Raw genomic sequence first — 126022 nt, 5'->3', positions numbered from 1 at the left:
TCATATACACTTCTTCCTCTAGATCTCCATAAAGGAATGCCGTTTTGACATCCATTTGATGAATCACTAGATTATATACCGAAGCCATTGCAATCAATAACCTTATGGAGGTAATCCTTGCAACCGGTGCATAAGTATCGAAATAATCAACACCATGCTTTTGCCTAAAGCCTTGGATAACCAATCTGACTTTAAATTTCACTATGGAGCCATCCGGTCTCCTTTTCCTAGTGAAACTCCACTTGCAACTAGGGGTGAAAATTCGGTGTTCGGTTTGGTTTTTGGCCCAAATCAAAACCGAACCACCTTAATTCGGTTTCTTGATTTTAGAAACCACACCGCACCACTTTACTTTAGAAACCGAACCAAACCGAACCATATTTATTTCGGTTTCAGAATAAAAAACCGAACCAAACCGATTTTTTTGGGCCTCTTTTATTTGGGCTAATAATCTGCAAATTGGGCCTCATTAATCAACACACTAAGTCATTATTCTCACTAACACAGCAAGCAGTGCAAATTAACAAAATAACAGCAAACAAATTTAGTCCAATTCATACAAAGTACAAAGTCTACAAACCAATCCAAATCATACAAACTTAAGTTTTCAGTTTACAAACTAACAAAGTATCAAATCAAACCAATCAATCCATACAAACTCAAATTAAACAAGTTTTAAAAGAACTACTTAAGTTAAACATAACATGATCAACATTCAACAACATTACAGCCAGCTAGGGCTGGCAAACGGATCAGGTCGGGTCGGGTTCGTGTTCGGGTCAATTCAATTTCGGGTTGAATACCCCTGACCTGAACCTGGCCCATTTAACTTTTCGGGTCAAAAAGCTCAACCCTAACCTGATTTTTTCGGGTTCGGGTCAACCCGAATCTGACCTGATTTTTTTTTTTAAATCATTTTTTTCGATTTTGAATTTACTTTAATTTTCAGATCTAATATTTCCCATTTCAATTTTAAATATTAACATCTTAATTTTATAAAGAAAATCATTGATAAATAATCAAATTGATACCATCTACAAATTAAAAGTGTAGATCATAAACATATAACAGTTGCCCTTCTAGAAAGAGTCTTAATTAGATAATAAAATACCAAATTAAATTACATTACATAAGATCTAAAACTAAAAAAACATAAACGTTTCTCCAATTTCAATGATTTGCGGAAATATCATCTAGATATTGTTCGATGACGATGAGGTTGATGCTTGCAGCCTGCTGTTGTTAGATCGATCGAGCGGTAGAAAGTATAGAAAGAACATAAAACGCCGAAGGAGGCTGATGAAGCATAGAAAGCGTGATGTGATGGTGGTGGAAAAACGGCGAAGGATTAACACAACCTTGGATTGATGAAGGAGAGATTGAGATAACGCAAGGAAGTGTAGATTGATGAAAAGAATTCCAAGGATTAAATAGAAATTAAGGGTTTAAAAAAAGGTTGGAGAAGATTTTAGGGAATGAAGAGAGAGAAAATTTAAGAGAGAGAATGGAGGAGAATAAGAACGGCTGAGTGAAAGTGAGAAAGAATTGAGGAGTTAGGGTTTTTAATGTTAGTAGGTGGGCTCATTTTGAATTTGGGCTAGTATGATGATCTATTTAGGCTTTTTATTTTATTTTTTTTGGGTTATATGGGTCAATTTCGGGTTGGGATTTTCAACCTTAACCTAACCCATTTAAATTTCAGGTCGGGTTCGTGTCAACCCATTTAAATTTTCGGGTCGAAAACCTCAACCCTAACCCGCTATTTTCAGGTCGGGTTCGTGTCGTGTTTTCGGGTCGGGTCAATTTTTGCCAGCCCTACAGCCAGCAGAACAATAGCAGCAGCCAACAGAACAGATCGATCCAGCAGGCAGCAAAGCAGTAGCAACAGAACAGCAGAACAGTAGCAGCAGCCAGCAGAACAGCAACACAGTAGGCCAGTAGCAGCAGATCAACACAGCAGTGGCAGCAGATCAACACAGCAGTAGCAGCACAGAGCAATCACTCAAGTATTTCGACCACTTCATCAATTTTAGCATCACCAATTGCCATATTCTTCATTTCTATCATAATTCAATAAAATTCACAAGATAAGAAACCAAAATAAATATATAAACATAATGAAAAATAATTAACTTTGATTAAATGTTCTTATATTTTACCTTCTTCAAGATGCTCAACTTCCTCTAAACACTCTTCAATACTTGGGAATGGTGCAGCACGTAACCAATTTTGAGCACATACTAAACCTTCCACAACTCGAGGAGTTAATGAACTCCTAAAATGATCTAGAACTCTGCCTCCAGTGCTGAAAGCACTCTCGGAAGCTACTGTCGACACAGGGACAACAAGAACATCTCGTGCAATTTTAGCAACAGTAGGAAACCTTGAACTATTGAACTTCCACCAGCTCAAAATGTCAAAATCATCCACATCTTCAGTCGTATCCTCCTCCAAATATTTGTCTAATTCTATTTTTGCATCTCCATCTCTCTCACATTTGTGTTTCTTATACTTATTCTTCAAGACCTCTATCTTCTTATGTTTGGGAGACATTGGAATTTTATCATCACTACTTGAATTCGTTTCCACCTTATTCCCATCACCATATGAAGAAACACAATAATCCTCATATAAAGCATTCATAGCTTCTTTCACATTTTTAACCAACTTTGATGCAACAATAGAATTATAGATTTCATTTATCATCCACTCAACATAATCAAGTTTATAACGAGGATCAAGGACAACGGCAATAAAAATCAAGAGGTTTATTTTTTCTGGATCACCCCAATACTTTTCATATTTATCTTTCATTCTACAAGCCATAAGACACATATCCGGATCATCACTTGACACCAAATCATTCAAAAGTATACTAACACTCACCAATTCATGAAAAAACAGATTCGAAGTGACATATAAAGAGCCAGAGATATGCATGGTCAAATCATAAAAAGCTTGCAGAAATTCAGAAAATCTTCTCACATTGTTCCAGTCATCAGCATCAGGGCTGCCCTTACCATCCCTCTCACTCAATTCGAGAAGGAACATTAAATCTAGGTTCCATTACACCACAAAAGTGTCTAAAACCTACACCTTCAACAAACTTATATGGAAGTTCATCAACAATTACCATATACGACAAAGCTTTTCTAATACAACCAGCATCAAATTTGTGGTATGTCAACCCACTAGTACAACCAGCAGCACTTGTTACTTTAGCACTTTTGAATGAAAGCAAACTTTGTTTTGAATCTTTAGGGGTGTTATAGGGATACTTACGACAACGGTTAATATGAGCCCATAACACACTAGTGCCGTTTTTCTTTGCCCCGCACTTGTAGCTCATCCCACAATACTTGCAAGTTGCCTGCCTTCCAGAAGGTAAGTCTTCTTTCACAAAATGCTCCCAAACTTCAGACCGCTCTTTCATCCTCTTCCTTTTTACACCTTCTTTTTTTTTGTTACAGTCAGATTGGTCAGTCTCAGGTTCAGATTGTTCAGGGTGGTCATTGACACCCAAATTGGTTGCCATTGGCCTAGGACATAAAAAACAGCAACATAAGAGCAGAAAGTTAATAAAGGAAGAGGATGAACATGCAATAGCAGTCTAGCAGAGTAATAGCAAAGCAGTAGCACAACAGCAGAGTAATAGCAAAGTAGTAGCACTGTAGCAGTCTAGCAGAATAGCAGAAAGTTAATTCCCACAAATTGAACATGCAGTAGCAGAGAAATTAAGCAAACTAAAATTCCCACAAATTAGTACAAACTAAAATTCCCACAAATTAATTCCCACAAATTAGCACAAACTAAAATCGCAATTCACAAATTAAAATCGCAGTAGCAAGTAAAATCGCAAGTTAAAATCGCAATTCACAATTGAACATGCAGTAGCAACGATTAGTATTTAGTAATTTAGTAGGAGAAGACAGGAGAGAGCAAGTAAGTAGAGCAACGATTAAAACGCAAATTGAATTCGCAAATTGCATATTTCATACCTTAATTAGTAGGAGAAGACAGGAGAGAGAGAGAAGCAGGTGGACCGTTGACGGTGGTCGCCTGGTGCCCTGGTGTACTGGACGGTGGTCGGAGACTCAGAGGAGTCAGTCAGACAGGAGAGGGGACGAAAGAGTGGAGAAAGGCTGAGAGGATTAGAGGAATTAGGGTTTTTTTTATTTTTCATTATATACCTAGGGTATTTAGTTTTGAGCCAGGCAGGGGTTTTGTAGGATTGGGCTTATAATTCGGTTTGGTTCGGTTTTGTTCGATTTTTAAATTTCCCGAACCGAAACCAAAATTTTTTTATTTTTGACACCGAAACCGAACCACCCTCCCAAAAAACCGAACCACATTCCTTATCCGGTTCGGTTTTTCGATTCGGTTTGGTTTTACACCGATTCACTTTCACCCCTACTTGCAACCAAGAGGTTTACAACCGGGAGGTAAATCCTCTATGACCCAAATATTATTTCCCAGGGTGGAATCCATCTCATCATTTATACCTTCCTTCCAAAATGCACTATCTTGACTAGATATTGCCTCGCTATAAGTATTTGGGTCACTATCCACATTAAAACAATATGGAGTAGTAGAACTAAGGACATCCCTAGACCCTTCAACTAAATAAATAAAGTCATCTAGAGGATTCCTAATTTTCCTTTCCCTAGTACTTCACCTCACTCGAGGAGTTTCAACATTCTCATTATCAAATGTACTTTCATGAGTTTCAAGTTGATCATTCAACTCTACTATCTCCCTATCATTGGCACTGATTTGTAGATCTTTCAGTCTACTCATTGATGAAAATCGATTTTCATAAAAAATTGCATCTCTTGACTCAATAACCGAATGAATCGATATATAGTAATTTTGTTATATTACATAGAACCTATAGGTTTTTCTATGCTCAGCATAACCTATAGATATGCAATCCAAGCCCCTTTCACCGAGCTTCCTTTTCTTGTTTCCAGGCACTCTTACGATTGCTCTACAACCCCAAACCTTGAGATACTTCAAGTTTGGCTTTCTTTTGTACCATAGTTCATAAGGAGTAGATTGTTTTCCCTTAGTGGGAACCCGGTTAAGAATGTGACAAGTTGTCAACATTGCTTCACCCTAGAACCCTTCACTCAAACCAGAGTAAGATAACATGGAATTAACCATTTCTTCAAGAGTTCTGTTTTTCCTTTCAGCTACACCATTTGATTGTGGTGCATAACCCGCTGTAGTCTCATGAATTATACCCAAAGATTGGAAATAAGCTGGATCATAATACTCACCTCCTTTATCAGTTCTAATTCTCTTAATTAATGATTCTACTTGAAGTTCTACTTCCCTTTTATAAATATCAAAATTTGTTAAAGCTTCATCTTTGGAATGCAAAAACACATAACAAAACCTAGAATAATCATCTATAAATGTAATCATGTATGTTTTGTTCCCCAAAGAAGGAGTACTATGAAAATCACACAAGTCACTATGGATTAGCTCTAAAATATTAGAACTTCTCTCAGATCTCTTAAAAGGAGTTCTAGTGATCTTGTTCAACATTCTAGTAGAACATTTATTAGGAGAAATATCACAAGAAGGTATCAATTCTTGTTTTGACATGAAAAACATTTTATTGTAATTCACATGTCCTAATCTAGAATGTCATAAGTCAAACAAACTCAAATCAACATGATTATCATTGACATCAACATTCAAACAAATATCATCATTAAATACATACTTGTCTTTCAAAGAAAGTTTAAACAAACCATTATCCAAATAACAACGACCAATAAACGTTACACCCCTAGTAATAATGCATCTATTAGCTTCAAATACAAGCTTATAGCCAAGATTATTCAGGGTAGGCCCGGATACAAGATTCTTACTAATTTCTGGAGCATACAAAACATTCCTAAGAATAATTGCAGTCCCCGAATTAAACACAAGCTCAACTTGTCCTCTTCCAAGAACCTTAATGGTAGAATTGTTCCCCATAAAGAGGTCTTCTCCATCAACAACCTTTTGAAAGGTCTTGAATCAATGTTTACTCTTGCACACGTGTCTTGAAGCCCCCGAATCAATCCACCATGAGTCATCATCCTGCACCATAAAAATGTTAGGATCTGCTGCATTTAAATCTAAACCGGAATTAAATTCAACCTCATGTGATGGATTACCTTTGGTGGGTGGGTCCTTGCTTTCATTAGCACGGCCCTCCTTGGCTTTCCCCATCCTTTTCTTGAAAGAAAAGCAGTCCTTCTTGCGGTGACCAACTTTACCGCAATCCCAACAAATAAACTTGTTACTTGTCATTTTCTTTTTGGACTTTTTCTTGAAAGAATTATCATTCTTTCTATTTCCACTAGTAGATGCACTACCTCTTCCCTCATCTACCATATTAACGGTAGATGTGCTAGGATTTCCATCCTTAGCTCCTTCCATGGCACGAATCCCAACTTCAATTTAAAGATGGGTGGCCAAACCGGACAATGTCATGTCCTCTTTCTTATGTTTCAAGTCATGCTTAACATTCTTCCAACTAGGGGGTAACTTATCAATAATACTAGAAACAACAAATAACTCATTCATGGATATTCCATGTTGTTCCAAACTACCATAAATACGTTGCAATTTATGAAATTGGTCCATTATGGATCGACCATCAACAAATTTAAAATTATTAAAATTGCTAACTAAGAATTTCTTACTTGATGCATCTTCCGCCATGTACTTGCTTTCTAAGGACTCCCAAAGCTCCTTAGCCGACTCAATATTTTGATAGACATCAAATAAATCATCCTCCATACCATTCAAGATATGACCACGACAAATAAAATCATCGTTGTCACATTTCGATCTTTCCCGAACGGATTCCAAGGTCTCATTCTCATGTTCATTCGGCCTTGGAGTACTTATCACATAGGCAACATTTAGAGATGTAAGAAGAAAATACATTTTCTTCTTCCACCTTCTAAATTCAACACCATCAAACTTCTTGAGTTTGACAAAATTTGTTGTTAATTCCTTCACACTAGACATACTTGACAAATTCTAAGATTAAACCTCTTTAGATTGTTAGGTTCACAGTGATTTCACTAAGAAAACACTTATAATAATGTGTGGGAACAAAACCTAAAATAAATGATTATAATGTAATTGTAAATATCAAATACAACACAATGTATTTCAATCAAGTATAATCCAAGTCTAAGAAATTACAGAATTTACAAAGACTACACTAATGTGAAGTTTATCAAACTTGCCTTTCCTCCAAGCCGAGAACAACCAACATGAACATGAGAATCCCGATGTCCCATAAGACTAGTTCCTTGATACACTGTCAAAGGCGTGTATACACTTTCCTAAAGAGGTTTATTTCTCCCACACGGTACTTGGGTTAAACCGGAAATTCTCTTTGAGATACAATTGACAGCACATTTTGTTCTTAGTACTAGAATCGAAATACAATGAGTAATTCACTAAGAAGGCTAAATTTCAAGAGTTTTTTCTCACAAAAGTTTGCAAGAAGATTGAGAGAAAAATGTAGAGAATATAGGAGAAAATCAGTTTCTGAAAAACTATATATTCTTTCGATAAAACGAAAGAAATTTAAAGCAGAGAAAATAACCGCACACAACGGGCTGAAAACCGAGGAGGCGCGGGCGCGCCACCCAACACCGCGCGGGCGCGTCCCTCTACAGCCTATTTCTGCTTCTGAATCCAGTAGGGTACACGGTTTATGCGCGATCAACATCACGGCCGCGCCATCAATGACGCCCGGGCGCGCTAGTACCTGCGCTTGCGCACCATTCCGATTTCTCAAAATCAACTTTGGATCCAGAATAGTCCGCGGTTTATGCGCGATCTCAGCGCGGGCGCGCTAAGCAGCGACACACGCGCGACCTCAACGCGGGCGCGCTAAGCAGCGACCCTAGATCATTCGAAATAAATCAAATGATCACAATTCTCTCATACACTCTAAATCATCTCACATTATATCAGGTCACTTGACACGTGTCAACTCTTGATTGGTCTAAAAATAAAAAATAACAAAACCCAGAAAACAATAACCCCCACCGTAACCCCTACCTGACCACCGTAACCCCCACCACCACCACCACCTGCCGCCAACCGTCCGCACCTACCCCTCCTTTCCCCTGCCCCAATGATGCGCCGCTTTCCCCCCAATCCCACTGTGTCGGTGTTGCGACCCTCCTCCACCCCCAATCCCCTCCTTTTCCGATTCAATTTTCCGACAGCCACAATCAAAACTCCCGTTTAAACCTCTCCAACCGTTCGAAACCCCTCCCCCACTCCCGAAAACCCCCAACAACCACTTCCTCACCGTCGAAAACCCTAGCCGCTAGGGTTTCGGGGTTACCGGAGTGGTGGTTGGAAGTTTTCGAAAAGGGGGAGGGGTTTTATTAGTGGTTGCGTAGAGGTTTCGGGGAGGGGGGACAGTGGTTTAGAGGGAACGCCGGAGCGTCAACTCTAGTGGGGGGGGGGACGACGGTCCGGCGAAAGAGGTGGCTGGGATGGGCGGGTTGCCGGATTGGTTAGGTGGTTGGGGCTTTGGCTGGGTGGATTTTTTTTTTTAATTTTGGTTTTTTTTATATTTTTAACCAATCAGTTTGTGACACCTGTCACTTTAACAAAAAAAAATAAAATTAACCCATTCAACCTGTAACCGGTTTTTGGGATTGAAGAATGATAGGCCACCTTAAAGTTGAGATTATTGAGGAATAATTCAAAGTTGGGATTAATGAAACTAAATTGGTAAAAGTTAGGATTAAAAAACAGTATTAATCCTAATAATAATAATTAAATAATAAAAAAAAAAATGAAAAAACCCAAAAACCACTCCATCTTCAATTTTCCATACGTTTGGGTGTATTGGTACGGAGTACAATAAATCCTTCATACAAATATACATGTACTCCATATTAGCTAAGAGCCAGAATCACGGTTAATTACGTTACAATCGCTCAATTTTTGTTTCTACTAAGTAAAAACCCATGGAGCTGAGATGCACATTAATTGCAATTTAATGAGAAGGATTATATAGATCAAAGTAATGATTTGTTTTTTTCCTGGGTTTCTCACCCACAATTTCACAAATTAAAAGCACAGTATTACACCAAACGTGAATTAATTATAAGATGACAAATTCTAGTTATTATATGTTGAACTTGTACTGAATAAAATCTTTGGTGTGAAATTAACATAATTATTTTATGTACACTTGTTTATATTATGAAATGATTACTGTCCCTCTTTTATCTTTGAGGGTTATGTGGTAAACCATAGTAGCTCTTAGAGGCTTAGAAGTTAGCTAGCACAACTTTATATTAAAGGTTGCATTTGAGAAGACAAGAGTGGAATCATAGATATACAAATTGACCCGTTGATTTAGTCGTGTATTATTAAATTAACATCGATTTAAAAAATGTATTAGATGCTTAAAAATACAAGTACATATTTTTTTTTTTTTTGGGTTCTCTTAGCGGAAATTGTGAATATATTTTCGTACATGGTATTTAGTAAGTTGGGTATTAATGACAAAGTTGACCCTTTAATGTACTCCCTCTATCCCTTATTTTTTTGTCGCATTTGACTTTTTACGGTCTCTAAGACACGTCTTTAAATGTATATATCTCTATTTTTATTCACGTAAAATTATAAAAATTTGATATTAATAAATTATACAATGAGACGATTCTAGCAAGACCCAGAATATATTATTACTTATAGGTTAATGAGAATTTATGGTCAAAGTTTTAAAAGTTTAACCCATATTTTGGCAATGGGACAAAAAATTAAGGGACGGAGGGAGTAATAAATTAATTAATGGTTAATATCTCTACTTTTAACGTACGTTTCATGTTTATAGATTATGCTTGGATATTATCATGTTGTGTTGTGAGGGAAGCTTAGTATGGCGCCCGGAAGATTGGTTGACATAGGAATTAAAAGTTACTCATATTTAATTTTCCTAATGAAATTCCTAGGGATTTCTTTAATTTGTTTGATTGGTAATGCGGGAATTTTGAATTCCCATAAAGTTTGATTGACGGAAGGGAGGCTTGATAATTTACTTCCCATGTTTTGTGGGAAGTTTGTATTTTCACTTCCTTCATTTTTTCTTTTGTGTGTCAATACCTAGATAACTACCCAACTTATCAAATCTCATGAATTTCCACTTCCCCCCATTTAAAATTCTTCTATATGAGTAGTTGAGTAGAGCACAAAAGTAAACACTTCTCTTCAAATCTCATGAATTTTCACGACTTAAGGGCCTTTAACTTAGTTTTTGCCCTATTATCATTGGACTACCCGACCCAATAACAAACTCTAGTTCAGAGTGCTCATAAAATTGCCAAATGGTGTCATAGCTCAACTCTTTAATCTCTTTCTCTAATTTACTGTAGTTTGTGTTTGGACATGTAAAAAGAATGAATATATAAACACGAATAAGTTTAATCAATATACAGTAATAATTTCAATACATTCATGTATGTTTTAATCAAAATCAATCGGTTTGATCAAAGATAAGTAACCTCATAATCAATAGCACTATTAAATACTCCCTCCGTCCTATTTCTTAAAACTAATCAATAAGACTAGTAACCTCATGCAATCAATAACAACTAGTCTGCTAACTGGTGAAATGCACGAGTTGTTAATTAGTTCATAAAAAATTGCATTGAGAGATGAGTGAGGAAATACTAATAAATCATCATGGGCGTAAAGTGTAATCCAAAATATGATTAAAGAAATTAATTTTCTGGGACTTTAATTCCAAAAGGAGGCTTAAAAAGAAGGTGGAGGAACTAAAATTAAAGAGAGAGAAAAGGAAAATGTTGAATTGAAGTGGAGAGATGAAGATGAAGTGTGCATGGGGGATGAAGTATAAGTTTAATAAAAGAGTTAAAAAAGATCGTGTGATAAAAAAAGTAAAAATGTAAGAAGTTATGTGGCACATTGGGTTGGGAAAGAAGATAGCGAAGTGTTATATGATGAGGACACTTGTCTTTCTCGATTTGTGTTTTTAAAACTAAGTATAGATCATATTTGGGTTTTTTTTTTGCATGGGATTTAAGAAAGTTACCAATTTCTTCAAACTAATTAATGGAAATACATATGTGCATATGGGGTTAGAGAGTGATAGAGAGAGATAAAACACTTGGAAATTATTGAAGAGGGGGAGAGAGAAAATGTTGAGAATTGATATCAAAATAAAGTCATCATTAGTAAGAGTAAAAAAAGGATGACAAATCATCAAAATGAGGGTAATATTGTCAATAAGTATAACCTTAAAATAAAAATTAAGCCGTTTTTTTTTTTTTTTTTTTTTAAAAAAGGCTTTTAATATTGGGCACCCTAAAAAGAAATAATACGTGTTTTTAATAAAAGGATGGAAGAAGAGTAAATTCAGTTCTAACCAATTTCAATTGGTGAAACTAAGTTACACTCATTAAAATATATATATATATATATATGTTGTTTATCTATATAAATACAGTTAGCAAGATTTCTTTATAAGTGAAAATGGTTCAATTTGCCAGGTAAATCAATAGCATGTGTTAAAAGATCAATGAAGTAAAGTTATTATCACCTTGCATGTCCAATCCTCAAGTGAAAATTCTATGTATGAACTTTTGGTAATGATTTAAATAGAGTACATATGAGTATAATTTTTCAAATTAATTACTCCTAATTATATTTATTAGTAGTAATTGGACAACTTTAATAAAACCATTTCTTTATTAAGTCTAAATCTTCAAGTGCAAAACCTATTTAATCAGTGCATGCACCACCAAATGTTCTCTTTAATTTCTTCTTGAATTATTGCTTTCCTTTCCGCCTCAACACTCCAAAATTATGCATCTACCTCAGAGTGATTAAACAAATATAAGCAATGGCTGCATTAATTTGATTAAAAAAATCGACTGGCCGGTTCAACCATACTCTAATTAGCAATTAACTCTTAAGTTGGGAATATATATATTTATAAGGGCTCCATATAAAGAGCCAACAGTAAAAGTTTAAGATAAGTCAAACAATAATTGCACCACCTGAGCTGAGCTAAGATTGTGAAATTTAAGGACGAAGTCAATAAACATAAAAATAATATATGAATTAAAATTAAATTCGAAACAAGTAACTTTAAAAAAAAGTGGTAAGAATAAAACCATTTATTTACATAGATAATCTTGTTTATAGTTCTAATTAAGCTTCTTAATTAAATGATATGGAGTACTCTTTACATAGAACTGTAGAAGGTGATGCGATTCTATATTTATAACAATTATACAATGATATAATAATAAAATGAAACTAATAAAAAACTTAGGTTTGTCTCTAATACTCTAATATTATACCACTTATTAGTTATTACATACGTTACGTCGTTACACATGAAGTTGATGATTTATGGAAACGAGCGAGTAGCAAAATTGAATAGAAACTACCACAATTAAATTTTTTATGAATTGAAATAATTGCATAAACCGTATTAGTACTTATAGTATCGGCTTATCGAATAGCAATCCTCCTCGCAACCAACCTTTGCATAGTCTTGAATTCTTGATTAGTATGTAGCTAAATGTAAGCCTAGCACCCATTACTTTCAATGTTATTTTATAATAATAACACAATACACATGATAGGATACGATACGCTGTCATGTTAGTTTTGCAGTCTACTTTCCCCTATTCTATAATAATTGCAACATGATGAGGACAATAATACAGGGTATTAATTACTATATAATGTAGTATTGTAATTAATCAAAACTCTCCTTAAAAAAAACAAACTGTCGCATTTATCATAAAACAAGAATCAAACTCAACAATTCCATGCATCTATATTAAATTAAAAATGATGTAAGAATGAAGGTGATAACATGATTAACGAACATCTCGGCTTGTCAAAAAAATAAAGTAAACATTTTAATGCATGTGTGTATTATTAATGAAACAAGATAGATTTCCAACAAAGTAAAATGCAGTTGACGAATTGAGCAAGATAAAAATTGACGGTTGAAGGTTGAAGATGCCCATGCATTTAGAATACACTGTTAATTCATATTTCGTACATATGGTTGTTCTCTAATTAATTGAACAGTTTGACTCATATATTACATATATTTCATTGCATTTAAATTTATTTAAAGATTTCTGTAGTGAATTCAATAATATTGAATCAATTGGATGTTCACTTCACCTAAAAATGCCACAAGTCCCACATCACATTATTATTTTCTCTTCCATGAATGTTCCATTTAATAACAATCTGAGCCTCACTTTAACTACAAGTTGTGATTGAAAGCATATATTTTCTTACAGAGAAGAAATTAATCACTACTACTATATAAGTATATATTTTATACATAGTACTTGTTTTTGCAATACTAATGGTAATTTTCTTTCCCATCTGTTGTGGGAGGATTTGCCTCCTCTCGCGATAAAATAATACCACATGACAACACGATATAACTTACATTCCGTATTAGTTATATACAATTATAAACGCCGTATGTAATGTACATTACTGTAAGAAAGTAATTTTTAACCTTTTATTCCATTACGATAACACATAAGATTATGCCCTTTAAGAATTCGATGATACCTTAATTTTGTTTTGAAGGGAAATCTATATTTTTTTCACTTGTTGAAACTACAACTATAACACCATAATTGAACATATAGTACGAGCATGTTATTATTAAGAAAATTAAAATTTTGGACCACAATAGGAACCCACAATATTTTCAATATTTAAAAAAGTGGTTCCATTTTTCTCAAAAAAAAGGTGGTTCCATTAATTTGAGTACTCAGTTTACGGAAATCTATGGTATTGTTTGCTTCCTCTCCAGGGAACCTCTATCTTTGTATCAAAATTCATAAAGTCAACCCCTACTACTATACACTCCACTATACTGAATACTTAATTAATTTAATTAATACCAAACTCTTAATTTAATTAATTTCTTCTTGTGTATAAGCATGTTTGTTAAAGCAAAATACAAATTTAATTAATTAGCGATTTTTCATGTAAGTATTTATTATGTAATTAAAATATTATATATCTTATCTTATAGAATAATAATTATAATTTAATTAAGACTTGTGTATACGGATCAGTATCTACTTTGACAAGTTGTTGAAAATAAAGTACAAATATACTTATGACAATTTTCAGGAAGTTGCAAACATCCTCCTCAGTTCACCCTGGCCTCCTAATATGGAGGTTTTAATTAATTAATTAATAATCAATTAATTAATTAACATTAGCATTCATGATGCATTGATGCCACTATAGGAGTAGTTTGTATTTTGCCTTTACTCTTATTTCCTATTTTAAGAGGAAATGTTGGTAGAAGGCAACTCGAGATTACTATTTTTTAAAGTGATGAACAAGTATCCTATGTTTATTTATGTAACTGAGTCATAGTAATATTTGATTAGGGCCAAGGTGTATTCTCTTTAGTCTTTATAGTATCTGGCTTATCTGAAATGAGCTTATAAATATAATTGTACCTAATTAGTTTTGATTTCACATTCTTTTAGACATAATTGAAGTGATTAATTATTAGCCCTGGAATTTTTTTTATAATTTTTTGGATCGTGAAGAGAATCCACACGAGTACACGACTAAAGGTATTAACTGACATGATTAAACATTCATGTAACATTCATGTAATGGTACTTAAATTTTATTTGAGACTAATTGTTAACTTGACAACCATGTTTAAGTTTTATTTTGTAGGAGATATAATGGTTAGATGAAAGATACATTTGCAACTAATGACATGTAAATGTAATGAAAAATAATGAACACATATTAGTGTATGTACAATAATTATTGTTTAGAATTTACTAAAATACAATTAAGTGCGTACCTTTTCATGTCATAACTTTTAATGCGTATATATGTTGTCTTTAGGTTCAATAAGTCTTGTATAAGGCGATCATTCTTTAATTTTATTGAAAGACGGTCAATTAAAGGTTAATATTAACAATTTTAGGGTAACTATAACCCATTTAATTAAGGGTAATGACTTAAATCCTATTTTAATGTTTATAGTCTAATAGATACATGTTATAAAAAGCTAAAACGATTAATTAATCTAATACATTATGATTTTTTTAAGGATAGAATTTATGTGATATTATATTTAAATATACTTTGTACATGGACTATATATTGATTTTGAAAATTTGCTCATCTAAGGAACATTGGTACTCCTTCCGTCCCCTTTAGTTCGATTGCATATCGCATGCCTCATTTAGGGTGTGTTTTATTCACTTGATTTTCACTTATATGAACTTATCTTATCTTATCTGGAATTATATGAACTTACCTGAACTAATCTGAACTTATTATTAGACCTTATTGAAACTTATTTTAGTTGTAATTTGTACTTGGGTAACCCTTATTAGAACATATTTTTTTTCTAAAATGAATTTATCTGAACTTATATGAACTTATTAGATCTTAAATAAGCAAAAATAAGGCGAACAAAACAGGCCCTTAAGACGCAATGGCTGATTCATGGGGGGACGTACATGATAGAGGTACAATTGTACCCACATTCCTCCAAAAAAAAAGACTGTTGATAAAAAAGATTAGTTGTTATTTCTTTCAAATATTAGTGAAAAGTGCAGTGACAATGTTCAAAAGAACGGTTGTAATATGCAACTAGTTATTGGCCCGGGCGATGCCTTGAATCACTATAAATTTGATCAAAATTAAATTTAGAAGGTTAGTGTTCAACAATATTTATAAGTGAATAAAATTATAATAATAAATTTAAGATTAATGGGTGCTAATTTTTATTCATTTTACTTTACATAATAAAATGATAACTTATGTAAATATTACTTTGTGTAATTGCTTGATTGGTATTGAATCTAAAAAATTAGCATCCAAAGAATCAACAATCATTAATGTGATTAATGTCTTACAAATTAAATTGTAGATCATTGTGCAATTACTTCGCAGTTACATTCTATGGGAAAACTAAATACGAAGGTTACACATATGAAGGAGGGTGATGATATGAGTAATGACACTTAAGGTGACACGTATCGCTTATGTGGCGCTAAATCTTAATTATTGAAGGAATGGTAACACATGACGATAGCATAGTCATCCCTTTTAGTTTTAATAATATTATTGATTATTATATAGATGGTCTCTTTGATCTATTTCTTTTTTTTTTAACTGGTTTTTTGCACTCATACAATCATAAGAGAGCGGTTTTCTATAAAACAAGGCTCTTATGTGTTTTTTTCTTTTAAAAAAAATCTTTGTTCAGTCTTACCTTGGTACCTTTAAAACTTTCATATAATTACATTTTCTCCCCTCTTTAGTCTTCACTTTTATAATATCAAACTACATTAAAAATATAAAAAGTTTGCCAATGCATAAATTCAATTTTAAATATCGCTAATTATCAATATGTAAAAATTATAGAAAGTTGATATTTTAAAAATACACATTAAGATGGTTCTAACAAGATTTTACATGACTGTTTTTATTTATCTATAAATCACATATTATACAAAAGCTAGTTAAATTAGAGTTTATAAATAGTGTAAAATTCAATTTGAAAGTTTATAAGAAGTAGTACATATGAATTATCCCATGTATATTGTTTTTGCATTTTATGTAGTTGTCTAATGAGTTTTAAATACGGAGTAATAAAATAAATAAATAGATGGTGGTTAGAAACTACAATTATGTTTCACACGATTCAAACAAATTGTGTATGTTCATCAATATACATACTTTAAAAAAATATATATGCAAAGCAATGTATAAAAGTAAGTGTAATTAATAATTATTCTCATTAACTTAATAAAAGTTCGGCGGACAATTTTATATAAACTAAACGTAAAATTATATCATTGCCAATATTCTTTTTGCCTAAATCATTGTCGGAGATGGTTACACACAGACTAAAATAAAAGTGAAATGAGATTTAGCAGGAAAAATAAGACTATAAATATTCGATGTAATTTTTTTGAATGAGCTTAATTTTGTACCCTATTACCAATTTTTTGGATTTGTCACTGTTAAAACGAAATGAATAGGATAAAAATAACAGATCAGATATAACAGTAAAATGATCGATGGTCCATCATCCATTTATATTACAAGACAATATAATCTAAAATAAAAATAAGAGTGTTGTAACTAATTAATTACTCGTAGTCGGGCCGTACTTCTCTGATCTCCGTAGATTTGTAGGCAATAAAATAAAATACTATCTCTGTTTTTTTAAGTTGACACGCTTTGGGTTTAACACTATTCACTACACTACACACTTCCTTTTGATCATATTTTTTGTTTTATACGTAATAAAAATATAATCATATAGGATTTTATTAAATTTTTCACGATATATATTTTCAAAATATTAACTTTTTATAATTTTTGCTTACTAATAATAAATATATTAATAGTTGAATTTGTGCATTAATAAATATGACTAAACAAACGTGTTAATTAAAAACAAGCGGAAGAAGTAGTGATTAACACAAACAAATCTTTTGAAGAAGAAGAGTATGCGTGTTTGAAAGCGGTCCTTTCAATCGAAATTGCGCAAAAGAAGACAACTTTTGCCTTTCATTTCATTTCATCACCTTTGACTATTTTTTTTTGCTTACAGTGTAGGACCCCATACCCTTGTCAATACTACTCATAATGTACGGAGTACAAACTTACAGTAGTAACATACTTCATCATTTTCAGAATAATTGACATGCTTCTTTGAATGCATAGTTAAAGAAAAATTGTAGATAAAGACTTTAAAATGAGTTGTTTAATGTAAAATAAAGTTTAGATTTTTTTTTTAGAGAGCCACATAGGCGGGTGATAAGAATCAATATAAATCGGGACTAAAACTCTAACCATCTGAGCTATCCATCACTCTTATGTAATATAAAGTTTTATGGTACGGAGTATTACTTTATATTACTCCCTCCGTTTCTTATTTTTTGCTCTAACTTCCTTTTTAAGTCGACCTTTTAATTTTGCCCCATTCTATTTTTTGACATATAGGTTCACACCTTTACCCTCAGGATCACCTCATTAATTCCTCTACTTTTCTCTCTCATCATTTTTTTTCAACTAAAAATTAATAAAGTAACATTTCTTTTGGGACAAAAAATGAGGAACGGAGGGAGTAATAAGTAATGAGACTATGAGAGTGTTAAATTTTAGATGATACAAAATGGGTCAGGGCAATCCAAACAAAAAGAAGGAGAGTTCAGTTCACAAACAAGGCCCAATGAGGTCCCGTATTAAAATTAATTGGTTATAGCAGGAGTAAAGTCCCTTTCATTCCATTTTTTTAAAAAAAATAGTATTTAGTAAAACTAATTTTAATTCAGTAAAAATAATTTCATTACAGTAAAAATAAGTTCAATTTGGTTGTTCCATTTTGATGTTGTCATTGATGTAAAGTTGTAAACACACGAGCATTTTTTTTTTAAAGGTATTTAATATTTATAGCTCAAATGTCCGTCATGGCTAGATGAAGCTAAGGTTATAAAGGGTAAAAAGCTGGCTTAGGGAGAGGTTAGACTTATAGTAATTTCTTGGAAAATGACTGCTCGCAAATAGTCAAAACTCAATTTGTCCCAATAAAGCTAGGGCTCCTTGTTAATTTATTATTAATAAAATGCTAGGGCAACAAAAAAAAAAAAAAAAAAAAAAAAAAAAAAAAAAAAAAAAGTCAATTTTTTCTTTACAAATTAAGAAAAATTAATTAATTTAAATTAATTATAAGATTCGAAATTTGTAATATACATGGTTAAGGGAGACTGATGAGGATTGATGACTTTAATGAGGTTGGGTTTGTTGAGAGATCACTAAAAAGAATCATTGCTCAAGTATTTTTGTGATAACGTTGAAACTTTGTCTCTCTTTGTTGTGGACATATGAGTTATTCCACATTGGTGCGTGAAAGATCAAAGGAAAGAAGATGTCTTCTTATAAGTTAGGGGAGTTAATTTTTAATATCACAAATCTATATTTTATATAAAAAGAGAAAATACATTTCAAAGCAAGTCCATATGTCATGTGACACTCTTTTGACCACATTCGTTTATTATCATTTCATATCATCATACATTAAAAATTAAGAAATATGACTTCTATAAGAATAGATCGAATTCTTGACCTCATCAATCTTAAACATTATTCAAAGGATAATCATTGAACTATGCCTTACTATGTGTCTTTTACTGCAAAGAAAATAAGTAAATGACACATAATAAGTCAATCGACAGAATTAGTAGAATTGAATAATAAATTTATACGCAATTATTTTTACACATGTAATAATTTAAGGTGTCACCCGGACCCAACAACCAGTTGATTTTAGTGAGTACAAAACCTCCTTTTGACCCTCACAATATCCTTCTACATGCTACTACTTTGATAACTATCCAATCAACAACTTGAGTGCACAGTTATCGTTATTTTTGCCGAATAGAGCCATAATTTCTTATTGTGAGGGAGGCAGAAGTGTTAAATTCCCTCGATCTTTTACACTTTATCCTCTAATATATTAGAAAAAAAATTTCTATATAAAAATCCCTTTTGTAGTTATTTTTTATTTTTACGTACGCCTTTAATTTGTACATATAAATAATATAATAATCTTGTTCATTAGTTGTGCTTCCGCTATCCGCTAATCCTATCACAAATCTTTGACTTTGTAGCTAGTATGAATGCAAACTAATAGCATATGGTGCTAATTAATACATGGAAAAGTAATGAAATGGTAACCATTGGCTTTGGCCTAGTGAGGGCCCTTTAAGAATGTAGTTAGTATATGTCTCCTTCTAATTGATTATGACCTAAAGTCATAACAACTACATTCACAAAACATATAAAACAAAACTTTCAAATTCAATAAATATTAGCTTCATCCTTTATTTTTTCCTCTTATTATTGGCATTAAATTCTCATGATCTTTGAGACTTGTTTTGTGTGATGTTTTTCAGCTCCTTCAAAACTTTGCGCAATACATTATTTATGATTCTTCATATGATGTGCCTATCAAAAAACTATAACTCGTCATTAAAAGAAATAAAAAAAAAAAAACAATAATCAAACAATGTATAGGTTAGCCTATTAATAGGGAAACACAATTATAAAAATAATGTTACTTATATTAAATACAATAAATGGCAGTCTTGTCAATATTACTTGCATAATTGTTGAGAAAATACTTGCTATAGAAAGTTTTTATTACTATTCATATTATGTTGCCATGAAGTTATTATAAAGCAATCTTCATATAAACTACAGAGTACCATTTTAATAATCATATTCAAGAAAAATTTCTTAAAAATAATGGAATGAAATTTGAGAGAATAAAAGAATAAGTCCATGTTCACTTCACCTTATTTTTGTTGAACTGAAATTATTTTAGTGATTTTTTATTATATTTTTTCTTTAAGATGACTAATTTTCACTGAAATGAACTTGTTTTTACTAATTTGAAATTATATTTACTAAATATTAATTTTTAAAGGTGAAGTGAACAGAGCCTAATGTTGTATTTGTAATATAGTTTAAATTTGAAATAGATTTGTGAAGTTTATTATCTTGGGACTTTGGATAACTACTTTATATAGACCACCCCTCAGGGCATTAGATAAATAAAATAACTAAAAGTGGAAATATCAAAGCAAAATCAACATTAATTACATCGTACTGATCTATACGTGATTTTGGCATGCATTATATTCCTAACTTAATACTATTTTAACTAATATATATTAATTAGTTATCTAACGTCTTGGGGCATTCATTAGCAAAATCCAATATATACTTTGTGACTTAAAATGACCAAAAATTGACACATTTTTATTTTTTTGACACAAAAAAAAATAAAACATTGACACATTAATAAGCCTCTAATCACTACATTATTAATTAATTTAATGCCAAAAAAATGATTATAATGATTATAAACTTTTAAGGATAAGCTATATAGACTTATTGTAGTACGATGATGATTAATTAAGAGTCAAAAATTACGTTGACTTAGAGTTCATAGTTCGTTGTCATCGCTAATAAATTTCAGCTTGGCACTCTATATTATATGAGTCGTGGTACCACCTTAGCTTAGCTAGTTGAATTATTGCAATTACTTACTCCATTTCCATGCCATTGCTTCACGTGTACACGAGAACCGTGGGATACTTGTCTTGTACCGTGACATTTACATATATATCCAATTTATTATTCTTGAAAATTTCACTAAGAAGCAAGAGCAAGTTTAAATAGGTCAAAATTATGTATCATATATTAATATCCATATAATTGATTAATATATATATATATATATATATATATATATACTTCCTCGATTTTTTTAATACTTCCAAGATTTCTCTAAAATGGAAATAACACAATACTTGCAATACATTGTAATTGAAAGTTTTTTTTTTTTTTGAAAGATGAACTATAAACTTTATTTAAAGCTCATGACCTACTAAATTATGCTCTTAATAGATTATGTGAGATCCACTTTTTCTTAAATATTGTGAAAAAGTGTGTGTTGTAGGTATTAAAAACAGAGGAAGTACATATATGATCAAGTCAACCATGCACTGTATTACCAGCATGTAACTATCTTTGTTAATATGTAGCCGATGTACGCGTTAAATAATACACAACATATACATATACTCTGAGTAAATATATACACGTATATTGATTTCAAATATGTGCAACAGGAGGATTTTCTATATTTTTGGGCGTTTAGGTTGAAAATAGTTTAATTTCTTCAGAAATTAGATGATTTTCCTTTAAATTTCTTTAGTTTTGCAATTTAGGTTTCAATAAATCTACACAAGTAGTGATGTTCGTCCGTCTCCCTATGGTGGAGTCGTTAGTTTTTGTTAATTAGTTTAGTTGTATGTTTTTGTTTAGAGATTTTTGTGTGTTAGGGTTTACTCCCTCTGTCCCAGTTTATAGTTTTTGTTTGTGTTTTTTCACGGCATTCAAGAAATGAGAGAAGAAAGTGGATGAAATACATTAAAAAAGTGAAAAGTACAATTATAGACAAAAATTAGAGAGAGAAAGTGGAAAAAAGTACAAGGCAAGTGGAAAATTCAAGGGTAATTTATGAAGTTCAATGAATAAAGTTAAAAAAATGAGGGTATAATGGTCTTTATATATTATCCAAAAAATAGAAACAAGAACAACATTTTGGGTCTCCAACAAAGGAAAACATGAACTATAATGTGGGACGGAGGGAGTATAAAAAAGTTAATCATGTTTTACCCTATTATCAGTTCAGTGGTAAAGATTTGATTGGGATCTCAAAGGTTGTCAAATTTCAAATACATTCAAGTGAATCAGATGAAAATCATTCTTACGGCTACAACAAATCGTTAGACTATCTCTTCGAAAAGGTTGTATATTCCAGCGATATGTGCGAGAGATGTACTACAGTGCAAGATCTATTCAACGATCGTAGCTTTGATGAAGGAAACCCTTATTTGATTCAATTTTATGCATTTGTTAATTTAAATTTCATTTGTAAATGTCGTCACTACAACAAATCATCACTTATGCCACGAATTATGCAACGGGATTTCCAAATTCGTGGCATAATTTCATCTAGCCACGGGAAAAATGAACTATGGTCCAAAACCTAAATAAGAAGAATAATTTATGCCACGGGTATTTATTTTCCCATGGCAAACATTATACTTGTGTTATTAGTGTATCAGCCTTTTGAAAGTCGCTAGTTGGGTAATGAGGTGTCTAATTGTCAAATCTAAGTTTAGTTTTTTTTTTTTTTATTGGTACTGTAATTATTTTGACAGGAGAAAGTAGGGTAGTTTATGCTGTCAAATTGTACCCTGCTGGTGCAACAACTAACTCAGGATGGTGTCACTGATTTTTTTGGAAAGTAGTTGCCTGTGCTCCAAGACATGGCTAAGTAAAATATGCCTCTCTTGGTAATTTATTCCTTGTTAGTTAATGTAACTAATTTTCTAACTTTCTTTCATTGCTGAAATCGATCTGTTTATTAATCTTGCTCATGGAATGTCTATGTTGGTTAGTCATAAGGATCATTTCTTTGTGCCTGCTAGTGCTAAGATTTCCTCTGAAACTGATCTACGTGCTTCTGGTTCTGGTTATGTTGCTTGTCCTTCATAATCTTGAATCATGTTTGGTTTATATGGATGTCTTATGGGTGTATTTCTTGTAGTACGACTGATTAATATGTATAATATGTTTGAAAGTTATAAACTTAAGTTGGTTAAGAACTCTATTAGTACCTCAGTCCAATATTTATGTGATGGTTATGTGCACAATGCTTCTGGTGTTAAATTTTCATAGTGTAATAGCATTAGCAAGTATCTGAATGCAACTTTTGTAAACAAGTTTATAGCCAGTTAGGCCTCTAATATATCTCTTTGTTGTGTGTTAAAAAAATAAGGGACTGTAGCAGCCACTGTGACTCCATAACACCTTGTTTTGAATAGGAACTCTCTCTTCCAATGACGCTTGCTACCACATAACTACTGTCTTCCAGTGCTCAAAAGGGGAATCCATAGTATATGCTTTCAAGTTAGTAATTAAACAAAGTAAAAAAAAAATCCTTTCTTTTAGGATGAAAAAAGCCATGACATTTGATCTGTTGTGTCTCTGACATGAATTTCTTATTGTACCTTTTGGTTATACATGGAGGGCAGACACTTATTGCAGTAGTAACCAGTGGGAGAAAAAAAATATTTTCTTGGGACTGGCAGTGCTTCTCATGAAAGGTGAAAGAAAGAATGTTCTTGTGGATGTGCTATGCTTTATCACTATATACTATAGGAATGCATTCATAATAGGAGTGAAAATGGCTCCAGGGTGGTCGGAGAAAGCAAGGTGTTAGATGCTCCACCGTGTGCCACTATTGTTGTAGTTAGGGCGCTGCTGCTTTTGCTTTGCTGATTGTTGCTGCTTTTATTGTAGTGTACTCTAATTAGTTTTTTGTTTTTTCAATTTTTTGGATGATAAGTGTAAATTTAAAAGCTATTAATGAAAGTATCTAAGTTTAAATTTATATATGAACTATGTTTGTTGATCAATTTGGGTGAAAAAAGATGCAAAACAGGTGCCTTTAAGTCGTTTTGAACCGGTGCAAAATTGTTTTTTTCTACTAGTGTTATTAGTCACGGTAATATTTGTGGCAACAACGCTTATTAGCCACGGTAGAATTTGTGGCAAATAATTTGTTAGCCACGTTAATATTCGTGGCAAGTGAATTTGTTTGCCACGTGAGTACCCATGACATGAAAATTAAAATTTGCCATGACATACATTTTCCCGTGACAAATTCCTAGCCACGGCCTCTTGTGCCACGGGAGTAAATTTCAAAATTCCCGTGGCTAAATTACATAGCCACAAGAATTTTAAACTTGTGCCACGATTTTACACGTGGCACAAAGGTCAATTTGTTGTAGTGCGTATGGCTTTTAATTTATGAATTGATTTGTTTCCAAAAAAAAAATAAAATACTACCTCCGTTTTTATTTAGTTGACACCTTTCTTTTATCATGCCTGCCAACACACTATTTTTCAGCGATTAATGTATCTAATTCTTGACATTGTAAAATTGCAAAAAAAGGGATATTAATAAAATATACATTGAGACGATTCAAACAAAATTCCACTTGAATAGATTTTATCGTAGCTATAAGTAACAAAAACTAGTCAAAGTATAATTTGTGAATAGTGTAAAAATCAAATGGTGTCAACTAAAAAACGAAGGAAGTATGTGCAACAAAAACCACGCAAAATGCAAGTAAGTTTGAAAAAAAAAAACACAAAAGATGTATTCAAACTCCTCACTTCTTCCGTTCCAATAATATTGCAACAAGGATGAAATTACATATCTCAAAACACACTTTATATGTTAAATATCTATAATTGTATAAGAGTAAAAATTATAAAAAATTGATATTGTGAAATTATTTTATGAGACGAATCTAATAAGATTCCATATGATTATATTTTGCTTAACATATAAATCATATTATATGGTCAAACAAGAGTGATGAATAGTGCAAAAGTCTAATTGTTACAATATTATTAGAACAGAGAAATTATTTGTCATATAATAACTCGGGTTTAGGCATCATCTCAGCCCAAAGACTAGTTAAAAAATGAAAATTACAAAAGGGTAAAACGTAGGATATTGGCACCAGATTGGTGGGCTATTTCTGTACAATAACGCTTAATCTAAGCCCGCCTGTATTGGACTCTTCCAGGCAAAGTAATGCTATCTGATTCTAATCATTTATCCATGCCATGACAACTAAACAACTCCTTGGTAAGACTCCTTGATTATTGACATTCTCACAGATTAAAATTGACAAACTGAAATTGAAACAATTAATATGGATATTCGTCTTGCTCGGAAGGCTTGAAGCTGTTGGAGTTGGGTGTTAATTGTTCTTCATTCTCCGTCGTACACAAATTACGGAGTATTGTTTTAGTTGTTTGTATCCATATCCTAACAAATAAGTCGTGATTTGTTCTCATTATCTGAAATAAAGATGACTTTCTAATTCTAGCTTGATTTTTGGTTGATTATGTATGACAAAATTAGCACTTCAACCAACTATCATGGGTATGATCACATTGTTCTAGTTGTATACCTATCCTCTTCCCTGTCATTATTCCAAATTGGTACTTGTTTATGATTTGTTCTATTCATCTGAAATAAGTACCTAGCAGATTGATATTCAAATCTAAATTTTTTAATCTAAATAAGTACCATGTCATCAGGTAGAGTGAGCTGGAAGTTCACAGGGACTTCCCAGCCATACGAAGTGCGTTCGAGCTTCACTATAAAACAAACTTCGTACTTAACTCCTCGTGTAAGGTCTGCTGTGTTGAATGTTCCATACACTTCTAGCCAGGCAACATTCCTTAGTTGGGCTATGGTTATGTTGTCGTCGCCAAGTTCACTGCAAAATTAGGGAGGCTTTCTAGTCAAGGGTTGCACTGCTGACATGGTGTACGTACTTATTAGTCTAATACAAGGAAATTATTATACTCCCGTATTGAATCTTTATGTATAATGATCACGCACTCACATTTGGCATAAAGAAGGTCAAAATTGTACGCGTATTACATTTACCTCTTTTTCTGTAAGTACCAATAATTTGGGTTATCAGACCAAGTTATCTTGAGACCATTGGCAAACACCATGAAGCAGTTGTTTCCATTGCTGTCCACCCAATATTTCTGACAATAAATCAACAAAATAAATCACAACAATAACCTCATGGCTCATATTAATATTGTTTTTTGTTTACAGTTTTCATCTTTATATGTGAAAGTACAAACTAATCCTTGAAAATTTGAAATAAAAAGAAACGTTTTTTTTTTTATTTTTTATTTTTTATAATGCAGTTTTTTCAAAATCAACTTGACGAAACAGTTATGACAAGGTACATTAGTACATAGATTACAGATTTAGAAAAATGAAAACAATATACTTCATCTGTTTCTTTATATTTACAATTCACGCTTGTCGATGCATGATTTCAATCATTAATATCTTTGATTACCAATTTGTAAAAATCATAAACATTTAATATCAATATAGTATAAACCGAGACGAATCTAAGAAGATCCCACATGACTATATTTTTGCTTAAGTATAAATCATTAAAGCTAATCAAAGTGACATACATGAATAGTGTAAAAATCAAACTGTTGAACTATAAAAAAAACGAAGGAAGTATCTCGTAATAAATAAATCTAACAATAAATAATCTGAATAAGCCATGCTAGAGCTTTTGAGATGTTGGCATCTAACGTAATCTATCATAGGTCGTTACTAACCTTTTTAAAAAAAAAAAAAAAAAAAAAAATGATTTTTTTTTTTTAAAAAAAAAAGCGGAACATAGGTCGTTACTAACCTTTTTTCTGCTATCCCAATACACTCCTTTACTCAATATCTCATTAATTTTTTGCTGCTGATCGGGAGCTGATTTGATAGAATTGTTATCTTTGATAATGGCATCCCATGTAGACTCAGATGGACGGCTCTTATATCTAACAGGCGTATGATTGTGTTTGCTAGGTTCTGCTACACGAAACACGGGTCGACTTGACTGCTGTCTTGAGTTTCTCTCTAATTCAGTCATAACATTTCCCATTTTTACCTTCAATTTTTTTTTTGTGTATGGTAGAATAATGAAGTATGATCTGTAATTCAATTGGCGTTTACGGTCTAGTTTATATGCGTATTTATATATTGGTAATAAGGTTCTTGTTTGTTTGTTTAGTTTTCGGCCATTTGAATTTATTGTGGTAGGAAAACAATGACAAAAGAATATAAGAAAGATGGAGAAGATGATAAGAAGGTATCGATTCCAAAATCGTACGTTCCGTTTATGGAGATATGGTTGCCATTGAGATGATGAGCATCTTCTTTACTTTCTTTACTCACTAAAGTTATTCTAGATTTGTGTTATGAATTTGGATACGTGGTTGAACAAGTGCATGGATTAAACCAGTATCAATCCAATTCCCGGTCCTAGTAATTTGATGTAAAATCTGATACAATGCTATTGCTTACAAAGAGAAAGGAATTCAAACTTGTTTTTTTAAGAAAAGTATCTAAAAAAATCGACCTAAAAATGAATTAGGCAACGCACCTTTGGCACCTGTTCTTGAAAACCGGTGGCAAAGGAAATGGGCAGGTGAAGCTTAATGACTTTTGGCACCGGTTCCTCTTACAAACCGGTGCCAATTACAAAAAAAAAAAAAAAAAGAGCAGAAAAGGGATTTGGCACTGGTTAACCGGTGCCCCTAATCTTATAAACCCATATTTAATAACCCCCTCTCTCTCTCTGATGAAATGCATGCTCTTCTTCTCTCTCTCCTTATCTCTCATCTCGATCTATTCTTCTCTCTCATCTCTGTTCTTCTTCTTTGTCGTTCTTCTCTTTCATCTCTTCTCTGATTCTCGTTCTTCTTCTTTGATCCCTCTCATCTCTGTTCTTCTCTCTCATCTTTCGTTCATCTCTAATCTCTCTGTGCTTCTCTGATCCATCTCTCGTTCTTTATCCTCTTCTCAACAAAAACCAAGTACAACAACCAAGCCGCCGCCATCAACAACAACAAACATCGCCGCCGCCTAAAATCAGAAATTTGAGGTTAGGGTTTCTCAGTTCTTTAGCTTTGCGTTTCGGTTTCTTGGTTCTGGGTAATTTATGGGTTTTCGGGTTTCTGGGTTCTGGGTTTTTCACGGTTTTTGCTTGGTTTTTCTGTGTTCTTTGGGTTTCTGGGTTTTTTTGTTTTTTTTCTAGGTTTCCGGGTTTTGTGGGTTGAATCTTTGTGGGTGTATTTGTGTGAAATCGTTTCGTTTTTAATGGGGTTTATTTGATCGATTCGTGTTCGATTTTTTGAGTTTATTTGTTCGATTGATTTTCGATTTTTTTGGGGTTTATTTGTTTTATTTATTTTTTGTTTTTTTGGTTGAATTTATCTGGGTTGAATTTGTTCGATTGATTTTCGATTTTGTGGTGGTTTTTTTTGGGTTGAATTTGAGTGATTTATCTTGTTTTAGGTTGATTTTTTATGTTGTTAGTAGCATTGTTATCTGATTTTATTGTTTTAATTGATGCAGGTTGGAAGTTTTTGATTTTTTAATTTTCAGTGTAAAGTTCGTGCATGATTTTTCTAAGTTTGAAGTTCGAAGTTTCTGGGTTTAAAATTACAACTGTAGTGATTGTAAATTGTAAAATTACAAATTCAACGATTTTTCTGTTTTTTTTTTTTTTTTTTAATAAATTGTAAAATCACAATTTATTTGATGAATATATATGTATATGTGATTGTATATTATGATTTTGGTGTTTTTTTTTTAGGGAAGTTTGATTTTTGGTGTTTTGTTTCATTGTATGCTGAATATTTCAGTGGAGAAATTCCGATTTTTTTTTTTGAAGGCATAATTGGCACCGGTTAACCGGTACCAATTTTAGTTAAAATTAAAAAAAAAAAAAACAGTGCGGCACAAAGCTGTTGGATATTTAGAGTGTTGATGGTTGCGCGATCGCGATCATGAAGAAGCGCCCGCGCAAAGAGTGCGCCTAAACCGTGTATCTCTCTGGAATTTGGAACTTTGGAAGGGTATGTTTGGCGCGCCCAAGCGTCCGGTCGCGCCTAAACCGCGCCCCCTTCTGCCTTTCTGTGGAAATTTCGCATTTCTGATGAGGAGCGCCCGCTCCACTTGGTGGCGCACCCGCGCCTCCCTGTTTTACAGTTTTTTCTTGACGATTGAGTTTTTTATTAAAGGACTTAATTCGTGAAAGAAGAAAAGACAATATACATTCTTCTTCTCCCCAAGTAGTATTTCTCAACAATTTTTCTCACAAACTTCTTGCAAATTTTTGTGAGAAATCTCTTCCAATTAATCCAATTTTGTGAATTAGTTATCTTCAATTCGATTCTTAGTGCAAAGAACGATTGGCTGTCTTTTGTATCTCAAAGAGTATTTCCGGATTGAACTTAAGCACCATTGTGGGGGAAATTAAACTCTTTAGGAAAGTGTTCACACGCCTAAGACAGTGTATCAAGGATTGAGACTCAAGTGGTCATTGTATTTCTCATGTTCATGTTCATTTTCAAAGGCTTGGAGTTGAGGCAAGTGTAATATCTTTCACATTAGTGTTTTCTTTGTAATTTTAGAATTACATTGTATATTTGGTGTTTGGATTGTAATACTTTGGTTAGTATTTGGATTGTTGTATAATTTGATATTAATTATACACTGTTTAGGTTTTGTTCCCACAAATTTAAGTAAATCTTATTGTCTTGAATTACTGAAAACCTAACAATCTAAAGAGTTTATTTTAGAATTTTTCAAGTACGTCTAGTGTGAAGGAATTAACAACAAATTTTGTCAAACTCGAAAAGTTTGATGGTGTTGAGTTTAGGAGATGGAAGAAGAAAATGTATTTTCTTCTTACATCTCTTAATGTTGCTTATGTGATAAGTACTCCAAGGTCGGATGAACAGGAGAATGAGACCTTGGAATCCGTTCGGGAGAGATCGAAATGGGACAGTGATGATTTCATTTGTCGTGGTCATATCTTGAATGGTATGGAGGATGACTTGTTAGATGTCTATCAAAACATTGAGTCGGCCAAGAAGCTTTGGGAGTCTTTGGAAAGCAAATACATGGAGGAAGATGCATCAAGTAAGAAATTCTTAGCTAGCAATTTTAATAATTTTAAATTTGTTGATGGTCGGTCCATAATGGACCAATTTCATGAATTGCAACGTATTTATGGTAGCTTGGAACAACATGGAATAACCATGAATGAATTGTTTGTTGTTTCTAGCATTATTGACAAATTACCTCCTAGTTGGAAAAGTGTTAAGCATGACTTGAAACATAAGAAAGAGGACATAACATTGTTTGGTTTGGCCACCCATCTTCAAATTAAAGAAGGGATTCGTGCCATGGAAGGAGCTAAGGATGGAAATCCTAGCACATCTACCGTTAACATGGTAGATGAAGGGAGAGCTAGTGCATCTACTAGTGGAAAGAGGAAGAATAATAATTCTTCCAAAGGAAAGTCCAAAAGGTAAGCAAACAATAACAAGTTTGCTTGTTGGGAATGCGGTAAATTTGGTCACCGCAAGAAGGACTACTTTTCTTTTAAGAAAAGGATGGAGAAAGCAAAGGAGGGACGTGCTAATGAAAGCAAGGACCCACCCACCAAAGGTAATCCAATTCATGAGGTTGAATTTAATTCCGGTTTGGATTTAAATGCAACGGATCCTAACATTTTTATGGTGCAGGATGATGACTCATGGTGGATGGATTCGGGGGCTTCAAGGCATGTGTGCAAGAGTAAACACTTGTTCAAAACCTTTCAAAAGGTTGTTGATGGAGAATACCTCTACATGGGGAACAACTCTACCATCAAGGTTCTTGGAAGAGGACAAGTTGAGCTTGTGTTTAGTTTGGGGACTGCAATAATTCTTAGGAATGTTTTGTATGCTCCGGAAATTAGTAGGAATCTTGTATCCGGGCCTACCCTGAATAGTCTTGGCTATAAGCTTGTATTTGAAGCTAATAGATGCATTATTACTACGGGTGTTACATTTGTTGGTCGTTGTTATTTGGATAATGGTTTGTTTAAACTTTCTTTGAAAGACAAGTATGTATTTGATGATGATATTTGTTTGAATGTTGATGTCAATGATAATCATGTTAATTTGAGTTTGTTTGACTTATGGCATTCTAGATTAGGACATGTGAATTACAATTAAATGCTTTTCATGTCCAAACAAGAATTGATACCTTCTTGTGATATTTCTCTTAATAAATATTCTACTTGCATGTTGAACAAGATCACTAGAACTCCTTTTAAGAGAGTTGAGAGAAGTTCTAATATTTTAGAACTAATCTATAGTGACTTGTGTGATTTTCATAGTACTCCTTCTTTGGGGAACAAAAGATACATGATTATATTTATAGATGATTATTCTAGGTTTTGTTATGTGTATCTTTTGCATTCCAAAGATGAAGCTTTAACAAAGTTTGATGTTTATAAAAGGGAAGTAGAACTGCAAGTAAAGTCATTAATTAAGAGAATTAGAACTGATAAGGGAGGGGAATATTATGATCCAGCTTATTTCCAATCTTTGGGTATAATTCATGAGACTATAGCGGGTTACGCACCACAATCAAATGGTGTAGCTGAAAGTAAAAACAGAACTCTTGAAGAAATGGTTAATTCCATGTTATCTTACTCTGGTTTGAGTGAAGGGTTCTGGGGTGAAGCAATGTTGACAGCTTGTCACATTCTTAATTGGGTTCCCACTAAGGGAAAAGAATCTACTCCTTATGAACTTTGGTACAAAAGAAAACCAAACTTGAAGTATCTCAAGGTTTGGGGTTGTAGGGCAATCGTAAGAGTGCCCGGCAACAAGAAAAGAAAACTCGGGGAAAGGGGCTTGGATGGCATATTTATAGGTTATGTTGAGCATAGAAAAACCTATAGGTTCTACGTAATAGAACAAAATGACTATATATTGATTCATTCAGTTATTGAGTCAAGAGATGCAATTTTTGATGAAAATCGATTTTCATCTATGAGTAGACCGAAAGATCTACAGATTAGTGCCAATGATAGGGAGATAGTAGAGTTGAATGATCAACTTGAAACTCATGAAAGTACATTCGATAATGAGAATGTTGAAACTCCTCAAGTGAGGAGAAGTACTAGGGAAAGGAAAATTAGGAATCCTCTAGATGACTTCATAATTTATTTAGTTGAAGGGTCTAGGGATGTCCTTAGTTCTACTACTCCATATTGTTTTAATGTGGATAGTGACCCAAAGACTTATAGCGAGGCAATATCTAGTCAAGATAGTGCATTTTGGAAGGAAACTATAAATGATGAGATGGATTCCATCGTGGGAAATAATACTTGGGTCATAGAGGATTTACCTCCCGGTTGCAAACCTCTTGGTTGCAAGTGGATTTTCACTAGGAAAAGGAGACCAGATGGCTCCATAGTGAAATTTAAAGTCGAATTGGTTATCCAAGGCTTTAGGCAAAAGCATGGTGTTGATTATTTCGATACCTATGCACCGGTTGCAAGAATTACCTCCATAAGGTTATTGATTGCAATGGATTCGGTATATAATCTAGTGATTCATCAAATGGATGTCAAAACGGCATTCCTTTATGGAGATCTAGAGGAAGAAGTGTATATGAAACAATCCGAAGGGTTTGTTTTGGAAGGACAAGAAGATAAGGTGTGCAAATTGGTTAAGTCATTGTATGGACTTAAACAAGCACCAAAACAGTGGTATCGAAAATTTGATGACACGATTTTGTCCTTTGGATTCAAAGTGAATCAAGCTGATAAGTGTATTTATAGCAAATTTGATGACAAAGGTCATGGTGTCATCAATTGTCTATATGTTGATGATATGCTTATCTTTGGTACAAGTCTACAACAAGTAGAATTGACCAAGGAATTCTTATCCTCATCTTTTCAGATGAAGGATTTGGGGGAGGCGGATGTCATTTTGGGCATCAAGATTGTTAGGGACAATGGAAGACTTATCTTAAGTCAATCTCATTATATTGAGAAGATGATCAAACGGTTTAATATGTTTGATAAGTGTCCCATAAACACCCCCATGGAACCTATGTTAAAATGGTTAAGAATTCGGGGAAAACGGTTTCCCAATTGGAATATTCAAGGATAATTGGATCCTTGATGTATGCCATAACAAGTACACGACCTGATATTGCATTGGCTGTGGGAAAACTTAGTAGATTTACTAGTAACCCGGGTGCATAGCATTGGTTTGCAGTTCAGAGGGTCTTAAGGTACCTTAAGGGTACATTAGACTATGGTCTAACTTATAGTGGATTTGCTTCGGTTTTAGAAGGATTTTCGGATGCAAGTTGGATCACTTACAAAGAGGATGACTCTTCTGTAAGTGGTTGGGTATTCATGTTTGGGGGAGGTGCCATTTCATGGTCTCCCAAGAAACAAACTTGCATTTCCGATTCCACTATGGCAGCGGAGTTCATAGCTCTTGCTTCAGCTAGTAAAGAGGTTGAGTGGTTGAGAAATCTCATGATAGAGTTGCCTTTATTGCCAAAGCCAATGCCACCGGTGGCAATCCATTGTGATTCCAATTCGGCATTGATAAAGGCTTATAGTCAAGTGTACAATGGTAAGTCTCGGCATATTTCACTAAGGCATAGCCTAGTGAAAGAGCTTATCAATGATGGGGTCATAAGTCTTGACTATGTTCCAACAAAATTAAATTTCGCGGATTGCTTTACAAAGGCTATGCCAAAGCATTCCATCATATTTGCCATGAATGGAATGGGTTTATGTCCAAAAACACGAATTTGTGAAACCCAATCTAACGCTTGAAGAAACATCAAGTCTTAGATTCAATGTGGTTGAATTGCATTTTTGTTGTTTGATAGCAATGTATGATGACCCATATTGCTATGTTACTTGTGATGTGCTAGGTAGCGTTTATTCAAAGTTCTCAAAGATTTAGAGTTGAGAAGCTCTAAATGAAGGTGTCTTATCACAGGGGCACTATTACGTATATGAGAACCTACCTATATGAGTTCGAAGTTTAGCCGCTTCAAGAAGTCTAGATGGACATATAGACTTTGATGAACTTATGAAAGATACGGACACATGGCTGTATAAAAGTGTCAACTGATGATTATTTCGATTTGTCTTGTGTGTACTTCACCTTCGAATGGTTGGATATATCCGTGTGATTCAATCCATATGGAAATCATGGGATCTGATCATCGTTAAGTGTGTTGTACTAGGTGTCAATTCAATCCGAAGGGACATTGACATTGATGCATGAGATGTGGTTTAATTGTTAGAAGTGGAGAATGTTTTAAGGAACACTCTAAATGGGGGAGGATTGTTGGATATTTAGAGTGTTGATGGTTGCGCGATCGCGACCATGAAGGAGCGCCCGCGCAAGTTAAGCGCAGCCGCGCAGAGAGTGCGCCTAAACCGGGTACCTCTCTAGAATTTGGAACTTTGGAAGGGTAAGGTTGGTGCGCCCGCGCGTCCAAGTGGCAACCGCGCCCCCTTTTGCCTTCCTATGGAAATTTCGCATTTCTGATGAGGAGCGCCCGCTCCACTTGGTGGCGCGCCCGCACCTCCTAGTAGAGCACCTGCGCCTCCCCGTTTTGCGGTTTTTTCTTGACGGTTGAGTTTTTTTATTAAAGGACTTAATTCGTGAAAGAAGAAAAGACAATATACATTCTTCTTCTCCCCAAGTAGTATTTCTCTATAATTTTTCTCACAAATTTCTTGCAAACTTTTGTGAGAAATCTCTTCCAATTAATCCAATTTTGTGAATTAGTCATCTTCAATTCGATTCTTATTGAAAGAACGATTGGCTGTCTTTTGTATCTCAAAGAGTATTTTCGGATTGAACCCAAGCACCATTGTGGGGGAAATTAAACTCTTTAGGAAAGTGTTCACACGCCTAAGACAGTGTATCAAGGATTGAGACTCAAGTGGTCATTGTATTTCTCATGTTCATGTTCGTTTTCAAAGGCTTTTAGAGTTGAGGCAAGTGTAATATCTTTCACATTAGTGTTTTCTTTGTAATTTCAGAATTAAATTGTATATTTGGTGTTTGGATTGTAATACTTTGGTTAGTATTTGGATTGTTGTATAATATGATATTAATTATACACTGTTTAGGTTTTGTTTCCACAAATTTAAGTAATTCTTATTGTCTTGAATTACTGAAAACCTAATTAACAAAAGCTTGTAGTTAGCACCGGTAAACCGGTGCTAAAGCTCTTAATTGCCACCGGTTTTGAACCGGTTCCAAATCTGTAGAGATTTGGCATCCCTCAAATATCCAATGGTTCAAAACCGGTGCCAAAGAGGGGGTTTGAACCGGTGCCTATTTGCCTTTTTCGCCTAGTGATAGGAGTTCTTAGGTGCATCAAAACCCGAGCCTTACTGAACTTTGCTATCTGATAACCTCAAGGCTCAAAGAGTTTATGTCAATGAGATCTAGATAGCTGGCAACCTAGAAATATCTAGTTCGCTGTTTCTACTTGTCAATCTCATAATGTAAATCAGCTGAAAAGGTTCATTTGGTCTCCGAGCATTAAATTATCATAGTTGTTATCTGAAGGTGCTTGAAAAAAAAGGCCTAGTAAATTTTCCAGAACTTTGATTTCCAAATATATATAAACTGGGGAAAAGCTATGTAAAAAGTGTTTATTATAGGAGATACCTCCCAGGCAAACCCTTTGATCTCCTCAAGGATTCTAAACAAAATCAATGTTCTTCAAGTTCCTATTCAGAAGGTTTCCCTGCAAAGATTGCGTTTTCAATAGACCTAATAAAATGTTGATATGTATCTGTAAATATATTTGAACGAGGGTGTTCCATTGCTCAAGATTCTTCCCAAATGTGAGGGTGCTTCCCTGCCTTTACTTCTTTCCATAAATCTGTTGTGCTCAAGGAATATTAACCCTATGGATATACCTGATCTAGACTAAGATTCAGGGAATTCTTTTATTAAAATTATTTCAGGGACTTGTTGTGCCTGTTGGTTTTAATATCTTACTGATGTAAATATTTTTGTTGTAAAGACAAGCTATTACCAATATTTTGATCGTCAATTTATATTGTCCTAGTACATCCCAACTATTATCTCAGAAAAAGCAACAAAAGAAAAAAAAAAGTGTGGTTGCTCTGAGAAGACTTCCATTCTTCTTGATTTTATGTAATCCAATCATAAGTTAAAGCTACCATGGATAGTTGATTTTTGAGTGCCCTCACATTGTTTGCGACTTTTAGATGGTTTCAGAGTATGCTCATTAGCAGCTAACAGAGAAGACAACAAAACAACAGCAGCAAAAGTCATAACAACAGCAAGCAGAAGCAACTAGAACAGCAGTAGCAGTGCAGAAGCAGGACAGCAATAGCAGTGTAGACAGAAGACACACAGCAGCCAGAACACCTTGCAACACATCACTGCATGCAACAGAACAGGCAGAAGCAGAGACAAGCTAGCAGCATGCAGCACAGAAACTAGCAGCCTGAACCAGCACACACCAGCCAGAGCCAAAGCAGCCAGAAACAGAAAGCAGTAACCAGCAATATTAATTGTAATATTACAGCCTTTTTTAATGAAAATATGTAACTTTATATATATGTTAGTGTTTCTATATCAATTTAAGTGAAAAAAATGCAAAAAAAAAATTTTTTAGTTTTTTGGGGCATTTTTGGCACCGGTTTTGAAACATAACCGGTGCTAAAAGTTTTTTTTTAATTTTTTTGGGCCATTTTTCGCACCGGTTCACAGCAATAACTGGTGGGAAATCTTTTGGTTTTTGGCATCCCTCAAATAAGGACCAGTTCAAAACCGGTGCTAAAGGGGGGTTTTGAACCGGTGCCCATTTGTATTTTTTCGCCTAGTGTATTTTTTAAAAGAACTAAGAATTATATAATTAGATGGCTAGTACCTTACTTAGAAAGATGAATTCTGCGCAATGTATTCCTAAAGTTGAAACTATAAGTCCTACAAACTGCATTTACAAACAGAGTGATTACTGGGGAAGATTATCTCTAATTTTTTAGCTTAGTGTTAATTGATACAACTTGTTTTTTGGATTTAAAACTAGGAAATTCCCTATTTCTCATATTGAGAAACGAAATTTGTTTCTCATGGAGACATTTTCGTAAATAAATCAACAACTTTTTTATTAATGTGGGCTCCACAATTGAATAAAGTTGAATAAAGTTATTGGTTTATTTACAAAAGTGCCATGTTTGTTTCTCACTATGAGAAAATGGGGCATCCCCTTTAAAACTAACATCTTTATAAATTTTATTTTATTATTACTAGAATTATGTAGTCAAATAAATGAATGGTCATGATTTAGAATTGCTTATCAATGGTCCATATTTAAAGATTACAATGACTACAAAATTATTACAGTCATTGCAAAACTATCCTAAAAGACAAAAGGAGTATACGTCTACACAATTGTGAGGTGAGGCATGTTGGTAGTGCGCTCACCTCCGAATCTCCGATTCCTTCCTAGGGTGTGGTCGATTACAAAAGAATGGTTCAGCAGTGAATTGGAGGGGTTCGGGGTTCGTTAGTCCTGCTGACAGCGCAGCTAAGCGATCTTTGGACATGTTGGTAGTCTCCTATGAATAAGAAATCATAATTAAGTTAGCGGCTGTAAGACAACAGCTTCCTTCCAAAACAGCTGGCTTCTCGTGATTTTGACTCCAAATCACAACATCCACATCAAAAGATTGTACATTGGAATGATTATATTTTTAATACTTGGTCTTATACTTGCGCAATATATGCGAAAATCATAAAGTTGCCTTTTGGAATTACTATTTCACTTTCAGAATTCGAGTATCTAACCATAGAACAACAAATATGTTGCACAAAATTATGTAATACCATATATACTGAATTACTGATGTTGCATAAAAATATAGTAGAACTACGCTAGCATTACGACAGTGTCACGTCCAAGCTATTTTAATAACAAGTGTAAATGTTACATCACATCATTGTTTGGGTGTTACTAATGTGTTTATTGGTTGAGCATGTTCATAGGGGGCCTTGTGTCAAAGTTCTCCATGTAGCAACCTTCCTCTCTTGCCAACTGTGAGACTCAATCCAAGGGCGTCCTCTTTGGATTGTACGGTAGCTTCAGCCTTCCAACTGATGAGCTACCCTTTGTTGAGTTTATTCCTTCAAAGTTATCAATTTCCTTATGTTTAGTAGTGGCTAGTACTTTCAATTATGACTAGCTAAGAATAAGGAGTTAGTATTTTAGTGGGTCTTAAGTAGTTATGTTAAGATGATTAATTTAGACGGCATTTACTTTGATAATGTGATTATAGGAAGATATACATAATCATGATCACATTATCAAAGTAGTTATACCACAACTTTAGTTGGTTGTTTTACTCTCCTATAAATTATGTAGGGTACCTTAAGCTGAGGTGCAGAGATTAATAAGAGTATTTTACTGTTTCATTCTCTCTGTATTATTTACGTTTATTAATTCAACACCTTTGTGTCTCATAATTCTCTGCTGGCCTCTATCCCTCTAAATAGATTGTTCCATTAGAGTATGGTTACGGTTTAAAGTTTTGGTTAGGTATGGTCCCTCGATCATGACCATCATTTATGTTATGATCTGAAGTGTACTAAAAGAGACAAAACATACATGACATCAAGAGACAATATTAGAGAGACGAAGAGAGTACCATGTTATTCCTTCATTGTATCAGTAGTGAAACGATTACAAAACCACAAGTTCTACACCAGAAAGCTGTGATATCAAGTACGCGTAATTAAAATTTGTGACTGTCAAAACCATTCAAAACTTGGCAGAATATATTGTTTCCTCCATACAAGGATTTCACTCACAACCACCATTTTATCTCATATATATATTCAGTCATTCACTTACATCATCCAACTATACTTTGCATGTATTTATTGATTTCTGACAAAAGAATTTTTCATCAACCAATTTCCTAATTAATTAAGTCTTGTCACACTTTTTATCTGTCCAATTTCTTACTCCCAGTTGCACTCTTTTTTTTTTTTTTTTTTAAACTAATGTTACTGCCTAATTTCTCATAAGTATGCCACAAACCCACCCATTTCTAATCTTGTGCAGTTTGATCACATTATACAAAAGGGAGATTTTTCAAAAAAAACAAAACCATAACTTGCTATGCACATTGAAAGTCGATCTTGGCGATAATCTACACGTACACACTGTTGCGTCTACTTTCTCCTTCCTCGCTCTCCCCTAGCATAGACCGAGACTTGGATGATCGTGAGGATCTTGCTGAGCCTGATTTCGGAGAGGAGTTTGATGATTTAGTCTTCTTCCGCCTTACTTTCTTGGAATTACTGTTTGAAGGAGGGAAGTTGCTCAACTTAGTAGTAGATGTTTGTCGTCCAAAACTTCTCTCAAAATCTGTAACATCTTACCAGAAAATAATAGGAATCAGTTTCTTCCAAGGTACCACATAACAATCAACCTAGTCAATATTAACATAAAATGATAAAATGAACTTGCATAGTTAATTTTTGTAATAGAGTTTCTTTCAAGAACAAAAGGTCGCGTTTTTCAGGTGTAACACAACTTAATTTTGTTGGATTTTCAATGAAGAATTCACCAAGCTCTTGTACATGTCCCTATTATTCGCGGTGAAATTAGACAAATTAGCCCTCATGAATCTCTAATTTAACTAAAAACACAATTCCTACAAAGTAAATAAAATTTATTCCTTCGAAAAGCTAAATGATCTTTACAAATGCTATTTAAAAAAACGAAATTCTCTCCTATTACCTCATGTCGATCTGGAGGGGGACTGGACGAGGATTCTTATAAAAATAATTTCATTTCTTTAAAGATATTCGTCCTCCTAATTATTATTCAAATAACTAGATGATTCAATAACTATAGATGATCCTTAAAAAATTAAAAATATACTATAATGTATTATCATACTTTTGAGTTCTGACTCAAGTATATATAGTTAAAAGTTAAAACACCCACAAATTATCCACTATGACGACTGAAGAATATTATAGTACAGATGTACAATAATAAATAACTCAATAATACATCATGTATGCCAAGGTTTATCATTTAGGTGAAACATGAGAGCTTAGCCAAAAAGTGATGTTTTATTTTTATTTCTCTCTTAAAAGCTAATCAAGCCAAAACATATAAAGTCAAAATTGGCCATGACATTGACAAAGAAAGTTGGTCCCCTAAATTTAATCTCGTGACATGTAAGCCAAAGCGGAATGTCTACGTTTAGAGGCAACGAATCTTAGAAAAACATCGTCTCTCATCAATATCACAAAATATTTGATATAAAGAAAGGCATGTGAAGTGGTAGATCACTACCTCATGAATTTCATGAACTTAGTTCATAAATAGATCATATAATATATGAAATATTTTAATTTTATATAGATATTTCAGATAAAAGATCGCACGTCCTAATAATTCAATCAACATCATTATTGTAGATGAGTTCTATTGCCCTATTGGGAGAAATTGCCATGTTAGCAATATTATAGGCGAAGTAGATAAGGACTCATTTTGCACTTGCCTTATTGATCCTAAACTCAAGCCACACTAGCGGGCGGCACAAGAAACAACCACTAAACATGGCTAGTCACAATCATGCATCAATACAAAATACAACAGAGTGAGAAATAATGAAATCGTAAAGGGTCTATTAGGCAAGATATGAGGACCTAAGCTACATGACCCTTTTGCAATAGACATAGAAAGACATTTCCCATACAACCCGTGATTGGAAGAGCAATCAACTAGCCTATACTCGATGAACCCTAAGATCATAGCCCTATATCCTCTTAAAATCACGTAACACCTTCAACCACAACTAAACAAAAACACCAAAGGGTCTAAAAGGCATGACTAGAGAAATACTACCTCCATTAATTATTATGTCTCACAAATAATACCCCTTCGTTACACATAATAATTAACGGAGGTAGTATTAAAAATTTGTCAATAGGTCTATCTTTCAAAGATGTTTTTAAAGCAGGGATTTTAGCGGCCTTATCCTTCACCCACCTAGCGGTAGGCCGTAGGCGGCATTGTTGTCACAAAAAGAAATTCAATGCAATCTAAGCTATGGGTGGTTGGAGGATTACACAGAAATTAGTATACCTTGAGATGTCCACGTCTGCTCTCTTGAACCACCTGCACTACCACCCATTGATCTCACTGCCAAATCTGAGCCTCCTCCAAATTCACTCATCTACATTGTTCAATTATAATACATCAAACTTTAGCTTTAAATTCATATTCATATACAAGAATATTGAATTAAATTGTTCCAATTTAGTATTATAAATTAAAGTACACAAACTTAAAATTAAAAATAACACGTACCCAACTAGGAGTTGTACCCTCTGGACCGTCCCAGCCAATGTGAGCCACATGTTTAACATCTGTTGGAAGCCCGATTTCCATCTCACGTTCTTTGACCACTACAAAATTAAACAATTCATTACATAAATAATTTAGCTCAAATAAAAACTATCCAATATGAAGATAATAGAAAAACCCTCCCACCAAATTTAATTGTCAGATTATTAGTTTAGATTAGAGTATCAACGTGACAATTTGTTCCAGGCCGAGGGTGATTAGACGAGGGAGTATAATATTACCAAATATATTTGAGATGTATTTGAATGACCCTTTGCACATCCCTTTAATCTTGGTTGTCATTGCTGAAAGTCTTTGAAGATATGTCGAAGAACAAACAAACAAACCAAGAAAAGAGCTCCTTTTTTGCCTGAAAAAACAGAGCAAGATAATAATATGCTTTAGAAACAGAGCAAATTCTAATAATTTAAGCATATCAATTAAAAGGTAAATTAGTGTTATAGAAGTTTCCTAAAATATACTGCAATTAATTCATATAATTCCCTTCTGAAATGGGTTTGGTATCATTCTATTTTTATTCTGTACAAACACATTCAAGCAAGATCAAAAGTAGGCCTAAAAAAACAGAGCAACTAATAGTTTTTTTTCTTTTTTTTTGGGGTGTATAGAAAGTCATAGGGTAGTGATGAAAACGCGATTTCGTAGCTACCACTTTGGTTTTTTTTAATGGTGTATAGATTATTTATAGGGCAGTGATGTAGACGCAATTTGCAGATTATAGATAAAAACCCGGATTACCTTTTTGAAAAAGGCGGAAGGGCTAGAAGTATACCACCAAGAAATTCCTCCTATAATTCTTTTCTTCTTTCTTTGTCTTTTCTTCTGATTCTGAAACTTTGATGCATCAGTGTGAAATAATAGAGCTGTTAAAAGATGACCCGACCCGAGACAGACAGAGGATTTGGGGTGTGTTTTTCAGGTGCTTTTCTCTAGGGGTTAAGGGAGAGAGGAAAAGGAGAGAGTTTGGTTGAAGAAAGATTAGAAAGGGAGGTGGAGAAGCATGATTCTCAAAATTGAAGTCAGTCAGGACATTGGGAAATTTGAAGGTGGAAATTAAGAAATCAGTCAAATTATAAAATATTCCAGCTGTTTAAAATATACCATTGGTATATTTTGTTATTAATATTTTTTTGACATTGATGTTTTCCAATGGGAGCAATGTTTTTTGGGAGCACAAAATATTATACTTGTATTTACAATAATAAATAACTCAATAATACATCATGTATACCAACATTTTGTTTTATTGCTCCATGTTTTGGGTAATACATGAAAATATTTCAACTTTAATTAAATGGTTAGAAAAGCGTGAATTAATCCAATTGTCAATTTACCATACATGCTGTTACTACTAGTAGAAGGCTGGAGGAATATCATATCATTTAATCACTGGTCTTCAATGTTACGCATTGTAAAGCGTTTATGTTATAACTCATTATAAACCCATTTGTGAATATTCCACATTAGAAAAAAAGGAGAGATGGTTTCACTCTATAAAATAGAGGAGTTACTCCTACTGTTAACAATTGTTTTTAGTATGTACTATATATTACTAGCTAATTACACTTCAAAATGCTTATGAATTGGTTGGTAAACCTCATTAATCTCCCTTACCAATAGACATTTACTTCTGGGACAATTAATGCTCAGGTGGACCATATTTTAAATGTTTCTTTGGCAGTTAATTAATTTAACATGTCACTCTCGTCACTTTAGATTCACATCTAAGATTTACTTCTACTACATTTATACGAAGTATTTATGATATTTCTTTTGGCAAGGTTATATTTATGATTGTTTAAACTAACTAGCACAGAGTGCTCTACTTAGCTTCAACCTCTGAGTAGTTTCACATTTTCACTTCTCTTAGCTTACCGGTTCAAGGTGTGTTTCTTGATTCTCACTTATATAAACTTTAAATAAATGTGCCGATTATACACTTTAAAGTGACAAGTCCTCTTGCCCAATTTGTCCAAACTAATTATACCTGAACATGAACAAATGAGCAAAATAAAATTTCTAAGAGCACATCGTGCACTTGTTTCTAGGCAAAACTAAATGAATAACATAAGTTGGTTTTAACTGTACTCATCTGATACTCCAAATGTTAGGATTAGTGTGGAGATAGATAAATACATGGAGACATAAGGAGATTGCATAGAAGCTGCCTTATTGTTAAGGTTCGACCAAACTTGTGAAAAGTTCGGTCGAACCCGGTTTTAAGTCAGTAGGTGCACCAGTTTACATTTCTAGAGGAGGAGTGACCAAACCCAAGGAGGTTCGACCGAACCACCCTAGGTTCAACCGAACTCTGGGTAGGTTCGGCCGAACCTCCCTGCTCCCTATTTCGTCGCTTCGTTTTCGGCTTGTGCGATTTGCTTTAATCTTAGCCGTTGGATTGTATTTTCTACCTAGACTATATATACCTTTTCTAAGCCTCTTTGTTGAGTATTCACAAACATTTAAACACATAGAGAGGTTTTGAGAGGGTTTGTGAGGAGCATTTGAATTCTATACAATTCATGCTTGTAATTCTTGAGTTCATTCATCATCAATATTACTCCATAGTGCAAGGGTGGGTTTTTTTCTCCCGGTTCTTGGGTTTTCCCACGGTAACATTGTCTTCCTTTTACTTGCTTTAATTCCTTCAAAGTTGTTCTTGATTGTTATGCTTGTTTGTTCATTGCTATTGTGGGTTGATTGCAAGTTAGTTGAACACTTTAATCCTTACAATTGGTACCAGAGCCAAGGTAGAATCTTTGGTGTTTTGATGATTTAGGGTTTGTGTTAAACTTGAAATTGTGATTGAGTTTCAAAGTTTGGAACTTTAGGTGTTCAAAGTTTGAGTCTTGGGTGTCAAGTTGCATTCTTTGTTGTTGAAAACCTATTGTGAACTTTGTGTGTTTGATTTGCAATGGAAGAAGGCAAGTTGAGAATTGAGAAGTTTGATGGGAAGGATTTTGGGTTTTGGAAGATGCAAATAGAGGACTATTTGTATCAAAAGAACCTATATTTGCCCCTTACTAGTAAACCATCGGGTATGAAGGAAGAGGAGTGGAAAGTATTGGATAGACAAGCCCTTGGAGTGATTAGATTGACATTGGCTAAGAGTGTTGCTTACAATGTCAAAGATGTGACAGTGACGGTTGGTGTGATCAAAGCATTGTCCAATATGTATGAGAAGCCATCGGCTATGAACAAGGTGTTCTTGATGCGTCGTTTGTTTGAAATTGAGATGAATGATAGTGGTTCCGCCCCCGAACATATAAATGAATTCAATTCAATAATCTCTCAACTAGCTTCGGTTGAGATTAAGTTTGATGATGAAGTGAGGGCCTTGATCTTGTTGTCATCGTTTCCTAGAAGTTGGGATACCGTTGTAGCCGCCATTAGCAACTCTTCCGGAAAGTCGAAGTTGAAGTGTGATGATGTGAGGGACTTAATCTTGAGTGAGAGCTTGAGAAGGAAGAACTCGGGTGAGTCATCGGGTGGTGCTTATTCTAGTGAAGGTAGGGGACGTGGAAGACAACAAAGAGGTGCTCAAAGAGGAAGATCGAAGTCTAGAGGGAGGAGTAAGTCGAAAGGGAAGGTGAACATTGTGTGTTGGGGTTGTGGTGTGAAAGGGCATACTAAGAGGGAATGTCCTAATCCCAAGAAGAAGGGTGGTTCAAACCACAAGAACCACGATGATGCTAGTTCATCGGTTAGCTTGGCATCAAGCGATGAAATCGGTGATGCATTGATCTTGAGTGTTGATAGTCCCATTGAGTCTTGGATCCTTGATTCGGGAGCTTCATTTCATTCTTCTCCATGTAAGGAGATTTTCCAAAACTTCAAGAGTGGCAAGTTTGGAAAGGTGTACCTTGCGGATGAAGAACCGTTGGAAATTTTGGAGAAGGGAGATGTCATGATCAAGACCTCAAGTGGGAGCTCATGGAAACTTGAAGATGTTAGGTACATACCTAAGCTAAGGAAAAATTTGATTTCGGTGGGTCAACTAGGCTCAAGCGGTTATAGAACCATGTTTGGTGAGGGTACTTGGAAAGTGTCAAAAGGAACTATGGTGGTGGCTAGGTGCACGAAGACCGGTACTTTGTACACTACCTTAGGGTGTACAAGCATGATTGCTACAACCGCAAATGATGAGACTAAGCTATGGCATACTCGGCTTGGTCACATGAGTGAGAAAGGGATGAAATTGCTAGCTTCAAAGGGTAAGTTGTCGGGGTTGAAATCAATCGACATGAAATTTTGTGAGACATGTGTTTTTGGGAAACAAAAGAAGGTGTCTTTCACAAAAACCAAACGGTCCCTGAAGAAGGAGAAGCTAGAACTTGTGCACACGGATGTTTGGGGCCCATACCCCATCAAGTCCCTTGGTGGTTCTCACTATTTTGTCACTTTCATTGATGATTCAACCCGGAAAGTATGGGTATATTTCATGAAGCACAAGTCGGAAGTGAATGAGAAGTTCAAGACTTGGAAGGCGAAGGTTGAAAATGTTTCGGGCAAGAAGATTAAGGCAATCAAGTCCGACAATGGAGGAGAGTATGAGTTGGAAGCTTACAAAAACATTTGTAAGGAGCATGGCATTGTTTTGGAGAGGACCATTCCCGGTAAACCTCGCCAAAACGGGGTAGCGGAACGGATGAATAGGACCTTACTTGAAAGGGCGAGGTGTATGAGGTTGTTTGCGGGCCTTCCAAAATGTTTTTGGGCGGATGCCGTTAGTACCGCGGCTTAATTGATAAACCGTGGACCTTCGGTACCTTTGGAATTCAAGATACCGGAGGAGGAGTGGAGTGGTAAGGAGGTGTCCTACACTCACTTGAAGACCTTTGGTTGTGTGGCCTATTTGCAATCCGAAAAGAGAGACAAGCTAGACCCAAAAGCCATCAAATGTTACTTCATCGGGTATGGATGTGAGAAATATGGTTATAGATTGTGGGATCCTAAGAATCGAAAGATTGTTAGGCATTGTGACATCACTTTTGATGAGAGCTCTTTGTACAAAGACAACTTTGGTGGGAAATCCGTTGAGAAAGAATCAATTGAAGATGAGCGGGAATTTGTTGAGCTAGATGGTAAGGTTAGAAGTGATAAGGAAGTTGAACAGGTAGAAGTTGAGGTGCAAATTCAACAAGCATCTCCTCAACATGGTGCTCATGTTCCGGTGGATTCGGATTCAAGTGATTCGGATGATGATGATCACTTGGAAACGGACGAGCGAGTAGTTATGGGTGAGCCCGTTGTGGTTCATGGAGAGCCATCTACACCACCAACGGTGAGGAGATCATCAAGAACAATCAAGCCACCACACCGATATTCTCCATCCTTGCATTATTTGTTGTTGACGGATTCCGGTGAGCCGGAATGTTATAAAGAGGCAATGGGCATGGGTGACTCGTTGAAGTGGGAGCAAGCAATAGAAGATCAGATGTCTTCATTGGAGAAAAACAACACTTGGGTGCTGGTTGAGTTGCCTAAGGGCAAGAGAGCACTTTTGTGCAAGTGGATCTTTCGAAAGAAAGAAGAACCGGATGGTACAATTCGGTACAAGGCAAGACTTGTGGTGAAAGGTTTTTCACAAAAGGAGGGCATTGATTATCATGAGATCTTTGCTCCGGTTGTGAAGCTAACCACTATAAGGATCTTGTTGGCTATAGTGGTTTCGGAGGACTTATTTCTTGAGCAAATGGATGTAAAAACCGCGTTTTTACACGGTGATTTGGAGGAGGAAATCTACATGAAGCAACCGGAAGGGTTTCAAGTTCCGGGTCAAGAGAACTTGGTGTGCAAGCTTAAACGGAGTCTATATGGGTTGAAACAAGCTCCTAGACAATGGTACAAGAAGTTTGACAATTTCATGCTAGGCAATGGTTTCGTGAGAGCGGAAGGTGACCATTGTTGCTACTTTCAAAGGTATGACAATGGCTATATCTACTTGCTTTTGTATGTTGATGATATGTTGATTGCGGGAACTAGTATGGAAATTGTCAATGACTTGAAAAAGAAGTTGTCAAGAAGATTTGAGATGAAAGACTTGGGTGAGGCCAAGCAAATACTTGGCATGAGAATTTCTAGGGATAGCTCAACGGGTGTGTTGAAGTTATCTCAAGAGGAGTATGTCAAGAAGGTGCTTAAAAGATTTAACATGATTGATGCAAAGCCTCGAAGCTCACCTCTTTCAAGTGAGCTCAAGTTGACTAAGGAGGATTTCCCAAAGACAAGGGAAGAGAAGGACAAAATGGCCATTGTTCCTTATGCTTCGGCCGTTGGAAGCATGATGTATGCTATGATTTGCACGAGGCCCGACATTGCTCACGCAGTGGGAGTTATGAGTAGGTTCATGTCAAATCCGGGTGAGAGACATTGGGAAGCCGTGAAGTGGCTATTGAGGTATTTGTTGGGTACTTCAAGTATGGCTCTTTGCTTTAGGAGAAATGAAGTTGTTTTGGAAGGTTTTGTTGATGCCGATTTTGGAGGATGTTATGATTCAAGCAAAAGCACTTCGGGGTATGTGTATACTATTGGTGGTACGACCATTAGTTGGATGAGCAAGCTCCAAAAGTGTGTCTCTATGTCTACGACGGAAGCCGAGTATGTGGCTATGTCGGAAGCGGGAAAGGAGATGGAATGGTTGAAGGGTTTCCTTGAAGAAATGGGCATGAAACAAGATGTTTGTGCGTTGTATAGTGATAGCCAAAGTGCGGTTCAATTGGCTAAGAATCCTATGTTTCATTATCGCACTAAACACATCAAGAGGCGTTATCACTATACTAGGAGTTTGGTGAAGGATGGCACGATGTGTTTGAGGAAGATTGCCGGTTCAAAGAATCCGGCGGATATGCTCACTAAAGCTGTTTCTAGTGACAAATTGAGGTTGTGTAGGACCTCAATTGGACTCCATCATTAATTTGAAGGAGTGTTGTGCTATGGTGAAATTGTTTTGATGAATGTATTAAGTGTTCTTGAGGAAGGAGTGTGTATGTGGTAGTCTATGGTGCATGTTTGATCCTATCTCCAAGTGGGAGATTGTTAGGATTAGTGTGGAGATAGATAAATACATGGAGACATAAGGAGATTGCATAGAAGCTGCCTTATTGTTAAGGTTCGACCAAACTTGTGAAAAGTTCGGTCGAACCCGGTTTTAAGTCAGTAGGTGCACCAGTTTACATTTCTAGAGGAGGAGTGACCAAACCCAAGGAGGTTCGACCGAACCACCCTAGGTTCAACCGAACTCTGGGTAGGTTCGGCCGAACCTCCCTGCTCCCTATTTCGTCGCTTCGTTTTCGGCTTGTGCGATTTGCTTTAATCTTAGCCGTTGGATTGTATTTTCTACCTAGACTATATATACCTTTTCTAAGCCTCTTTGTTGAGTATTCACAAACATTTAGACACATAGAGAGGTTTTGAGAGGGTTTGTGAGGAGCATTTGAATTCTATACAATTCATGCTTGTAATTCTTGAGTTCATTCATCATCAATATTACTCCATAGTGCAAGGGTGGTCTTTTTTCTCCCGGTTCTCGGGTTTTCCCACGGTAACATTGTCTTCCTTTTACTTGCTTTAATTCCTTTAAAGTTGTTCTTGATTGTTATGCTTGTTTGTTCATTGCTATTGTGGGTTGATTGCAAGTTAGTTGAACACTTTAATCCTTACACCAAATTATTATAATCCGTACACAAATAACCGTTTTAAGGTAATTAAATCAAAATACATAGACATTTATAATTACGAAAGATTTACAGCGTAATTAAGAGGTAAAAAGAAAGGACATCAACTGCATGTATGCATGGAATGGGTCATTATGTGTCATCTTATACCACAATTCCAGCTTTGCTTACGATTTCAAATGCGCGTATCTTGAAGAATCCAAGCTACCAGCTTTCTATGATGCAACTTTTTTCTCTTTCTTTCTTTCTTCTTCTTTTTTTTTTTTTTTTAATAATTTATTTTTTATAATTGGGTCAATCAGAAAAGAAAAGGCAACTAGTACGAAATTAGAGAAATTAAGCTAAAACAAAGGGAAATATGGGGTTATTAAACTACAGGTGTTAAATTAGCATAGAAATTATGCCAAAATCATAACTGTCATACAAAATATAGTTTAATGTTTCGTGGCATCAACATGGATATATATTAGGTCTTTCTCATATATCACAATGTGCTTGTAATTTTCGAATCTGATTCCCCTTTTAAGGTCATGTCAGAGATTTAGAATATTTCTACTGGGAAGTATTACGGAGTATATTATGTCATGAGATGCTCTTGGTGCCTCCCCTTTGATTATCATAAATATTTAGTTTAAAGTTGTGCATAAGTTCTAACTTATAAGATAACATTATTAGCTATCTGATATTATTGATATTCTACACAAGTGACAAGCGAGTAGTTTATAGAAGTATATAGAAGTAGTTTGTTTGTAAGTTATTAGGAGTGTTCATTACTCATACGTACTCCATCTATTATCAAATAATTGTACCATTTTGACTATGAAGTAAATACTAACCAAATAATCATTATAATGCTGACGGAGTAACATCTAGGGATGAGCAAAATTTTCGGATACCCAACTGGTTAGGAACCAACGTGTGTGGAACCAGAATTGTACCCGGTGGTTCTAATTCGGGGTAATAAATTAAGGACCCGATTACAACTTATTCCAATTTCAACTCTCAACTTTTTGGACCCAAAACCGGTTGGGTACCCGATTACGTACCCAATATATGCTAAAATAAATAAATTTTAAATAATAAAAATATGTTGAATGTATCTAGTAAGTAAAATGGAAAGGTATTATTAATACCTAACATAAATACAAATAGCTTAATGCATAGATGAATATAAGAATTAAACGCTAAAAATGAAAATAGACCAAAATAAGTATTATAATTTGTATTATATTTTAACAATAAGATTACATAAGTGGGTACTCAGAACCGAAATCAGTACCCATTTCGGTTTTAATTCCAATTCTTAAATTTTAGGACCCGGTTGAACCAATTCCAATTCCGTATTTTAACAACCAATTCTGGGTCCAGTTCCTAAAATTTTGACCGGGTACCCAATTTGCTCACCCCTACTAAAACCTATGTGGCTGGTCACGCGGTCATGCCACATATACATACTTGCATATATTTATGGTCAAAATTTGATAAATAGGTGTAGGCCAAACCCGTTACAAGTATCCATTTTATTAGTCAAAGGATGCATGTTCTACCTAAAAACCACATGGCAATGAAGAGAGTAGCCCCTTAGCGTTATAAAGTGGACACAATTTTCTCTTTTATTCAATATGGATACACATATCAAAACTCACTCTCACTTTTACACTCGCCTAATGTGTGACAATACTTTCAAGTCACAAGTGAGTTTAATTTGTTCATAGGCTCAACACTCCCCCTCACATGTGGATTTGTTCATAGGCTCAACACTCTCCTTCACATTTGAGTTGTCCATAATATTGGCCCATATCTGGACTCTGATACCATGTTAAAGAACAAAATTAATTAAAGCTTAAACCGATAGTTAAAAACCATGATCTAAGCAAGTACGGAGTAGCAAATAATGCTTAGATAATCAACAGAAAATAGTGCATACATATTGTGCAAGTGAACGAAGAAAAATATAAAATGATGAATATTAAGTTAAGTGGTTATACACTATCGACCTCACCCAATGAAGCATATACTTCGTTCGGGATTTTTGATTAGACCATAAAAAAAAAAAAAAAAATCATAGTTTAGGCTGGCATAATCTCAAGGGATGATGTTAGACTGTTAGTATGTCTGTGTTGTTCTGATATTGGGTATAAGAGATTTTTTATGGTAGGGTGCACGTTTTAGGGTGTTATAACTGTTATTAATCTTTGTTGCTTTCTGTGAAACAATTGTTGGCTGAAAAATATAAATCATAATATATTTTGTCAGCAGATTTGCGACATTAATTAGACAAATGAGCAATTATAGGCAATATTTATTAGTGTTTTTTTTTTTTTTTTCTAGCTAGCAGGTTAGTGGTTGAGATTTGAGTAACTATTTTATCATGATCAACTAGATCGTGTATTAGTGGTTCTAGTATATTTGAATGGATAAGATGTTGCTTACTCTATGATCTATATTATGACATGATTTTTAAGGTATGTACATGATTTAGGCCAAAGAGACAAGGACCATTTATGTTTGCGCCCCATCAGTTTTAATCCCTAATCTATGTACGAGTATTTTTGATAATGAGGAACTAGAAATGCCACTACTCTACTATCTTAACCTCACTTGATGAACCAATATATATATATATATATATATATATATATATATATATATATATATATATCTTACTTGTTTAAATGACTACTGGGTACCTTTTATAATATCATTTCAATTTTATCAGATGTCACCGAAGAGATGAGTATCTTTTATAGTAGGCTTTTAAAGTATTTTTTTCATGCAAGAATCATAATATATACTGTAGTCATTAACTCATTACATCATCCCCAAATGATTGGTTTATTTTACATTATTTGTGAACATTAATTTTGATTTGATAAATTTATGAAATTGTGGTCCACCCTATTGATTAATTCATAGCAAGTATACACCCTTAATACTATCTCTTGCTTACTTGGTAACTTCCAGCTAGTATTGATAACCATATTTCAAGTTTCATTGAAAAATTCACGATAGTTTTCTACCAAATATTTCACCAATGTTAGTGATATGACTTTATTCCTATCTTAGTACATGAGATTTCTTTGGACAGATCATATAAGTAGAAAATTTCAAACCCCAAACTGTGACATACCAATCATCATTTTTAATTATTTGTATTAATTCATCATTTAATTATATATATATTTTTATAATTAATTTTACAAATGGCAAGAAAGACTTGTGATAAACCATATATGTTTTTGACAATTGTCTTCGGCAGCCAATTCTTCTCATTAATTAGTCAGCCTTATTATTATTATCATCACATAATACCCAATGTAATGCCCATTGACTTCCATAAAGTATGATTAGATTCCTCCTTAATTATCTAATCATTTTACAAATTATTTTGCCACATAAACAGTCTACCACAATTCGGTAAGTTCCGATATGAGCATACCCGTATTGATTATTTTTATAAGCAATTTATGTTAGTTTCTCGATTAACCTACTTTTATAGGGAATGTCACATATTGCTTTTCTATATACTTTCGTAATGTTATTTCATTATCTAGTAATTTCACTTTGAGTTGTATATTTGTCACGTATGCATAACTTTGCTCACTAATTTATTTAAAAATCATTTAGGTGTAAATTTTTTTTTTAAAAAAAAAAAAAAAACAAAAAAAAATTGAACAAGTATATCTAAACAAACACAAACTTTTATATGTGACTGGCCACACCGTGTAACCAACCATTATGGGAATTACTTTGTTAAGTGTTATAGGGGTTACTCACTCGGTCAAGGATTACTTTGTGGATCAGGGGTTACTTGGTCGGTTAGAGATTGCTCAGTCGGTCAGGGGTTACTTATTCGGTCAGAGGTAGTTGGTAAGGGGTTACTCGGTCAGGGGTTACCCGTTAGTTAGGGGTTACTTGGTGTATGTTAACTTACCACACGGTGTGGCCGCGCCAGCCGCACACAAAAGTTACTGTTGGACAAATACAATAGCTAGTATTTTACATGATATTTATTTGTTTCTATTATATTAGAAAAGAAATTATCAAAGTAAAAATTTTAGTGGTAAAGTCAAAGTGTTACTATTACAAAAAAGTAAATACCCTAACAAAGACAAATACAACAAAAATAACAAGATATCCTTTATACTTCCACAATCTTTATGCGAAGTAGCTTTTCAAAACCGATAAAATATATCCTAAGTTGTATATAATACTTTCTCTGTTCTAGTAATATAGCAACAATTGGATTTTTACAGTATTCATCACGCTTGTTTGACCATATATTATGATTTATACGTAAAGTAAAATATAGTCATGTGGGGGTCTTGTTAGATTCGTCTCGTAAAATACTTTCACATTATCAACTTTTTATAATTTTTACTCTTATATAATTATAGATATAGCATATAAAATGTGCTTTGGAATGCGTAATTTCATCCTTGTTACAATATTTGTAAAACAGAGGAAGTATGCATTATAATAAAAGAGTATATATTAACAAGAATCGTTAAATTTTGATATTCCTTTCTTGGCTCCCAATAGTTATTATGTGTACCATGGTGCACCTAGAAATAGGTGCACCACGCCTATAATATAAATATTTGTGCACCACGCCTATAATATGAATATTTAGTAAAAAAAATATGAACAATTTATAAAAAATGAACATTTAGTAAAAAAAATATGAACACTTCACAAAAAATGAACAAAAATATCCAATTTTATATGTTCATATTTTATAAGGAAATGTTCATTTTATATGGACTAAATGTTCAGTTTATGTTACAAAACTATTGAATTACAAAACCATAGTGCATCTTATAATTTGCGCTCGGCTCCCTCGAGATAATCGAACTTGGTTGGATCAAATAAGTATTTAGGATGATGTTATCCTACCAACTACTAAGAGCCTAGTGCCCTGATAAATCATAGATTAAATATAGCTATGAAGTTAATTGAACGTATGCTATACTTAATCACGTTGCCTAGCTAGTTTGACTAGATCAGGAAAAAGCTAGCAAGTGAGCTGTACTATATATTGTGAATTTGTGATTTCTTATTGACTTATTGTTTAGTATTGAAAATTTGGTTGCTTTGTTTCGTGAATTTGGAATTGCCTCATTCATGAATCTAAATACATGGTGTTTGTTAATTTATGATACTCCACTATGTCACATAAAACTTGCCAAGGGCGTAGAATTGGCACTGTTCGTGTTGGCATAGGTTGGCATAGTTATGGCCTTATATATGGGACCACCATGTCTAGGATTTGAATTGGCTAGGCATGGCTAATCTCGGTCCAGCCCGAGACCCTCAGGTCCTGTCGAGCTGTCGGGGTGGCCAAGGGCCTAACCCAAGGACCAACATGTTTCACGTATTATAAAAGTCGGGCTCGTGAATTAGCATTTTACACAAGTTTTAAAGTTGATGAAAATTGGTCAAGTGGTCTCAGGTCACAATATGCTTATATGCTTTTTATTGTTTAAACTCGTATTATTGATTTTTCATATGAAACGTAGTACATGTTTTGTACAAAATAATACTTTATATTTACAAACTCATAAAAAGTTTGAATCGAAAATGTTAATCAAAGATTAAGCAATAATTCATAATAACACCAATCATGCATGATTTTGACAAGGATTCCTACAAGTTCCAATAATGTAAGAAATTTATATTCTACATAAGTAATACGAGTACTAATGCACATATCATTATTCATTGTTTAGGTTTTGTTTGGGTCCAAATTTGGTGCATGTTTTAAAATTTTCTATGATGTATATAAGTAATTGATGTATATAAGTAATACGAGTAATTACATTCCTATCTTGCTGACATGGCTTAAGTTATGAAAGGGGCTTCAAGTGCAATAATGTGTTGGGTACATATTTTGTGCCCAAACATTCGAGTCTTGCTGTTAATTGTATTTGGTGAGGTTGTTTTTTCCTTCTGTTAGGGTCTTGAATGTGTTTTGCTCTTATAAATGACGTATTAGGGAGTGTTACGTTGTTATTAGCTACGAGTATTTGTAAATTGTAATTGTATGTTCCTTAAGATATATAGTGTGTTTTTGTTGTTTTTCTATCTATCATTCTTTCATCTGTCATAACACTTTCCTCGATGTCAAAAAAGCTCATGTAAAATGAAATTGATTTATAGCTTATATACTAGAGATTATGATATACAAGGTATACATAACTTTCAATTATAAACATATTATAGAATTGAACTACCCTAGAAAGATAAAGTACAATTGTGTATATCATACATAACAAACTTAAAATTTTGTAACTCATCATTACAAACTTAACAAGGTAACGATCCAAAAATGTTCATCCCTAAGAATTGATGTACAAAATCTAGTAGTTTGTGCCTTTTTGCTTTCCTTAAATTTGTCCCTAACTTCCCATCTTCCTCTATTAAACCAAATGAGGCAAAATAACATTGATAAACAAAGGAAAAACAAGGACAAATATAAGCACAATCCCAGCCACAATGGCAATGCAGTACCACTTCCTTGAGTTCTTTTGCTGCTCTCTTGCCTCCACAAGTTCATCAGTTCCACGCCTCACGAAGGAGCTTGCATGAGCAACGTGGCTTTCGATGTTATTAAGTTGTTGTCCTTGAGCCTCAACTAAAGCAGCCATGTCAAGAAAGACTTGGTGAAGTTCAATCAAATTCTTCTCAATCTCTTTCACAGCATCATGCCTTTCTTGGAGCTCCGATATTATGTCTAGCATCTGCCCTCTTCCTTGATCTTGTATTGCCTTTTGGAGGAAGTTTTCACTCTCTCCACTCTCGATTAGGTTCTCAATCATAGTCTCATCTGCCTTCTCTCCGGTTATAGTAAAGTACCTAAGAGAAGATGAATACATTAATATTTTACTTTCTCTATTTCCTTAAAATGAAGTAATTTTACTTTTTAATATTCATATACTAAATCTAACCACATGCTTTATGAATATAATTATTACAAGTTTGTGCATTTTATAAGATGATAGTTTAATTTTTAGTTTACTACTTGTACCTTCTCTCCATAGTTTCTTTGTACTCAGATTGCATTTTCCCTCTTAGGGCTTGGAAGTTGTCCATCATGTCCTTAAGCTTCTTCCCTAGGCCGCTTACCACCGATGTTCGGGTCCTATCAGCTGAGGACCCCGGTCCACAACCAGGCACGTTACGAGCTTGTGCATTAGATTTGTCTAGGGCTTCAAGTTTACCCTTGACGATCTTCACCTTTTTAAGTACTAAAGCCACATCCGAGTCCATCCGTGCACGAAGCTCCTTCATGGTCTTGGCATTGTGGACAACCCTACTTTCTTCGTTCGAGTCTTGGAGCCTCTTGTAAAGCCTCTCCACCTCCCTCATGTCTTCCTTTACCCTCTCCACATCGTCGAAGAACTTGTCAAGGTTCATACCCCTTGTACCGGATTCCACATCGTATTTGAAACCTTGTTGATCAAATTCCGAGTGCTTCTTAAAAGAGTTTGAAAATAGGTCATTCATTTTCGCTTTTATTTCCTAGTTAGTACTGATATGTTATCTTAGCCAACACTAATATGTTACAATTCTTTTGTTAGAATTCAAACAATATATATTTTCTTCTTCCTAATGATCGAATACAGTGAAGACGAACCTTAATTGAAAATTTAGGTACAATTAGCCTCTTCATCATATGAAGAGAAAAAAAAAACTGTGTAAAGAAAAATTAATCACCAAAGTTAAAATAATGGAGAAAGTTTGTTAAAATGTTTGCTTCTTTTTGGGGTATTGGGGAAAGAAGAAGGTAAAAACTATTAACGGTTGTAGTTCATAGGTGTTTAGGGCCATACAAAATTCATCCCATCGGAAAAAAAGGATGGTTTAAAATGATACATTCCTTAATTAGGCTATCATGGAGTATATAAAATCTTCCATGCCTATCATGGCAACGATTCTTTCAACTCCACTGTCCATAGTTATTCTAGATTTCTAGCTAGCTAGCCTTAATGTTAAAGGTCTTATTGTCCTAATTCATTTTTCACGGTTTTTATATACTTAATGTTAAAACTCGTCTTAAATCATTAATTATTCTTTCATGTATGCGAAATAAAGATTTTATATACTCCATATTTGATGATCTAAAAATTGTAAAGTTTGACCTAAGAGGTGGTGTCATCAGGCCAACTTTTTCAACAAAGGGAGTATTACTAACCCAAGATGGCCTGGGTCTTTCGAAATCAATGACTTAGCTTGATCATATGACCAACTTGTTTGTTACTAATACAACTTACTTGCAAATAAAAACTAAATTACCAAATGAAGAACATTAATTCTGAATTTCTGATCCATACATACATATTGTTTGCAATTACAACCAAGATTTATTCCTGGAAAAAGCCATGAGCAAATCAACAATAATTAAGACGGAATATATCATTTTGCACAAAGTAGCTCCCTTGCGTTGTTGGAATCAAATGAAACATCTGCATCAAAATACATCAATCAACAAACAAATTACAATGATAATAATACTTAACTGCAATTAAACTAGTGCATGCAACCGATTAGGCTAGTGTGGTGTAACAATTACACTTAATATCAATCTTTTCTTTCTTTATTTTCCATATACCCCTGCCCCTACTTTACAGGGGTTGTAAGAGAGTATGTGGTGCAACAGTTGTATTATATAATCTATCTTTTCATAATAATCCCTATATAACCAAAACCAATATAAAGAAGGATATATTTAGCGAAAATAGTTTATCTAAAATTTTTTTATAGTGAACAATAGTGTTATGATATAAGGGATATATACAAGAAGTATGGTAATTTTTACTCTAAATATTTAGGACGACATTTAACATTAACAACTTCAAGAACTTAACTACACAAGTGATCATGCGTAGAATTAACAAGCAAAAATTGGAGCTACCTGGCTAAATCGTAGCTGATGCTCTTCTCCAGCCAACTGCAAACTACCACTCACAAAGACGATTATACCTCCATTGATCGATGAAGGTTGAGTATCAATGGTGCTAATCGAATGGAGACATTGATTGAATGGCAAACTATTGATCTTGTTAGATATTTCCTCTACACCTTGAAACTTTTGTCCTTCAAAAGTGAGCAAAGAAGTTGGTTGATAAAGAGAAATAAGAGAAGGACGTTCATTATCAAACAAATTGTAGTAATGAATTACAAATGATGTTCCTAACCCTTCATAATCTTCCATTTTTTTCTCTCTTGGTTACAATGTATTTCTCTTTGAACTATATTCTTAATGGATACTAATATATAGAGGGAATAACATAACTTTAGCATAATTTTTTTTTTATTCTCTTTTTTTTAAAGAATATTTCTATAATGCTTAAGCAAAGCATAAAATGTGTCTAATGCGGCATACAAAGATACTTCAAGGTGGCATGGGACTGCTTGTTAGCTTTAGGAACATCCAATTTTACCATGTAGCCCCCTTGAGTTATTAGATGGTTATGAGGTTTTTATTGTACTCCCTCAAGTCCCGCCACTCTAGAATATAATTTTATAAGTTGTGCTAATAATTTTCTTTGCTAGAAAGAGGTAAGTTTATCGAAATAGCCGATGTAACATTGACTTTTATCATTTGCTAATATCAATACAATATAAAAAGTTATTTTAAAATATTAATTAATAATCGTAATTCTTTTACAATACCAATTTACCAATGGAATGTAGCTATAACATAGAATGTATAACTAACTAAGATGATTTTTCTTTTTAGTAGAGGGCATTCATGGAATTGTGCTTTAAAGTTGGATGAGAATTGTCTGCTGTGGTTCTACGCAAAGCTACAAATCTGATAAAGGGAAAGAGGCAAAGAGCATCCTTTTTTTGCATTATGCATTAGCTTTTCCTTTGCTGAAACCTATTTAATGTTTACAATTAGTTCCATCCTCTTCCTATTGGGCTATTGAAGAGTTCTGTAACCCATATATTGTGGTTATTACTACTTATTATTGGGTTTTATCTCTATTTTTTTTGTAAGAGTTTGGGTGTGAGTAAGGTTTTTTTTTTTTTTCCTATACAAATTGATGAATTAGTAAGGACTTACTTGAAATTGTAGCAAATGTACAATCAATTGAATCAGATCAAAACCTACTTTAAAACAATTATCTAAAAAGGAGTAGGTTGAAAGATTTAGGGAATGTTTTCCTTCCCTGTATTCCTTGGAAAGTCAGAATATATACATACATTCAAGCCTATCATTAGGCGTCAATTAAGCTACAGATAAGGTAACTAAATAACAACTTTGACTATACAATATAATTCAAATATATCCTATATTTAACACACCCCCTCAGTTGAAGCGGGAGGTCCGCGGACATTGAGACTGTCCCTAAAATCTTCAAATAATACTAGGGGAAGGCATTTAGTAAAGATGTCAGCTATTTGATGTTGTGAAGGTACGTGAAGCACTCGAACTTGACCATGAGCAACTTTTTCCCTGACAAAATGAATCCATTTCTATATGTTTCGTCCGTTGATGCTGAACTGGATTACCTGATAAATAAATCGCACTTACATTGTCACAATAAACAAGATTGGCCTTTTTAACCAGACAATGCAACTCCAAGAGAAGGTTCTGAAGCCAACAGGAGTCGGAAACAACATTCGCCACCCCACGGTATTCTGCCTCTACACTCGATTTCGACAATGTAGGTTGTCGTTTTGTCAACCAAGACACCAAATTGTCACCCAAAAATACACAATAACCAGAAGTAGAACGCCGTGTGTAGGGGCACCCACCCCAATCTGCATCTGTATATGAGACCAGAGTAGAAAAAGAAGATGGATATAAATGGAGGTCGTACTCCAATGTACCTTGAACATATCGAATAACCCTTTTTAGAGCAGTCATATGATCAACTCTAGGATCATGCATATGTAAGCAAACCTATTGAACAGCATAAGAGATATCCGGCCTAGTAAAAGTAAGATACTAAAGAGCCCCTGCAAGACTCCAATAGAGAGTGGGATAGTCAAATTTAGTACCAGATGTAGCACTAACCTTTGACTTCGTATCAACCGGAGTAGGGGATGGTTTACACGAGGACATCCCTGCTCGCTCAATTATCTCCTCGGCATATTTCCGTTGAGATAGAAACATACCTCCATTATTTCGGGTCACAGCAATACCCAGAAAATAATTCAAAGGACCAAGATCCTTCATAGCGAACTCGGAGCTAAGAAGATCCATAATAGAACAACGGAGAATATCAGAAGAGGCAGTGAGAATTATATCATCAACATATAGTAAAATGTATGCCATATCAGACTCCTTACGATAGATAAATAATGAATTATCCATTGTGCTGTTAGTAAACCCAAGATATAAAACATAATCTGCAAAACGCTTATACCAAGCTCGGGGGGCTTGCTTAAGTCCATATAATGACTTACGCAAGAGGCAAACATAATCTAGCTGGTCACGATCCCTATGACCCAAGGGTTGATGCATATAAACAGTTTCCTGTAGCTCACCATGAAGGAAGGCATTTTTGACATCCAATTGATGAATTGTCCATGCCCTTGAAAGAGATAGACTGAGAACAGTACGGATTATAGCTGGTTTCACCACCGGACTAAAAGTCTCACCACAATCAATGCCAACCTGTTGAGTCTTGCCATCACCTACAAGACGGGCTTTATGGCTCACAAAATCACCATTAGATTAACTTTATGAGTAAAAATCCACATAGAACGAACCACATTCATATTCGGAGGACGGGGCACCAACTCCCACGTCTTATTTTTAATAAGAGCATTATATTCATCATCCATGGCCATTTTCCAATTTGAGTCTCGAAGAGCTGCTACCGGATTTCGAGGTAATGGTGACCTCTCAACCGTAACATGCATGGAATATTTTTATTAGGTTTAAATATGCCATGTTGGCTCTTGATCACGACTCGAGACTTCTGGAGGGGAATATTTTGTGGAGCAGAAGTAATGGTGTCTCGTGTGTGCGTTGTGAGGTTGGAAAGGAAGAGATCACTCCCTGGGTCAATAGGGGAGGATGGCCCAGCTGATGTTGGGGTCTGCTGAGTGTGAGGCTACGGAGATGCGGCCTGCCCAGCGTGGGAGACCAGCTGTTGGGCTGGTGTGTCCCTAGGCCTAGTTGGAATAGTACATCCAACTAGTGGGCTGAAGCTAGACGGTACAGGAGGAGGAGTTTGAGTAGTTTGTGGAGCAGAATTTTAGAGATGATGCATAACATCAGGTGTGAGACCATCATCAAGAAAATCATATGAGTGGGATTTCGGGGTATGCACAGTAGCAAAAGGAAACACATGCTCATCAAATAATACATGGCGACAAATAATTATTTTACGGGAAGACATATCATAACACTTGTAGCCACGATGATTAGACGGATATCCTAAGAACACACAAGGAGTAGACCTTGGTTGCAACTTATTGATAGTGGTGGAAGGAATAAGCGAATAACATAAACACCAAAAAACCAGGAGATGATTATAAGAAGGATTTCTTTTGTAAAGAACCTCAAAAGGAGACTTGTTTCCCAATAATTTACTTGGAAGCACATTAAGAAGATAGGTTGCCATTTGAAGAGCATGATGCCACAAACTAGGGGGAAGAGAGGCATGAGCCAAGAGAGTACGAGTGATATTGTTAATCGACCGAATTTTTCGTTCGACCTTCCCATTTTGAGATGACGTGTGAGGACAAGAAAGGCAAAATGACATGCCGTGAGTTTTGCAAAATTCCCAAAATGGACCATTATCAAACTCCCTACCATTATCACTTTGCATATGTTTTATATTATGCTCAAATTGAGTTGAAATATGGGCTTTAAAGGCTAAGAAAATGTCATATACAACCGATTTTCGACCCATAGGAAAATTCCATAAATATTTAGAAAAATCATCAAGAAATAGAACGTAATGTTGATGTCCCGAGGAACTCAAAATAGGAGATGTCCAAAGATCACTATGTAAAATATCAAATGGCATAATAGTATTTGACAAAGAAGAGACAAAAGGCAACTTAATATGTTTTCCAGTAACACAAGATCCAAAAATACTAGAGCTAGAGAATTTAGTACAATCAATGCTTTTATTTTTCCTAAGCACATCTAAGATAGAAGTCCTCGAATGACCCAACCGATCATGCCATAGCGTTGGTGAGATGGCAGCAAAAGCAGAGAAGGAAGCTTGATTGTTGAGACTAGAGGAAATAGGATAAAGATCTCCACGACTATCATATCTCATTATTGACATCCCTGTCCGATAATCCTTCACAGAAAACCCAAAAGGATCAAACCCTACTAATCACACAGAATTATCAGTAGTAAACTTTCGAACAAAAATTAGATTTTTAATCAATTTATGAGCATGAAGAACATTGTTTAGGGCAAGAGATTGACATGAGGATGACAAATTTGTGTGACCATATCCTAAAATTGGAATAGTGTGACCATTACTAACAATAATATTATTATTAAAATGATTGCTCAAATTAAATAAGACGAGAGATTACCAATAGAGGAGGTCATATGAGATGTAGCACCGGTATCCATGTACCATGACGGATCGGGTTGGTGAAGAGACATGGTGTGCATTGTCGCCTCTATATTCGTAGGAGCATACAAACTAGTCTGCCCAATTGGATTTGGTGCTACTTGCTGAACATAGGCCTACTGAGGTTGTGGGCCCAACAGGCTAGCATGTCGCATGTTCGGACCTTGTGGTCTGGCCCACCCCTGATTTGGGTATGGACAAGGGGGTACCGCCACCATCCCCAAGGATATGGCTGCTAGAATTGTTGGGGTTGCTGCTATTGTTTCGGGGACTAACTTGCGCCACCGTGGCCACCAGAGGACTGACCTTTGCCACCACCTTTACCGCCAGCTGTGTTGCGACCACCACCACAAGAATTCGTATTTTTTCGGCCACCATTGTTGTGTCGGCCAGAACCTTGTGCACCAGTTTTTCCCTTGAAATTTGAATGACCTGATTTCTCTGTATGTTGCGGACTATCATCATTCGAAGTAACCACCATTGCAGACTCGGTGGCTGCCTCCTTAGCCATACCGGCTTCTTTAAGAGTGAGCACGGAGCGAGCTTTGTAAAAGTGGGGAAGAGGGTTACTTTGACGGATCAACGTACCGACCCCGTGGTACGGTCTTGTAAGTCCTCCAACCAACTGTAACACCATTCTACTGTCGGACATCGGAGCCCAACATTCTTTAATTGATCCGCTAGAGATTTGAGACGTTGGCAATAAGAAGAAACATTCGGGAAATCCTCCATAGACGTAGTGGAGAATTCTTGTTACAAAGCCACGGCACGAAAATGTTCATTATCTTGGAATATGCCACGCAGCTTATCCCAAGCTTCCATAGCCGTAGAGTCGGGCTTAATAATGGTGTTCAACAAGTCACTAGAAATAGTGGCATAAATCCACGAGAGAACTGTGGCATCCAAGGTCGTCCATAGTTCCTTCTTCGCATCTGTAAATGGAGGAGGCTGCTCCTTGCCCTTGGCCGGAGGAAGACCTTATGAGATTTTGCGTGAACCTTAAATAGTTCCGCCCATGTAGAGTATTGAACATTTTTCATCTCAAGGTGATGGAAACATGATTCTTGATATTAGGAACGGCAAGAGCCGGATGGAAGGATGATTTTGAGTCCCCCATGGATGATGCCGATGAGAAAAAGAAAAGGAAGAAAGGTAGAGGAAGAACAGAGGGGCGGAAAAATAGAGTAGCTAGAGTGCAGCGGAATAGAGAGGATCGTACCCTAGGCTAACTGATGCCATGAAAGATTTAGGGAATGTTTTCCTTCGTTGTATTCCTTGAGAAAGTCAGAATATATACATACATCCAAGCCTATATTAGGCGTCAATTAAGCTACAAATAAGGTAACTAAATAACAACTTTGACTATACAATATAATTCAAATATATCCTATATTTAACATAGGTAGAACTCTTATTGGTGGTTTGGTAGTTTATTTAGGGTTGATTCACGCCCTACAATGATCTAAAAGTGAGTATGTAAACATTGGTCATGTATGCCCATATGACGTGCCAATGAGGCTCGTGATCAAACAGGGTGTGTTTGATTGGAATGAACCAAGAAAGAGTTGTGAAATGTGACATGTCGATCACTTAAAAATGAAGCCCATGCAAGCCCGATCCACATGATGTATCATGCTTGGCCGAGCCAATTAGCTTTCTAATTTATAATTTTTATATTTGGTAAATCGATTAAAAGTATAAGCGAGTTGAACACGTGCCAAATTTTAGAAATAATATTCATGCACAATTAGTGACTATATATAGGTACAACTCTTTACTCATCCTTCTTCACCGGTGATTTTGATGCTTGGATGGTGCGCAACCTAGAAGCAGAAGGTCTTGTATTCTCGGAGAAGTGGCCAACAACATTTGCTACCACTTTATGGTGGCTATGGAGATGGAGAAATAATGCTTTGTTTCGTAGTAGCGAAGCAATCCCAGCTGATGTTGGCTCCTTTTTACGAAACAAAATTGTTGAAACTTGGAGTGTTTTTTTTGGAGAGCACAACTTAAGCTAGCAGAAATCAACACCTCGAGGCTAAAAGAGGGAGACTTTTATCATATGGTTAGCTCCCCCTACAAATTGGTATGCTTTAAATAGTGACGGGGCCACAAAGGGGGCATCAGGGCTAACTGGAGGAGGAGGTATTTAGCATGACTGCACAGGTAAGTTTGTGTGATGCTTTAATTTGCAGCCAACTATGGTATATGCACAGCCTACAAAGCCAAGCTCCTAGCTGCTGAAATGGGACTTAAAATGGCGAGTACTTTGGGCATTTCAAAGCTAGTGTTGCAAATGGACAACCAAGCTTGTATTGAAGCTATGAAGGATCTCGAACACATTGGCGGTGAATGTGTTCACATTTTAAAAAATTATCGTAGTTTAATTAGCTTTCTTGGTTGTAATTTTAAAGTTGTTTTCTGTTTTAGAGAGGGTAATAGGTTGGCGGACGGGCTTGCTAATTTGGGTGTTTGGCTTGAAGAAGGGGTAGTTTATTTCGATACGCCTCCGATCGAAATAAAAGCTCTTCTAAAGGAGGATACCATAGGAGTGGCCTTGCCACGTTTTATTATGTAATCAATTATATTTGTTGAATAAATGGGCTTGGCCCTCGTTTGCATAAATAAAAAAATAAAAAAATAAAAAAAAGTGACTATAGGTGTCAGAAACTAACCCGATTCGAAATCGCCCCGTAAAAAACCAAATTCAGATCTCTACTTGAATGGACATAATAATTTAACATGACTCAACTTTAAAACAAACTCAATCTGACCTGACCCGATCTGATCCAAATACCTGAATTGATACCTCTACTTGTTACCTACAACCGTTTCGGGTCGACCCATTTTCGTGCGTGCCAACTCAACTCGTCTCCTCATCAGTGAGTCAACTCACCATCTTGACTTGTAAAACCCCCATCCTCAGTCCACCCACCATCCCTAACCTCACTCTCAATTTCGCTGCGATCCATCCCCCCCCCCCCCAAATCTCCCACTTTCCCCCAACAATGGCGCTACCCCATCTCACCACCACCATCTTCCTCCTCTCCCTCCTTCTCTCTCTCTCCTCCACCACCCCCACACCAACCGACGACCTCATCTCCGAGCTCCAACACCTCCAATCCGCCGCACCCAACGGCGTCCTCCGCCTCACCGACCAACTCCTCGGCCGCATCCTCTCCCTCCCTCGTCCTCGCCCTTTCTCTCTCCTCATCTTCTTCGATGCAACCCAACTCCACGACAAATCTGAACTCCAACTTCCAACCCTCAAATCTGAATTCTCCATTCTCTCTAAATCATTCCTCCATAACAACAAAGACTCCCCTGATTCCCAGAAACTCTTCTTCTGTGACATCGAATTCAAGGATTCTCAACGATCTTTCAGCTTATTTGGGGTTAATTCACTACCCCACATTCGCCTCGTTTCGCCCCATGTCGAAAATCTCAAGAACTCGGATCATATGGATCAGGGTGACTTCTCTCGACTCGCTGAATCAATGTCCGAGTTCGTCGAGTCAAAGACCAAACTCACTATTGGCCCTCTTCAACGCCCACCCATGTTCTCTGGTAAGCAGATTACCTTCTTCTTAATCGTTTTGATGATTTGGGCACCTTTTGCTGTGAAAAAGATTCTAGCAGGTCAGACATTGTTGCATGATTATAAGCTATGGTTGTTTAGTGCTATATTTGTATACTTTGTTAGTGTTTCTGGGACTATGCATAACATTATTAGGAAGATGCCAATGTTTATAACTGATAGAAATGATCCTTCAAAGTTGGTGTTCTTTTACCAAGGTTCTGGGATGCAATTGGGTGCTGAGGGTTTTGCTGTTGGGTTTTTGTATACTGTTGTTGGTTTGCTTCTTGGGTTTGTTACCCATGGACTTGTTAAGATTAGGAGTGTCACCTTTCAACGGTTTGCAATGGCCGTGGCTTTGATCGTCTCGTTCTGGGCTGTGAAGAAGGTTGTGTATCTAGATAACTGGAAGACTGGGTACGGCATTCATGCTTACTGGCCTTCGAGCTGGTGATCGAGGTGATGGTAATCGATATTTAGTGTTGAGGAAATGTTGGTTGCTAAGAACATTGTGTTAGATTGTAACCATGACGATTTTTGTTATTGCTCGGGACATATACATGGAATGAAAACTTCTAGTTATAGTTTCTTGAGTTGTGCCTCCTTTGATTGATTTTGTTTGGTTTATGGCTTATACTACAGATTTTTATTTAGCTTATTCATGTGTTATGGATGCCATATCATTAGTCTATACATTTACTTTACTATGTTGAAATCATCGGATTCATGGATGGAATTGGTGTATGAGATTAGTCTTGTTTATATGGGTGCTCCAGTTATGGTTGATAATGCACTGACTAGTAACTACCTAATGTGGTGATTTCATCAATCATTGGAATTATGATTAACAGTGTGCTAACTAAAAGAGTGAGAGGAATTTAGTGTATCTAAGATTGGGTGTCTGTGTGCATGTAATGTTCAAACAACACACAACCACACAATGTAGGGTTCCATTGATTGATGGATTGATGGATATTAAGTGAGTTATGGCATAAATAATCTGCACAATAGCTGCTTATCTATAACTTGAAGCATGTTCCCTTCATTGAACATGAAGTGGATTGGATTATGGCGGAAATCTTCTCACTGTTGGGGCAGTGTTTGAAAAAGCGCGCCTAGGCGCTGAGGCGCAAGGCGATTAGGGGTGAGCGCTTAATTAGGTCTGGGCGAGGCGTTTTGGGTTAGGCGCACATGAGGCAAACTTCAGCCAAAATTTTTTAACTGCCCATATACTGCGCCTCACTTCACAGAGGCGCACCTAGGCGCAGCAAAACCCCTCTCGCTTAGCGCCTAAAGCTTTTTTATACATTGTGTTGGGGCTTGTTTATTCTTATAGTAATGAATGGTCAGACTAGTACACTTGATAGGATGATATACCTCAGGAAAGAAATGAATTCCTGGTGAATAATGTACCATAGTTTGATCATTGCTGTTCTTTTTATGGTTTCCTTGGCAAAAGATTGCACACTCAAACTAAGTAAGGGGTCCATTTGAATTTGCAATTTGAAATCCCTTTGTCAGCATTCTTCCTACGTGTATCTTAAAGTAGGATAGAGAATTAGAGATGAGATCCTCTGAATTGTAATTCACTGATGTCCCTTGTTCTGTAGCTTTTGTCCAGTAGTTTTCTTTGAATTTGAAAGACAAAAGTTTTCATGGAAGCACATTTTGTTTATCCAACATTGTGGAAATTGATCAGGAGTTTCTAGTTTTGAAAGACTTCTATTTGTTGGTTTAGTTATGTGTGAATTAATGGGCAGAAGATTTTCGAAATTAGGATGTTATCTATAATGAGTTTGTTAGGCATTACTTTTGCTGCAAAAAATCTTCATATAAAGGTCATGTTTCCACACTTCGGAAACATATCGTATCAGCAATTCTTGGGGGCACTCAGGCACGCCTCTTTTTAGATTACTGATCGTTACCGTAGGTTCTTGTCTTTCAGACCTTTAGATACCCATAATCCCACCTTTAATTTATACCTATCTTTTGAAAGGAAGACAGTTTGTATGAGAATGAGGTATTTGATCGTAAGGGATAGAAGAGGAAGATTTTTGTGGATGACTATATGGAATAATCACCTTTGGTTCATGTAGCCGACCTCACTTATGGGATTAAGACTTTGATTGATTTGAAAGGAAGACAGTTATGAGGTTCATGTCTTAAGGTAATAGATGTTCCTCCCCTGTCTTTCCAGAAGCTCATTATCTAACCAAGAATGAAAGAAAAATTTAAATCATCCTCAGAAATAGCAAAGGACCTAAAGAATCTGAGAGGTTAATGCGATGTACACAACTATGGCACATCTTTTATCTAAATCTTGACTATTTTCAGAGAATAATGCACAAAGTCATGAAGAAAGATTAAGTTTAGCTGTTAAGATCTCACTAAACCTTTAATTCCTACTGAAAAATTACCTTGTGTTTTTTATTGCCACATTTGTGCAGTTTTCTATATCCAAGTGTTTCGAATTTTACCTTCTGCTCCTGTTTCCATATCCATGCAACATTAGGAGTTGCATCTACAAAGAGATGCTTTATGTTGTAGGACTTGTAGCGTCAGCAGACACTATTCAAGTTTTTTACGCATCTTGTATAACTTTTCTTGCTCCTCATCTGGTTTGTGGTGCTATCCATAATAACTTCATAAATAATCCATCTCTGGATAGAACTATCCATCAATAACTGTCTGATACCCAACTTTGTAACTCTGTAGTTTAAAATTTACCAGGTTTTCACGGTTTATCAGCTTTTATCATGGGGAGATTGCAGAAAGCTTTATTTTGCTAAGATATGTGAATTATTTGATATATGTATAGGTCCGAAACTTACAATTGTTTTCATGAGCTAACTAAATGATTACTTCAAGTTACATATCTTCTGTTTAGTTACAGTTTTCTTACCAGTTTGAACATGAATTACTTTCTAGGGTTGGTGCTGTGAATATTTTGCATGAACAGCTCTCGTCAATACTTAGGGGCCGTTTGGTTGACAGAAGGGAATCGGAATGGAATGAACAAAGGGAATGAAATGGAATGGAATGGCAAAGTGGAAAATTTGGAAGGTTGTTTGTTACAAAAACCAGGGAATCATTCCCTCCACCACAGCACCACCACCACAGCGCAGCTCCGACCGTCGCCGAACCCTCACAGACCTCCGCCGACCGTCGCCGACCCATCCCCGAGCATCGCCGACCATCCAGCCCCCATCGCCGACCGTCAAACTCCCTCCCCGATGCTCCAGCCCCCTCCCCGATGCTCGAACTCCCTCGCCGACAGTCGCGCCCCCCTCGCCGACGGTCGCTGACCCCTCGCCGACCCTCCAGTCCCCCTCGCCGACGGTCGCTGACCACCACCGACCACAGCACCACCTCGAACTCCCTCCCCGATGCTCCAGCCCCGCTCCCCGACGCTCGATCTCCCTCCTCCACCACAGCACCACATCGCCGACCACTCCCCGGTGCTCGCCGAGCCTCCCCGACCACTTCCCGGTGCTCGCCGACAGTCGCCGTCCGACCACCACCGACGTATATGGGTGTTAGTGTTAGGGTTAGGGTTAGGGTTAGGGTGGGTGGGGAATGGAATGGGAAAGTGGGGGGGGGGGTGGGGAATGGGGAAGAGGGGTTTTGGGGTATTTTGAAAAATGAAATGGGGGAATGATTGAGGGAAAAAGTGGCAAACAAACAGGTTGAAAGGGAATGATTCCCATTCCCTTTCCTGAAACCAGCGAACCAAACGCACCCTTAGTAGTTTGAGGCAATTAATTTTCTTCTCAAATAGTTTCATTTGAGAAAGAAGTTTTTTTGGCTTTGTTATTGAGCAGTCGTCAGTTCATTATGGCTTTGTTATTGAGCAGTCGTCAGGTTCATTATTGCTTTGTTATTGAGCAGTCTTCAGGTTCAATTGCAGTCTGCCTTGCACTCTTTCAAGCCTGTCAGAGTGTAAGGAGCTTAACACTTCTTTAATATCTTATTAGTACTATAAGTTAAGCATCGGAGGGAATTTCATTATCCCCCCACGTCACTCCCAAGCCTAGCCGATTGCAAAGCTGAAAGACCGTCTCAACAGGGCACAGGTTGCCATTGATGTGCCTCTGTAATTTACTTATCTTGATGCTGTCTTGACTATATAATCCGTAGATTACATCATGAACCATTGCTAAGACACCAAGTTGATAGAATAAGTAGATAAGAGAAAAACCAAGCATTGTTACTTTTTATAGAACTTGATTAAAAAAACAATAAGCCATTTCTACCTTTCATTACAAACTCCTGACCAACATTATTCAGCAATGCATTTTAGATGTGCTGCTATGGTATATATGTTAATACTAGTCCGACACCTGAAGGCATTTGTTCCATAGATTGTCACTCCTGCTATGCATATGGGTAGACCTCTTTTTATCGATTCAACCAAGCACATCATCCACAAGCAAATCATGACAATCCTTCCCCATCCAAATCATCTGCTTACAACATCTGGCCTCGAAATGAATACTAAAGAAATCATTGCCCATTATCTCAACAGCATAATCTAAGGTTACTTTAAATGCACAAACCCAAAATGCTGGGTCAGAGGTAGGCTCTGGGACATAGATGATGTCGGAATCAGGTGCCAAGCCGTTGTCGGGGGCAATGTCAAACTCTAGAATAGTTGCTACAGTTGGGTGTGAAAGCACCACAATGGCCAAGCAGAGCTGATGGCTAGGAACAACTGCGACATTGATCTAAACACCATTTTTCTTTCCCTTGTGCTGTGGAGGATTTTGCTTGGGAATAAAATATAATATGGAAGACCTGTATATAGTGTGGGAGGTTTTCTTTATACAGATTTTGTGGAGTGATGCTAGTATGCTAGGTAAGGGTAACGTTCATTTAGTGGTAAATTTAGAGGTGTGAAAGAAATGTAGGCTTTCTTCACTATTTAAGGCATGCGACTCTTTAATGTACTACATTCATTTGGGACACCAGAAACGTAACTTCTTGCTTTGATGTATAGCTGTTTCTGCTTTCTGTTTTAACATGTTATCAACATGACACTACCCAGGCTAAAGAAGGGGAAAAAAAATTGGCACATTTCCCAGCTGGTCATGGTCAGGGGCTCAGGGCCAGGCGGCCGGCCATAAAATCTGCATTTTGACTTGGCATATCATGGACAGGCCACATTCTGATGGAAAACAAAAGTGCCTAACAGCACTGCCAAAGCCCAGTACTGTAAAATGCATTTAGGTGGTTAGGTCGGTTATTTAGGTAATTAGGTTGCACATCCTTTGCTGCTTGAAATAGTTGCAAATAATTAACAATCAAACTTTGTAGACCACCTCAGATGCAGAATGGATCTGAATGGCATTAGAAACACATCTATAAGTCATGAAAATTAACTATCAGGAACCGAAACTACGAAGACATACGTAGTATTTCTTTCCACGGATAAAATGATGCTCCATAAAAAAGCTTTTTTGTAAGCCATTGTCTATCGTAAAAAACAGTAACCTTAAACCTAAGATTGAAGAGAACAGGGGCCTAACAATCGCAAGTAAAACCAAGCAATGGCGTTCATTATGAGTTAGTGTTGGCAGCTGAAACTATTGCTTGGCGTGACCTTGCAAAAGACGTAAAAAAAAATCATGTATAATTTGGTCATGGGCAGCTGCATAGCATCAGATCGCTGCAGCATTTTTTGCAACCTTGAATTTGTTTAGACCACACATGTAATGCCCAAAAAAATTACTCGTTTGTTAAGACCACAATCTTCCCCTCCATCCAAATTGTTTGAATTATTATGAGATAACACATAATTGCAAGTATTTAAGAAACCAAAATGAAATGAATTGATTAATTCGAGTCTCTTCTTGTTATCCACCCTTCACAAAACACTCTTGTTTTCTCATGAGCAATGTTAGATGTAGTTTCAAAACCATCACAGCCATTCATAATCAAGATTTGGAATGTAAATAGACTTCTTAGTTCAGAAAACAAAATTGATATAGCAGAGAACTCAAGGAAACTTCATAGTTTCTTTTCAATATCAATTACATTTATACAGACAGAATTGGTGAAGGCCACCATGCGAAAACAAGACCATAACAGATCTTAAGTTTAGGAATACTATAAACTATTTTCTAAGTCGTGCACTGCAAATTAAATTCAAGTATTTGTTCGCACAGACTCACACCACAGTAACAGCATCACTTGGGTGGATGAATAATTTGACATCCGTTGGTTACGTAATATCTTCTACGAATTTATGAAAAAATTCTGAAACCAAATCACACAGACAAATCATTCGCTTCAAGGACCATTGACCAATGTCATAATTCTTAAGCTTCCAAACCCCAATATTTTGTGGTTCAATACTAACCAGAAAATATCCATATTTGGTTCAGACAAAAAGCAATTGTAGTATTGTACAAATATTATTTTCCACTCAGAATTCCAACAATTCCAACATTATCACATGAAGCTGAATGAGATGGCCATTGAAGATCCCATTCTTCACTGTAGTAAGGATAATAACGGGCCACACTCTTATCATGATAAGGCATAAATCATCTTATTCATAACTCGGATAAAATACAGAGAATAATCGTGAGAGGTTAAGGCAGAACTACTGGGATAGATTAAAGAATCCTCATCGCAACCTTGAATGTGAAATGCAGAGGAAAGTAGTTCTTCATTCTCCTACATTCTCTTTTACATTGACTTCTACTGGTTGTTGATTAAGCAATAAAATGGGAAGCATATTCAGGTTGAGATATTAATTTGGTCACAACGCTAGCAACTTTCTGACTATTGCCGAAACCTGAAACAAGTTAGTATAATGCAGAGAAGGCAGAGGAAGGCAACCAAGATAAAGATGATCAATTGTTCACATGATGCTTCCAAGACTTCAGAAATTCTATTTATGCTTCAGTTCATCACTCAAATAGATGGTTGATCGATAAATAATTGCAATATATGATATTCTTGACCAACATTAGGCTGTTGCATGAAACACTTATCGCATCTCCATTTCATGAAGAGTAGGAATAACCTCAGCCCACTGCTAGCATGTGTAGCACTTTAGTCATACATTGCCCTCCAATAATTAGAAAATTCAGTCACAAAGGAATCCCGGATGCTGTATATTTCCTCAATCTAAGCACTCAATTATATTAAGGTTATATTCAGAGGCTCCACCATCAAGAATCAAACTCTTAGCTTTGCATATCACATCATCAATTGTATATATACTTTTGGGATTCTGCTGGTGAGACTAATGATTGAAACACTTATATTGAACACTTTCAAGCAGCTCCTAGATGTTAAGTGATTATTTCAGTCAAGAAGATGGAATTCATAGAGACTCATGGTCCTACTCATTGCAGCAACGCTACACAAAAATTCATGTGAATATCTCCTGGCATATCATAGGGAAGAAACCAATTTTTGGCAAGATAGACGAAGTTCAACCGAGATGAAGCAAGTTCAAACTATTATCTAAAAACAGATATCAAGCTTTTGTAAGTTTTTGAACTTGGCTTGAGCCCCATTTTCAACATGTCATCATGAACTTGCATAGCCTTTCTCATATCCTTTACTTGAGACAATCCACTAATCATAACTAAAAAGCTTGCTCTGTTCACCACATTATTACTTCTCATGCATTCAAATATTTTGAAGGCTTCGTCAACCCTATCTTCTGTAAGCAGTTTACGAAGAAGTATATTATAAGTTGTGACATCCCATAATATCTCAGATTTATCCAGCTTATTATGCAACAACAGTGCCGATTCAATCTGACCTGAAGAGCAGTAATGCTTTACTAATAAGCGACAACAAACAGAATCAGGTAATATATCTGCTTGTAACATTATATTCAGTAGGGCTTCTATATCTTTCCAATTTTCTTCCCCGCCCAGCTTCATCATAAACTTGGAAATTCCTGATACAGAAGGGCTAAACCCTTTCACGATTAAATGTATCAACAATTGGTTCACCTTTTCTGATGGAGTTCCCTTGCAAAGACTTTCAACCAATTCTTCATAACAACTTTTATACATCACAACTTTCTCCTTTGAAATTATCTGATACAACCCTATTAGTTCATCTACTCTCCCTCCTTTGCAAAATGCTCTAAGCATACATTCAAATGTTGCATTTTCCAGTCCAACTCCCTCATCCCGTGCTTTATTGAACAAAAATTCAGCAGCATATGATTTTCCCACTTCACAAAATTTCCTAATAACATCATCATACTTCGACGACAGATACTTAGGAAGCAATGCCCTCTCTCTCATAGCGCACATAACCGTGTCTATAACATTAGAATTCCAAAATTTACAAGCTCCATCAAGAATAGAGCCATAGGTGCAAAAACCAGGCTCAAAATTTCTTTCACACATCTCATTTACTTGATCAATTGCAGCTTCAAAGTTACCAATTCTGCTATAACCATCAATCACTAAATCGAAAACAGCCGAATTACAAACACCTGAATCCAATAGCCTAACAACATTCTCAAATTTCCCATTCTTACAAAGAATCCTAGCAATAACAGTCCAAGTACTCGCATTTGGCACAATCCCATTTCGAATCATTGAACCATACAAACAATAAGCTAATTTATACTCACTAGCATGGTCTAAAACATCAAGCACAACATTCACACAACTAGTTTTAGGCAAATAACCATATGATATAATTTCTCTATACACTTTTAAGCCATCAAAATAGAAACCCTTTTGAGCATAGCACTCTATAATTGAACTAAAAGCAAGAGGTCGCAAGTTTGTACCTTTACAAGCTTGAATCATAGAGCGCACAACTTGGGTTGGTGGGTTCACCCCAATGAACGAATCCAAAATGGGTTTAATTGGGTGAGTTTGACCCGACCCGATTAAAATCTGGAAGATTTTGCAGTGGATTTTGAGGTCTGGTTGGAACCCAACAAGATTGGATTTTGCCCAATTGAAGAAATTGAGGGAAATTTGGGGGTTTTCCTGGGTTTTGTGAAGGATTTGAAGGAAGATTGGTGGGGTTAATTTAGGAGAAAGATAAAGGGTTTTGAGAAGAGATTGCCAGTTGTGTCTTTGAAGAAGAATGGAGGAGATTTGTGAGATAAGTTGGCGTTCTTGGGCTTGGATTCTCCAAGTAGATGAAGTTGGTGAAGAGGTTGATGATGTTTTAGCAGAAAATGTTTTGATGAAATGGTAACAATGGAGTGTTTTAGTGAGGGACATTTGTGTTCTTCTGAAGCTTAAGGTTAGAGGATACTAAAAGTAAAAGTAGAGAAAATCCAAGTTTATCCCAAGGGCAATTTCGATATTTCTGACTATCAATTACTCCCTTCGTCCTAAAAGAATGACTCTTTTGACTAAATTTTAGTCCCAAAATGTTTATCCCATTTATATTAAAATACCCTCTAACTTGCAATAATGTTTGTGCAAAATTAGTTTTTCCATATAAATTTTGTTTTTTCTATGTACTTTTATTATTTTCTATATCTATTTTTTTATTTATCTTTTCAATGTACTTTTATTAGAGCAACTCCAAAGGCAAGTTAATTGTCAAATTAGCTTGTCATGCCACATAAGCTTTTAAGCTCAATTGTCATTTTAGCTACTTTGAGCTCCAATGGCTAACTATTAGCTTACTATTTAAAATGAACCCCACCTCCTTAATTTACGTTTTTAAATTACAAATTATTTGTTCTAATTTGTTTTATTTTGCCAAGTTCTTTTCTAAGCAAATTAGCTTGGCAAGGTTAATTTGCTTGGCCAAGCTAATTGCATTTTCTTACTCCAATGGTCAAGCTAGTAGCTAGGGATTATTTAATATTGCAAACAAGTCCCTAGCTACAACCATTGGAGTTGCTCTTAGCTTTTCCTTACACTTGTATTTCCCATTTAAGTTTCTTAATACCCGTAAAAACTCCCCAAAAGGATCATTCTTTTAGGAAAGGGGGGAGTAAAAAAAAAAACTAGGGGTGTTTATGAAATTTCAACATTTGTTTTGCTTTTACTACAGAAAACGGAGAAGTTGGGCATCATTAGCTTTTTGTTTGACCATTAACGGAGATCAGTCACAAATAGGGGAAAGCTCATTTTCAATGGTGAAATTAATGGAGGAGGGAAATAACACTTACCCTTTGGGTTACCATACCCTGAATTATTCCATTTTGTAGGATTTTCGTTTAATTTTGCGGCGAAGCCGCCGTTAATGTTGGTGCCGGTGTAAGAAGGAAGATGAAGATGGTGGTTAAGTTTTTTAGAGGTGGTGGTTTATAGGAGGAAGGATATGGTGGTTATTTCAAGTGGTGATTCATAGGAGGAAGAAGAATATAGCGGTTAGCAAGAGGAAGATGGAGATCTGGGGTATTTACTTAACGGCGTTAATTGACAAACAAAATAATATTTTTAATTTCCAGTTTTTTATTTTCAATTGTTTAATCAAAATCAATGATGTGGCACCATGAGAGATAAACAATTTTGTCTCTCATAGAGAGAAACCTGAGTGCGCTCTTAAAAGTGTGTTTTACAAAGGTAAGTCATGATTTTCATTAACAAATTAAGTTTATCCTTTAGTCACAGTGTCTATCTTACACACAATACATTTTCATTTTCTTCCTCGGTTGTTCATTTCACTTGAATAACGAAAATCATCAATCCAAAAGTGGAATTACAATCCACTACAAGTATGAATTTATTTTTTGTAATTAGTGCAAATTTTAATAGAGCAAGTATCAATGTGTTCATAAACTCAAGACAATGGAGAAATATTGTGAGCATCAATTATAATGTTACAATATCATTTCTCCTTAACTTGTGTATATTGCGATCAATCTCTATAATAACAATTGCATGGTTTAGTTCTTATGTAAAACGAAGAGGAAACTCTTAGATAAATCATTGTACTAGAAACTTCATAGCATGAATCAAGAAAGTGTTTTTTTTGTTTAGCCCTACTTCTGTCCTTAATTAAAGCGTCAGCTAGCACTCAACCACCCCAAAAAAAAAACCAATGCAAAACAATGACTGATCTAAGTCTTTAACAATTTTATTTTTTGGTTAATGAAAATCAAGGTGCAATTTTGTAAATGCTGATAGATGATTTGTTATGAAAGGTCGTGTTCTAAGTTACGTAACTTAATGGGAAAATGTGACTGTACATTCAATTGATCTAATGACATTGTCTAATTTTGGTTTCAAGCAACACTAACTTTTGATTAATTTGAGTCCCTTGCTAAGTTGCTATTATACATTGTCTTATTTAGGGGAAAAAACATGGCAAGTCTTATGTTAGGATGGTCAAATATATTCGGAACCAAAACATACAGATGATACAATGATGCGAAAGTAAAACGATGATAGATTAAACTTCTAGAATTAAAAAAAAATAAAATATATATATATATATATATATATATATATATATATATATATATATATATGAGTCAAATAAATATATAAAAAAGAGTCCATGCCTTTTTTTCATCATATTTTCTTTTTTTATTATACCCCCTCCGTCCCTTTATTCTTGCCCCATTGTCATTTTTAGGGTCAAATTTTAAAAACTTTGACCATAAATTACCGTTAATCTATAAAAAATAATATAGTCATAATTGAACTTGTTAGATTCGTCTCATGGTATATTTTATTAATATCACGTTTTTATAATTTTTACGTTTATGGAAATAAAGATATGGAGGTTTTAAGACACGTGTTGAGGACCGTACACAGTCAAATGGGGCTAAAAAATATGGATAGAGGTTGTATATTCGAAGAGTCCTATAAAAGAAAGGAATCAAAGAATTGTTAGTTCTTATTATTAGCTAGCTGTTAAACCTTTGATTATTTTTTTCTTATTTTTTAAAAGTTACGTAATATATAAATGTGCCTTAAAGAAAAAAGTAGCAAGGTTGCCAATTTTATCATATGATTGAAAAAGAAAAAATGTGACAGCTGTGGGATTTGAACCCACGCCCTTTCGGACCAGAGCCTAAATCTGGCGCCTTAGACCACTCGGCCAAACCGTCTTGATGTTCATAATTATCTCCCTAAATTTATAAATAAGTAGATTATTTATATTCTTATGTTTTAATTTCGTAAGTCAAAACTTTCATATTCTTGTGGACCAATATTTTACTTTGCATTTTGGTCACATGTACTATTATACTGCACAGCACTAATCTTTCATACAATGCACTAGTAGATCATAATTATTATCATGTAAGTAAAGTAATAACAGATATCAAAGCATAGTTAAACTTAGCTTAAATACTTGTATTATTCGCATAATTTTAATTAACACCTTCAGCACCGACACATGGGATAATGGTAGTTGAGATGTCAATGTAAGGCATATCACATGTTGCATTATATTTGATTGAACTTGTTATTTCTTAAATCCTTTGACTTTTTTCTTCTCCCAAAAAATTACAACTATCTTATTTTAAAGTGCATCATAAAATAAGATAGACCTTAATAAGTCAAAAAAAAAGTACAAGAGCGATCAGAGAACTATACTATTTAAAAGTTTTCAACAAAATATCATATACGAAGTATGTGATTGTGCTGTAACTATTTCACATTGGAAAAAATAATAGGGAATGACTATCATATAAGTTTGGCGAATTTGTTCACTTTACCAATTGGATTTAAGGTAATATCATGGTGGTATGGGTGTGTTAGTGTGTAGATTGTTATGTGCGTTGTTTTAGTTATGGTATGTAGATTGTTCCTTGGTATAGGTGTGTAGATTATTTTGATTTAAAAAAAAATAATAATAAATAAAAGGTTATGATGTGTTATTAATTTATTTATTATAGATATTCTAGCGATAATAATTAATGGGGATGTTTATTGTTTGGATTTTTTATCATGCATGTATTAATTGGAGTATTGTTAGGTGTTCTTAATTGATATTAGGTTGTTTCAAAAAAAAAAAAAAAAAAAAAAAAAAAAAAAAAAAATTGATATTAGGTTTATTGTCAATTTGCCTAGCCTAACCCTAAGCAAATTAAAAGACTGTGAGGGATACATCCAACCAACCTAGAAGGTGATGATAGTACACACCACATATGTTGTTATATTACTCCATAGCTTATAAATAGAAATATTAACTTTCATTTTAATAATTATATACTTCCATGAAAATGTATCACCATTAAAGGTTGATCGCCTTTTAAAACTACAATCAAAAAGCTAAAAACTATGTTTATATACGAACAGAGAGAGTATTATTTTGTTTTGTTTGTTCACGAAAAATTGACAATGTAACTATAAGCAACTATGCCAACCAATAATGGAACAATAATCATGATTAGAACTTAGCGTAGGCTTTGCTAATCACATGGTAACTGAACTGGCAAGACTTAGCTTATGTTTGGCAAACCAATTAAAGAAACCATGAAATTATATTGCATTAAATTAAATCAAAAGCAGCTTCATCATAGCTCTATCTTTGTTGGTCCTTATTATATACAAAGTATGCATGTAACCGATGAGCATGTTGGTCATTTGTTATCCAAAGTTATTCCAGCTATACTTTCACCTGTCTCTTATTGGTAACTTGAATTGTCCTTGAGACAGCCAGAAGACAAAACCTTTTGGGTTACAAACTTAATTGGATTCTTTAATTTTTGATTAATCTCTTTAACACATGTAATTAGGACTCCGTACATTGTTTGTTTTGAAGATTAAGAACTTTAATTTATCCTTTCTCAAAGTGGATGAACTACTTAAATGAGATTAAAAACATATGATAGATCTAACCAAAGGTTCACTTTATGCTCGATATATTCTCCTAATTTTTATACAAGTACATACATCATTAGGCATTAGGCAATTTTTTTTGTAAAATGTTAAATTTATAGTAAGTTTAGACAGTAAAACTTGACTCTGAATATGTAAAAAAATACTTTAGAAATATATGACTCAATTACGTTGTATTTGAAGAGAGTATCTTTTAACTAAGCCAACAAAATATATAAATCTCAAGTGAAAGTTTATTCAATGATGATTCTCTTGATAGCTTATAGCATTTTGTTATGCTTTGGGATATTGAAGACTTGTAGCATTTTTATTTATGCGTTGGAATGAAAACATAGACCAACCTCTTTGCAAAAGAATAAACTAATTTATCCTAACAAATTACAGTTTAAAATGTAGATTATTAGAATCAAACTACATGGAAGAGGATGTGCAATTGTACTCAAATTTAACCAATTAAACCAACAATTAGCTTCTAAAAAACAATGAAAATTAAAAAAAGCGTCCAAATTTTGAATACTTAACTAATTATCTTCAATGGTACTAGTAGAATAATATGATTAAAATCAATCATAAGGTTTTAGCCATAAGTTTAGACTTTTGGTTGACTAGATCCTTTGATATGGTATCAAAGCTAGTGTGACAAAAAACGTTATAGGTTCAAACCTCATCTACAACTTCTTTCCAAAGTGAAAATTTAGTGTTCAATATCATGAGAAGTTTCATGCTTTTCGCATTTCAAATCCAAAGGTGTCTTATATGTGAGGAGCTGTAATAGAATATAAAATCAATTATAGGTTAGGCTTCAGCCATTAGCTTAAGTTTTGTCTGAGTTTATGGTTTGGAATATACTTCCCTGGCTCGTTTAGTATTGCAAGTTTGCAATGATTGGAGTTTACAAATCTTAACGCAACACTTTGACTATCATTATCTCTAATTATCCGTAAAATAATTATAAAAAGTTTACCTCAAACCAAATTGAATAAAACTTTGTATAAACATACTTTTCATTGATAATTTGTCAAAAAAAATGGTTACAAAAACTGTGTCAAAACTCAATTACTGAGTATTACACTAATTATAAAATGGATGGAGTAATAGACTTTGGTCCTGTTTTTTTTTTAGCTGTTGTGATCTGCTTTGCTCTGTTGAGTATTAATAATTTGCTGACACCTACTCTGCTCTGCTGAAATTTATTTTATTCTGCTCAAAAGCTTAAAAGAATAGGGCCTTAGACTTGCACTATTTTTATTTATTTATTTATTTATTTTTAAATTAGACTTGTACCATGTAACAATAACCAAATCTTTGATCAGTTAACATACAACACGGTCAGGGATCAAAACCGACACATTCATTCCAGTTGGCAAGGTGATGGTGGGAAACTTTAGGTTAAATAATAAAATTAATAGTAAATAATAATTATTATTATTAAGTTAATGTAGAGGGCCAATGAAAGTCTACTTCCTAGATCACGTTCTTACATAGTGTTGATACAAACAATTGGGCCCCATTTTATATGGTATTTTTACGACAAGAGATGGTGCCTTTTCATGGGCAGCCTGGATTTTCTCATTTTTCAATTGGCAATAATCCATCCTATATTCTATGTCACTTCTACTCTGTCTCTACTTGTGCTATAACAAGCATATTATTCATTATTGGGCAGTGAGTTAATTTTCTACCAATGTCAATAATTTTATAAATAAGGTTTTATTATATTGAGTGGTAATTCGTTTATTCTGTAATGGGTTGGAAATCTTGGAATATATGCATGTGAATTCTGACGATTTAATCTTCTATGGGATGAATTATTATGATTTCTTTTTCTTAGATAATGCAGTGCATACGTAATTTGATCTCATATATTGGGTATTACGAGTATCTCTTAATTGTGTTCACTGATTGTGTGACGACATGCCAATAAAAATCACAAATTGTTTTGATTAGTTGTAGAGCTTGTACTGCTTGTACATCTATTAAACCCAAAAAAAAGTTAGCTACTTCAAATTTATCTTGTGTTCTTGTCTTTAGCTTTTGAAGCTTCGACGGTTAATCATGAAATTAAACACCTCTCATCATAATTAATACATCAAATCTAATTATGTAATACTGTAAATTTCTAAATGAAAAATTAAACAACTTAAAGCGAAAGACACATACCGACCTTTTTCATTTCTACCACATGACAAATTTTCAACTAACACACATTTTCACACACAAAAAGTACTCCGTAATACATACTCCTTTAGCTAAAAGTATCATGCCATTACCATCAACAAATTAAAATTGCTTGATTAATGGCATAAGTAATATAATTACCCCACCCCCCAAAAAAATTGAGCAATTGGGAAAAAATTATCAAATAAATGTCAGCATTATTAAAACCAAAAGTAAACCCAATTAGTTATTTTTATTTATTTATATATATATTATATATTTTTTCTTTTTAAAAAAAACTACCTCTTTCACACCCTAACTTCACTATACAAAGCAGAGTCAATTTAAAAACAGAGCATTGATTACTCAGCTCTTCTTCAGTTTTCTCAAGTGAAGGGAAGAGAGAGAAAACTCAAAATTCCATCAAAAATGGGGAAAAGAGTATTTCAAATGGCAATTCCTCTATTCTTTGTAGCTTTAATGGCTACCATTCTTTCATCATCTTCAGCTGTTTCATTGTCAAAAGGATCATTTGATGAAAACTTTGACATCATGTTTTCTGAGAGTAATTTCAAGACTTCTGAAGATGGGCAGATCTGGTACCTCTCCTTAGACAAAACAAGTGGTAATTATAATTTGTTCTTGTTTATATCATACTCTAACTCTGTCTTTAAAAGTTTTTCGTGTTCTGACACTTTTCTGTGAGACAATCAACAGGAAGAATTTTTAGAGACGAAAATACAGTTATTAGTTTTCTTTGAACTTAAGTCATCATTTCTTTTGGGTTTCAGGATGTGGGTTTCAAACAAAACAGAAGTACAGATTTGGGTGGTTTAGTATGAAGCTTAAATTGGTGGGTGGTGATTCTGCAGGTGTTGTCACCGCTTACTATGTAAGTTCTTTTTATTACCATTTTAGACTTTTATTCCGCTCTATTAGGAATCACTAGTTACATGTAGATGGTGTAATTTGAACTAGTAATGCGACAGCTAAATCCGAAACAAGATAATAATTTGTGTTTTATTGCAGATGTGCACAGATGTTGATGCATCACCAACAAGAGATGAGCTAGATTTTGAGTTCTTAGGGAATAGAACAGGGGAACCATATATAATTCAAACAAATGTGTATAAAAATGGAACAGGAGGAAGAGAAATGAGGCATGTATTATGGTTTGATCCTACTGAAGATTATCACACCTATTCAGTCCTTTGGAACTCCCACCAAATTGTGTAAGTATAATTTCTTTTGTTGTTTTATTTCATTGTTAAGAGTATAATCAAGGTTCTCTAGGACTATTCTTTCACAAAAAAAAAAAAAAAAAAAAAAAAAGTTCTCTAGGACTCCGACAATTTGATACTTGATCACACATTGTTATTTCCGATGGTCTTATTAATAGTACGGAGTATTAACTAGTTTAAACAGATTGATGTTGAAGGGTAGCTTAGTTGGTAGCTATCTTGTACGTCACTTGTGAACAAGGCTATCAAATCGATTGTCACCCGTTTGAGATTCGATCTCGGGTACTTGGTTTGATGCACCGCCATGGGCGCCATCACGTGTTATGCTTTAACATAAATAATCGTGGTGTGTTTGATAGGTAGTGATAAACAATATGGTTGGAAATGAATGTGTAAACAAAATAAAATCCGATGAAAATATTTGGTAATGCTTGATCACTTCAAAGCGATGATTTATCTTCAATGTAAACAAAAATTGTTTATCGTGGCAAATTTGTAAATAACTTAACAAAATATCTCAATCAGTATGTCATTTTCGTAAATAAATCAACATTTGTGAAACCCAAATTTAATAAAAATTATTGACTAATTTATACAAATGTTACTAGATCAACACTTTTTTGTTTATCACGAAGATAAACTTGTATTTTCTCCTTCAAAACATCCCTTTTTCTAGTTCTATTTGCGTTGCCATCTATTACTTCATATTTTTTTATGGACAGGAATAAATTTATGATCAATCTCTAAAATTTACTCCCTAATGTGTACAGATTTTTCGTTGATCAAGTACCAATAAGAGTATACAAGAACAATGGCAAACCTAACAACTTCTTCCCCGACGAGAAGCCAATGTACTTGTTCTCAAGCATATGGAACGCCGATGATTGGGCAACAAGAGGTGGTCTTGAGAAAACTGACTGGAAGAAGGCGCCTTTCGTGTCCGCCTACAAGGACTTCAGCGTCGATGGGTGCCAATGGGAAGATCCTTACCCTGCTTGTGTATCGACCACAACAAAGCATTGGTGGGATCAAGCCCCTTCTTGGGAATTAAGTGATTCTCAAAAAGAGGATTATGCTTGGGTGAAGAGGAACCTTGTTACTTATGATTATTGCGAGGATACTGAGAGATATACTACTCCAATGGAAGAGTGCTCTTTGAATCCTTGGAAATAATTTTACATGAAACTACAGCAAATTTTTTCTAGCAAATTTATTGTCTTGGCTTATAGTAATTCTTCAATCTTCTTATGTATCAATTTTGAGCTTTTTATTGGGCTATCAATTGTGTAATTTATTATTCTTTATTTATTATTTATAACAAAATTACTTCATGAACATGGCTTACACATTATGTATGGAAGATATAATTGGAGTAGAGTGTAATGTAGATGTTTTTATGATATTCATAAAGCCAAAATATCTAATCTAAGTGTTACGTACATCTTTTGTGGCATAGCTAATTTTCATTTAAATGAACTAATTATTTACACCCTACATTAAGTGGAAGTGTCCGTAAGAAGTCTGATCAACTAAACAAGTTGTCTATAATTCCTAGTATATGAAAATTATTGGACAAATCAACTTCATTGGACATGTTATATCCATATTCAATTAAATGATAGACCTTATAATTTAATTTTATTTATGCATTGCAACGGCAAAGGTGTTGACGATGATGACTAGTCAAGAGGAGGGACATTTATTTGTTGATTATTCAGCTTAATCTCTTCAGTTTAAGGCTTGTTTGGTATGGCTAAATTTTATAGGTCCATTGTTTTGGTGGAGTATTTATGCACCTATTTTGGAAGCTTTTGGAAAAATCAAACAAGGTTAGTACTTGCTCATAATTTCGCAAGAATTATCTAATTGAACATTATAGAGAATCTTGACATTGGAAGCAACTAGAAATATGGTTTGTGAAAGTTTCAAAACATTAGGCTACATGAATGATGAAGGAAGTTCTGGAATATTATAGGAATTTCTTCCAAGCTCCATCTTTAACTATAAAAATTGGTGATGGACATTCGATCAAGGAATACATACGCAAAAAGCCATACCTATACACAAGTCTTCCCACACAAGAAGTCATACCCCCTCCTTGTATATTATCCATCTTCTTTACTACTATTCCACTATTACCTTTGTACTTAGGGGTCATTTGGTTGAATCATTTGATATGGATTGGAATGGAGTTAGAATCCATTCCATCTACTTTTTTGTTTGGTTGAGATTTTTAGTAATGAAATCTCATACCCAAAGGGATCTAATTCGCCCTCATACCCATGGAATCCCATACCCACCCCTCCCCCTAAGATTCACAATCTACTCTATTAATGAAGGATAGAAGCCATTCCAACTATAAAACCAAACAACTTTGGACTAGTATGGGTTTTAGAATCCATACCTCTCAAAGTATGAGATTTCATACCAATCCATTCCAACTTGATGAACCAAACACCCCCTTAGTATTCACCCAAGGTTCTAATACTCGATCTCCTAGGTTTATTTTGCCTCTATGAAGATTTTTTCCACAATAAATATTGGAATTGTGTGCCCCTTTATTATTTATCTTGCCTCTATTTATCTTCTTATTCCTATATTTCAATCTCTATATTTTTAATTTACTATAGTTGTGCACTCACTAACTTTAACAAGGCTAAAAACCAACACTTTTCAAGATGTTTAGTGATTGGTTAAGCAAGTTTTGTGATTTTGTCTTCCACATTACCAGTGATTGTCAAAAATTAATTTGTTTTTTTTTAATTTTTTTTTTTTTACTTTTTATATAAGAATTAATTTGTTTTTTTACTTTTTATATAAGAATTAATTTGTAAATTTTCCCTAAAATTATTTTGAAATACCATGACATCATGTATTTGCTCTGCATTCTCATATATTTCTTAACCAAAGAGCTCAAGTATAACTGTACCTGTGTTATTATTTAAGTAGCAGTGGCGAATGCAAGTGTAACTAAGTAGGGTCCCTTGACCCCACTTGAACATTAAAAAAAAAATTCTTATATGATTAATTTTTTTCCTATAAAAATTGCTTATTTTTGTACCAACATTATAATTTATTAAATGTATTTTGACCCCATTGAATATTTTATCTGGATCCGCCACTGTTAAGAAGTCAAAATAGCCAAAAATTGAACTAAACTCATTCGCAAGACTTTATATATCAATTAATAGGCTTATTATAATCACAAATCATCTTTTATGACCATGAGACACCCTTACATCCAATCTTAATTGGAAAATTTTCTTGAATTTAATCAAAAGAATGGATATAGCGGCCTTTAGTTTTGGATCGATTGGGTGAATGAAAATTTCCACTTTACCTCTTAATTGCTAACTTGTCAAATTGATGAATTGACTAAGATTTTGTTATAATGTTATAACAAATTTCCCAAATAATAATTAAATCACTTTTTGGATGTAATAAGTTTGTTAATCAAATAAAAATAACTCTCCTTTTCTATTTAGCTATAATTAGATTTTCATATTCAATAAAATAAATTATGTTTTTCTCTCTATTTTTTTTATTCTCTCAATATTATAGTTGATGATTCACTAAGAATTATAATAATAGACATGACAAAATTAAACATTAAAGTGATTTATAAAGTTTCTAAAGTAATTTACGACTCTACAAAACTTATTTGGTGGCCGAAAACATCTAAGATTTTGTTATGATGTTATAACACATTTTCCAAATAATAATTAAATCACTTTTTGGATGTAATAAGTTTGTTAATCAAATAAAAATAATAATAGTTAAATCACTTTTTGAATGTAATAAGTTTGTTAATCAAACAAAAATAACTCTCCTTTTCTATTTAGGTATAATCAGATTTTCATATTCAATAAAAGAAATTATGTTTTTAAAGTGCTTTATAAAGTTTCTAAAGTACCTTACGACCCTACAAAACCTATTTATTAGCCGAAACCATCTAAATCATGTCTTGTCTCACTCCTCATTATCGGTATTGCAAATTTTTGCCTATCAAATGGAGTTGTGATTATCTCTAAAAAGAGAGCTTATCTCTCTAGAGTTCTAGAGCCTTATCCCCATCACCCCAACCTTCTGCCACCGTCTTCCATAGCTCCACCTACCTCAATTTCTTCTTTCAAAAGCTAGGAACAGAGTATAGTCCACTAAAACTACTTATAATTCAATTTTCTAGTTCTTTTCGGTAATCCTACTTAATTCCCCTAATTTTTTTCCCTTTTCGATAGCGATGACGGTAAATCAATTTTTCGTACATACGAGCCGGAGTCGCTCATCCTCAGGCTATAATCCATGTTTCCTTAATCTTGCACTGGGAAAGTTCATAGACTATAGGAATTTTTCAGAGACCCGAATCCAAAAGTGGGTTTCAAACTAGTGGATTAAATTTGGGGAAATTTCAGTGCAGAAGTTCGTTGATATTTTCCTGTTTCTTTGTGAAGACGTTCGTGATAGAAACGCTACGCTACAACAGGGCTCAACAGCGTACCAAGCGGCTCTCTTGATCTTTACTCCTTGGACTCAAGGTAAGTCAATCAGAGTGATGAAATTAACGAGGCTGCTTGTTAGAGCTGCAGCGGAATTTTAGCCTTCTAATAGATATAAAATAATATAAAATTTAACACCTCTCACATCATGCAATTCTAGGAATGAGACAAAATAACCCATATGAAGTAACAAATTATAACTTAAGAAATTAACCTCTCTTAATTATTTTTAACTTTCGATGTAAATTACAAAATTTAATTAATTACTACTTTACATCTGAATGACGTATTTATAGTGCTTACAATGCTATAAAATGAATGATGCAAAATCTAAATGATTTTAAGCTTCACAAACTACTGCATTCCCTTAAGTTTCCCTTATTCTACGATAAACTTATGCATCTCCTTGCTTTACTCTTAACCTGACTAAAAATAGTATCCTTATTCCCACAATTCTCCACCTCGTTCATAATTAGATATGATTCGAATTTTGGACGAACAAATTGTAGTACTTGTATCCGGTTGCACCATTTTAAAATGACTGTCTACGTACCCTCTGACCGGGATCAAACCAATCGTAGTTCAATTATTATCCATGCAATACCTAACATGGGATGACCTTTAGCAATTCCAAGCAATGTTGGAACTTGCTTCCTGACACCACCTTGGTTAACATATCTGCAGGGTTCTTATCAGTATGCACTTTCATAAGAAAAATATCACCTTTCTCTACAACATTTCGAATAAAATGATATCTTACATCTATATGTTTTGTCCGAGCATGATACACTTGATTCTTTGCAAGATGAATAGCACTTTGGCTATCACAACTCAACTGTACACCTTCTTGTCGAAAACCCAAATCATCTAGAAGACCCCTAAGCCACAATGATTCCTTTACCCCTTCTGTCACGGCCATATACTCAGCCTTCGTAGTAGATAGAGCCACTGTAGCTTGTAACATTGATCGCCAACTAACTGGAGCACCAAATATCGTGAATGCATAACCAGTAGTAGATCGTCGTCTATCTAGATCACCAGCATAATCAGAATCAACAAAACTGCTAATCTGACAGTTATCTCCACCAAAGCATAATCCGGTATCAATGGTACCTTTTAAGTACCTAAGAATCCACTTCACAGCTTCCCAGTGTATCTTTCCAGGATTTACCATGAACCTACTAATAACACCTACCGCTTGTGAAATATCTGGGCGTGTGCAAACCATTGCATACATTAAGCTGCCTACTGCACTAGCATAAGGTACATTGTCCATGTAAGCCTTGTCTTCTGCTGTTGTGGGAGATTGTTTACTAGAAAGCCTAAAATGCGGAGCCAATGGAGTTACAACCGACTTGGCACTTTTCATACCAAACCTTTCAATAACTCGCTCAATGTATCCTTTCTGGGTTAAGAACAATTTTCGGCTTGACCTATCTCTTCTAATCTCCATACCCAGTATTTTCTTTGCAGCACCCAAGTCTTTTGTTTCAAACTCTTTACCAAGTTGAAATTTTAATCTGTCTATTTCCACCTTGCTCTTCGAAGCAATAAGCATGTCATCCATATACAATAGAAGATAGATATAATCACCTCCATGAAGCTTACGAATGTATACACAACAATAATAATTACTTCTGGAAAAACCTTGCTTTAACATAAAGAAGTCAAATCGCCTGTACCACTGTCGAGGAGATTGTTTCAATCCATAAAGTGATTTCCTCATGCGACAACCTGACTTTCTTTTCCCTCAACCTTGAATCCCTCAGGTTGATACATGTAGATTTCCTCCTCCAAGTCTCAATGCAAGAACGCAGTCTTCACATCTAATTGTTTCAACTCAAGATCACCATGAGCAACAAGACTTAAAAGCACCCGTATGGATGTGTGCTTTACCACTGGAGAAAATATTTCATTATAATCTACACCTTCCTTTTGAGCATAACCCTTAGCCACTAACCTGGCTTTAAACCTTGTACCACTTGACTCGGTAGGGTCTTCTTTTCTTTTATAGACTCATTTACAACTTATAGCAGTCTTCCCTACAGGTAATGGGACCACCTCCCATGTCTTGTTCTTATGAAGAGATTGCATCTCTTCTTCCATGGCAACCAACCAATTTTCACTATCCTTATCCCTGATAGCTTGTTTGAAGGTGACAGGTTCATCATCCTCCACCGAGAGTGCATACTCTACCAAATTTAACTGCCCATAATGCCTTAAAGGTTTGTCTGACCCAAACTTCTGAACTAGTTTATAATTTCTCTTTGGATTTGTTGATGCCAAAGAATCCTGCTGCTGTTGTTGTAAAACATGTGCATTTTTCTGCTGAATCTCTTCATGATCAAGTTCATCCTCTTCCTCATATCGAGTTGCACTAGGATGCTCCACCTGAACATGACTAGAGTCTATTGGTTGGTCTTTAGACTCTATCTCCACCACTTGAGTATTTGAAGTTTCTCCAACATCACCATCACTTGGCGTCATAGCTTTGGATAAAGCTATCATAGATCGTTCATCAAAGGTCACATCCCTGCTGATTACAAATTTAGAATCTTCTACACTCCAAAGACGATAGCCTTGAACTCCTTTTGGATACCCTAAAAAGATTGCTTTTTTAGCTCTGTCATCAAGTTTATTATCTTTGACGTGATAATAAGCCGTGCATCTAAAAACTCTAAGTTTCTCGTAATCTGCATGTTCCCCTGACCACACTTTATAAAGTAAGAAGAGTGTGGGGATCGATTCATTATGTAACAAGCAGTAGCAACCAACTCTGCCCACCATTCTCTGCCTAACCCAAAATTAGAGCGCATACACCTTGCCTTCTCAATTAGTGTACGATTCATTCTTTCTGCGACTCCATTCTGTTGTGGTGTGTCTCGCACTGTCCAATGTCTTACAATGCCTTGTTGATCACAAAACTCCTTGAAAGCACCATATGTGTACTCTGTGCCATTATCAGATCGCAGAGTTTTCAGCTTCCTCCCTATTCTGCTTTCAACCATTGCTCTCCACCGCTTGAAAGTGTTGAATACCTCATTCTTAAGCTTGAGAAAGTAAATCCAAGCATAGCTTGAATATTCATCGACAAACGTAACAAAACACCTGGAACCACCCTTGGAAGTTACTTTAGCCGGACCCCATACATCTGTATGCACATAGTCTAACAACCCTTTGCTTTTATGCTTGCTTGTGTAGAACTTCAACCTATGCGCCTTTCCGTACACACAATGTTCACAAAATTCCATTTGTGGTTTCTTCATGTTCTTCAGCAAACCTTGTCCACTAAGCAACGATAGACCTTTTTCCGACATATGCCCTAGCCGCATGTGCCATATTCTCGTGCATTCTGTGTGGTCTTTACTTCCACTGATTCCAATTGCTAAATCACCTGTAACAGTATTTCCCAAAAGCGGATAAAGATTACCGTTACGAACTGCCTTCATCACAACCAAGGAACCACGAACAACTTTCATATCCCCGTTCTCCGCAACTATTTTGCAACCATTTTTCTCTAACAAACCTATAGAGATTAGGTTTTTTTTTTTCGCAAATCTGGAATATGTCTCACATCTTTCAAGGTTCTCACAACTCCATCATGCATCTTGATTCTAATTGTACCTAGCCCCACAGTTTTACAAGCATGATCATTGCCCATTAAAACTATGCCCCCATTTGTGCTTTCATAAGTAGTAAACCACTTCCTATTTGGGCACATATGGTGAGAGGCTCATGAGTCAAGCATTCACTTACCAGAGATCTCATGAGATTCTTCAGTTATAGAGTAACAATCTTCCTCGCCATTTGAGACATAACTTGCTTTTTGTTTTTCTTTTGGGTTGTCATTATTCTGATTCTTGAATACTACCCTCTTATTTGGGCAATTTGCTTTAAAGTGTCCAGACTCACCACATTTAAAGCATGTCTTTTCCGTGTGAGGTCTAGATTTTGGCCTAGATTTTCCACGCTTACCTTTTCCTCTTTCATTTGTCCTTCCTCTAGTTGCAAACAAACCTTGTGCTTGATCCTTGTAATCTCTTCCACTTGAAGATGACATTACACTTGTAGCAACCTTACGTAGATCATCCGCTAAAAGTGATGCCCTCGTCTCATCCATGGTTAGAGTATCACCCACCAGCATCAGTGTTTGTACTAGGTTCTCGTAGGACTTTGGTAATGAAAGTAATAAAATTAATGCCTGGTCCTCATCATCAATCTTCACATCTATGTCCTTTAAGTTTGATATGATCCTATCAAACTTATTGACATAATCCCGGATTGAGGTGCCTTCCTCCATCTTGCATGTATACAATTTGGATTTTAAATAGATTCTGTTAGTTAGATCTTCGTCATGAAATTACTCTCTAACTTTGCCCAAACGCCTGCTGCTGTTGCTTCTTCATTTACCAAGAAAGCAATATCCCTCTCAAGGCATAAGATTATAGCAGCCCGCGCCTCAAGATCTAATTCTTCCCAATCCTCATCCTTCATATCAGCCGACATTTTCTCTTTCCCAAATAATGCCCTATGCAATTTTTGTGAAATAAGCAAATTTTTCATTTGCATCCTCCAATAGGAAAAATCATTTTTCCCATTAAATTTTTCAATTTCATATTTGCCTACTTTGACATTTCCACTAGTAGAAGCCATTTTACACTAAATTGAATTTTACCACTCAAAATTTAGACGTTGGCTTTGATACCAATTGTTAGAGCTGCAGTGGAATTTTGGCCTTCTAATAGATATAAAATAATATGAAATTTAACACCTCTCACAACATGCAATTCTAGGAATGAGACAAAATAACCAATATGAAGTAACAAAATATAACTTAAGATATTAACCTCTCTTAATTATATTTAACTTTCGATGTGAATTACAAAATTTGATTAATTACTACTTTACATCTGAATGACGTATTTATAGTGCTTACAATGCTATAAAATGAATGATGCAAAATTTAAATGATTTTAAGCTTCACAAACTAGTGCATTCCCTTAAGTTTCTCTTATTCTATGATAAACTTATGCATCTCCTTGCTTTACTCTTAACCTGACTAAAAATAGTATCCTTATTCCCACACTGCAATTTGGGTTCATCTCGACGAGGTAACTCTGAACTTATGTGAGATTAATGTCGTTAAACCAATGCTCAATCTGGCTGGAAACATTACGTGTATCGATGAACCCATCTCAGGATCAATAAGATGCTTGGTTCGAGTAAACTCCATATGCATGTTTTGGAACCGTTATTATCCGGCTTTTACTTAGGCCTTGGACACTCTGAGTTTAAATGGATTAATTTTAGATATGAGAATATGTATATTTTGTGCTCTAATTGCAATAGAGTTGGCCATAAGCAGAATACTTGCACTTTGAATCATTTTAGCTCTGCTCCTTCACATCTTATCTGTGTTCAAAATTCCTGGTTCTATATGTTCTCGAATGGATAATTTGCTAGCCAGGTTTTGGTGGAAGTCTTCTTCTTCTAGTCGAGGGTTAGCTCTTCATTCTTCGTCGTTGCTCCATCTCTCGAAGGGTTTAGGTGGATTAGGAATTCATAATATTGTCCCTTTTAACTCTTCATTGTTAGCTAAGCAGAGTTGGCGGCTCATTCATTGCCTTCAGTTGTTGGTTTCCCGGCTTCTGTTTGCGAAGTATTCAACTCTTCGTTCCATTGACTCGACCTCGGCTTCTCGTCCATCTTGGGGTTGTCGGGGCCGTATTTCGGGTTTATCCTCGCTGTCGAAGGGTCTGTTTTGGAAGGTTGGTTCAGGTTCTCGAGTTCGCATTTTGGAGGATTCTTGGGTGCCGGGGGACCGGTACATTTTAAGGATCTTCCATCCGAGTCGATTTGACCGACTCTTGTGTCTTCTTTACTTGATCCGCGTTCTTATGCGTAGGATGCTACTATTATTCATGGGCTGTTTGATTCTAGCTCTGCTGCTAGAATTCTTTCGTTGGATCGGCCAGTGCGGTTAATAGATGATTTTGTTTACTGGAAAATTACTAGGGATGGTGTTTTTTCAACAAAATCTAATTATGCCCTTCTTTGTGAGCCTAAGGTCATGTCTAGTATTCAATCTCAAATCTCCCCAGCATGGTGGAGGAAGTACCGGGCTTTACCAATTCTTCCAAGGTGGAAAATCTTATGAGATTGCGCATGAGGCATGACTATCATTTTCTTACATTGGTGAAGATTTACAGTTTAAGTTATTCCAATCTGACCACTAGTAATGTGGTTATAACATTATGAATCAGAGTTAGGTTTTAAGTAGTTTGAATGAAATTAGTGTCATGTATTCTATATGTGCACATTTATATATGCATCACCAAGGGATGTGCTATATATTGTGTTCTTGGGACACAAACAAGGAGACTATTCATATTATGAGAAAGAATTGGAAGAAGAGAAATGAAGCTTTTTATGGCTTGATACCACCACCAAGGGTTATCATCCCTACTTTTCTCTCTGCTACTCCCTCCAGAGTGTGCAAGTTTTTTTTTTTTTTTTTTTTTTTTTTTTTTTTGTTTTTTGTTTTTTGTTTTTTGTAAGTTATAATGATTTAATGGCTAGAGTGGGTTGTTTTTTGGTAAAGTACTTAGTAGTTAGTAGCATCCAAATAAAGAATGGGTGAATTAAATAAAGAAGACTATCCAAATACCTTACACTTGCGACCCGTTTAGTGGTGGCCACAAATGATGGTAATGAGTATGAATTTGTGTGTAAATTTGCAAGGAAAATAAAGATTCAATCTCACGGTAATGTTAGCTTACCTTAAATTGACCATTTTTCTATAGAAATTTTCATTCCCACCTAATACCTCCTCCTTAGTGGTAATAGATGATAATGAAAAAACATGAAGAAAAGTAGAAAACACATACTTGGAAGTGAAATTGCATTGCAATGGGATTACAATGTTAGTTCCCTTTAAAATTGAATGGTAAGACCCTTTTCATTTTTATTATCACAATTTATAACCGGCTACCAAATGAGCTGTTAGTCTTATTGGAACAAATTGAATGGTGGATGGTTGGCGGAAGCATAAATTGGGTGGAATGGAGTTGGTTTCATCATGATAGAAGATGATCTACTATTGTGTCTTGCTAGTGTTATCAACAATTTGAATTATTTTTCCTATTCAGTTTGGTCTTATCATACAATTGGTTAAGGCTTATGGTGTGGCACACTAACTTTCACCGAAAAACGTTGTTGGATAGAATTTGAATTGCATTTCCTATTTAGTTTGGTCTTATCATTCGATTGGAGCTATAGTATGTTTTAACAATGTATAATCAATGCATTCCACATGAAAACATACTATAGTCTATAGCTATCATTATCCTAATCTTTGTATTTTGAAACAAGTTCTTGCTTAAAAAACATATAACAACACTTTTAATGACGATGCTCCCACAATTTATCCTTTTTTGAGAAGCTACAATCTATACTTATATATTATTAAAAAGCATTTTTAAAAACGTTTACGTGGCACACCATAGAAAGAGGTTTGAACGCCTAACCACATGGAATGAATACCACACGTCTTGCCACCTTAACTAGCAATGAGCTCCATTCATTCACATTATATTCATAGAGGTATACTTTAGTCGTTCGATATACCTTAACTAGCAATAAGCTCCATTCATTCACATGGAATGTATATAAATGTAGAAAAAAAACACCCAAACTAAAAACAAATGAAACTCATATTCTCTTTCAATTCTTTTCAATATTTTAACATTATATTCCAAATTATTAATACTAAAAAATTCAAACACTTTATTAAAATAAAAAAAAAACTCTAAGCAACATTCCAGGGCAACGCTTGAGTCAACACACTAGTGTTGTCTTAAATATTATTTATTACGAATTGCATTTGTGAGAGCCTTGCCGTACGTTTATTTTGGAAGTTTTGACAATGCAATATCTTGTCTTGATAAAAGTTTCCACTATGGTTTAGGGACCAAAATAACCACAAATAATGACTCATTTGGGCAAGTATGTGATAAAGTCATAGAGGTATACTTTAATCGTTCGATAAACACTCTAGATTCAAACTGTGAAAAGGAGGTAGTACTACTAAACAAGAACATATAGCAAGTAAAAGGATTGTATTCGCATGAAATGACTAGCAGAATTCTGAAATCTGTGAACAAATGCTAACAATACCGTATTCGCGTGAAATGGCTATGCGGGAACTATAAAAGTTAACTCGATCATAAGATTGATTTTTGGTTACACAACTAGAATGAATTAAGGGAGAAACTATAGGAAACAAATGCTAAGGGAAAGCGGGATTCAACACCTATCAAACAAATGAGTCAACAAAATGAACGGGAATTCAATATTACCTTCTTTTAAAGCCACAAATTCAAGCATTTTCTAAACCAAACAATTAACATGATAAGGTAATAAAATCTTAATAGTAGGAAGTGGGTTTATAACTTGAGTTTATCTTTCGATTGTTTTGAGAAAGCACGAAGAACCAACTTATAATTGAGATTAATCACTTAATCACCACACTAAGGTCATGTTTACTTTACTTTATTTTTACTTATTTCCGGGAAAATAAGTTCACATCAAATAAAAAAAATAAGTTCAATTCGGATCAGAAAAATTAAGTTCTAACACACTTATCATTATATGCGAGGTTTTTATCACTAAATATCTTTAATTTCGTAATGAAAAAAAATATTGAAAATTACATATTAATAAATACACATTATTACGAATCTAACAATACTTCACTTGATATGTTTTTTCTTTATAGGTTATCGTACACATAAGATCAAAAGTTTGGTCAAATCAAACAATCAGATCTAAATTACATCATATCAAATAATAAAAAATAAGGTGAACTAAACAAGGCTAACACAACCTGAAAGAGGTCTATTCTAATTGCACATAAGAAGACTCACACTTAAACTCCATTTCTCAGTGAAACAAATGAGCATAAAATCGGTTACCAAAATAGACAAGCAAACAATCAACTCGTGAACAAACAATCATTAACCCAAATGACCAAATTGAAAGATGATAACAACCATCATTAAGGTGCTATTTTTAAAACAAAATCGGTGAAAAGATGAAGAAAAGCTTTAACTTTAATTCAACATATTATTTGACAGAAATATTAAAATAAGGTATGAGATTTGGCTTTAAAAAAAGGTACTCTGTATTTTTTAAACATAATCAAAAAAGATAAACTTGTATTTTATCCCCTATTCCCAAGTCCCAACCAAGTAAAGAAATACTCCGTCCGAATAAATTACGCGACAATTGAGTTGTTTAAAAATCTAGGGCTCCGTCCGATATCAATTTCGAGCATAAACGAGAGAGAAACAAGCAAAGCACTTGCTACAACTCTGCAACTACAATACAACCAAATTTATAATTCAGCTAAACAATGGTGTGCGAAAAGTGTAAGTAATTCTCTCTTTTTCTCCTTTAGATTTAATTATATTCTGTTAGATCTTCAATTAAAAAAAATAAAGAACAGAACTTTATGCTTATTCAATTTGCATTGTTTGCCGATCAATTTCTTAAATATTTGTGTTTTAAAGTTGTGAATAATTGGTGGGTTTTTTTCTTCCAATTTGCAGGTGAAAAGAAGTTAGCGAAGGTGATAGTTCCAGATAAATGGAAAGCAGGCGCCAGCAACACCAACGAAAGCGGTGGCCGCAAGATCAATGAAAACAAGCTCCTCTCCAAGAAAACCAGGTATTTTTCTAATTTTTTTTAAATAGTTTGTCGTTATTTTTATTTTCTTAGAAAAAATTGTATGTTGATGAATTAGATGCTGCAATTATGATTTTTGATAGTAATTTGAATTTGGCAAATTGGGGTTTTTAAAATTAATCCGTATTGTTGATGGGTTGGTAATGACTTGAGCTAATAATCTCCTAATAGTATTGTAAAGAAGAAGCTGGTGATTAAGTGGGGTGTTTGTTTGATTAATATATAATTGAGGGCTGAGATCTTTGTAGTCATATTATGTTGAAAAATTTGTCTTTGCCGGTTATATGGAAGCATTTGGTGTCTTTAATAACACAGATGGAAGATTTGTGGATAGTTTGATTGGTTACTTTATAATCAGGGGCTGAAATCATAGTAATCATAGTTGTTGATGAATTTGTTTATTGACGCCCATATGGGTGTCTTTCTTGGTTGTGCCACTTGATGTTTAAGAACTCAGATAAGCTGTAATTATTCTTAGAACGAGACACTTGAACATATTGTATTGCACTATCGCCTGGTAATGTGTAGGGGAAGTATATGTTAAAGTACCACTTTGATGTTAGCATCACACTATTAGATCGATTGATTTTTTTAGGCAAAAAGTGTTCAACATCAACTTTAATTATATACGTACACATCTAAAGACTAAAGAGGCTCTCTTCATTGTAGGGTTCCTACTGTAAATGGGGTTGTCTGCACACAACGTCACAACCTACTTATGAAGACATAATTTTATGTAAGATTTTTCAAAAAAGTTAAAAATTACTACTGAATTAGTACTCTCTTTCAAAATTGGATGTTTTAACAATAATGTTTAAAAAGAACTCACCCTTCTGTATCACTTGTGAGCAATGGTTGATGGATTCGTTTACAATTTTGAACAAGAAGGGAAAGAGTGAGTATCATCTAAAAGACTTAAGTCCCACCCCAAATCATTTCTTCTCTCTTTCCATGCTTTTTGCTTCAATTATATGCTTCACATTGAGCATTCAAGATTTAGACAATCCCTTTGATCTCTCATCAAAGTTTTTCACCCTTGGAATTCCTTGATATTCTTAGCATGATATGGGAATCTCTTTGCATTGTTGGACATAAAGAATTAGAAAGAGTGGTTTGTGGTTGGCGAATACATGAGATAAAATCTTGGTTTATGTAGCTGACCCCCTTTTTTGAGAAATCCCTTTGCCATTACTTGAAGTTCCTTTGTATAAAACCTGATCACCAATTCACTATTGGAGCAAAGCATAAGTACTAAAGAGTGCTATACTGCTATCATGATTTAGACTTGCACAAACCATAAGTAAAAAGTAAGGAATATATAGGCTCCATTGGGAATGGACATAAGTTAAACTATGTCCAACCTCTAGATTAGTTGCTAGGGAACAATGTAATAACTCATAAGCTGAGTTGCACCTGTTATATTAGCTATACAGAGGTCTAGTGTAATGAACTAAGAACTTGTTAGCTGTCCTTTCAAGTTCTCTTTTGTTCTCTCTCATTGTTTCTTTGTTTTGTTATTTATAATAAGTCTCCGTCTTCATTATAGTTTAGGTGACATTTGCTTCACCAAGAAAAATCTGTTTTGCCTTTGAGATCTAATATGCATCTATTGTGGAATGTTTAAAAACGGACTTAATAATCAGACACCATTACGCACACACACACAGAAACTTTATGACTTAGATAAAATTTATCGATGGACACACTCGCATTATTATTCTGGAATTCCTCACAACTTTATATACACACACACACTACGTGCCCTGCTTCAATTCTCTCCCTCATGCTTCTCTCATGTGGGCTTCTTATATTAGACTCATACTTACAGAAAGCTAAGATATATTTCCTATCTATAGCTATCCTAAATTCCTAGGCTTGTTTGTATAGTTATGGTGATTAGTGAATAGCCCTTCTGGCTATATAATGCCATTCTTCAAGATTCTTCTACAGAGGTGGTTAGCTCACTGACCAAGCTCATATTCTATGCAAGTAGCTTCAATCATTTAAATTTGCTGGATTAATTTTACAGCTGTTGAATTTATCTCAATATTTGTATAGTTTTGTTTGGACTCTGGACCAGGGCCTTGGGTAGTGCTGGTTAGTGGTTTTGGAGATTGCTAGTTTGCAAATTCTGTGGTGGAAATTGTTTTTTCTCTTACGCTTCTTAGCAGTGTGATATACTGTTATTTGTGACTTATTTTATAGCTCGACTGTGGACTCCCTCCCTACTATATATACTCTCAAGTTTTGGTGGAAAGCTATGAAGGATTGGCTTTGTTTCCAAACCTTTTTTTCCCTTCTCTCTCTCTCTCTCTTGGTTGTGGTGCACCCAGTGGGGGAAGTGGGGCATGTTTTCCTTGTGGCATGATAAGTGGTAGGGTTTATCTTTAAGCATGAAACCCTATATATTTTCAAGCAGCTGGTATTTTTAGTAAATTTAGTTAACCTTGCAGTGTCCTCTACTTGCAACATGATTGGTATTTTGTTTGACTGTGGAAATTGGGTTGATAATTGTTGAGGAATTAGCATTGTTGCAGATAGCAAAGTTTTAAAACCTGCTGTGCATATATCCCATAGGGAATGATCGTTGGGATGGACTACCTTAGAACATACCATATTACCCCTAGTTGTAGAGTTTTCTTTGTCAGGCTATTTAGATGTGGATCTGGTCCTGGTAAAAGCTTATTGGGTTGAAGGAGTGAAAGGTAGGGGTTTTGTTTCAGGTGAGAGCAATGATTGCTCTGGAAGTCTGTAGCATTGAAATGCCATCGTCAGCTACTTAGCTGTGCTTTCTTTCACTAGGACTATTGAATTACTTTGAATCCTGCTGGTTTCGTGTACTCCTGTAAGATTTTTGCTCCTGTATTCCCGTACCATGTCATTTAAGGGCATGCCTGCCTGCCTGGATAGCTAATAATAGAGGAGGATAAGTTAAACGAGGAATAATTGGATGTTTTGAATTGCCAAATTGGAGATTGAATTGTAAGGGGGTAATATATACCCCTCAATATAGGGTTAACAAATAGCATTGGATCAAGGGTCTAATTGAAATGACATTTTAACTACATAGTAGTAAAGGTTATGTATACTTGACGTCTTTAAGAACCTCCCTAAGATGGGAGCTGTTATGTTGTTGATGGACATACATATATGCTGATGTACATGTGACATTCACGGAATCACAGTACATTGCAGTAAGCTGTGATTTACTGCTTACATAGTTGTATACTTGCTCGTGTATGCTGGTAGATTGTTTATAGTGGTCTGCTTTGTCACCCCTTCCATATTCCCTTGATTGTTTCTCTGCAGTAATGTATTTCTCACAACTATATCTACTCTGATTACTTTGCAGATGGACTCCTTATGGAAACACTAAATGCATCATTTGCAAGCAGCAAGTACACCAGAATGGCAAGTATTGTCATACTTGTGCTTATAGTAAAGGTATTCCGCAGTTTTGTTCTGACTTTGTTTATCTGCAGAAAAAAAAAAAAAAAAAAAAAAAATTCACTCTTACCAAAGGTTGACATCTATGTCTAAGACTTTCTTTCTAGCAACGATTATGGATTATTATCAAGATGATTTTTCTAAAATGCATTGTGCTTTTCTAGGTGTATGTGCTATGTGCGGTAAACAAGTGCTGGATACCAAGCATTACAAGCAAAGTAATGTATGATGCTTATTGGACTCATCTTGGGGTGACATTCTGAGCTCTCAGCTCATTTCTGTTATCTTGATCATTGTTGCAGAAAAATGCTTTTGTGTATATGTACTATCAACTAATTTTCCGTTATATAGGGGAGGTGATTAAAGATTTGATATCAAATCTGGAAAAAAAACAATGTATGATGCTAATTGAATTTAACTTGCAATTTCTTAAATAGCTAACTCTTGAAAGGTCAATAATCTGACTATAACTTTTTTGGCTCTTTTTTTTTTTTCCTTCCCTATTTCTGTTAATTTGAGCCATGTTTAAAACATATAACATGTGCATTAAGGTGGTGTTATCTTCAGACTTCACTTCTCACTTTTTTCTTAGTTTAAATTTGTAAACATGTACTACTACGTTTATTGAAACTTTATTTTATTTAGACTTATCTCATTTGTCTATAATCTGTATCAAATAAGTCAAAATAAGTCACGACATAGGTTTAGTGGATGAAATCATATCGAATTTGGATTCTTTTTGTTTGTTTGAGCTGTGTTCCTTCTTTGTAAGTAACTTATGTCATATCTCAATAATGTTGTGTTGACTTTACTCTTCTAATTATTTCTTAAAAGTTCTTGTCCGATGCCTAACCATCAAATAATTTCAGCACCTTATATTTACGTAGGGCTGTAGGACGTTAGGAGTGCATTATAAATTTCATGACATTTGCTTTCCTAGTTTCCTCTTTCTATTATCAGTAAATTTTTTATACGCAATTCTTGAGGTAATCTTGTACTATCTCCGTTTCTTTTTAATTGCAACAAAGAGATACTCATTATTTGTGAGAAAAAAAAATTCATTTATTGCAACTAAAAAGTAACAGAGGTAGTATATATATTCCGGTTAATAAATGTATTGATTTTGAGTAATCCCATAAAGTAATTAGTTAAGCGATAACTGCATTTGGTAGTATTTGATCCCGTGTTAGTTGTATACAATGGTGTTATATGCTCATTTGATCAATCTTGCTTGTTTTGATTATTTAAAATAAGGTGGATGTTGTTGAGGGGAAGTACTCTCTCTAACAGTGACTTCTGTGAGTATAGATATCAATTCGCACAAGATTAGAAAAAGTAAATTTATCAATTAAAATTTAGAGAAGTGCTTCCTCAAAAGAGAAACCTACTTAAAAAGACAATATATCATCTACGCCGTAAACTATTATGGTAGGTCAAAACAGAGAATTGTGTTCATACTTAAGTACCAATTAAATTTGAACTGTTTTGGACTACTCCCTACATCTCTATCAGTTGAGGTATGAGACAATTTTTATGGGATAGAGGGAGTATAATATCCTTTGATAATTTGGAGGTAGTTATGATTTTCGTGGCAGCATCATTTGTTTCAATCAGTTGACAAATTAGACTCACTTTTGCGTTTACATTATGATGTTATTATTCTATACTTTCTACGTCAAACAGTTGAACTTAATAATATAGATTCACTCAAGCAACAAATCATGTTTACAAATCACAACCAATGACGTATTGAAATACAATTCCTGTTACACCAAAAGAAAAAAATGTCTGGTGAAACTATCTACCAGGAGTTTAGTTTTGACACTTACTCACACGAAGGTGATCGTTTTGTGTATCCACCTTTAGACCCACCATCACTACCATCTGAGGTGCCAACTTCAGAAGATGAGTTTGGTAAGATGAAAGCTCCTGTGAAGTACTTCCTCTGTTTATTTTAGTTGCAATATTTCTGATAATACTTTCATTGTTTCAATTTGGCAGATGTAATAGGTGACGATGAATTCAAACATTCAAGCATAACTATAAGGCTATACCAAGCTGCACTGACTGGTGATTGGGAAACTGTGGAAAGTATCTGGAGAGAAGATAATGCTTGGATCAACACAAGGATTACGAAGGGAGGCGATACAGTCCTTCACATAGCAGCAGCAGCCAAGCATCTGCATCTTGTTAAGGAGCTAGTTAATGTTATGAATGATGATTCTCTGGCTTTGACTAACAGAGTTGGGAACACCGCGCTTTGTTTTGCTGCTGTTTCGGGGGTTGTTGAGATTGCTAAATTAATGGTAGACAAAAGCAGAACATTGCCAAATATTAGAGGCAGTCAGGATATGACTCCTCTTTTAATGGCTGTGTTGCTGGGTCACCAGGATATGGTGTGGTACCTCATGTCAGTGACTGATTATAATTTGCTGACAGTTGAAGATGGCATGGAGTTACTCACTGGTGCGATTGATACTGATTTGTTTGGTAATTTTTTCTACTCTTCCATTCTGTACTATCAAAGTACTCTGCTTTTATACATAGCATTATGGCGACAAGCCAAAAAGTATATATATATGTGTGTATATTATAATTCTCACTCAACATATTAACATGTTTGTATATATTCTAGGTAACAAATAATTTTATGTACACATGGATCTAATAACTAGTTTAACATAACAAAAAGTTTTATATACTGCAGAAGTAGCTTTGCATATTCTACGCAGCAATAGAAATTTGGCTACTATTCGAGGCAGAAAGGAGGAGACCGCACTACATGCATTGGCTCGAAAGCCTCCAAGGCTCAATAGATATCAGCTAAGCATGTGGCAGAAGTTTAGAATGCAAGGTTGGTTTTCCTTACTATGTGAATATGCTTTCTTAAGGAAGTGCAGGGTATAGAATGTGACATAATATATATGGGTTCTTTGGTTAATAGACGAGTTTACATAATTGTTTCAATATGATACCAAACTTTTATGGTTGATTAGTAAGTTTGTCTACAGGTTGTAGCACAAATCATGTAGAGCCAGCGGTGGTGCTCGAACTAGCACAAACACTTTGGGATGAAATCATAAAACTGAAGCACGGGGACATATCTAAATTAATTGGCTTCCCCTGGCGATTATTATTTGTTGCAGCACAGTTGGGAAAAGTTGAATTTCTTATGGTGCTCATCAAATCCTATCCTGATATTCTTTGGAAAGTGGATGAAAATAGATACAGCATTTTTCACATTGCTGTCATTTATCGCCATGAAGAAATCTTCAAGCTAATACATGAGATTGGAGCGATCAAGGATTTAATAGCTACTTACAAAGATGACCATGGAAATAACATGCTTCATTTGGCAAGCAAGTTGGCACCTCCCAACCGGCTTAATTGTGTATCGGGAGCAGCTTTGCAGATGCAACGTGAGTTACTATGGTTTGAGGTAACTATCATAGACTAAGGTATTTAATTTGCTAGTTGCAACTACAATTGAATATAATATACCTGGAGAATAAACTTTCCCTTGGAATAAAGTCAATAAACTCCATTTCTTAAACTCATTTGCAAAATTCTCATATCACAGGAACCAAGATCACCAGATTACCTCTATTAGTCCCGATATTTTGAAAATATTGCAGTTAGATCTATATGCACTTTGCAAATATTGTTTATGCCGGGAGCCCTCATTGTTTGTTTGTGATTTTCGGTGCATCTTTTTGCTGATTATTGACATAATGCACAGGCAGTTAAAAAGATAGTAAGGCCAGAGTACACTGAAGCTGAAAATAAGGACCATAAAACACCTCAAGCCTTATTTAGTGAAGAGCATGAGGGATTAAGGATGACAGGGGAACAATGGATGAAGAAGACAGCCGAATCATGTGCTTTTGTTGCAACTCTAATAGCAACAGTGGTCTTCTCAGCAGCCTTCCAGCTGCCAGGAGGCAATAACGATAACACAGGAAGCCCTGTCTTAGTGAAAAGGCCATACTTTGTGGTTTTTGCTATGGCTAATGCAGTATCATTGTTCACCTCTACTGCTTCAATATTGATGTTCTTGTCAATCCTCACTTCTCAGTATGCAGAAAGAGATTTCCTTGCATCGTTGCCGTTGAAGCTCATGTGGGGGCTCATCTTGCTTCTAATTTCAATGGCAACTATGATTGTGGCCTTTACTGCTACCTTCTTCATGACTTTCCTACAAGGATTTAGATGGGCTCCTATTCCTGTTGCTCTGATCGCCTCAATACCTGTTCTGCTCTTTGCCTTCCAACAATTCCCTCTTTTGGTGGACATATATTGCTCAACGTACGAATCTCATTCCATATTCCAGTCCTGTAAACCAAAGCTGTTTAAACTTTCGTCGCAGAACAAGATTCCCCCCCATGGACAAGTAGATTCAAAATCCCGCAAAATTGATATCCCTTTTACGATCCTGATTCCTGAATCATCTATGGATCACATATTGAAATATGCTCGCAACTCTTTTTCATGGCATCGAGCAGCCTCATTCATAGTAGATCCTGAACCCTCTGATACGCCTTCATTCAGCTCTTGGCGGGTTAGATAGCTACAAAGTATAGGATTTTGAATTTTGATCAAACTTGTGAACGTAAGTTTGTGCTACTGAGCCATTTAGGCTCATACAATGAAACATCAAGCACAGGTTGCTTCATGCAAGAAGTCCTGCAGTTAGGTCAGGCCAAGCCTAGAAGCTTCTGTACAAGTTCAATTCCGGAGAGATCTTTCCATCCGAACGATCCTTAATGTTTTCCATTGTTAATGTGATTGACTTCATCATACAGGGCTGGTATTATGTGCAATGTGTGACAAACATTTGCTGGATTCTAAGCTTTAGATTTAAAGCAATACAATGTACTATTCCAATAGAGTAAAAGAATTCAACTACTTTACATATTCAATTCTTAAAACATTTATATTATCGGAATCCATAAGATGTATCTTATTCTCTGTTCTTTCTTCTCCGAGAAGATTAATATCGAACACACGAGAACAAAAGATCGATTAACCTACTAACAAATGCGATACTAGGACAAAGAACTTATTCTCAACTTTCTTGCCATGTGAAAGAAATTAAAGTAACTACAGCTCAAAAGTAAGCAAGATAGCAACCAACCAAAATTCCCATGCCATCCCATCTAAATTAGGCCCCATTGCCCCACGAAAATCCTCCAAGCTGATCTTACCATCACCATCAACATCAAGCTTGCGGATCACACGATCAACCGCTTCATCTGATGGGTATCGGCCAAAGATGGCAGCGAAACTACGGAGATCCATAGAGGAGAGGAATCCATCTTCGTCTTTGTCCATTAGAGGGAAGAACATTGATGGGTTTTGATGCCCTTGAGTATCAAACATTTCGATTCGTTGCTTTCCAAATATGTTTCGACGGTACAGTAAATTGTAAAAGTCCAAACAGGAAATAGATCCATTGTGATCATCTTTGATCATATTTATAAGGTCTTGTACTTGGTCTGAATTATTTACTTTCCATAGTCCTGCAAACTTCTCCACGTCTTTGGTGGTAAAATCACGCTTCGTCGAACCCTCCAAAACTCCAAATATGCTATACATTCCAAGGATCATGAATCGGGGATCATTTCCTGTGTTAATTAAGGATAATAGCTTTGTTAGTCATTCAACTAACCATAATGAGTCTTGGCCTAACTAGTAACTAAAACCAAAGAAAAAGCTAATCATTTGTTAATGTTGAATTTTGTGAAGAAAATTATCTTCAAGTTAACATAAAGTTTATGCAGAGTTACTTGATACAAACTTGATCCGAACACCTCGTTATATATACTCTCATTCATAAACTATCATTGGTCAAAATGAGGCAATTTATTTTTGCCTAGTCTATGTAGGCAACTTAACTAGGCATATCTTTGTTTCAAATACAAAGTATAGCATATTCCATGTGTAATGAAATTTGAAGTGAAAGTAGTAGTATTTCTCACCTATGTATCTTCCTTTCAAGACGTCGAGAATGTAGGCAGCAAAATGGAGTGGTGAGAGCAAGTTTTTGCGAAAGCACTTGCTAGCTTGCCTAAGATTACTAAGTGGCTCCTTTGGCGGAGAGAAGTTGATGGTTGAGGAAACTAGAATTTGCTTGGTTTGAGAGTTAACGTTGAATATCCCACTTTTTCGGGGGTCAACTTTGCTCAAGATGTCTTTAGCACAGGCCTTATCAATTCCATAGGCGTACATTATAGCCTCAACATTAGCAATAGCCAGACTCTGCTCGTTGTGGGTTTCGAGGATGTAGTTGACATTACCAGTATAATATACTCGGATTCTCTCTGCAGAAGATGAGAACACAATAGGCATGAGAGCTGAGAATGTTTTCTGTACTATGTTATGAATGTCTAAGCTTATCAAGAGGTAGGATTTCCCTACAATGTTATAAAAGTCTAAGCTATATATCTCTAAAATTGAATTTTATATTTCATCTAAATGATCGGTTTATCAAACCTTCAGAGATATTTAGTTCACGAGATCTAGGTATGAGGTAGGAGTTACGAATGGTTTAAACCCATCATATATTTCGGTTAATTTGAGTCATACCACCCATACTCATATTTCTAGGTACTATTAAACTAAAGATAACCTTGTTTTAAACCCGAATAAAACATTGCATTAGGAATAAGTTTAAAGCCCATATAATCATGATTTCATTATCGTTTCAACTTGTTAAAGGACTATTTATCTCAACCAAAAACTATCTATCTCAACCAAAAACTTAAGTTTATGGCTAAAGCTCATATATTTTATACTCTCTACCAAAACTTTATACCACTACTCTACGAATCAAATACCCATAATATGTTGTTGACTCCCTATCATGCCACTACTACAAATTCAAAAAAAAAAAAAGTAATAATAATAATAAATAAATAAATAAATAAAACCCAACAAATTGTATTGAATTTGCTAAGATGAATAAAAACTATTCCGTATTATTCTAACTCATTTTGATTTACTTTACCCAAAAAAAAAATCCAAAAAAAAAAAAAAAAAGGCATAACACGTTCAAATTATTAAGAGTCGAATCTCCCCCAAGTGATGGGGCTCGATCCTCATCCGTTCCTATGATAGAAGGAGGGATCCTCTCCATATCTTACCGTAAAAATAAAAAAAATAATAAAAACATATTTAAGTAACCAGTACTCCGTATTAGATTATTGTATAAGGTATCAAGTAATGATATTAAATATTACCTGAAGTAGGACCGACACCACTAGGAGGTAGTCCTGTACCAGAAGTCATGGCAAGAATCTCAGACATCCAACCCCAGGTGGACCCCTCATTTCCCAGCGGAGCCCCGGAAAACACATCCCAAGGTGGCCGGTCCAAAGCGGTAGCTCTGCGCCCAGCAATATCTGATATCGAACCTCGAGTAGTACCGCTCATAGAAGCGGTACTATCTTCATCATCCCAAGCCGAAGCCTTTCGGGCTGCAATGTTTACAGCGTCGGAATTAGAAGAAGCTTCAGTGGCTTCCGACGCTCGCCTGCTGGAGATGTCGGAAGCCGTAGGAGCGATGGATTGCATCGGAGTAGTATCCCATGCGGAGGACCTCCGAGGTGTTGGTGAAGCTGATGATGTTATCGACGGAGGAGCGTTGGGGTCGATCACGGAAGAGCGCCTGCGGCCGGAAAATGAAGTTGGTGGGTGATCCATACTTGGAAGCCAAGTTTCCAATTGAAGAAGAATTACTGAAAGCGGATATAAAAATTAGAGATTGGATTGACGACCAAAAGAAATAAATAATTATTCCTTACTTCATAAGTTCATTACATGAATACTTTTATGGTAGTGGGTGGATCCCACAATGGACTGACGGAAGAGATAAGCAGTACTTGTATATAACAAGTGGGTTAAAGGGATTTATTACGGAGTAATTTAATTTGATTTTGAGATGATGAATTGAACTCCAGTAATCCGAGAAAATATAAGTTTATAACCTTAATAAATAATTCAATATATCTAACTGTTGTTAGTTTATTGCTACACCTCTTCACATTTTTACTACAATATTGAACAAATTGGAATCAATGGAGGAAGAAAAGCTTACTTATCCTTCAGGGTTAACTATACTCTTTATATTCAATTTGTTATGCGGGTTTTTATTTAATTTCGACGGAAAAATCGCCAAAAATGGTGGTGCTAAATTGCTAATTAAGTCAAAATCAATGGAGGAAACAGCCGAAAATGGTGGTGCTAAGTCAAAATCAATGATGGTTTCAAAAAAAAAAAGTCAAAGTCAATGGAGGTAGGAAAATTCATCTACCCTTTAGGATTAAATGTGTCATTAATTTCTAAAAATAGTATATTACAGGAGGGTGTACCATGCGCATGGTACACCCGAAAGTACATTACATATAAATAAAAGAATATTGGGACAAATTTAATGTTATTTTATTTATATGTAATGTTCTTTATGTTATATGTAATTTTCTTTTTCAGAAAACATGATATACTCTATGTTCGTTTGTAATATATAATAAATTATTATAACTACAATTTTTATTTAATGTTCTTTTATTTATATGTAATATTTTTTATTTTATCTGTAATGTTCTTTTTCAGAAAACATGGATGTACTCTATGTTCGTTTGTATGTATAATAATTTATTATAACTACGATTTTTTCAAATTTAATGTTCTTTTATTTATGGGTAATGATATATGTAGCCCTTAGGGTTATATATAAGCATTAAATGTACTTCCTAAAATGAAATTAAGTTGAAAATTCATGCCAAAATTACACGTAAATCGGTGTAATTAATGTTATTTTATCTTCAATATTTCCTCTTTTAGCTTCTTATACATAGCCCTAAGGTCTATGTTTATCATTTTCCTTTATTTATATGTAATATTTTTTTTTTAATTTTTTATTTATTTATAAGTTATGTTCTTTTATTTATATTTAATGTTATTTTATTTATAAGTTATGTTCTTTTATTTATAGGTAATGTTCTTCCGGATTCTTTTTATATGCCCATTATTAATTACATAAATTCAAAGAATATATTTATATGTAATGTTCTTTTATTTATAAGTTATGTTATTTTATTTATAGGTAATGTTCTTTTATTTATATGTAATGTTGTTCTTTTACTTATAAGTTAGGTTGTTTTATTTATAGATAATGTTCTTTCAGGTGTACCATGCACATGGTACACGACCTGCATGTACGAATCACTGATTGTTAATTTCTCCTTTTGTTATTCAAGATTTCGTATAACTTTGCTGTTGGAAATGGTGGTGTTAGCATAGTTGAACCGACTTGATGAAAAAGAAGATGAAAGTATTAAGGAGGGTGGGAAGAAAAAACATGAAGAAGAGGAAGAGGAAGGAGAAGAAGCTAAGGTGGGAGGAAAAAGATGATGAATAGGAATTTAGATGTTTTAACTCCAAAACTTTTGTCCATCTTGCCACAATGGCCCACATACAATAAAATACGGAGTATATATATATATATATTTTTAATTGAGAAGCACAAATTTCAATGCAACTTATTTACTACTCCGTAATATATTATTTTGTCAAACATATTTTGTTTATTATCTAGGTCATAAATTACGTGTTGCTCAATTTAAACTATATTTTATCCTTTCTAACATATTTATACCCCGTATATATTACTTCAAAATTTAAGGGAATTTAATACGGAGTATGTTTTAATAAGCCTTTTTAATTTAAATCGAAATTGGATCCATTGACCCAAATTATACCCCTAATTGAAAAAAATATAACAATTAATATTTCCTTCGTTTTTAAATACTTGCAACACAACCTTGTGGCACACACTTTGAGGTTGACATTATATAATGTAAATGATCAAATTCATCAATATAATTTTTACACACGATACTAGCTTAACCCTTCTATAATCCTAGTGTTAATATAATTTTGAAAAGAAGTCATTCATTAACTTTTACTAATCGCCGCCTAAAATTGCTTGTCTAAAGTTTGTGTTGCAAGTAAAAGAAAACTGAGGAAGTACATGTTAAAGACAATAAAACACGTTAAAACTAGGCTTGTTCACGGATTAGATATCAGAATACTCGGATATCAGAAATTGTTATCCAAATCCGATCTGAAAATTTCGGATATCCGAATATCGAATATCCGAAATTTTCGAATCGTATGCTTCGGATATCCATTATCCAATATTAAGTAAAATTGATTATGATTACTTTCTAAATTTCACTAATTTTGCCGCTTTTTTATCGCTAAGTTGTACAACATATTTTAATAAAATAGTAGTCTTTTTGCAATAAATATTATCCTCAAATATGTTAAGAATATTACAATAAGTTAATAATACAGGGTTAGTTTTATATAAACAATTAAAATTTTTATATATATTTCACTATTCCAGCCATTATATATCGGATTTCGGATATTCGAAATTTTGAAAATCAATATCCAAATCCGCATTCGATATCTGCTTTTTCGGATTGGATATTCGATCCGAAATGAAAAATCGGATCGGCTGCGAATCGGATTTTCGGATAGTTTTGTACAGGCCTAGTTAAAATAATCAATAACACATAATACTAAAACAGAGCCCAAGAATGACACGTGTTACTTCCTAGTGCTGTTTATTTCCCTCCAACTTTTTCAGGAAAAAAAAAACTTTTGAACTATGTTTTTACAAAAAATATCCTTGATTGATTATATATAAGATTTACGGTATATTCACCATATCAGAAAATTCTTGAATAAAAATTATACAAATATATTTGGGTTACTTAACATAAATATCTAATTAAAGATTTCAATTATATATTTAATCATATATAGAGATCACCTTTGTCATATTTCAAAATATATTATTATTTCAAAAGATAATCTTTAACTAATTTACATAAAATTAACTATAAGATTTGCTTGAGAATATAATTGATGTTTACATTCATTAATAGTGCAGAAAACTACACAGATACAAAGCTTACATACAAGTAAGATCTAGCCTATAATTAAATAGGTACTTTATTTTTTTATTAGATATAATTATGAGTAATCAATGACATAATACTAAAACAGACACCAGGAATGACACGCGTCACTTTCTGGTGCAAAATTTTCCCTCCAAAAACTATTTTTCTTTTTTGTTTTTTTCATTTTAGCCATTGAGAAAGATTTTATTATGTATGGGTAGAATTTAATTATCTCCTTTTGTTTCTTGTGTAATTGTTTCAACTATAATATTGTTTCCTATAATTCAAGATTTAAATTTATCAAATTCATTTCAAAATTAATATTTTTTTTTAAATTGGTCAACATATATATATATATATATATATATATATATATATATATATATATATATATATTTGAACAGGTCAACATATATATTATTGGTAATATTATTTTTTTCAGTCATTTTCATAGATAACTTTAAGTGCAATTGAAATTATTTTAATTAATCTTATTTAATGTGTAGTTCTTTGAATAGTTATATTATTTCAATAATAAAAAAAAAATCTACAAAAAAACTTTGATAATACTTTTCTTTGTTTTGAATTATTATTTATTTATTTTTTTTATTTTTTTAATTTTTTTTTAAAATTTTTACTTAACCTTTTTGGTAACAATTTTAACAATAATACTATCGAGACAGACCATTTATAATCACCTCTAATGGAAACCTAACATACATTTTTATGAATTTTTTATATTGAATAATTAATTTAGAACTTCATTTATAAATTCCACAATACAATAATTTCTTTATTATTGACAATGTCTAATTCTTTAATAATTTTACTATCATGTTATAGGTTTGTGCCAATTTGTGTTTACATACTACTATGAGCTATGTGATTAATTAAGTTTGATTAAGTTATTTGATTTTCCTTAAATAAATCACCTTTTTTTTTAATAAAGAGTGGTTGAACTATAATATCTTTATAATTCTTTAAGAAGTTTAGTAATATCGTGCGTAGCACGGTACTAAACTAGTAATTAACAAGATTTGTACCCAAAAAACCGAGCACATGCACTAATGTCAAAAACAATGGCGGATCTAGAATACTAAGCTTGGAGGGGCACTTAGTGAATAATTATGCAGACATATCTATTTATATCATCAATATAATATAATTTTAAACCAATAAAAGAAACTTAAATAAAGTATTTTTGGTGGGGCCCGTGCCACTTAGGCACAAACATAGATCCGCCAGTGGTCTGAAAAATATAATCAAAATGTTCAATAAATATTTTAAGGAATATATATCCCTTCACAGTTCTAAAACTATCTTTTGCGTTAAACATAAATAATTTAAAACTTTCACAACTAAATTATGAGAAAAAACATCAAATTGTATCAAACTTAAATATTCATATGATCTTATTATTATACTATTAACCTTAGATATTTTATTAGTTAAAATGTGGAGAATATTTTCATTTTGATAATCTCAAAGTTTTCATAAACATTTCCTTACAAATATTAATGCTCACAATTTTATAATTTGTATACCACTTCACGTATAGAACTATATAGATTATGATTCTGTCCTTGAAAACAAAAAATATAGATTATGGTTCTTATGCCATATGGTTAATAATAATAAGAATAAATTACATGTTTATAAGATGAATTATGACTAACATTTATCTTTGATTCATATGAAAATTATCGATCAATATCAATATCTAAGTATTCATGCATTAGATGTTATCGGTATATTTAATTGTATGACTATATGTGTAATAGTTCATGCTTAATTAGGGAAAAAGATATTGGGGGTAGAATAAAAAAATTTGTAATTTGAGGTAAATAAATTGGTTAACGGTATGAAAAACACAATTTAGATTTTATACTCACTAGATCGCTATTGCGGTTACGGTGAAATGTTTGAGTATACTACACTTATACAAAATGTAATTTTTATATCTCTATTGAAACTATAAGTTTTTTTTTTTAATTTCAAAATTAAAAATTTGTTTATAAATAATTTGTAAACCGTGCATGGCATGGACACTATACTAATAAAAAGATAAAATGAGGACACGACACATATTATCTCAACAATTATTAATGAGGGACCAATGCATTAAAAAAGCTAATTTTGGTAGGCATCCAAGTAAAGAATAAATCACTCGTATGATTTTATGAGAGATTATAAATTACACCATCTACCCTTCCTAATTTTTGGATTTGACAAGTTTATTCGGAGGCAATGTACGGACAGCCACCACCTACCCGGAGGCAACAAGCGTCGTCATCATCATCGAGCAGGCATGATGTAGCACTTTCAATTTCTCCTTTACCGGAATCCTCCTCCGCTACCGCTGCGCCGCCGCCTTCACAACCACCACCACTATCAACTAGTGAGTGCCTTTTCAACTCGCATCAAATTCTTTGCCAATAAATTCAGCTGTTTTTTTTTTTTTTTTTACTTCAACTTTTAAATTAGTATTTAGCTTATATAGTAAACTAAGAAAATAATCAGTCTTGTTGAATGGACTGTGGATTGAAATTTAGGTGTTTTTTTGGCAATTGTTTGCTGTAGAATTTCTGGGTATTGTTTTGTTTAAATTATACTCAATTGGTGAATTGGGTATATCAGTATATGGTCTGTTTTTCTTCTGGGTAATAAATTTATTACCAAATTAAGTAACTTGTTATTGGATTGCTATTTTGGCAAATAGTGTAGAATTTATAGTTTTTTTTTTCTATTTCCGGAAACCATTATACTTCCTCAAATTTAATTTTTTCACTTGTTGGTTTGGGCATTTTTTTTGGTTTCCTTGTGTATAAAGAGGCACAAGATATAACCAATTCTAATTTTTCCGTCATTTGTAAGCTCTAATTGAGCAAATTAGCGAAAGAAAATTGACTTTAGTATAAGGCGAAAGAATAGTTTGTTTCGTGCTCACTGTGTGGCTGCGTAAGAAGAAAATAGACTTGGTTACAAGGCAAAACTTAGCTTGAACTCTATTTGTTTTTGGCTTGCTTGTTGTTTTCCTACATAGCCGTGTCAAGTATGCTCAGCTATTCCGATCGTCGTGGTCAAAACGTCTGAGGGATATTCTCCTGTACAAAGGGGATAGGTAAGGGATCTATATTCATATGTTCCAGTTTATATGTAAGGGCTAAATTTCACAAGTTGTTAAGTTAAGGGGGCAATTTGTCACTTCTGGTTGTGGTGCAGTAATTCAAGTACTTGTAGTTTACATAGTTTAAGAGAGGTCATTAGATAAGGATTGACTAAAATAATGTAATTGGCTCGGATTTAGTTTCAGGTTTGTGTAGTTGGAATCTGACCTCTGGGATCTTTTTTTTTTTTTTTTAAATTTTATTATTGTACATTTTTTTATTACTCTCCAAAGTAGTTTGGAGTATCATATGTTTGGTTGTCTAGAAATAAATAGTCAAAATTCTCTTCAAGTTGACAAGAACACCCAGGTGAACATGTATATAGTACAGTAATACGTACTTTGTATTTATCTAGTTTAAGTTTTTTTTTTTAAAAAAAAAATTGTACTGAGTATGTCTATGTCCCAATTTTCTCTGATTTTGCAACTGCATGATCGAACAGATATCAGCAGCAGAGAGGATTTTTTAAAATTTGGCTTGCCACTCTACAAAGCAGCTTTGGAAGGCAACTGGGCATCTGCGGGACAAATTCTGCATCAATCTCCTGACTGGATCCGACAGCCAATAGCAAAGGGAGGAGAAAGGGTTCTTCATATCGCTGCAGCAGCCAAGCGCACCTATTTTGTAAAAGAGCTGGTGAAGCTCATGAGCAGAGATGACTTGACCTTAAGCAATGATGCCAAGAACACAGCTCTTTGTTTGGCTGCAACATCTGGGGTTGTTGAGATTGCCAAGGTGATGGTGGACAAGAATGATGTGCTCCCAATTATCAGAGGTAGCCAAGATATGACACCCCTTCAGATGGCGGTCTTGCTAGGGCGCAGGGATATGGTGTGGTATCTTATCACTGTCACTGATGACGATCAATTGACTGATGTTGATCGCATAGCAATGCTTACTAGTTCCATTAACACTAATCTGTTTGGTATGTTCCCCTTGAGCTAATCTATAATAGCTGGAATGGAAGGATCTAATTTGACCTTTGTATGCAAATAGATGTTGCGAATCATTTACTGCATAAGCATCCTGAGTTGGCACTTCTTCGTAATGGGAAGGGAGAAACTGCTTTACATACATTGGCTCGGAAGCCTGTAAGGTCCGGAGGGTATCATGAACAAAGCATATGGAAAACACTTGTTGGACTAGGTAATCATTGCTGCTTGGCTTGGAGTAAATGAGCTTGCTTTTAATTTTTAAAGTATGAATTACAACTGTATTCCTGGAGGTAAGCTAGCTCAAGGAAAGGTCCCAGAACAGCCATTAGAGCTACAACTAGTACAGAAGCTTTGGGATGAAGTCATCAAACAAGAAGATAAAAAAATCTCATTCCTTATTGGCTCTCCTTGGAGACTGCTATTCATTGCTGCAAAATGTGGTAATGTAGAGTTTTTAACAACACTTATACGAACCTATCCTGATCTAATATGGAAAGTTGATGAAGAAAACCGTAGTATTTTTCACATTGCTATCATAAATCGCCATGAAGAGATCTTCAAGCTGATATATGAATTAGGAGCAATTAAAGACTTGATAGCTGTTGACAAGGACGGAAATGGCAATAATATGCTGCATCTGGCTGGTGCCTTGGCTCCTTCACATCGTCTCAATTGTGTCTCAGGAGCAGCTCTTCAAATGCAAAGAGAGCTTCTGTGGTTTAAGGTAAATTTACTATGAGTTTTCCGATCCCTTTATTAAGCTTATTTTTTACAGAACAAGCAATTACTTAGATGATTGAACAACTACTTCTTTGCTTTTACACATTTTCTAAAGAATGACCGTGTTAATAATTTCACCATATGCTATTATGTTCACTTGTTCAATAATTATTGGTTTCACTTTCAGAACTCAGACCAACTTGATGAACTTTGAACAGATAGTAAGCTAACGCCTAATGGCATAATTTACTTTGTTTTCTGTAAAGGTAACGAAATAAGGATTTATTTCTGATTGAGTGATTTCAGATCAATTTGTCAATTTCTACTTTCCAATCATACTATGTGAGCAGTTTTCTTCCCCCTTCCCTTCCTTACTTTCCACTATCAAACTAGCTTAGGAGACCAACTAACTAAATAAACTGGTATATGCTTGCTTAGGAATTTGTTTTGATTCTTGAGTTAAATGATTAACATCACAATTGATAATAGGCTGTGGAAAAGGTTGTAAGTTCTGAGTATGCTGAAGCTGAGAATAATAATTACAAGACTCCTCGTGCCTTATTCACTGAAAAGCATGAAGGATTAAGGATCAAGGGAGAAGAATGGATGAAGCAGACCGCACAATCCTGTTCTGTAGTCACGACCCTCATCGCTACAGTAGTCTTTGCAGCAGCATTTACCTTGCCCGGTGGTAATAACAGCAATGGAGCCCCCATGTTTGTGCATCGGCCGTTGTTTATAGTCTTTTCCATATGTAATGCTCTATCATTGTCTAGCTCCTCTGCTTCATTATTGATGTTTTTGTCAATCCTCACCTCTCGCTATGCGGAGCATGATTTCCTCAAGTCATTGCCGCTGAAACTGATGTTAGGATTAACAGGGATGTTCATTTCAATAGTGACTATGATGGCAGCCTTCACAGCTACCTTCTTTATTACCTTTCGCCAAGGTCTGTATTGGATTCCTATTCCCATAGCTCTGTTTGCTGCTGTTCCAGTTGCTCTTTTTGCTTTCCAGCAATATCCTCTCTTGCTAGATATATATCAATCAACTTACAGATCTTGGTCTTTGTTTCAACCTACTAAACCAAAGCTTTTTCCAAGTTATTCAACTTAAGTGATGAAGTACAGCTGAATGAACAGATATTTGCAACAATTTCAGAGGTGTTTCTTCTCATTGTAAACTCTTCTTTTACTTTACTTTTTTGTTTTTCATGTTTCCCTTTGAAAATGTGAATAATAAGATGATTAACGTCGAAGGAATGTAATCTATCTAAGCGTTACATTAAAGGGCTAACTTTTTCCATACTATAGAACAACTTAATCTTAATTTTCAGAAGTAGACATTCAGGTCATGAGAGCTCAGAATATGGTTTACATGATCGGCGTGTTGTCATTACATGTTAGTGTGACCAATGTCATTCAAACTTACCATCAGTTATATTCGCAGCTCAAGGTCGATACACGTTGATAATCCACACAAAGAGCATGGATGTAGTATGACTTGTACGAATGCTGGCCAAGATTGACGAAAGGGGAAGGGGAAGGGGAAGAGGAAGGTTCATTCTGAAAAAGACTTGGAATTGCTGTAACAATCCATCTCAACAAAACCGACTTAATGTTGTAATCCATCATACACTCAAATTTCAACTCTCCTGACCATTTTCTTCTACTACCTTAATGGAGGGCGGTGGAGAAAATTTTAGGAATTATTAATTTCATTGACTTATTGAAGATAAGAGTTGACTATTGCGTCAACTCCAAAGGCCAAAGCTCTAACTTTGATACTCGTTTCACTCCTACTCCGAAACTACAGTCCATTAAAGCCGAGTATGTGCCATTGTGCCCAACCTGAACCATGGATCCTTCACAAATTCTATGTTCCAGCCGTTGGCGTTCTTCCAAGATTAACTCCATTGTTCCATCTTCTTTTAGTATATCTGGCTCACCGGCACCTCGGTTTGCTTCCAGGTGGGACTCTTTTCCTTACCCATCTCTCTATCCAACTGCCTCAGACATTTCCGGCAGGAGACCATCTGAATATTCTGTTTATTCTATTTCTCAGGCGGCACCAGATTCTTCCAATGCTGATAACATTGCCTCCAGAGATGCATCAGTATGTGATGCTACTAGTATTAGCAATACAGCTATGAAGGACTTCATTAGTTCATTGCTCCTGCTTTCAATACATCTGCCTCACCGGCACCTCGGTATGCCTCCACTTGGGAATCTTTCATAGGGCTGTCTGACAATCTGGTGGCCTCTGACATTTCCTGCAGGAGACCATCAGAAACCACTACTTATTCTACTTCTCATCAGAAGTCAGAAAACTCTAACAATGCTCTCAACATTGCTATCCAAAAAGTAGTGTCTTGGAATGCTACTGCAGATGTGGTCAGTGGTAGTGCCCAAGCCGCTTCTGCATCAGACATTGCTCGACGGAAAGCAAAATTCTTGCAATGTCCAAGATGGGATGGATTTGCTGAGGCTCTACCAGCCTACAATACTTATTGGGGTTCTGTTCCTAGTCGTAGTGACGCTCCACCTTCAGGTAAGGAACATTTCCTTTGGTTGATAGATCTCAAAGGTTACTAATATTGTCCTAAAATTATATAAATGTGTCGTATTACTCGTATTGTAGGAGGAAGTGCAAGCTATTGTCTATTGATCGTCACATTGTCTATTAAATCAGTTATTCTGAAATACAGAACCTATATAAGATCATGTAATCACTTATTTAGTTCCCTTTCCTCCTGTTCATGTAGGTAAAAACCGAGTATTTTATGCTGGCAACATCAATTATATCTATCAAATCCGCAAAGATAAGCTTCTGGCTGTGGCCGATGTTGAGGCCATCATGTACACCTATGGTGTTGAGAACACAAGTGCTCTGAGCATTGTGAAAAAACTTGACCCGAACAAACGTGGGATGTTTAACATGAACTCTGAAAACAGGCAAATTCTTCTTGCTTCAACAATCAGTTTCTCACACATGAAGGAGCCTAATCTAAGCATATTAAGGCATGCAAGCAAGTGTTATCAAGATAACTTGCTTTCATCACTGCATTTTTCTTGCTATATTAGGGAAGTCTTGGAAGGAAAATATTTAGGTGAGAAATACGATTTTTTTTTTAGCTTTCTATATTATTTCACTAGATGGAAGCCCATGCGATGCACGGTTTTTTCATCTAAGATTTTTAATTATTTGATTTATTGTATTAAATAATTTCAGACAAAATTACAAAAGTTTAATATTTATTTTTTTTACTATAATTTATAATGAATTTATTAAATATAAATAAATTGTAAATATGATATTTTTTCTGTATATTAAATCTTTAATGTGAAATGATAAATTTTTAATAATATAAATCCTAAATCATTATTCATTGTTTTACCATATCTTTTATTTCGATAGAATTACCAACCTCGTCCACAACCAACCTACTACATCAATGGATAAATTGAACTGTGAAATGTTAGCCAAATTTTTATTGATACGAAATTTTGTTTGTGTTGTATGATGTGTCAATTTATAATAGTAGGTATCACAAAATTATAATTTAATTATAATTAACGAACAATTTGTATTTCTTATCATAAATACTATCAAAATTTATCTTATAATGATAAGTATCATATCAAACTTTATTATAAGCGTTTATCATTTAAATATTTCTTAGTATATTTTTTTTTGGATTTCTTATACTCGTAGTATTGAATTATTAAATTTATCTTTTCCTATATTTTTACTTCATTTTTTTTCATTAAAATAATTTGATTTGTGGATTATAATCTACGTGCCATTAAAAATTTAGATATATCAAATCTAATTTGTTACTTTTATCTAGGTGGCAACATAATTTTTTAATTCAAAAATAAAATACAAATCTTTCTCCTTATTGGTCGAAATAAGTGTATTTCTTACGTGGCGTTCCAAATACTCTCCAAAAATGCCTACTTTATTTATATATATTAGATTTATTTGCTTGTAGTTGCAAAGCCTATTAAGACGGACCTTCAAGGTCTGTCACAGGACCAACTTAGATTTGTGAAGTTCGTTGTGAATGGCTAGGTCTCGGAATCCTAAGGACCGGTGTGACTTGAGCTAACCGTTTTAAGTATCTTTGAAACAGGAGATGAATCTCGAATAATGCTCCTTGGAATATATAGCATTCTCGGTGTTTTGGAGGGTTCATCGAACCATGGACTTACAACGAAAGATGTGAAGAAGTTCGTAAAATTATGGAAAATAAGTAATTCTTACGAGAGACGTGTACGAGACGACCTTATAAATGTGATCATTAGAAATTATAATGGAACTATATCTAGTTCGAGCTTTTACAATTTATTGTACCGTCGAGATTTGTTTGGAAAGCTGCGTATTCTAATGTTTGATAGAGGGCAAAACCTGTCAATGTTCTTCTCTTTAATGGACAGAGACGAAGATGGATTCCTCTCGTCTACTGATCTTCGTGGTTTTTCTGCCATCTTTGGTCGATATCCATCAGATGAAGAGATCGATCGTGTGACTCGCAAGCTTGATTTCGACGGTGATGGTAGGATAAGCTTGGAGGATTTTCATGGAACGATGGAGCCTATATTAGATGGGTTGACATGGGAATTTTGGTTGGTTGCTATCTTGATTGCTTTGAAACTTTAGTCAGATACAATCTATTTTTAACATGCCATTTATGACAAAGTCATGGCCTAATTAAAAATTTACGTTGTTGATCAAATTTACTGATTTTTAGGTATTAAAAATGTGTCGAGTTTCTAGTTGATGTTTCATTTTTGTCCTCAATGTCTCCAAATTTTTTCAAATGTAAAATCAATGGTTTGTTGTCATGAAGTTTACACTTTGGAATTTGTTTAAATTAAATTACTTGTGTAGTTGTGTATATGAGGTCTTCCATAGTGAAGGAAAATAAATCTATTATATTTCAATAAAAAATAGTGTAAAAGACACTATTTCAATTAACTTCCAAAACTTATACATGATCAAAGTAAATAAAGATGCACACGTTCTAAACTTTTAAAGCATTACTTTCACCTAAGTTAACTTAGTTATATTTCAATTAAAATCATAAAAAAATTACAGTATATTTTAATAACATGTATTGAGTTAATAATCCAACCACAACTTATTAAAGATATTTACTTTTACATAATTGTTAATTTGTATTCAAACGTTGTCAAAATAAATACGAGTATAAAGTAATATATAACTAGTCCAGGTGGTTGATAAAAGTTTAGGATAAACTTTTTGGATTGAAGGTTAAATACGATCATGTAATCTCTTTTGATAATGCAAGATATTTAGACATACTGAACTGAAATATATTTTATTGAACTGAAATTATTTTTACTGAATTAAAAGTATTTTTACCAAAACATAAATTATTTTTCAGGATTAAAACTTATTTTCACTAATTCTCTACTGTTTTTGTAAATAAATTAAATATATTATAAATGGATCTTATTTTAAAGAACTTTTTAAAACGAATTTTATGATGGAAATAGTACCGAATTATTAGATTTTTATTAAAAGTTATGATTAATTTTGTATATATGAAATATTAGTAGTGTATCGATAATAAACTCTATACAACATTTTCACTTTTAAAAATATGTCCAAACTTCGCTTATTTAGCATCATATGTGTCAGAATAATACTTATTTATCGCTTACGTGACGCGACACTTGGCGAAAAACTGGAATGTCAAGTGTCACTGTCTCGGATCGTGACCTGGCTGCGAGACCGACTTTATTTATTAGTGATATAATATGATATGATTGATAATAGATTTTATTAAGTTTTTTCCTTATTTGATAAACATAATCTTATGTGGCGTACATTATAAATCATAATCAAAATTTTACTATTATATATATATTTTTTTTTTTGATAAGCAATATATTTAGACATAAGATATCATATCGCTTATTTATATAATAGTGTACTTTTTGTACTTTGTTTGTAAATAGATATCTATGATATTATTAACTTGAAACTATTTTTATCGAACTTAAATTATCTTTTTATAACTTAAATTTCTTTATTTTTGACATTGACTATTATTTTTATAGATTAATGTAAATAGATATCTATGATATTATTAACTTGAAATTATTTTTTTCGAACTTCAATTATTTTTATAGAATTTTTGTTTTTTTTTTTGACATTGGCTAAAATTATTTTACTTATTAAAGCATATTTTTAGCCTATTCTCTATTATTTTATAAATAAATTAAATATATAATAAATGAATCTTATTTCAAAGAACTTTTTAAAACGAATTTAATGATGGAAATAGAACCGAGTTATAAGATATCCATTAAAACTTATGATTAATTTGTATATATGAAATATTAGAAGTATATCGATAATAAAACTCTATCCAACATTTTTATCTTAAAAAATCTATCCAAAATTCGCTTACTTAGCGTTATATGTGGTACAATAATACCTATTTTTCGTCTACGTGGCTCGACACTTGGCGAAAAACTGAAATGTCAAGTGACGCTGTGCCGTGGCCTGATTGCGAGACTGGCTTATTTATTAGTGATATATGATATGACTTTTGTTAAAAAAAAGTAGTATTTTGCCAAATATAAAAGTTTAACACTTGAAAAATATCAACCGATCAAGACAATCGTAACAATAAAATAAAATGAATATCCTAAATGATAGTGAGGAATGCTTGTCAAATTGCCATAAAATCGACTTTTCAACAATACAATATACGTAAGGCTAATAGACAGCGTGTATATTGTATTGTTGAAAAGTAATATACTAATATGTACATTTAATTTGCTTTAATAATAATATACTAATATGTGCTTGGTATTACGGAGTATGTGATTTGTTTACTTTGTATAAAAATAATAAAATAATAATAAAACCACCTTTGTCCCACAGCCCTCACGGACCGCGGTAGCCTATATAAATTGAACATTCCACGACAAATGTACTAATATGTGGAATGGTGCTACATTCCACGAAATTACTACGACTACTTGACACTTTCTTAGGCACAAAGGTTAAAGGTACCGCCAACCTACCAAGGAAAATACATGTAAGTCTAAAATAGCAAAAAGTCCAGCAAAATATTGCATGATCTTAAGCAATGAATATTAAATAGGAAAGGAAAATGGGATTTGTAGTCCTCAAACTTTCTTATGGTCTTATATACTCCCATTATATATAAATTAGGTCGCTATTTTACAAGTACTATGACGAAGTATAACTTTTTTTTTTTTTTTTTTTTTTTTTTTTTTTTTTTGAGAAGATCAATTCATTAATAAGAACTCATACACAATTCTAATTTTGTAGAACTACGATCGCGAGTGAGATTTGACATTGATGAATACCCTCGTCTCTTGAATCGCCGTCTTCTGCAGCTTTCTTCTACAAGGGGGCCTTGCGATTTTAGATAGTTTTTGAATTGAACAAAACCTGGTTTAATTAATTGTAGTCGTTGATCTGAAAACTGATTCAATGCCGCACAAACCACCACCAAAAAATTAGAACTTCCAATGACAAAAGAGAAATCATCTACACCAATCAAGACCATCGTAAGGATGGGATCTATTATTATAAGCAATTAAAAAGGGATTTTGGGGCTTTGATCAAGGAACCAGTGGTAGCCTCTACCAATAATCACAATGGAGATCAAGGAGAGAAGGATGAAGGAGGAAAAAGGGAGGATGGGAGAAGATTGAAGGAAAACACTAAAAGGTTTGGAAAAATCCTAGTAAAAAACTAAGAAAACACCCTCCTAAAGAGAAACCTAGAGGAAAAACCCTAGCAAAAAACTAGGAAGCAAGTATAACTTATTTGAAGGTTCATTATTTTAATCATATTACCAAAATAATCTATTTAAGCCCACAATAACATTATAAGATGGCTATAATTTTATGAATTAATATAAAGATGGATCGATCTTGGACATTATACCAAAGAAAGATATATTTATCTAATGAGGCAAATAAATGTAGTATTCATAGAAAGTAACACTTAAAAATTATGCAAAGAAACACGTTAAGAGTTGAGTTTAGAGACAATAATCAAATAAAAAAATTGATAAATAAATAAGCCTATTCAATTTGTATGAAATTGGGATTCTCACTTTGTGAATCAAAATAATAACATATCATTAATATATATATATATATATATATATATATATATATATATATATATATATATATATATATATATATATATATATATATTGAAATGAGATCATATCATATGACACCTCATCCCTTATATGAGAACCCTATTATATATGAGGACTCATTATAACCGTTGGATCAATTACATCCAATGGCCACAATTAACTCCCGGTCAAACAAAACTCCTGCATTTTTTCTCTCTCCTCCTTCCTCTTTCACACGGTATTTTCTCTCTCCTCACTCAATTTCTCTGTTTTCTACTCTCTTTCTCTTTGCTATTCTCTCTAATTTTTCATCACTTCTTCAATCTTCATCAATTCTTCGTCAAGGTGAGTTTATTGTATATATTTTCGTTTTTTTCAATTAATTTTAGGTCACATTCAGTTACATTCATTGTTGATTTTCGCTGATTTCAACTCACATTGTTTATCAATTTGTGTCGATTATGATTTACTTTGTTTTTTTCATTGATTTTAGTTTTATTTTCATTTTTTTGAGTAGTTATCAAGTTGATTTTAGTTTTATTTTGCCTTATTTCCGTTATTGTCCAGTTTTTTCGTTTTTTTGGAAACCTAGAAATCACTAATAATTTGTGCTATTATGTTGATTTTAGCTTGATTTTAGGTATTTTAATTATTTTGTGTATTTTAATTTGAAATTTTGGTTTATTTTAGTTCTCAATTATGTTTTATTTTCTGGTTTTATCTTATTTTTTGTTTGATTTTAGCTTTATTTGAGTAATTATTAGTTGATTTTAGTTTTAATTTTGCTTCATTTAAGTAATTATCTTACATTTTCTTTGTTTTTTTGGA

General features: G+C 34.4%; 12 protein-coding genes and 1 non-coding gene across 16 annotated transcripts; 5 read left to right on the top strand and 8 right to left on the bottom strand.

Annotated features, from left to right (window-relative positions):
- Nucleotides 1-6456: 6456 nt before the first annotated feature.
- On the bottom strand, nt 6457-7032 carry LOC110687189. The gene has a single exon (XM_021863802.1). The coding sequence runs from the start codon at nt 7030-7032 to the stop codon at nt 6457-6459; it is 576 nt and encodes a 191-aa protein (XP_021719494.1).
- An 18057-nt stretch (nt 7033-25089) lies between these two features.
- On the bottom strand, nt 25090-27355 carry LOC110687327 (protein PHLOEM PROTEIN 2-LIKE A1-like). The gene is made up of 3 exons (XM_021863963.1): nt 26961-27355; nt 26174-26280; nt 25090-26000 (listed from the first exon to the last, which is right to left on the bottom strand). Exons 1-3 carry the CDS (start codon nt 27198-27200, stop codon nt 25796-25798), a joined length of 552 nt encoding a protein of 183 aa, XP_021719655.1. The 5' UTR covers nt 27201-27355; the 3' UTR covers nt 25090-25795.
- An 11641-nt stretch (nt 27356-38996) lies between these two features.
- LOC110687326 (CRIB domain-containing protein RIC10-like) lies at nt 38997-42720 on the bottom strand. Of its 2 annotated transcripts, none has more exons than XM_021863961.1 (5): nt 42326-42720; nt 41809-41936; nt 41531-41628; nt 41306-41396; nt 38997-39577 (listed from the first exon to the last, which is right to left on the bottom strand). In XM_021863961.1, exons 2-5 carry the CDS (start codon nt 41867-41869, stop codon nt 39351-39353), a joined length of 477 nt encoding a protein of 158 aa, XP_021719653.1. In that variant the 5' UTR covers nt 41870-41936; nt 42326-42720; the 3' UTR covers nt 38997-39350. The 2 variants fall into 2 exon arrangements, with proteins under 2 accessions (XP_021719653.1, XP_021719654.1); XM_021863962.1 differs by having other exon boundaries at nt 38997-39568; nt 42326-42710.
- Nucleotides 42721-55663: 12943 nt separating this feature from the next.
- LOC110687082 (syntaxin-125-like) lies at nt 55664-57131 on the bottom strand. The gene is made up of 2 exons (XM_021863709.1): nt 56291-57131; nt 55664-56118 (listed from the first exon to the last, which is right to left on the bottom strand). Exons 1-2 carry the CDS (start codon nt 56767-56769, stop codon nt 55683-55685), a joined length of 915 nt encoding a protein of 304 aa, XP_021719401.1. The 5' UTR covers nt 56770-57131; the 3' UTR covers nt 55664-55682.
- A 419-nt stretch (nt 57132-57550) lies between these two features.
- On the bottom strand, nt 57551-58665 carry LOC110687080 (nuclear transport factor 2-like). Its single transcript, XM_021863708.1, has 2 exons — nt 58178-58665; nt 57551-57728 (listed from the first exon to the last, which is right to left on the bottom strand). The coding sequence occupies exons 1-2, from the start codon at nt 58475-58477 to the stop codon at nt 57654-57656; spliced, it is 375 nt and encodes a 124-aa protein (XP_021719400.1). The 5' UTR covers nt 58478-58665; the 3' UTR covers nt 57551-57653.
- A 6659-nt stretch (nt 58666-65324) lies between these two features.
- On the top strand, nt 65325-67058 carry LOC110687325 (probable dolichyl-diphosphooligosaccharide--protein glycosyltransferase subunit 3B). The gene has a single exon (XM_021863960.1). It carries the CDS (start codon nt 65834-65836, stop codon nt 66854-66856), a length of 1023 nt encoding a protein of 340 aa, XP_021719652.1. The 5' UTR covers nt 65325-65833; the 3' UTR covers nt 66857-67058.
- Nucleotides 67059-73874: 6816 nt separating this feature from the next.
- On the bottom strand, nt 73875-75620 carry LOC110687188 (pentatricopeptide repeat-containing protein At4g21170-like). Its single transcript, XM_021863801.1, has one exon. The coding sequence runs from the start codon at nt 75618-75620 to the stop codon at nt 73875-73877; it is 1746 nt and encodes a 581-aa protein (XP_021719493.1).
- A 2715-nt stretch (nt 75621-78335) lies between these two features.
- On the bottom strand, nt 78336-78415 carry TRNAL-UAG. Its single transcript has one exon. It is a non-coding gene; the product is annotated as a tRNA-Leu (tRNA).
- A 4204-nt stretch (nt 78416-82619) lies between these two features.
- On the top strand, nt 82620-84829 carry LOC110687324 (probable xyloglucan endotransglucosylase/hydrolase protein 8). The gene is made up of 4 exons (XM_021863959.1): nt 82620-82935; nt 83102-83202; nt 83340-83542; nt 84322-84829. Exons 1-4 carry the CDS (start codon nt 82740-82742, stop codon nt 84722-84724), a joined length of 903 nt encoding a protein of 300 aa, XP_021719651.1. The 5' UTR covers nt 82620-82739; the 3' UTR covers nt 84725-84829.
- A 12378-nt stretch (nt 84830-97207) lies between these two features.
- On the top strand, nt 97208-101888 carry LOC110687323 (cysteine-rich PDZ-binding protein-like). The gene is made up of 4 exons (XM_021863958.1): nt 97208-97475; nt 97656-97773; nt 101144-101235; nt 101403-101888. The coding sequence occupies exons 1-4, from the start codon at nt 97460-97462 to the stop codon at nt 101465-101467; spliced, it is 291 nt and encodes a 96-aa protein (XP_021719650.1). The 5' UTR covers nt 97208-97459; the 3' UTR covers nt 101468-101888.
- Nucleotides 101889-102276: 388 nt separating this feature from the next.
- LOC110687321 (ankyrin repeat-containing protein At2g01680-like) lies at nt 102277-106172 on the top strand. 3 transcript variants are annotated; one of them, XM_021863955.1, is made up of 5 exons: nt 102277-103152; nt 103240-103728; nt 103931-104092; nt 104250-104657; nt 104982-106172. In XM_021863955.1, the coding sequence occupies exons 1-5, from the start codon at nt 103023-103025 to the stop codon at nt 105803-105805; spliced, it is 2013 nt and encodes a 670-aa protein (XP_021719647.1). In that variant the 5' UTR covers nt 102277-103022; the 3' UTR covers nt 105806-106172. The 3 variants fall into 3 exon arrangements, with proteins under 3 accessions (XP_021719647.1, XP_021719645.1, XP_021719646.1); XM_021863953.1 differs by having other exon boundaries at nt 102281-103152; nt 104250-104677; nt 104978-106172; XM_021863954.1 differs by having other exon boundaries at nt 102288-103152; nt 103946-104092; nt 104250-104677; nt 104978-106172.
- LOC110687322 lies at nt 106151-109070 on the bottom strand. Its single transcript, XM_021863957.1, has 3 exons — nt 108477-109070; nt 107217-107558; nt 106151-106862 (listed from the first exon to the last, which is right to left on the bottom strand). The coding sequence occupies exons 1-3, from the start codon at nt 108937-108939 to the stop codon at nt 106339-106341; spliced, it is 1329 nt and encodes a 442-aa protein (XP_021719649.1). The 5' UTR covers nt 108940-109070; the 3' UTR covers nt 106151-106338.
- A 5265-nt stretch (nt 109071-114335) lies between these two features.
- Nucleotides 114336-118448, top strand: LOC110687320 (ankyrin repeat-containing protein ITN1-like). The gene is made up of 5 exons (XM_021863952.1): nt 114336-114606; nt 115818-116300; nt 116372-116521; nt 116598-117034; nt 117520-118448. Exons 1-5 carry the CDS (start codon nt 114456-114458, stop codon nt 118144-118146), a joined length of 1848 nt encoding a protein of 615 aa, XP_021719644.1. The 5' UTR covers nt 114336-114455; the 3' UTR covers nt 118147-118448.
- Nucleotides 118449-126022: the final 7574 nt, after the last annotated feature.

Source organism: Chenopodium quinoa, unplaced genomic scaffold, assembly GCF_001683475.1.
Source record: "Chenopodium quinoa cultivar QQ74 unplaced genomic scaffold, ASM168347v1, whole genome shotgun sequence".
NCBI classification, from domain to species: domain Eukaryota; kingdom Viridiplantae; phylum Streptophyta; class Magnoliopsida; order Caryophyllales; family Amaranthaceae; genus Chenopodium; species Chenopodium quinoa.
Note: the sequence above shows the minus strand (reverse complement) of the source record. Positions and strands in the feature narration are given on the sequence as shown.

What these genes read in the sequence shown, in the direction of transcription:
- LOC110687189 (XM_021863802.1), bottom strand. Translation starts at nt 7,032, where the DNA reads ATGTCTAGTGTGAAGGAATTAACAACAAATTTTGTCAAACTCAAGAAG.
- LOC110687327 (XM_021863963.1), bottom strand. Translation starts at nt 27,200, where the DNA reads ATGGGAAATGTTATGACTGAATTAGAGAGAAACTCAAGACAGCAGTCA. An exon ending in ATTGGGATAGCAGAAAAAAG is followed by an intron (nt 26,281 to 26,960) that starts GTTAGTAACGAC and finishes ATTTATTGTCAG; the next exon opens with AAATATTGGGTGGACAGCAA. An exon ending in TGGTACTTACAGAAAAAGAG is followed by an intron (nt 26,001 to 26,173) that starts GTAAATGTAATA and finishes CTAATTTTGCAG; the next exon opens with TGAACTTGGCGACGACAACA.
- LOC110687326 (XM_021863961.1), bottom strand. Translation starts at nt 41,869, where the DNA reads ATGACAACCAAGATTAAAGGGATGTGCAAAGGGTCATTCAAATACATC. An exon ending in AGGGTACAACTCCTAGTTGG is followed by an intron (nt 41,397 to 41,530) that starts GTACGTGTTATT and finishes TGAACAATGTAG; the next exon opens with ATGAGTGAATTTGGAGGAGG. An exon ending in GCAGACGTGGACATCTCAAG is followed by an intron (nt 39,578 to 41,305) that starts GTATACTAATTT and finishes TTTTCTGGTAAG; the next exon opens with ATGTTACAGATTTTGAGAGA.
- LOC110687082 (XM_021863709.1), bottom strand. Translation starts at nt 56,769, where the DNA reads ATGAATGACCTATTTTCAAACTCTTTTAAGAAGCACTCGGAATTTGAT. An exon ending in AAAGAAACTATGGAGAGAAG is followed by an intron (nt 56,119 to 56,290) that starts GTACAAGTAGTA and finishes ATCTTCTCTTAG; the next exon opens with GTACTTTACTATAACCGGAG.
- LOC110687080 (XM_021863708.1), bottom strand. Translation starts at nt 58,477, where the DNA reads ATGGAAGATTATGAAGGGTTAGGAACATCATTTGTAATTCATTACTAC. An exon ending in ATCAGCTACGATTTAGCCAG is followed by an intron (nt 57,729 to 58,177) that starts GTAGCTCCAATT and finishes ATTTTGATGCAG; the next exon opens with ATGTTTCATTTGATTCCAAC.
- LOC110687325 (XM_021863960.1), top strand. Translation starts at nt 65,834, where the DNA reads ATGGCGCTACCCCATCTCACCACCACCATCTTCCTCCTCTCCCTCCTT.
- LOC110687188 (XM_021863801.1), bottom strand. Translation starts at nt 75,620, where the DNA reads ATGTCCCTCACTAAAACACTCCATTGTTACCATTTCATCAAAACATTT.
- LOC110687324 (XM_021863959.1), top strand. Translation starts at nt 82,740, where the DNA reads ATGGGGAAAAGAGTATTTCAAATGGCAATTCCTCTATTCTTTGTAGCT. An exon ending in CTCCTTAGACAAAACAAGTG is followed by an intron (nt 82,936 to 83,101) that starts GTAATTATAATT and finishes TTTGGGTTTCAG; the next exon opens with GATGTGGGTTTCAAACAAAA. An exon ending in GTGTTGTCACCGCTTACTAT is followed by an intron (nt 83,203 to 83,339) that starts GTAAGTTCTTTT and finishes GTTTTATTGCAG; the next exon opens with ATGTGCACAGATGTTGATGC.
- LOC110687323 (XM_021863958.1), top strand. An exon ending in CTCCTCTCCAAGAAAACCAG is followed by an intron (nt 97,774 to 101,143) that starts GTATTTTTCTAA and finishes ATTACTTTGCAG; the next exon opens with ATGGACTCCTTATGGAAACA. An exon ending in TACTTGTGCTTATAGTAAAG is followed by an intron (nt 101,236 to 101,402) that starts GTATTCCGCAGT and finishes GTGCTTTTCTAG; the next exon opens with GTGTATGTGCTATGTGCGGT.
- LOC110687321 (XM_021863953.1), top strand. Translation starts at nt 103,023, where the DNA reads ATGTCTGGTGAAACTATCTACCAGGAGTTTAGTTTTGACACTTACTCA. An exon ending in GCAGAAGTTTAGAATGCAAG is followed by an intron (nt 104,093 to 104,249) that starts GTTGGTTTTCCT and finishes GTTTGTCTACAG; the next exon opens with GTTGTAGCACAAATCATGTA. An exon ending in GTGAGTTACTATGGTTTGAG is followed by an intron (nt 104,678 to 104,977) that starts GTAACTATCATA and finishes CATAATGCACAG; the next exon opens with GCAGTTAAAAAGATAGTAAG.
- LOC110687322 (XM_021863957.1), bottom strand. Translation starts at nt 108,939, where the DNA reads ATGGATCACCCACCAACTTCATTTTCCGGCCGCAGGCGCTCTTCCGTG. An exon ending in TGGTGTCGGTCCTACTTCAG is followed by an intron (nt 107,559 to 108,476) that starts GTAATATTTAAT and finishes CATCTTCTGCAG; the next exon opens with AGAGAATCCGAGTATATTAT. An exon ending in CTTGAAAGGAAGATACATAG is followed by an intron (nt 106,863 to 107,216) that starts GTGAGAAATACT and finishes TAATTAACACAG; the next exon opens with GAAATGATCCCCGATTCATG.
- LOC110687320 (XM_021863952.1), top strand. Translation starts at nt 114,456, where the DNA reads ATGTACGGACAGCCACCACCTACCCGGAGGCAACAAGCGTCGTCATCA. An exon ending in ACCACCACCACTATCAACTA is followed by an intron (nt 114,607 to 115,817) that starts GTGAGTGCCTTT and finishes ATGATCGAACAG; the next exon opens with ATATCAGCAGCAGAGAGGAT. An exon ending in GAAAACACTTGTTGGACTAG is followed by an intron (nt 116,522 to 116,597) that starts GTAATCATTGCT and finishes ACTGTATTCCTG; the next exon opens with GAGGTAAGCTAGCTCAAGGA.